Source organism: Carcharodon carcharias, chromosome 21 (genome assembly GCF_017639515.1).
Source record: "Carcharodon carcharias isolate sCarCar2 chromosome 21, sCarCar2.pri, whole genome shotgun sequence".
Taxonomy (NCBI): Eukaryota; Metazoa; Chordata; class Chondrichthyes; order Lamniformes; family Lamnidae; genus Carcharodon; species Carcharodon carcharias.
The window spans coordinates 72129691-72273869 of record NC_054487.1 but is presented as its reverse complement, the minus strand read 5'-3'; the positions used below and the strand labels follow the sequence as shown (position 1 = coordinate 72273869).

Genomic DNA, 144179 nt, shown 5'->3' with positions numbered 1-144179 from the left:
GAATAAATGAAACTCCAACATGTTTTTTCCAATCCTGTATGAGTGACTGGTGCCTTTATATCATTATCAAAATATGACATACCCAAACTTGCTTACTGCCTGTGCACACCCAGAAAGTCATGGGCTGGCTGCTCATGATGGCATTGGGTGAAACTCTCCGCCACAAATTGGCGGGATGTGGATTAATCAAATAATAGCTTTCACAGCCCTATCATTCCAAAATTGTGGAGACATCCAAAGAAAATATTTTTTAAAGATTCATTTTCCCTTTCAGAAGTGAGGTAACTTTTAAATGCCAACAGCTGAATTATTTTGCAGTTTTCATATGATTTTATTAGTTGTTGAAAAGATCCCTGCAAAGAAGCGCAGTTTAATAAAATAGCCACATTTCCCTTACAATCCAGGCTAGAAAGTACCTCCAGTGCTTCTGTAATTAACAACACTCTCATTTAGTTCCTATCACACAAATAGTTGCTTAAATGGTTGTTATTATAAGCGGTTCCTTCCAAACTATCCACGGGGTGAAAGGTTGATATAAGATATAAAGTAAAAGCTGTGGAATTCCATTATTAGGAATTACTTCTAATCGGTCATTCAGCCTCATTCTGTAAGCTAAAGCATTGCCAGTACAATGAACCTTTCTCTTTGCATGTGGAATTAAAAGCATTTCCACATCAAGCAGGAACGGTTTGTTTTAGATACCAACAGTTGTGATGTTTGAGAGGAAGGGGAAGATATATCTGTTTAACATCCCGCCAATACACTGTGGCTGATTGGGAAGAGCCACAGCTCCATATTAGGACAAATGCCAAAACCATGATGTCATCAAATCGCATTCCTACAGATGTTGTCAAAGAAACCAAGGGATTGTGGGGAAGGAAGCTTGGGGTCATTCCGTTGCTCCAGGAAACTGGCTCTCACTGCCTCCAAGAATAAAGACATCACGTGGAAGCAGGGTTGCACAATGATTCCGGCAAATACTATTTTATTCTTCCAGGGAAAGTGTTAGTGTGCAATTCAGGACAGTAGAAATGACTGAGGTGAACTACAATTCAAACATCACAAACTTTACATGTCTGAAATGGAGGAATGTTTATACACAAGCCGACATTTTGCTGCTGTTTGTCTAACACCAGTGCGTAATGGAAAATCAGGCACATTGCCCTTGATTTTCCAACACACACCAACAACTTTTGGTTACATTGCTGCTATAGGACCCAGACAATTTAGCCCTGAGAACAGGAACAGCTGCAAACCTCCTCCAAAGAAGGGCTTCATTTTGTACCCAAATTGTGTATCAGAAGAGAAATAATTTTCTTGACCTTTTTAATACATTGAAGGAAATGGTAAAGTTTACTCTTCACAAATCCTTAGAGAGAGACTGCATTATCATTAGAACTTATTGTCAGACAGAAAGTGGCATGCAACAGTTGCAATGAAAAACTGTCATTCTCCTGAGTAGGTGTGTGAAGCAGAGAGATTCAACTAGAACCAGAAATGAGCACAAAATGGAGGAGTGCAATTGGAACGTGCACCTGATAATGTGAGGGAAAGGCACCTGCAAAATTGGTGTGCATTCTGCTTTTGATAAGATCAGTGAACTGCCAGTACTAATGACACTGTTTCTGGGAAGCCCAGGGAGGCCTGCAACCATGGGGCACCTGTTGATGTCAGAAACTTCTGACTGTTGTCAGAAACAACAGTCAATAAGCCTGCAAGCCAAATGATCAATGGCCTTTCTATCTATTGCCACAGAGTCTCCACAGACTCTATTACCCCCACCCCTTGCAAAAGCATTATCTCCAACTGACCAACAGCAATGCTACAGCTGATGCAATGATAGCGCATAAACTGAAAGATTTTTCATATTCAGTTATGGGATATGGATGTTGCTGGAAAGGCCAACATTTATTGTCAATTCCTATTGCCCTTAAGGTGGTGATGAGGTGCTTTCTTGAGCTACTGCAGTCCATGTGAAGAAAGTATCCCCAAAATGCTGTTAGGTAGGGAGTTCCAGAGTTTGGAACCAGCGATGATGGAGTGATTTGGGGGGAGATGGTGGTGTAGTAGTGACAACATTGGACTATTAATCCAGAGGCCCAGGATAATGGTCTGGGAACATGGGTTCAAATTCCACCAGAGTGGTTGATCGAATTTGAATTCAAGTAAGAAATCTGAAATATAAAACTAGCCTCAGTAACAGTGACCATGAAACTGTAATATAAAGGTCTGGTACATAATGGGTTAATGTGGGACTGAGTGCAGTACTGCCCACGCAGTGGTGTAAGAGAACACATGGGCTACACCTAGGGGTCAGTGTAGTGTTGGACAGAGCCAGGTCCAGAACCAAGCACGGCGACAGCTCCTCGCTTGGACCTTTACTGTACCTATGTATATAGTTTCTAGTAGTTAATAAAAGTAGTTACAGTTAAACTATCTAAGACTACAAATACCTGAATAAGACCAACCGAACTACGCCCAACATCTTACAACAGAAACTATCATCGATTGTAGTAAAAACCCATTTGGTTCACTAATGTCCTTCAGGGAAGGAAATCTGCCACCCTTACCCAGTCTGAGTTACATGTGACTCCAGAACCACAGCAAAGAGGTTGACTCTTAATTGCCCTCTGAAGTGGCCTAGCAAGCCACTTGGTTCTGTGGTAATTAGGGATGGCAACAAATGCTGGCCTTGCCAGCGAAGTCCACATCCAAGGAAAGAATAAAGGAATAAAGTGTATATATTTCCATGTGCGGATGGTGTATGACTTGCATGGGGAGCTTACAGGTGATGGTGTTCTCATGTGCCTGCTGTCCTTATCGTTCCTGCACTCAACAAAGTAAGTCACAGGTTTGGAAGGCGCTGTCAAAGATGCCTTGGTGAGATGCTGCAGTGCTGCTTGCATATGGTGCTTGCTGCTGTCACTGTGCAGTGATGTGGAGACAGTGAATGTTTAAGGTGGTGGATTGGATGCCAGTTAAATAGGTTGCTTTGTCCCACATGATGTTGAGTTTCTTGAGTGTTCGAATGCGGAGGTACAATGGGCGGAATCATCCCAGATTTGCACTAAGTGCGGTAGCAGGTGGAACAAAGAACATTTTACACTCCAGCTTCAATGGCAGCTTTTCACACCATATCGTCCCAATCCATGAATCATGCATTCCTGCCATTTCACTGGCAGGTAGCCTCCAATTCGTCCACCACACCATCACCTCGCCGCCTCCTCACGCTAAGTGTCATATTTAAAGTGCAGCTGCACAAACACCTCTCAGTGCTTCCAGCCTAAGACTGCTGCACAGAAAACATGGCCCCAAAAGGCAGGAAGACTGCAGCTCTCTGATTCAGTGATGCATCCTTGTGACACCTTCTGGATACCGTTGGAGCTCGCCATGATGTCTTCTACCCCTGCTCTGCTCTCAGGAGGCCCATCAGTGTTACCACTCCGGCTTGGGAGGCGGTGGCAGAGGTTGTCAGTGCCAACACTGCACAGAAGAGGTCAGCCATCCAGTGCAGAAAATGGAATGAATGATCTCATCCGTGCCGCCAGGTTCAGGTAACCATCTCATCACTCTAAACTCACATACTTACAAGCCCATCACATATTCACTGGCATCTCACTCACTGCCAGCTCAAGGGACATCATCACTCACTCTCTCACATACAGCATCACATCTCTATCTGGCCTCATCTTCTCTCTGAAGACTGCCTCCTCAGCCCTCACCCTCTTGAGACCACTTGCACAGATGAACATGTGCTCCCACACACACTCTGGAATACCTTCTTCCCCAGTACAGTCCTCACCCTGCAGCCTCTTCCCTTGCCTGAGACCACTTCTCCCCCTTCCCCAAGCAAGCCATAGCCCTGCAGCCTTTGAAAAGCCACCCCCGCCTTATGGCTGGTTTGGTAGGTAGAGACCTGTACATGAGCCCCCTTAAAGCGATGTGGTGCTGCTTGCAAAGCCTGGCGCTGATGACTGCAAGTGATGCTTGAAGCAAGATAGGCAAACAAACCTCAAAGTCCGGAGCGATGTGCAGCTCACCAGAGGCACGTCGCTTATGTACAGTTCTGAAACACACCGGCACGCAATCACAGATACATGCTCCAATGATCCAGCATTGGGGGATGATTCCAGTGAGCTGGGCTTATAATAATATGCAGATGTATTGGAATGAAGTTCCCACCGTGCGGCAGTGGGAAGCGTGGCCCACCATTGACGGACAGAGCGGATGATTGCAAATTGGTTTCACAACAGCATGAAACCGATTTTTGTCCTTCCCACCATATTGTCCGCTCTTGCCCGCCATGGCGCCCAACACCAGAGGACACAGAAAATTCCACCTAACATAAAATAACGGATACAACTCTAAAAGGGGTGCTGGAGCAGACTGGGTGTAAGTGTACATAAGTCATTGAAGGTGGCAGGACAGGTTGAGAGTGCATTCAATAAAGCATATAGTATCCTAGGCTTTATTAATAAGGGCATAGAGTACAAGACCAAGGAAGTTATTATGAACTTGTATAAGACACTAGCTCAGCCTCAACTGGAATATTGAAGCATGTGAAGGCTTTGAAGAAAGTACAGAAAAGATTCACGGGAATGGTTCCAGGGATGAGGAACTTCAGTTGTGAAGATAGATTGGAAAAGTTAGGATTGTTTTCCTTGGAGAAAAGAAGGCTTGAAAGGAGATTTGATAAAGGTATACAAAATCATGAGGGGGCTGGACAGAATATTAGGAGAAACTGTTCCTACTCATGCAAGGATCAGGATCGAGAGGGCACAGATTTAAAATAATTGGCAAAAGAAATAAAATTATATAAGAGAAACATTTTTACACTTCGAGTGGTTAAGCTCTGGAATGCACTGCCTGAGATTGTGGTGGAGGCAAGTTCAATTGGAGTATTCACTAGGGAATTAGACTGTTAACTGAAAAAGAAAAATGTGCAGGGTTATGAGGAGAAAACAGGAGAATGGCACTAAGGGAACTGTTCATTTGGAGAGCCAATGGAGACACAATGGGCCAAATGGATTCCTTCTGCACTGTAACAATTCTGTGATTCTGTGAGTGTTGAAGTTCCACTCAACCAGGCAAGTGGAAAGTATTCTATTACCCTTCTGATTTATGCCTTGTAGATGGTGGACAGGCTTTGGCAAGTCAGGAAATGAGTTACTCACCGCAGAATTCCCAGCCTCTGACCTACTCTCATAGTTACATATTTATATGGCTGGTCAATGATAACCTCCAGGATGTTGCTAGTGAGAGATTTAGCAATAGTAATCCCACTGATTAAGGAGCTAAGGGAAGATGGTTAGCCTCTCTTGGCATTGTGCATTGCGATTGTTACTTGTAATTTTTCAGTCCAAGGCTAAATGTTGTCCAGCCCTCGCTGTGGGCATGGACTGCTTCATTATCTGAAAAGTTACGAATGGAACTGAACACTGTGCAATCATCCGTGAACATCCCCATTTCTCACCTATGATGAAGGAAAGGTCATTGATGAAGCAGTTGAAGATGATGGGGCCTAGAACACAGCCCTGAGGAACTCTTGCAACAATGTCCTGGGGCTGAAATGATTGGTTTTCAACAGATTAGCCTCCAAAAACCACAACCATCTTTCTTTGTGCAAGGTATGACTCCAACCAGTGGAGATGTTTGCCCCTGATTCCCATTGACTTCAATTTTGTTAGGGCTCCTTAATCCACAATCAATCAAATGCCGCCTTAATATGAAAGGCAGTCACTTACCTCACCTCTGGAATCCAACTGCTTTGCCCATGTTTGGCCCAAGGTCGTAATAAGGTCTGGAGCATTGATGTGCAGATTATTGGTGAGAAAGCATTGCCTAAAAACATTGTTGATAATAACTTCCATCTGTTTGCAATGATTGAGAGCCAGATAGGATTTGAACTGCTTTTTGTGGACAGGGCATAACTGGGTAATTTTCCACATTGTCAGATAAAGGGCAGTGTTATAGTTGTGCTGAACTAGAGATTCAGCTTGTTTCAGTGCTACAGTTGGGATGCTGTCAGGGCCCATTGTCTTTTCATATCAGTGCACTGAACTGTTTCTTGATATCACATGGAGTGAACTGAATTAGCTGAACGCTGGTTTCTTTGATGCTGGTGAGCTCAGGAGGACGCTGAGATGGATCATCTGCTCAGTACTTCTGGCTGAAGATTATTGAAACACCTTAACCATGTCTCGTGCAGTAATCCTGGCTGCGCCACCATCGAGGATGCAGATATTCAAGGAGCCTCTTCCTCTTCTTAGTTGTTTAATTGTCGACCACCATTCATGACTGAATGAGGCAGCACTGCAGAGTTTTGGTTTAATCCACTGATTGTAGATTGCTTAGCTCTGTCTATATCTGCTTCCACTGTTCAGTATTCTGTCCTGCACTGCAGCTTCACCACATTGGCACCTCATTTCGAATACAGCTTGGGCTGCTTCTGACATGCTCTCTTATACTCTTCATTGAACCAGAGTTGATGGTAACGTTAGGGTATGGGATTTTTTTTATTCATTCATGGGATGTGGGTGTCATTGGCTGGGCCAGCATTTATTGCCCAATCCTAATTGCCTTTGAGAAGGTGGTGGTGATCTGCCTTCTTGAACCGTTGCCATCCATTTGGTGTAGTTACACCAATTGTGCCGTTATGGAGGTAATTACAGAATTTTGACCCAGCGACAGCGGAGGAACGGTGATATATTTCCAAGTCATGATGGTGTGTGGCATGGAGGGGAACTTCCAGGTAGTAGTGTTGCCATGCATCTGCTGTCATTGTGTTTCTAAATGGTAGTGGTCATGGGTTTGGAAGGTGCTGTCTAAGGAGCCTTGGTGAATTCCTGCAGTGCATCTTGTAGATGCTACACACTGCTGATACTGACCGTCGGTGGTGGAGGGAGTGAGTGTTTGTGGATGGGGTGCCGATCAAGTGGGCTGTATTGCCCTGGATGATGTCAAGCTTCTTGAGTGTTGCTGGAGCTGCAATCATCCAGGCAAATGGAGGGTATTCCATCACACTCCTGACTTATGTCTTGTAGATGGTGGACAGGCTGTGGGGAATCAGGAGGTAAGTTACTTGCCACACGATTCCTAGCCTCTGACCTGCTCGTGTAGCCACAGTATTTATATGGCTAGTCCAGTTCAGTTTCTGGTCCACAGTAACTCCAAGGTTGTTGATAGTGGAGGATTCAGTGATGGTAATTCCATTGAATATCAAGGGGCGATGGTTAGATTCACTCTTGTTGGAGATGAGTGCCTGGCATTTATGTGGCAGTAATGTTACTTGTCACTTGTCAGCCCAAGCCTAGATATCGTCCAGGTCTTGCTGCATTTGGACATGGCCTGCTTCAGTATCTCAACAGTCACGAATGTTGCTGAACATGGTGCAATCATTAGCAAACATCCCCATTTATGACCTTATGATGGAGGGAAGGTTATTAATGAAGCAGCTGAAGATGGTTGGGCCTTGGACACTACCCTGAAGAACTCCTGCAGTGATGTCCTAGGGTGAGATGATTGACCTGCAACAACCACAACCATCTTCCTTCGTGCTAGGCATCATTCCAACCATCAGAGAGTTTTCCCCCTGATTCCCATTAACTCCAGTTTTGCTAGGGCTCCTTGATGCCACACTCAGTCAAATGCTGCCTTGATGTCAAGGGCAGTCACTCTCACCTCACCTTTGGAGTTCAGCTCTTCTGTCCATGTTGGAACCAAGGCTGCAATGAGGTCAGGAGCTAAGTGGCCCTGGCAGAACACAAACTGAGTATCAGTGAGCTTGTTCGCAGAATCACAGAATCTTAACGGCACAGAAGGAGACTATTCGGCCTATTGTGTCTGCACCAGCTCTCCAATGAGCATTATGACCTAGTGCCATTGCTCTGCCATTTCCCCATACCCCTGCACATTGTTTCTATTCAAATAATCATCTAATGCCCTCTTGAATGGCTCAACTGAACCTGCCTCCATCATACTTCCAGGCAGCGTATTCCAAACCCGAACCACTCATTGTGTGAAAAAGCTTTTTCTCACATTACATTTGTTTCTTTTGCAAATCACTTTAAATCTGTGACCTCTCATTCTTGATCCTTTTATAAGTGGGATCAGCTTCTCCCTATCTACTCTGTCCAGCCCCCTCATGATTTTGAAAACTTCTATTAAGTCTCCTCTCAGCTTTCTCCTCTCCAAAGAAAACAGTCCCAACTTCTCCAATCTATCCTCATATCTGAAGTTTCTCATCCCTGGAACCATTCTTTTAAACCTCTCCTGCACTCTCTCCAATGTGTTCACATCATATAATATGATGCCCAGAACTGTACACAATATTCCAGCTGAGGTCTAACGAGGGTCTTGTATAAATTCAGCATCAAATCCCTGCTCTTGTATTCTATGCCCCTATTAATAAAACCCAGGGTACTATATGCGTTATTAACTGTTCTCTGCACCTGTCCTGCCACCTTTAATGATCTATGCACATATACACCCAGGCCTTTCTGCTCCTGCACCCCCTTAAAAATTCCACTGCTTATTTTATATTGTCTGTCCATGTCCTTTCTACCAAAATGCATCATCTCACACTTCTCCATATTGAACTTCATCTGCCACCTGTCTGCCCACTCCACCAACTCGTCTATGTCCTCTTGAAGTTCCACAACATCCTCCTTGCAATTTGCAACACTTCCAAGCTTCATAACATCCGCAAACTTTAAAATTGTCCCCTGCACACCAAGATCTAGATCATTAATATATATCAGGAAAGTATATCAAGAATCCCAATACCGACCCTTGGGGAACTCTACTACAAACCTTCCTCCAGCACAAAAAACATCCATTGTGTATTACTCTCTGCTTCCTATTTTTTGACAAATTTTGTATCCTCATTGCTACTGTCCCTTTTATTCCATGAGCTGTAACTTTTCTCACAAGTCAGTTATGTGGCACTATGTCAAATGCCTTTTCAAAGTCCACGTACACCACACCAACAACATTACCCTCATCGGCCTTTTCTGTTACCTCTTCAAAAAACTCCAACAAGTTAGTTAAACACAATTTCTCCTTTAGAAATCCATGCTGACTCTTCCTTATTAACCCATATTTTTCCATGTGACTACTAATTCTATCCCGAATAATTGTTTCTAGAATCTTGCCCACCACTGAAGTTAAACTGAAGTACTGGTACTGAAGTTAAACTGACTGGTCTGTAATTGCTGGGCTTAACCTTACAACCTTTTTTGAACAAGGGCGTAATGTTTGCAATTCTCCAGTCCTCTGGTACCACGCCTGAGTCTAGGGAAGACTGAAAGATTATGGCCAGTGCCACTATAATTTCTACTCCCACTTCCTTCAATATCCTTGGATGCATCTCATCCGGTCCTTGTTAACTTTAATTACCAACTGTCTATTCAGCACTTCCTCCTTATCAATTTTGAACCCTTCTGGTGACAGTTTCCTGTCTGTGGTTGTCTGTTACCTTGGCCTGGGAGCGTCTACCTCCTTGGTAAAGACGGATGCAAAGTTTTCATTTAAAACCTCAGCCATGGCCCCTTCGTCCATGTGTAAATTCACTTTTAGGTCCTTCACTGGCCCTACTCCTCCTTTTATCATCCTATTTATATACATATAGAAGATTTTGGGATTCCCTTTATGTTGGCTGCCAGTCTTTTCTCATAATCCCTCTTCATTTCTCTAATATGTTTTTTCACCTCCCCTCTGAACCTTCTGTATTCCTCTTGGTTCTCAGTTGTATTTTCTGCTTGACACCTGTCATAAGCACACTTTTTCTTTATTTTAATTTCAATCTCCTTTTGCATCCAAGGAGCTCTGGACTTGTTTGCCCTACCTTTCCCCTTTGATGGAATATGACTGAGGCCAAACCAATTCTTTTTTTAAGGTAGCCCATTGTTCAGCTACAGTTTTTCCTGCCAATCTTTCGTTCCAGTCTAGCTGGCCCAGTTCCATTCTTGCCCCATCGAAGTCAGCTCTTGTCCAGTTAATTATTTTTATTCTACTTATTTCTAAGCAAACGCCACTTGATTGCACTGTTGGTGACCCCTTCCATCACCTTACTGATGTTGGCGAGTAACCTGATGGGGCCACAAAAAGCAGGACAAATCCAACTGAGCCAATTACCGCCCATCAGTCTAGTAATCGATCATCAGCAAAGTAATGGAAAGTGTCATCAGCAGTGCTATCAAGTGGCACCTATTCAGCAATAACCTGCTCACTGATGCTCAGTTTGACTTCCATTAGGGTCATTCAGCTCCTGATCTCATTGCAGCCTTGGTCCAAACATGGACAAAAGAGCTGAACTCCAGAGGTGAGGTGAGAGTGACTGCCTTTGACACCAAGGCAACATTTGACTAAGTGTGGCATCAAAGAACCCTAGAAAAACTGAAGTCAATGGTAATCAAGGGGAACACTCTTCACTGGCTGGGGTCATACCTAATACAAAGGAAGATGGTTGTGGTTTTTGGAGGTCAAGCATCTCTGTCATGGCATATCACTGCAGGAGTTCCTCAGGGTGGTGTCCAAGCCTAATCATCTCCAGTTGCTTCATCAATGACCTTCCCTCCATCACAAGGTCAGAAGCTTGCTGATGATTGCACAATGTTCAGCACTATTCATGACTCCTCAGATGCTGAAGTAACCTGGGTCTATATGCAGCAAGACCTGGACAATATTCAGGCTTGGGCTGACAAGTGGCAAGTAACATTCGTGCCACACAAGTGCCAGGCAATGACCATCTAGTCTCAGTAATTACTGATGGTGACCATGCCACTATCAATGATTGTCATAAAAATCCATCTGGCTCACTAATGTCCTTTAGGGAAGGAAATCTGCCATCCTTACCTGGTTTGGCCTACATGTGACTTCAGATCCACAGCAACGTGGTCAGTCAATTAGGTCAATTCAACCAACAATTAGGGATGGGCAACAAATGTTGGCTTTGCCAGCAACACCTAAAACCCATGAAAGAGCAGGTCAGAGGCTGGGAATTCTGTGAAGAGTAACTCACCCCCTGATACCACCAAAGCCTATCTACCATTTACAAGACACAAGTCAGGAGTGTAATGGAATACTTGCCACTCACCTGGATGAGTGCCGCTCCAATAACACTCGAGACGCTCAACACCATCCAGGACAAAGCACCCCGCTTGATTGCACCCCATTCACCACCTTCAACACTCTCAGTCCCTCCACCACCGATGCCCATTGTCAGCAGTGTGTACCATCTACAAGATGCACTGCAAGAACTCACCAAGGCTCCTTCAATAGCACCTTCCAAAATAGCGACCTCTAGCACCCAGAGGTCCGCAGATAATTCTGAAACAAAGACAACTGAACCTACGAGAGTAGTTGCGAAGCTGAATGATGAGACTCATAAGCTTGGAAAACAACTAGAAAATAAGAGAGTAATCAAAGGTTTGGGTACACTCGTGAAACATCAATCTCAATGTGCATCACATCAAGCCACACGAAGGAAGATAAAGAAAACACACTATATTGATGAGCTGAGAGTTTGTTCTCCCCATAAGGAGTGGGATAACCCAATGACCATGCATAACAAAAAATGGGCAATCAACAAAAAATTATTCAATGCCAAGGAACGGAAAAAGTAGACAAAAAGACACCCAGATGCCAGAATAACCTCCGATTCAGCAACGTTTACCTGCAGCAACAGATCCTATCACTCCTCCAACAGTAGTGAGAACAAGATATGGAAGTTTAGAAGGCCTGCAGACCTTCTTATGAACTCAGAGCCTTGAGGCAGGGAGATGGTTAGTAGTAATGATGTAATACATGGGGTAAACTGGGATAGCTTGTAAATACATTGGATAAATACATGGAAGAAGGCGTAGTATAAGTTTCTGGCACATAAATGGTTAGCGTGAATTGAGAACAACACTGCCCACACAGTGATGTAAGAGAAGGAATGAACCGCACTTAGAGGTCAATATAGCATTGGGCAGAACACGTGTAGAAGCAAGCATGGAGACACCTCCTATCTTGGACCTTTCCTGTACCTATGCACATAGTATCTTGTAGTTAATAAACATTTACTTTTGAACCACCTAAGACTACAAATATCTTAATAACACCTACCAAAATACGCCCAACAACGTACAACACATGGGAACACCACCACCTGCAAGTTCCCCTGCAAGTCACACACCATCCTGACTTGGAACTATATCACCATTCCTTCACTGTCACTGGGCCAAAATCCTGGAATTCCCTTCCTAACAGCACTGTGGGCGTTCCTACAACTCATGGACAACAGCGGTTCAAGAAGGCAGCTCACCGCCGCCTTCTCAAAGGCAATTAGGGATGGGCAATAAATGCTGGCCTAGAACAAATAAAAAAAAAATTAGCAGTACTTGTGAACTTGTGTCACTCAGTCTTCTCACCCAGTGTTGCTTTCTTCATAACCTTGAGTAAAGATTTCTCTAATTAGGCATGTTACTCAGAAAAGCTTTATTTCTCTCTTTCCTCCTCTCACAATTTATTTGGTTTAGTTAAGTTGTTGCCTGTTTTTCACATCTTTTCTCAACAACCACTGAAGCCATCATTCATCTGAACTTAGATAAGCTCTTTGATATTGGATGCATGAAAAATATCTGACAGCCAACATAAATAAACAGTATTCCGTGCAATGTTATTCATGTAAGTTCAGGGCCCAGATTACAACAGCAGGACACAGTACAAAGAGAATATAAAATGAGTAAAGCACACTTTGGAGTCTTTGTATGTTTCTTTAATGTAAAGGAAAATTAGGTTTTCTGAAGCATTAGTCTCCTGGCTTTAATGCCATCTGCATGAATGACTGAGCCCTGAAATGAAAACAGAAAATGTTGGAAAAACTCAGCAGATTTGGCAGCATCTGTGGACAGAAGAATAAAGTTAACATTTCAAGCCTGTAAAACTGAAGAAGAGTCAGCTGAGTTTTTCCAGACTTTCTGTTTTTATTTCAGATTTCCGGCATCCACTGTATTTTGCTGTTATTTTAATGACTGAGCCATTGTTGATCACCTCCTCTACCTCCAACTGCTACCCAATCCTTTCTTAGGGTCAGTCAGAGCAATGATCACACCACACTGTCTCCGTATATGTGCTGCCTGAGAAAAGTGGTCAGGTTGAAATTGGCTGGGTTTTTGCTTGCCACCTTAGTCAAAATGATAACCCTAGTGCAGTAGACTCACATTTAATTTTATTTGTAATTGAATATTGTAAATTGTCAAATTGCTTGTTGGTGTTCGAACCACAATATTAATAAGAGAGAAAGGATAGCATTTGATTCTACAATCAGTTTAACTAAATGCACATATTATGATTCCTTTATGATATATAAGACCACTAATGAAATACACTATGAGGACATGTTAGGCCCCTAGATTAGCCTCTATTCTTCCTGGGCAATTTATTTTGATTGGATTTTAAATTGTTAGTTTATTTATTGATCGTTGTTGGAATTACATTATTCCATGACTCTGTTTGTAGGCCATATAAATGCATTTTAATGCAGATAGTTAATGGCAGATGCCACATTGTAGAAAACATTGAGGCACAACAGTATATACAACTGAATTTTGGCACATCAGCTTTTTCTTGTTTATTTATGAATAGGCTACAAACAGATCCTGAAACTTTTGTTTTGTGACTATGGGTTCACTGGTGGGTCATTAACGGCTCAGCCTACAGGACAAATAAAACCATTGTCACCTTACAACCCCAGAGGGTGCATTTAAATTTTAAAAAGCATATAAGGTAACAAAAATTCTTGTTTGACACTACAAAAAGTACAATTCATTTGAGTAGCAGAGGCCCCTTTCCTTTGAGTTTTGAATTTGAAAGTTTGGCTTTATTCAAAAGTAGCCCAAATATCACAATGCCTTTACGCTCAATGCAAAAACAGAAACACACACAAAACGTTTTCTGCTGATTTGTGTGAAAATCCAAAATTTCCACCAAGATATTCATTGTTAATGAGGAATGGTTGTCTCATTCACCTTCTGCTTCTGCTTTCACTTTGCCCCTAGCCTTCCCCCTCCTTGGCCTGAATTTTTCAGCTCGCGCAATCAGCGGACCCGGGGTCAGCCAAGAAACGGACCACCGACTACAGTTTCACACTGGCTGGCCAATTAACTAAATGCTCAGTACTGCTGGGGTGGGGGTGAGAGGAGGGTGGGCGAGAACTGAGAAAACTCCCTGCAGGCGCAGAATTGTCTCAGGGCGTTGTGGACCCAAAAACCATGAAATAATGTTTTGAAAATCATAAAAATATGTCCCAAGCACCACAATCAGGCAACTGAACATATCGATGATAAAAATGCAGTCCCCAGATTTTTACCTTTAGTTTATTTAATAACGGAAAGCTCACCCCGCTCTTGGATGAGGTTTGATGAAAAATGCAAAGTCTGCCTGGCCAATTTGCCCGTCCGCCAACCATAAGGTTGGATGGGCCATGAAAAATCGGAGACAATTGCGCCGTTAATGGGCTTAATTGCCCTCTTAATTGCTCGCCGCAATAATCAGGAGCGCACCCGCCGAGCAAAATATCGCACGAGCACGGGATGATGCCAGGACGCTCACCCAACGTCTTCTCACATTATTTTATGCCCGATCAGGTCAGGCATGCATCTGCCCATGAGGCGCAAAATTCTGCCCTTTAACTTGCTCACTCTGCCTGCTTCTCATATTTTTGTTTCTTTTTGATCTCAAGCAAGGGAAAGTCAAAAGATAAATAATTTGTCCATTTTCATCACTGAATTGACATTATGAAAGGTATAGAACGGGAAGGCAGAGTTAGGAATGTAGGAACCAGAAAAATTTTACATTTTGTTATTGTATATTTATAGACATAAATGCCCCACCTGAAATGTTCAAGGCTTTATTTGCAAATTTAAAACTGCATTTTAGGTGGTTAAATACTTATCCCAAAGGGATAAATATTGTGACATCATGAAACTTTAATACTTCTTAAACCATCTTCATTAATCAATAAGAACCACATTTCAGTCCTTCCTCAAATCATATCAAATTATTGATCATCCTTTTCATTTGTAGATTCTCAAAGATGAATAGTAGAATAAATAAAGACCAAAAACAGGCAAATAAATAAAACACTGCAAGGTTATTTATTAGATAATTTTCAAATTATGAAATACATTCACAGCATGTATTTCCAGCTGACAACCCAGCAACACTTAATATTGAAACAGATAACAATGACATAATTGTATCATTTTCAATATGAATTAACTTAGTGAACCATTTACTTATTCAAATAAATGGTTTTAAATGGCACTCTTATTAATTAACATTGTTCTTAAATAAGAAGCCATATCTCTTATCAAACAAGGAAAGGAACAAATGGCAGGTTGCACTATCATGGGCCTACAACAGGATATTATGGAGTGAGACTATAGAAGAAACAGGTTCTCATAAGACAGGAGATGTACATGAACCACTCAGTATCTACCAAAATGATTAAATATCCTATGCCATGCATTATATATTATAGCAACATAGTCATTCTGAGTGTTTATACACAAACCTTTCATAATTTAGATAATTTAAAAAAACCATAAATATTATAACTCTCAGGCATGTGACTCCCTACCTTTGACAGGATGAGGGATAAGCAAACTGTTGAAATCACTTCAATCTAACCGTAATGCCACCAGAAACTATGGCCAGGGTTTTACCCTTGTCGAGCGGGCTTGGCACGGGCGGGCAGGAGCAGTCGGGGAGTCCACCACCATCCGCGATTGGGGCCAGGCTGTGAATACACGCTGGCGGGCCAATTATGGCCTTCCCAGCGTGAAAGGTGTGCTGCAGTGCTCAGCGCTGCCTGTGTGGTTGGGTGAGGGCAAGTGGGGAACTTCGCACATGTGCACAAGTGTGTGCAGGAAAAGCTCCTTGAGGCACAGAGCTGCCTCAGAGAGATGAAAAGTTTTGAAAGTTAAAAATAGCGATTTTTAAAATGTTTAGAAACGTCCCCTCATATGACTCTGCCACATGAGCAGGGACATGTTATTAATGAAGTGTTCAAATTTTTATTTTATTTTTATTTGCTACTGGAAACCTCATCCCACCTGTGGATGAGTTTTCCTAAAAAAATGCATAGGCTGCATGGCCTGTTTGCCTCCCCGCCAACCATTAGGTTGGACGGGCAGCAAAGAATTAAATTCAATTATAACTTTAATGGCCTTAAAAGGCTTTTTAATTGTCGGCGGGTGCGCTGCCCACTCCCCAACAAAAATATTGCGCGAGTGTGCGATGATGTTGTGCTCATCCGATGTCATCACGCATCATTTTATGTTCGGTCGGGGCAGACATGCCCCATGCCCCCGTCCAACGAGGTAAAAATTCTGGCCAATATTAACATGGACCATTGACACAGTGGTGACTATACCTCCCATCAATTATCCCCATGCTGCTATAGATGTCTCAAAATCCACGATGCAGGAGACAAGGCTGACTTGACTTGCTTGGACTTGCTTTGACCCAAAGCGTTCAATGGTTTTTCAATTATTTCAGGGTTTTTGCCTTCACGTGCTGTCTATTTGGCATGTTGCTCACTCTTTGTTTGAAGAATGATTTCTTGTTATCAGTTCGGAAATTACCTTCAACTGGTTTGCCTATCCTGTGTACCCTCGTTCTACTCCTGGGGTCTAATTTGAAGTAATATTCTGGCTTAACTTTCTCTATCCCCCTCAATGACTATATATGCCTCGAAATGATCAGATCTCAGATGTGTCCTGCTAAGGCTAAAAAGCCGAAGTTTCTCCAGCCTTTTTTCATAATTCAGGTCCCTTACACTAAGGGGAATTTACAGAATTGGGCAAAAAAATGAAAGCATGCCTGAAATCTGGCCCCAACTCACTGACTTCAGCTTTTACTCAGGTTGAGCAGCAACCAACCCATGTAGAAAGCTGTTTGGTATTTTAAGTATGTTATTGAGGTTGGCAGCCTTAGGTTTCACCTGCTTTAACTGGGGCAGGCCAGTTTTCCGGGGGCCTGGAAAATCTGGTATCTGCAGCAGGGTGAGGTCAGCCTGAGGGAGCACTCCTCCCAGCTTCCCAAACTCTTCCCCGCTTCCCAAACTCCTCCCCATCCTATTTTGTTGTGTGGTTAGTATCTAAACATGGTTCTTTGGGGCTTGTTTATTAAGTAAGCGGTTGAGACTAGTTTTTCAAAGCCATTACTCTTTATTTACGGCTTCAATGTACATATTGGTACCTCGGCCCAAGGTTGGGAATTCTGCTCCTTCCAGAATTCTATCTCTCAGTCATGTGATCTGACATCATTGTGACATCAGCTTCGTGTATGTTTCTGATGTTAACCATTTACTCTACAAAACCCACCCTCCCCACTTACAGAAACCAGATACAAAAACCTTATCCTGCAATCAGACACCCTCCGGGATTGGGGATCCGGACCGCCACTCTCCAGGACCAGAATTGCCCACCCTGGTTTCCACCACAAAGGGTCATAATGATTTGAAGCATTGGCTCTGTTTCTCTCTCCACAGATGCTGCTAGATCTGCTGAGTTTTTCCAGCATTTTCTGTTTTTGATTCAGATTTCCAGCATCTGCAGTATTTTGCTTTTATGTCAATCAGGCTGACTCTGGGCAGGGAATCTGCCAGTAACTTCAAGCATCAGGCACTCACTATAAACTCAAAACTCCACCCTGTGCAGGGAAACCTGCACTTCCCAGTTTCTACATGCGCTCTCACATGCACGCATATCCTTCACATCCCCCACACCCCCATTCCCCAAACACACCAGCCTCTGGACTAGTCAAATTGTTCAAACACCTATGCCCTAAGGATCCACCTTGTAACACTTCTTGCAATGCTTTAAGCACTTGGACTTCTGTCTTGTTTCTTGGAAGTCACAACAGGATGTGCTATTCAAAATGCAGTTTGATCAAAGAACTGTAATGTTTAACCACAGCCTATTCTGACTAATGCTATATGTAGCTCAACATCTGCTGGCTTTGTTGATACTGCTTTGCATTGGTTGAAAGGTTCAGCACTGAGTTTTAAGGCTCACTAGTCTCTTTCAATACCATTCATGAAGTGTATGGATGGCCTATTGTTTTTCTCTAAGCGCAGAACACATTTTGCTGCTAGTGTCCAGCTTTTCTGCCTCAGAATGGAATCTGTCTCCACGGCCTCAGCACAGAGCACTTCCGGCATTGGAACCACTACATGAGTTAGTGTCAGGCCTTGGAAGCAACATTCCAAAACTGCACCTCACAAGTTGGCTAAGCCACTGCTGCTAAACCCACAGCTTAGAAATCGGGCACAGATGTGGGGGAGAATCGTCCCAGGTTTGCACGAAGTGTGGTAGCAGATGAGAAAAAGGACGTTTTACCCGCCGGCCACAATGGCGGCTTTTCGCAGCGTATCATCCACTTCCTGGCGTCTCCTGCCTCATTAATAATTCATTCACAGGAAACACGACGGCTTGCTGGCGGGCGGGCTCAGGCTTTCCCGCCGTGCCGTGAACTCAGCGCTTCCACGCTTCAGGTGCCAGGTTTAAAGTGTGCCAGAGCGCACGCCAGTTTCATGTCTTCAGACCAGGACTGCTCCAGGTGACAGACGGCCCCAAAAACAAAGAAGACGGCAGCCCCCAGATTTAGTGAGGCCTCTCTGGGGCACCTGCTGGATGCAGTGGAAGACCACCGCGGTGTCCTCTACCCCCATTCTGGCCACAGGAGGTCCACCAGAGTCACCCAATCCGGCCTAGGAGGCAGTGGCAGCAACGGTCAGCGCCACTGGAGCACAGAGGAGGTCAGCCATCCAGTGCAGGAAGAGGATGAATGGTCTCATCCGATCCTCAAGGGTAAATCACTCTTCTCATCGCTCTCAACTCACACACTCACAAATCCATCACACATCCACAGGGATCTCACACCTCAAGGGACAACACCACTAACTCTCACGCACACCCTCACATCTCCATCGGACTCATACCTTCTGGAGCTCGCGTCTTCATCCCGTCCATGGCTCCACTCACCACACAGACATTCCACGCAGTGCCACGCGCCCTGCTCACACTCTCTCCGTCTGTTTTAATGCACGAGAAGCTGGCTCACAACAGCAGAGAGAGGTCCCAGACCAGGGGGTGAAGTGGCCCACATTAGACCCCTCACTCACTTTGAGGAGCATGCCATTGTGCTGACTGGTGAGGACAAGGACCATGCCTGCGGTGACAGTGAGGCTGTCGGTGAACGCCCACCTGAGGATCATGCACCCCATCATCCCTCTCCTAACACAACTGTGAGTGTCTCTCTCCTGCTTTTGACTCTGCTGCCATGCACTAATTATCTCTACTTTCATTCACAGGGAGTTCTGCCAAGCGACTGAGACCCTCAGCCAGCCAGTCCTTCAGCTCCATCCAGGTCCTCACCTCCAGAGAAGAGGACACCTCCTCCATTGAAGAACTGGAAATAAGCAGCCTGGAAGACCTGTCATAGAGCTTGCCCAAACCCTCCACCAGCGCAGAGACACACACCTCAATGGGACCCAGATCTAGAGCAGGCTTGGGTTCACAATCTGGTGGTCACCGCACAGACAGGTGTCCACAGCAGGAGGAGGCAGGCTCAGTCAAGCTCCAGGCACTCGGAGGACTGCTGGGGAAGAGGCATCTGTGAGATCCGAGTCTGATGACAAAGCTCTGAATTCGGCCTTCCAACTCATCATGGAGAGTCAGCAGAAGGCGGGGAACATCGTGCAGAGCTGTTGGAAGTCCTCAACAGAGTGGCACAGGAATTGGAGGAGTGAATCCGCCTGCTCTCTGATGAAGAGCTGCCCACATGTGTCCATATAGAGGTCTCCATGGGAAAGATGGTGGATGCCATAAATACCCTGATCCAGCAGAACGTGGGGATGCACACAGACCTGTACTCCATCGCGGAAGCCAGGGGTGAGTTCCTGCAGTGGCAACATGAGAGGGAAACAGGCAACCTCGACATCCCTCCAGGTTCTCCTTCCTCTCAAGGAGTCAGGCCAGTGCCCTCGGGTACCCGAAGGGAGGAAGGGTGGCAGCTGAACACCCCTGGGTCATTCATTCACGGATCTCAGAGGCTGTCCTCTCCCTCTGAATCCCCTTTGCCTGTGACCCCCTCAACTTTGTCCTCTGTCCCCACAGAGCAGCTGGCCCAGAGGAGGGCAGCCAAAGTAAGTCAGGATCCTTAAGACCTCAGCTCTCCAGAGGACGCATGCTGAAGCCTTCAGAGGCAACAGGGCCAACCATCGCACAGGCTGTCTCCAAACCTGCTGCGGATGTCAGGGCGGCACCTTTCAGAAGTGATAGGCCTAGAAAAGTTAAGAAATTCTGATCGCAAGTGGTTGTCACTTTACAATCTGAAAATATATTCACTTTCATTGACTAATGCTTAATGTTGTCTTTCAGCTTCATTTACAGGCTACCCAGGTCCTCCCCCTGGATTCCACCTACCCCCCAACTAGCAATTCAGCTGCATGGAGCCAGACCACAAATGATTCTGAAGGAAGAAGTGTGTGTGCGGCAGGGCCTTTCAGAGCCTCGAGCAAGCACTCTCCCACACATGCAGAGCTTTGCTCCATCTCAATGTCCCAAGCATTTTCAATGCTGCCTGCTGGGGTTCTCTTTCAGTTGTCCATCTGAGCCGACCTGTATCGCCACCCATCCACTGATCACATCCCCATGCAGCACCTGTGTTCGTCCAACACGAGGCTCCGCTCACGTTTGATTTCGACAGCCATGGTAATTGTTAAGTTCTTCTCAGCTCCCCCATCCTTTCCCCTCCCCCAGTCACCCATGTCCTTTCCCCATCACTGTTGACCCCCCCCCCACCCACCCCGGTATCACCTTCCACCTCCCCATCGTCACCTACCAACCCGAACCCTTTTCTTTCCAGGATGTCCAGGTGAACATGCACATTCCCTGCCTTCCTGAGAATCTCACCCCCATCTACATTGACCTCCTTGACCTCCTCCTTCCCACCCCCAGAATTTGTATCTGCCTCCAAGCCCCACCAAACACCCTTGCCATCCCTTCTATCACTACCATCGCTTCATCAGCCTCCCACCCTTCTGGCTTACTCTGCCCCCTTACATTCTCACCATTACCTCCTACCACATCCATCCTCAGTTTGCTCCCCTGGAGGCAGTCATTGACTCCACAAACTCCTCACTGCCACATTCACCAGGATATCCGCACCCCCTTACTCCCTCCTCCACCTTTACTCCCTCCTCCCCCTTACTCCCTCCTCTACCCTACTCCCTCCTCACCCCGGACTCCTTCCTCACCCAGGACTCCTTTCCCCCTCTGAAGTCCTTCTCCCCTCCGCACTCCTTCCTCCCTGAAGTCTTTCCTTCTCAGAACTCCTTCCCCCCTCCAAACTCCTTCCCTTCTACCTTCCTCTCCCCTTACACCTACCTCCCCAGTTGCAACATTCTCCCCCATTACGCCTCCTCCCCCTGTACCTCCTTCCCCCCTCCCATCCTCACACCCCCGGTACACCTTCCTCTCCCAGTCAACCCTAGATCTTCTTCTCCCACTCCCCAGTACACCTTCCTCCTTCACTCACAGCTGGACCTTCCTCTCCCCCCTTCGCTGATCATCCATAGCAGCCCATGGTCAAGGTCATGGTGTCCCAAAGTAGACTCCAGGTGTCAAAGGAGACGCCTCATCTTCCAAAAGTTGCTTCGCGGCAGAGGCACGTCCATGAGAATCCGCCCAGCATGCAATGCACGTGTTCCTCCAGATCCTACTAGCTGTAGGTCTCCAGCATCTTCTACACCTCAATTGTCTGCGATATGAGCAAGGCGCTAAAGATGAATCCTGATTTCTGCACATCACACTTGTCCAGATGTTTTCTGGGCCAGCGTGTTTTCCCGCCAATGTGAGCGGTAAATTTACATGGGTGGGTGATTCTGGCAAGCAGGCAAGATGATACAATGCAACTGCAATTAAAATAGGTTGCCAACATTGGACAGCAGGAAAGGCAGCCCGCTGTTGATGGGCAGAGTGGATGATCACAAACCGGTTTCACGATGGCGTAAAACCAATTTTTAGCCTTCTCGCCATATTGTCCGCTCATGCCCACCATGATGCCCAATGCCAACTGGGGTGGAAAATTCTAGTCATAAGCAATGCAAGATTTTACTCCAGAACAAGTGGCTTTGGCTCAGGGCGAAGGTTACGGTGTTAAAAATCCAAATCCAGACCCCCAACCCACCCACTTTCATTTTAATGGAGACTGCAGATGATGGGCACCTACCTTGATCCCAGGAGACGCGTTAGCAACTTAAATATTACAGTGAGGCTGGAAGCCTCATATTGATTCACAATTTCAAATTTAGCTCTGGCCAGCTGGGTTTACTTGGCCTTGGGAAACCTGATAGCTAAAGGAAGACCAGGAATGCTGGATGTAGGAGGTCAGTGACTTTTCACTTACCGGCTGGATCCTTACCTGCTGCACCAAAATCAGGCATCACCCTCCCAACCCTTCTGACCTCTCTCCAGCTTCCCCCATGAGGCCTCTGATTTTCCAGCCCACCCAGTCACCAAATCCCCTCCCCCGCAATCAGCCTTCAATCTCTGGCATTCCCACCGCCGATCCCTAAGCCCTGCCCACCACCACCACCCCCCCAGCTCCCCCCCCACCAACCCAACCCCCCAACCCAGCCTCCTATCCATCAGGCCCCTGAACTCTGGCCTCCCTTCGGCTGCAGCCAGGCGCTGAAGGCCTATAGCCACTGGGTAGTCAACCAGCCTCTCAATCTGGCTAGCTGATGTTGGGACACAGAGGAAGAAAAAGTTATTCAATTCGGCAGGCCCCAAGGGAAAACTGTTCCTCCTGGTTTCCCAATAATAATCCAGTCTGCACTGCTCCCTCCCTGCCTCCAAGCCAAGTTCCATTATAACATGTTGAAATACAGGATTCGCCTGAATCAATTTAAGACCTAGAAAAATCTTTTGAGACTCGCATCACAGGCTCCCGTTAATTAAAAGAATTATATTTTTAATATATTTTGCAGTGTGCCATTCTTTCATTGAGCAGAAAAGCTGGCAAAAAGACAAGGCAATGAAATAGCTGATCCCTATGAATGTCTGGAAGTTCCTTGCAGCAATGGTAACCCTAACTGCCACAGGAGCTATCAGGCAAATGGTTCACTGACAGTTCTTTGTGGTTTAGGTGATACTTCTCAATCTTGGCTCCAACAATGAACCTGAGTTTTTTAATACACTTCCTCCACCAGACTCAAATAAGTATTGTGTTGCAAAAAACCCACTATCAGGGGCTTTACCTACTGAAATTTGAGTTCCTCCTATATCCAGCCTAACTACTCTGTCACCATTCTGCCCTGAAGATAACTAGTAATGGCTGTTGCTCCAATACTGGTGCAATGCTATTAATTTCTGTCAGTGTTCTGCTGCAATTTTGAAATCACATCCTTCCTTCTGGCAACTAACACTTAATTACGACCACGCACAATTGGTAAGAAATTCAGCTTTTATAGTTATCAACCCCTTCCCAGCTACACGAGGTTCTCTTGATTGGTTTTTAACAAGGTCCGACCACTTCTGATCCAGCACTTCATTTTTTTGTTTTGGTCAAACATTTAATTCATACATGTTATCAAGGAGCAAGACTCTGAGCGATTGAAGTTGGTCTGTAAGGAGGAGGCAGGTGAGGCAAAACTAAACATCTCCTGAGTGGGTTGTAGGGGGTCCAAAACAAAAACAGAATTACCTGGAAAAACTCAGCAGGTCTGGCAGCATCAGCGGAGAAGAAAAGAGTTGACGTTTCGAGTGCTCATGACCCTTCAACAGAACTAGATGAATCCAAGGAGAGGGGTGAAATATAAGCTGGTTTAAGTTGGGAGGGGGGGGTTGGGGGGGGTGGGGGGGGGGTGTGTGTGTGTGTGTGTGTGTGTGTGGGGGGGGGGGTGTGGGGGGGTGGGGGGAGAAGTGGAGGGAGGTGGAGTGGTTGTAGGGACAAGCAAGCAGTGATAGAAGCAGATCATCAAAAGATGTCACAGACAAAAGAACACAGAGGTGTTGAAGTTGGTGATATTATCTAAACGAATGTGCTAATTAAGAATGGATGGTAGGACACTCAAGGTATAGCTCTAGTGGGGGTGGGGGGAGCATAAAAGATTTAAAAATAATGGAAATAGGTGGGAAAAGAAAAATCTATATAAATTATTGGAAAAAACAAAAGGAAGGGGGAAGAAACAGAAAGGGGGTGGGAATGGAGGAGGGAGTTCAAGACCTAAAGTTGTTGAATTCAATATTCAGACCGGAAGGCTGTAAAGTGCCTATTCGGAAGATGAGGTGCTGTTCCTCCAGTTTGCATGGGGCTTCACTGGAACAATGCAGCAAGCCAAGGACAGACATGTGGGCAAGAGAGCAGGGTGGAGTGTTAAAATGGCAAGCGACAGGGAGGTTTGGGTCATTCTTGCGGACAGACCGCAGGTAGGGGGTCCACCCCAATTTCCATGCCTGCCCCAGTGCTGGCAGCATGAAACATGCTTCTCACAAACAGCTCAGGCTAGGAGATGAAAAATTAAGCAATGGCCTTTCTAAGGAACCTTCTCAAAATTGTTAATTATTATTAATTAATTCCTTGGTGGATATTGTTCATTGCATCTAAACTTGTGTTTCGCAGAATGCACAGTAATTATGTAAAGGGTAAACTCTAATAATAGCTACTGAGCATGTGCATAAGAAGCAATGTCACAGTGATGTCACTCACTGAGAGATGGGTGTGAAGTATCTCAGAGAGTAGCTCCATCTACTTCTTAGTCTATTTAGCATTTGTAAATAGTTAGTATGTAAATAAATGTTTTTGAACAAAAGTCCATTGCCTCCAACAAGATCTCTCCTCGAGGAAGAAGGCAACAAATCCTGAGATAATCCCACAATAACAGAAGTATAATGGGCACTCATCAATTAAACATCACAATTTACATATACTGAAGTACAGAATGCTGAATTTTATATGTACATTTTCATTAAACTCTTCTGGCATTCTTTTGTCACAGGACTAACACTTAAAACAAAATCAAGGCTATGTTTCAAATTTTAACTTACCCAGTGGGAATGGAAATTAGATGCTCATGTTAGATGGGTCCAGCCTGATTTCACTATTCATTTATTGACTTCAAAATTGGACAAAGCGTAAAACAGATGTAAGTCTATTGCCTGACTTACATTGAAAGCAACTAACAGCCATAACATTTACATTTAATGAACTTCTGGGATCAGTAGTCTTCATTGAAGAGGCATCCTAGTGGCTAGGGAGTTGCCAATTATTAACTGCACCACTTCCTACCATATGGTTCCAGCTGCTGTATTAGCCTTGCCACCCACTCCCACTGAGCCCAATTTCAATAAGAAGAATGTTTATATTACTCCCTAGAGGCCGGCTGTTTGTTTCTGTTGAAACCATTGTTCTACCTTCCTGTATGCTGGTTATCTTTAAAAATGGTCTGACTTTTTAAATGCTTCAGCTTCACTCATCCCACCCACCCCCACCCCCACCCCCCACCGCTCCAAACACTTCTCCAGCAAATTTCCCCAGCAGTACACCAATTGCAAGGCGAACTTTTACCTCTGTCCCATCTAATAATTTTCTAATGATTCAATAATTCCTGGTGGCATAAGTATGAGGTCATTGGGTTGGCAGGAGCCTGGACCTGCCACACTCTGCCACACTTTAATGGCCACAGCCAATAAACCTGTTCACTATCTTCAGACTATTCCTTACAACCACGTTACTACCAAATATTGAGTTTCATTAAAATGACCAGTCAAAGTGGATGCCTGTGCTGTAAATCATCTCCTGAACTTCTGTGGGATCAGAGCCCACCTTGATTGTTTGAAACAAGCATCACAAGGAATTTGGTTGCACAATGGAGTGGAATACAAGGTGAGCATCACAGATTATTGCTCCCAAAGCCAATGTGTAGTTGAGATCAATCCATTCAAAATATGACACTGAGCATATGTGATCCCTGCACAGTTTCTAAGGCAAGGCATGCCTATCACCTGAAACTTGCTGTTGCAGTGCTCAGCTGCAGAAAATCACATGCATTCTGGTATGGGCCAGTCTAGACATAACCAAGCTCTGTATGTCTTTGAAGTCCGAATAATATTCTGAAGTGCACATTACCATGAAGTGTTAGGATAGTACTCAACAGAATTATGCCATTCTAAATTAGGCTCAGAATAATGAGTCCTGATCCTAACATGGAACAAGTTGTTCCATAACCCAGAAAGAATCTATTACATACCACAGTGTGGTCAAATAGGATATAAGATGCACAATTGTCTTTAGATACAAGAAAATTGTACCACCCATAAAATCTTCTGCGAAGCAGGGTGGATATAACCCAAGTAAAATTGTTTTCAGCAAGGCACAAAAACTGTGGAAGACAGGAACATGAGATGGACAACAGTTTATTCCAATATGTGATTTATTAATGAAAGTGCATACACTGTAATTACATCCCCCAGTATCAGGTGTGTTGCACTGAGTTTTACAGTCATTTTCAAATCTGAATTAGGTCGCTTAGAATTATAGGAATGTAGGAATTACAAGAGGTTAAAAAAAAAAGTTCCATCTAGCTCACCTTGTGATAGTCACAAGACACAATGATGTTGATTAATCATGGCTATCAGTTAATCTACAACCGACAGAGACATGACGATAAACAACAAATGGCGTATTGAGGGCCAAATGTCCAAAGTCACCAGCCATAATAATGAGTGACGTGGAAGGGACTTCATGCTGTCCTGATGCAACATTGAGGATTCCAACCCAAATGCATACTACTATGACCCACTTCTATCATGCGAGCGGTAAAGATCATCCAGGGTTGGTGGAGTTTGTTGTTGACTAATCTGCCATTCACTTATCCCAGCTCAATGTTAGAGCAGGACTTTGCAGAGTCCAACTGGACTAAGATTGCTTAAGTTGTGCCCTTATGTGATTCCGGGGTCATGTGGTATATGGGTCTGGCACATATCGAGTTAACGTGGGACTGAGTACAGTACCATCCACGCTGGTGATGTAAGAGAACACATGACCCACACCTAGGAGTTAGTCCAGTGTTAGAGCTGTGTGCACAAGCAAGCACGGATACAGCTCCCAGCTTGAACTCCTTATTATTTATATGTGCATGGTCCTTGTAGTTAATAAATACATACAGTTAACCTACTTAATGAAGACTTCATTAAGACCTACTGAACAGTATACAGCATCCTACAACATGGTAGCAGCAAATGGAAAAACCCAAAACCTCACAAAAAAATGCAAGGAAACCTAAAATCCTGAAAGACTAAAGAAACACTTGAAGATGCATTCTGACCTGAAGCAAAGCTCCAGAATCAGATGCACAGAGGAGGATCACCAGGGAAAAACTCCAAAGAAAGGCTTGGAGGCTGAAGGCAGAGGTTCAGAATTCCTCACTGCAGCACAAGGCACCAGTGGATTTCTTGGAAGTCCAGCTTCAATTCCCAGTGTGCAGAGTCAGCAAACTCAGAAGGGGTGAGCTAAAACTTTTAAATTACAGGATAAAGCAAGTCCTGAGAAATTTTTTAAATAGTTCAGTGGTCAGGAATTGCCATTTAAAAACTATCAGAAAGCCTGATTCCAGAGCTGGCACATGCCTGCTTCAGAAAGGAAAAAAATTATTAATTGATTGATTTAGAAGATTCGCAAATAAAGAATCAGCCTTAAAGACCAGCAAAGTCCAGGATTCAACACTTTCGCTACCTTAAAGCATAGCGCTGAAATGGGGAAGTCTGTACCTGTTTGATCCAAGTAGCCATTGTTGAAAATTTTTTTGAGGGCTATTGCATTGGGAGACCACCAAGGCCGATGGCACGAATGGTGATGCCATCAAATGAATGGTGATGCCATCTTAGATTTCAGCAACTTCTTAAAGCTTAACCTAGATGTTATAATTTTTAACCATGGATCAAAAATCCAACTTCCCTTAGCATTTTGGACTCATCCAAGGGCCAAAGCTAATGGAAAATTGGGTGTCCTGGAGCAGATAATTTTTAAACTACTAGAATACATCAGGTCTCAGTAGGAAGTCATAAAAAATTCAGATTAATAGCTTTCAATGCTGGTTTGGTGAACTTGCTGATGAAGTAATCCTAAGGCAGTGCATTGATGAATCAACTAGCTTCAATTAAATATTAAAAGCCTTTGACAAATATTCTAATCTTCAAGTTGTGGAATGCATAGAGCTTAAAAAGAGGCACAGAAAACCGTACATAAAGCACCGAAAGCAAAAAGACAATACTGAGTAAGCAACGCAAGGTGGCCAAAGAAGCAGGGAACCTTCTGGAAGTCTCAAAAATATAGCTTTTTGGAAATTCCTATAATTTTCACATTATCTGGACTGCAACAACAGGCGAGAGTGCAGAGCAAGCATCTAGCTGTGAATGAAGGAAAGCTATCTGAGGAAACCCAAAATAAATAAGTCCTACAAAAGGAAAATGAAATAAGGTTGGAAAATGTTTGTATCAGAACTGAATTGGAAGTTTTGAAATGCAAGATTCAAGCTGAGTATGTACTCTTGAAAACGCATGAGACACTAAAGTTATCAATGAACAAAACTTTTCAAGATCTGAACAAACAAATTGCTGAGGTGTCATGGAGGTACAAGAAAGAGACTATAGACCTGAAGTAAATGGTTGGACATTTGGAAGAAAACTTGGAAACACATTACATTTCCAAGGAGATATATGAAGAGATGAAAATCAAAAACCTAGAATGACAGAAGAAAGTAGAAGTTCTCACAAAAGAGCATGAGGAGTCGCAAAAACAATCAGCACATGCATAATTACACAATGCAAGTTTTAATGAGAACATGGAGGAATTATACTCTGCCAAGGAGAAGCTGATCCATGTAGAGAATCAAACTCCATGTACGCAAGATGCTTTTGATAAGGAAAAATGAGAACTAATGAGAGCAGTGGAATGTCACTCACAGGAAGTAGAACGTTTGAAAGAGGACTTGAAATGCTTAAATGATGAACTTGTAGAAACAACTTAAACAAAAACGGATCTTCGATTAAAACTTGATGAACTTCAAGCATCAGAAGTCTCTAGTAAGCATTGTGCAAAATGCTAGGATCAGGAGAAGAAATTGTTGATAAATCAGAATAATTGCTTGAAAGCAGAATTAATGACTAAATCTGATGAACTTCTTGAACTTCAGTCCAATCTGAACAACATGAAGGATGAGATTTGCAGTATGGAAGAGGAATTCCAGACTTTAAAAGCAGAAGAAGTAAATTCTCTGGAAAAGATTGAAGATCTAACAAATGAATTGGAAGAGTCTAAACAGCAGCGAGTGGCCATGGAAGAAAGATTCCAAAAAGAACGGAATGTCCAGGCAAAGTTGTGAAACTTATATAAGAGTTCTGCAAGGGCAGTTAGGGATGGGCAATAAATGCTGGCCTAGCCAGCGATGACTACATCCCATCAATGAATTTAAAGAACTCGAACAAAACCATTCAACTTACCAGAGTTGTTGCTGAGTTCAGTGAAAAGATTCATAATCTGAAAAAACAACTATTTGGCTAAAATTGTGAAACAAGTGGGAATGAAGGTTCCATTGCGAAGGCTCCATTCCATGTGAACTTCCATATCTGCCATGGCGAGCCACGCTCTGAAAGAAGAGGAAAACATGCAATGGGGATGAGCACAGGATTCATTCACCCCAGATAAAACGGGATAAGTCAACAAATACCTATCACCACAACTGCCTAATCGACAAAGAGCGGTTCAATACCAAGGAATGGAAAAGGATGAAAAGATACCCAGATGCCAGAACAACCTCCAAATCAACAGGTTACCTGCAACGACAGAACCTACCACTCCTCTGAAAGTAGTGCGAATGAGATATGGAAGGGTTATAAGGCCTCCAGACCATCTGAACATGTGAACTCAGAGTCTTGAAGGGTGGGGGATGGGATAGTAATAGCTATACAGATACATGAAGTAAACTAGAATAACTTGAAAAACATTGGATAAAGACTTTGAGGGAGGCGCAGTATAAGGGTCTGGCACATATAGGGTTAACATGGGACTGGGTACAGTACCACTCACACAATTATGTAAGAGAACATGTGACCTGTATCTAGGGGTCCTAGATTGAACCCCTTACTTAATATACATGTACATAGTTCTTGTAGATAATAAATACATACAGTTAACCTACTTAAGACTACGACAATTTCCAGAAGGCTTACCGAACAGTAACCAACATCCTACAACAGGTCATTGCTAATAAATCCTTCTGATTTTCATCCTTATTTTGAACGTAATAGTGATTGTATAATCTAAGTGGCTTTCAACGCCGTTACAGATGGTATTACAAGACAAATACTGGAGTCATGACAAGCTTCCTTCCCTGAAGGGTATTAATGCACTTAGGTTTCACAATAATCTAATTCAGATAGTCTTAATAGAAGCAACCACCATACAATCCTTCTGAAGACAAAGGGATTGATTTTGGCTGAGACTTTCAGGCTTGCTAAACAGCTGGTTGCAACTTAGCGTGCATGTTAGGGCTCATTAAAGAGGTTGCATGCTATTCAGGTTCCTAGAACTGGCATCAACTCCTTTACCAAGATGGCATCTTGCACTAAATATGGGCTAAACCAGAATTTCAGTTTCAGATCGCATGTTAGCCACCTCTTTATCTCTTTAGCACCTAAAGTATTCAATAAAAATGCCCCCACGTAAACTTCTCCCCAAATGTTATGCAGAATTTAATCCAGGTAATAGGGGTCTCACCCACCAGCTGGAGAGCTGGCGAGAGACCCATATTACCTTCTGTAGGGAAGGTGTGCTGTGGTAAGCGCCAATCAGGCACTTAATTGGATGGCAGCGGGTGTTCCTGGGACCAAGGACCCTGGTGCAAAAACGCCCTCTCCCACCCTGAGATCTGCTGGCCTATCAGAGGCCAGCAGCTGTCTATTGCAGGTAGTGCCTGCAGGAGTGGTGGCAGCTGCCAACAATACTCCATCAAGAGGCTCACAATCCACAAGGGATCGGGGCCACAGGTGAATGAGGGCAGGATCACAGTGTGGGTAATGTAGAGGGCTTAGGAGGGTCAGCAGCAAGGGCAGGTGGGTGGCTTCCAGATATCTCCCCCCACCCCCTTCCCAATGCCTTGCCCTTCGATCAGCCATTGAGTGCCTGACAATAAGGGAAACAAACCCAACAGCTTTTTACTTTTTGGGCTTCTTGCATGGCGAGTCCCCTGCCAGTCACTGGGCGAATACCAGCAGCGGTGGGACAAGGCCCTTAAGTGGCATTAATTGCCTACTTAAGGGTCTCAATTGGTGATGGGGTGTCAAGGCCATCCACAAAGCTTGCTGCACAGGACTTAATCAGGACAGAGGCAGTAAAGTGGTGGGGTCCCCACATGGCACTCTCCCGCATGATTAAATGCCTCCCCTGCCTTCAAATCACCTTGGAGTGGGCATTAAATTCCACCTATTATGTCTAAGCAGCACTAGAGTGCTAAATCTACAGGTTTCTGGTTTTGCACCTCCAGGTAGTTTAATTTACAGCAATTGGCAATTTCAAAATTTTGTCATAATCCATACTTTCAGGCAGTATTAGTCTTATTAGTACTATACTCATTTAGCACTTGTTTTCACCCTTTGACCAAAATAACCCCAAAGATCTTACTTCCATCATAAAGACATCTTCCATCCTGCAATATGCCACTGCCAGTACCTGGGAGAGACTAAGGGCAGAATTTTCTGGATGGCGGGCAGAGTGGGAGCGGGCATGGGTGGGCACGGACCCAATTGCCACTTGTGATCAGGTCCGCGCCACCCTTTTATGAGGGCCGGCCAATTAAGGCCCGCCCAGCATGCTTCACGACTCCCGTGCACAGCAGGAGTGGGCAGGTGGCAGCGAGCGCGCTCAGCCCACCGGGTCCAATGGTGGCCCAGATGCCTGTATATAGGAAGGCCAGGCAGCCTTGGAAAGGCTGCTCGCAATGGCTGGGTGAAGGGCTCTGCAGAGGGGCAGTGGAGGTTATGCAAGTCCAGAGGCTAGGCCATGGGGGCAGGCCAGTCTGGATAGTAGTCCATCGGGGTAGGCCAGGCCAGAGGGTAGGGCAGGGGGCCAGTGTGCCCCTCATTTTTCTGATGACTGCCTTGCTGCCCTCCTCGAGGAGGTGGCAGCACGGCAGGAGGTGCTGGTTCCCCAGGATGGGAGGAGGAGGCCCCCCCCCCACATGATGAAACGTGCCTGGGAGGAGGTGGCGGAGGTGGTGAGCTCCCATGATGTGGTGCGACGCATCTGGATCCAATGTCGCAAGCGCTTCAACGACTTGTTGCATTCTGGAAGGTTGAGGACAATGTTGGCATTGGTCACTTAACCCAGCAGGTCAGCTCTCCCCACTGCTGACACCTCCCACAAGTCTGAGTGTAGTGACTGCATTGAATCATTGACACCATGTGTCCAGCAGATATTGCCCATGCCGAGGTCAACCTGAGAGGGTGGTGAAGAGATGGGTTCTGCTCCCACAGCATGTGATACACTGAGACCCACATGACTGTTTTGAGGGCAACCTGGAGGAGCTGCACCTAGGCGCAGTGCTTGAACTGCAGGACATGTCCAAGTCAGGGTGATGACAGGCTGGGAGGGGAGCTTCAAGGTAGCGTGGCAACGATCCATCTGCTGCCCTCTACGCTCCACATGCTTGCAACTTCTTGCTATGGAAGGATATACCGTGTGGTTCCTAATGTGATGTAGGCAGCATGTGGCCAAGGGGTCGTGCGGGGGTGGGAAACAGGCCTAGCATCTTTGTGTGCCTGGTCGGCAGCAGCGGGGTGAGGAGGCACTGGAGGCCTGATATGTCCCAATCTGGTTGGGGTGGGCCGTGCGCGAAGAGAGTCCATGTAAAATTTGCACAAATCAATGCTCTTCTCTCAGATAGATTTTGGCTATAAAAAACAGGAGAAATCTAACCCAGCCAATTACAGCCCTATTATCCATTTTACCCATTATCAGAAGGAGGAGGAGTATGGAAGGAACTGTCGGTAGTGCCATCCAGCAATACCAATACAAGACTATCCTGCTTGCCAGCACACAATTTAACTTATGTCAGTACTACTTGGCCCCAGACCACATCACAACTTTTGATACCGGTATGGATGCAAGGATTGCATACTAGCGGAGTGGTCAGAGAAGCTGCCTTCAACACTAAGGCATCATTCAACTAAGTGTTGCACCAAAAGAACATGAGCTAAACAGATTAATGGAGAGGTAAGGAAAAACCCTCCATTGCCTGAAATCATGAAGCTCCCCTCCCTCCTCTCCTTATTGACCTACAATGATGCCATGTGCCCGGGACACTAGCCGATGTTCTAACTCCCACCAAGACTTCAGGGCCCTCAGGTGTGAGAAGGGACCTCCTCCACCTGCTCTGCTGATACTGAAAGGAAGAACAAGGACATTGGATCAGTTAATGTGGAGACAATGACAAAGTGCGTCCCTGTCCCCCAGATCATTATGCGCTCATCCTTCCATAAGCAATGGTCAAGCCATATTGCAAAATTAAATCACTTAACATTCAGCACTGCTATGGCTGTTGGAAGAATGCTGACCTCACTTCTGGGAGTACTTACCTGGCCGTGGCACCCCGACACCTTACCAACACCAGTGGACCTGGGCACATGGCGCCTCTCCAAATCCAAGGCCTCCTGCTCAAACCGACTGAGAAATGGCTAACTGCGCCTGGCCGCCACCAGTCCTCACACGCTCTGCTGCTTCACTGACAAGGCCAGCATTTGTTGTCCATTTCTACTCCCCCTTGAACTGATTGGCTTGCTAGGCATTTCAGAGTCAACCACATTGCTGTGGATCTGAAGTTAAATGTAGGCCACATCAGGTAAAGACAGCGGATTTCCCTTCCTAAAGGACATTAGTGAACCAGATGGGTTTTTATGATAAACAATGCTTTCCTGGTCACAACTACTGAGACCAGCTTTTAATTACAGCTTTATTCACTGAATTTAAATTCCACCAGCTACCATGGTGGGATTTGAAACATGTACCTAGAGCATGAGCCTGGACCTCTGGATTACCAGTTCAGTGGCATAACCACTAAGCCACCATTTTCCCATTGGAATAAATTTAAAACCTGCAACCTCTACCACCTAGAAGGACAATGACAGCAGGTGAATGGGAACACCATCATCTGCAAGTTCTCCTCAAAGCCACACAGCATCCTGACTTGGAAATATATTGCTATTCCTTCACTGGGTCAAAATCCTGGAACTCCCTCCCTATCAGCACTGTGGGTGTACCAACACCACATGGACTGCAGCAGTACAAGTCAGCTCATCACCACCTTCTCAAGGGCAATTAGGGATGGGTAATGAATGCTTGCCTAGCCAGCGATGCCCACATCCTGTGAAATAATTTTTAAAAAATCTTCACCTTTAGCCTCAAATTCTTCCAGGCCTTGTTCTTTGCTATTGCTTCAAACTTTTCAGATTTACTTCTTCTCCCACCTCCTTAGTCTTCTCACTCTAGTGTCCTACAAACATACCCTGCTTCACCCCAGCTAAGTGACGGAGTTTTGACCTACTTAAATCCTACTCTCTGACACTCCCTGCCTGAACGAGTCCACCTCCCTATATCTCTTATCTCCTTTAAAGCTCAGCTTTACACCCCAAGCCTTTGGTTCCCATTCCAAAACTCTCTCCACTGAATTGGTGGAGGTGTCCTAAGCCTAACCATCTTCAGCTGTTTCATCAATGACCTTCCTTCCATCATAAGATCAGAAGTGGGGATGTTCGCTGATGATTGCACAATGTTCAGCACCATTTGTAAATCCTCAGATACTGAAGCAGTCCATGTCCAAATGCAACAAGACCTGAACAATATCCAGGCTTGGGCTGACAAGTGGCAAGTAAAATTCACACCACACAAGTGCCAGGCAATGACCATCTCGAACAAGAGAGAATTTAACTATCGCCCTTTGACATTCAATGGCATTACCATCGCTGAATTGCCCCACTATCAGCGTCCTGGGGGCTTACCATTGACCAGAAGCTGAACTGGACCAGTCATATAATACTGTGGCTACAAAAGCAGGTCAGAGGCCAGGAATCATACAGCGAGTAACTCATCTCCTTACTCCCCAAAGCATATCCACCATCTACAAGGCACAAGTCAGGAATGTGATGGAATACTCTCCACATGCCTGGATGAGTGCAGCTCTAACAACACTCAAGAAGCTTGACACCATCCAGGGCAAAGCAATCCACAAACGTTCATTCCCTTCACCACTGATGCACAGTGGCAGCAGTGTGTACAATTTATAAGATGCACTGCAGAAAATCACCAAGCCTCCTTAGATAACACCTTCCAAACCTGTGACTTCTACCATCCAAAAGGCAGCAGACACATGGGAACACCACCACCTGGAAGTTCCTCTCCAAGCCACTCACCATCCTGACTTGGAAATATATCACCATTCCTTCACTATCACTAGGTCAAACTCCTGGAGTTCTCTCCCTGACAGCACTGTGGGTGTACCTACCTTAACATGGACTGCAGCAGTTCAAGAAGGCAGCTCACCACTACCTTCTCAAGGGCAATTAGGGATGGGCAATAAATGCTGACCTAGCCAGCGATGCCCACAGCCTGTAAATGATTAAAAAAAGCTTTGAAGGGGCGTAAAATGGTTGATGGTGGATCGGCCACCCAATTTTTCTTTGTGCCCTAGCTAAAGTTGAATTTAATCCCCAGTCTTTCATTGTCCTACCTCTATGACAAGTCCCTTGGGACATTTTGTTTGATAATGACACTATATAAAGACAAGTTGTTGTTGCAACTGTAAAACCAATGTAAAACACAGACAGCTGAAAGGATTCCAAATGGCATTTCTGCGGTGACCTTTATTTTTAAATCTGCAGTTGAAGTGCCACAGTTTCAAAAGTGCTGCACATATTGAAAGACATTCAGAGATCATTACAAGCAATGAAATAATTCAGTCCCTTGTTTGAATTTATGTCAGTCTGGGCTTGAGTTTTATAAATGCTAAATTCACTTCGGCTGAACTATGGTTTTGTAATCTTGATATTCCAATGATACTTTAGATTGGGTTCAAATGTATTTCTTATTGTTATGACAGGAGTTTACTATAATAATTTAAATTGAATTCCTTTAGCTTGAAATTTTCTTGCTCCATATTGCTCTTTTTGAGATTCCTCCCTTTACATCAAATTCACAGATTTGTGATAAGTGAGGAGATATCTGTTGCATTTCACATTTTGTTTCAGTTTTTAGTTGATGTTCTTATGTACAACGTGTGCAGTACAAATTCAACAATTTAGTTTAATACAGAATCCATTTTCCTGCAAATCAACTGCTTGCTTAATTTGTCCATAAATCTGTCTAAGACCTAGTGAGAGGATTTGTGTCTCCCAACTTTACTGTAATATGTTAGGAGCTATGCAGTGACCTTTAATGTGTTGCATAATGTCTCACAAGCATGGGAAATGAACAGCTGGCAGTGAATGGAACACCAAATGATACTTCTATAGTTAGCAGCTGATTTCTGGAATGGTTGATAATTGTTAACTTTTGAAGTTCTGAACTATTAAATTGGGATTAACTAGGATTAAACCTTTCATTGTCATAGCACCTTTTACTTCAGTTTGATTTCTATGATCAACGCTTCTTTGCTAATAATTACATAGTTTCCCAAAGCATGATTACAATGATCAAAGGGATCTTGCATATCTGTTAACATCACTAATTTTGCTGCTCTGATTGATTATTATGGGAACATTTTAGGCCATTTACCACAGTCAATCATTCTTTCATGTTATCCATTGATCAACATTGTGGAATCACGAATTTATGGCCTTTCCGGTGCATCTCACCATAAGTCTGCAGAGTCGCCCCTCAAGAGCTGTACTTTTCAGAGATCATACATGCCAGACCCTAGCCTTAGACTGGGGTTCCACAGATCCTGTAAGAAATGGATCACCCCATGCAAGCCAAGAAAAGTGTGAGAGAGTGGGATGAGGAGGTGGAGATCCACTCCAATGTCATGAGCGGTCATGCTCCTATTTTCTCAGGATCAAGGAAGATATGCCAAGTTTTTAAAAACATTTGGCATCTCCTTCCCAAACCTGACAAACTGTGCCACAATTTTGTGGTGTTCTTCAGCCACTGCATGCCTCTGATTTTTTGCTAAACAGCACAAGTACCCAACTCTAGCATGCAAAGGAGGAAATCTCCATGTTGAGCCATGGTCAATAGTGAAGGACCCCAGGGGGCACATTTACATTGCAACTCAAACTGATATTCAGCCATTGTGTCTTTAAAGGCCACATCTGACCTATTTTATTTTGCTAGCCATGGCATAATTGGCAGCGCTCACTTCTCTGTGTCAGAAGGTGTGGGTTCAAGTCTCCACTTGATAGACTTGAACACAAAAATGTAGGCTGACACTGTGGTGCAGTACTTAGGGAGTGGCTGCTCTGCCAGAGGTGCCATCATTTGGGTGAGATGTTAAATCCAGGCCATGCTGGACCCCTCATGTGGATATAAAAACCTCATGGGACTATTTCAAAGAAGAGCAGGGAAGTTATCCCCTGTGCCCTGGCCAATAATTATCCCACAATCATACATCACTAAAAAGCTGATTAACTGGTCATTATCACATGGTTCTTTGTTGGAAACTGGCTGCCATGTTTGCTACATTGCAATAGTGAATACATTTCAGAAGTAATTCATTGAATGTAAAGTGCTAATGGACATCCTGAGATTGTGAAACGTATATAAATGTAAGCCTTTGTTCCTTTTTTCTTTTCTTTTCGTTCTTTCTTTCTTTTTATTTCACCATCTTTCGTTTACTTTCTTTCTAGCAGTACAAAGTAAGTATTTATGAACTAGATTACGTGTTGACTCACTTACCAAGCACTGACACATTCAAAGAATGTATTGCGCATGCATGCTTATCTTGTAGCTCATAAATAACATCAAAAGGGGCAAATAGATAATTTTCTGCTGTTACAATTCCTTTGGGGCTCCTTGCTAGTCAAGTGCAAAACAGAAATTCTAGCACATGCTCCATGCACCAGAAATTCTGATATGCACCCTCAATAGGCAAAGAACCCCTTTGGAATGCAAAATCACAACCTCTAGAATATCAATAGCCTGCTGATATTGACTCCTCCAGTTCCATACATAAGAATGGGTAAGGTAAGAAATATGAAAGAGTGAATGGACTTATTACCCCAGCCAAACTTAGTGGTTTCAGAAGAAATGGGAGAAAAGTTGGAAATAAAGAAGCAAAATAACAGGCACGAATTGAAATGATCAAAGAGTAAAACATTATAAACACTAGGACAGCCAGATGCCAATTTTATCAATTTTCTTCACTTTTCTGTCCTTCTCTTTTGTGCCCACGTGCAGTATCACAGGTTCCTTGGCTAGGTGGCAATGTTTTATGTGTAGGGTGTAAATACTACCTGGGAAAGGAGTGTATCACAATTAAAGCTAATCCTGACCTGGTCAAATGTAATTTTCAGCACGTGTCACCATGTAGCAATCAAAGGGAAAGCTTCCTTTGTGCACTTTGCATAGTAAAATAGTGTTCTTTCCAGACAAGTTTACAATTTTGAAACTTATAGTGCACAGACAATATTTACATATCTGCACTAACAATGGCCCCTCCTCCAGGGGTAGGAACCCTGCCTGAATTCCACTCCCCCCACCCCCCAATCATCATACGAATATATAAAGATACGAATTAGGAGCAGGAGTAGGTCACTCAACCCTTCAAACCTGCTCCTCCATTCAATAAGATCATGGCTGATCTGATTGTAATCTCAACTTCATATTCCTGCCTACCCCTGATAACCTTTCACCCTCTTGCTTATCAAGAATCTATCTACCTCGTCATAAAAACATTCAAAGCCTCTGCTTCCACCGTCTTTTGAGGAAGAGAGTTCAAAAGACTCAGCCCCTTGAGAGAAAAAGTTTCTCCTCATCTCTGTCCTAAATGAGCAACCTCTTATCTTTAAACTGTAGTCTCTAATACTAGACTCTCCCACAAGAGGAAACATCTTCGCCACATCGATCCTGTCAAGACTCCTCAGGATCTTATATATTTCAATCAAGTCACCTCTTACTCTTCTAAATTCCAGCGGATACAAGTCCAGCCTGTCCAACCTTTCCTCATAAGACATAATAGTTTAGTAAACCTTTTCTGAAATGATTCCAATGCATTTACATCCTTCCTTAAATAAGGAGACCAATACTGTACATAGTACTCCAGATGTGGTCTTACCAATGCCCTATATAACTGAAGCATAACCTCCCTACTTTTGAATTCAATTTCCCTCACAATAAGTGATAACATTCTATTAGCTTTCCTAATTACTTACTGTACCTGCATATTAGTCATTGCAATTCATGCACTAGGACACCCAGATCCCTCTGCATCTCAGAGCTCTGCAATCTCTCATCATTTAGATAATAATCTTCTTTTTTAATTTTCTCCCCAAAATGGACAATTTCACACTTTCTCACGTTGTACTCAATTTGCCAGATCTTTACTCTCTCTTAACTTGCATATATCCCTTTGTAGCCTCCTTGTGTCCTCTTCACATCTTACTACCCTACCTACCTTTGTGTCATCAGAAAATTTTCAATCATACTGTTGGTCCCTTCATCCAAGTTGTTCATATAAATTATAAAAAGTTGAGGTTCCAGCCTCTGTGGCATCCCTGTGGCACACCACTTATTACATATATTTATGCCTACCCTCTGTTTCCTATTTGCTAGCCAAACTTCTATCCATGCCAATATGTTACCCCCTACAAAATGAGCTTTTATTTTTTGCAATAACTTTGATGCGGCACCCTATCAACCTCCTTCTGAAAACCAAGAGGTACTGGTTTCAATTGTAACACTCCTATTGACTGTGATCTCTGTTTTAATTGTCTTTACCAAATTAACGTTGGAGAACTAATCCAACTCTTTGACTGGGTTTATTAGCTGAATCCCTGTTTGTTCATTGCTCATTAAAACTCACTCTAGCTCCTATACAGAGACTGGTATCATTGCCTGTTCTCAGGCCTTTGCCATTACTAATATTTTGCTAGTAAGTAAGAGTAGCCCAGAATAACTTTCCCTCTGAATTTTGCTTCCTATGGAGAGGAGTGCTCTATACCTTGCAATGATATAATGATTAAGGCTCCTGAGCTCATCATCATTAGGATTGTAGGCATGAACCCATGACCAGCATACAACTGATGTTCTGATGCATACATAACCAGTTTCAGCCAGAATTTGGTCCATTTTGTAATTTCAAGTGGCTGGCTGAGTAACTGCTGGTTGAAGAACAGCCCATTAATAGAAACAGCAAAATCCGCCAAAGGAGAATAAAAACACTAGTTAGACTGTTGGTACTGTTGGCTCTCACAAGAAGAGGGCAGTGAACTAACATCTGCCTCCTTCTTTCAATATTATTGCTTTTCCCCTCTCATCACAACCTGCCTCAGGGATTCTTGATACTGTAGGACCTGACTGCTGGGGATAAGCGGCATTGCTGGGAACAGGAGGCACTCCTGTCAAGGCCAGCTGCTGTGGTTATTTTTGTCCCCCATAAGTGGATTAAATGTGTTTATTGACAGGTTTTTTGAAGGTGTGGCACACCTCACTCTTATAGCTTTGTATAGTGAACAAGAAGGAGAGATGGTATCACGAATTTATGAGATTGCATTACAGCAACACATAACAACCATTAAAAAGTCACCATTAATGTTGTTGAACATGTGCATGCCAGAACCCCAGAACATTGACAAGTCATTGCGCAGCGAACTTTCTGATATCAGTCCTAGAGTTGCCTTTGCTCATTTGAACCTGTATCCTCTTATCCTATTCTCACAGTTCAGTATGAAATAATTTTCCAAATCTACTTTTTCACGCAGATGTATATCCTTTTTTTATTATTTATTCATAGGATGTAGGCTTTGCTGGCTGGGTCAGCATTTATTGCCCATCCCTAATTGACATTGAGAAGGTGGTGGTGAGCTGCCTTCTTGAACTGCTGCAATCCATGTCTTATATCCTTCCACATGTCTCTTATAGCACTATGAGGTCATCTTTCAATCTCCCCTTTCAAGGCTGAAAAGTCCAAATTTCCTCAACCTTTGCTCATACAACGTAGGTGAAGCATATATTTTGTACTATTCTTTGAACCGCCTCTTGTATTTTAATGTCTTTTATAGGGTATTTTATTTTACTCACTAGGGTAATCAAAAGTGAGATCAATCAATACCAAATAGTAATGATCTGGAACTTGCTGCCCGTAAGAGTAGTGGAAAGGGTGATAATAAATAATTTCAAAATGAAATTGGATGGGCACTTAAGGGAAATAAACTTGCAGGACTATTGGGTTAGAACAGGGGAACATGACTGACTGAGTTGCTATACAGAGACCCATGATGCAAAATGGGCCAAATGGCCTCCTTCTGTTTTGTAATGACTCTAAGACTTTAAACTTCTCTAATGGTTTTATTAACATTAATGTAGTAGAGGTTATAGATAAAGATACATACAATTTTTCAATCAGTAATACAATTTGAAACTCATAAATGGCTGATTCTTGTTCTTCACGAATGTGGAAGGTTAATTCTCAGCTGACATCCTGCATGGCAAGAGGTTAATAATCCACCAACTTCCTGAGCCATGTTCTTCTGATCTGACTCAAGCAGCAAGAACTTGTCAGCCTTGTAGAGTGTCTCTCATATCATGCTTGCTGACAATCATAACTTCTCAGTAATTTTCCATTGTCCTTTTCCCACGGTTACACACACTAAAGCTAATAAAGAATATCTATGATGTTTTTTTTTCTATGGTGTTCTCTCATAGTCTTCTTTACTTATAGATTGCTAGACAGTTTGTACAACACAGTTGAAGTTTGGTCATGCCTCCTAGTGTGCCACTGCGAACAGTCATTTTAGTAATCTTTTAACTAAACTCCATTTTTTTAGCAGGTAATTAAACCAGGCAAAGTACAAAAAATCCATCACTTTCTTGTGTCTTGATAACCAAAGGCGGACACAGCACTCAAGGTGAAATCCAACAGAGCACTGTACGTGATTTCATCTGCCATTACTGCATCATTTTGGCCTATTGTTTCCCGTTCAATGCTGATTGACCGACTGTGTTACTCCCCCTTTTTTTAGATTTTGTTTGATTTCCAGCATTTGCAGAGTATTTTTAAAAATATTTCAACATTCCATTTGCTTTGTTGATTATCGCTAATCCTCCAGGATTGTCCTGGAATGTCCAGGAATTAAAAGCTTAATCTCTTAGACATTATTGCAAGCAATCTGGGAGGGGGGGTGGTGGAAAGGGGAGGTGATGGAATAAAATCTTAGGAACATTAAAAATCTGGGTTTTTTTAAGTTTGCATTTTACGTTTTCGTAAATTAGTTATAAGATATTGGAGATGAGGTTTGGGGAAAGGCTGTTTAACCAGGTTGGGCAGTTGGAGGTGGGAGATCCATGTGATGAGACATCTAGGGATGTGTCCTGAACAGAGTTGGTGACCCTACCTGTAACACACAGATCCAGCCCACTGCTCCAAAGAGCCAGACACCCCTAAATCTGTTATGATGCCACTGTGCTGCCCATTCCAAATTTTTGCAACAGTGCTCATGAAGATCTTGAATTCTGGGTTTACTGGCCTCAGCCTGCACCTTTACAATTAGAAATTTGTCAGTACAAGTTAGTGGGGAAAATTGCATAGATCATTGTCTTTTATAATGCCACAAAGTTGATTTCAAAACAGACCATTACTCCCAACAGAGATAGGTTGAAGCAAATGCTCCAACTAGCATTATATATTATTGAATTTCCCTTGAGGGTGAGACTATTCTCACTGTAATCAATAGTGAGGGTTTCAGTAAAACTCCCCCTTGATGTAATTTCTGGTGCTTCTTATATCAGTCAGAATATTCCAGCAAATGGTGTGATTTGCTGCAAGACAACAATAAATGGTCATTATACTTTTAAATGCATTTTTATGAAATAACATTGCATGTTGTTGAAACCTGATGGAGGCAGATGCAGTTCGGTTTATGAACTGAAGTCTGTCTGCCTATCGCAGTTCCATGTGTGTAGAATGGGTTTTAATTTGTCTCACTGATTTTGATCATGTCACTTGCTCTCAACATGTCCTTAGAACGTCCATTCCATACTCTGAAGAGGTTTGCCACCGCTTCGTGTGATCTGGTACACACAGCTATTCCAGCGGGGATAGTCACCCTCACTGGGGAAGGCTGGAGGGTGGGGGTGGAGTTGAACTAAGGAGCGGCCACAGTCACGATGACGCGTGAATTCTTGAGCCGAGTGCTCATGAGTAATGGAGAGTTTTCTTCTCTGACCAGACGAGTACCTGGGATTATAGAAATAATAAAGAACAGATGTATTTTTTTTCCAGCCACGTGTTCGCCGACAAAGAAACATCTTAATTGACAGTGCAAACAACAGCAAGCTGTGCCCAAACCTATTATGTATCGTATTGAAAGGGCTTGCGATTGCACTATTTCTCTTTGGGGATCACTAGCTAGATCTGAAAAATCATCGGTATCTCTTTGTACAGTCGGTGCTAGTTGATGTGTGACCCTTGCGTCAGGTTACATTTGTTGCCAATTTTAATTTCTGACAATTATGCAGCGTCTTACTTTGTAGCGTTTGCTAATTTTATTTTGCCGCCTCTTCCGTAGATAAGGTTCTGTTCACCTTGTGAATGTTTAATGTGGTTTTGTTTAAATAATGGCGTTCTTAGGATATGGCTGTAACAGAAAGAACCTGTCTACATTAATTTGAACGGGCGATTCCCCCTCGAAGCAAGTGATTTACCCACGTTTAAATTAAACCAGTGGGGTTTCTACAAGCTTCGCGACTCTTGGCTTATGTTAGCGTTTCTTTAGGGTTGGGGTGGAAGGAGATTTGATTCTGATGTCAATTTCAGTAAATTACGTAGATGGGGGAGTTGTATAGCGACAGGAAATACAGAAAAAGGTATCGTAAGAAAGATTTCTGTTAATTTAAATCTTCAAAACATCGCCTCTGCAATCACTAAAATATTATGTGAATTCGTGTAAACGTTTTATGCTGATCATTGTAAGGTTCTGTTTACAAACACTATAATTCTATATGTTTCATTTACAATTGGGGGCGAGGTTACTTTCACCAACGAATGGCAAAGAGATGCCACAAAAAGCTCCTCCCACACCACCCGTCTGATGCAACTCCCAGCTGCTTCTTATATTAGTTGGAAAGATCTTCCTTTCATTCCAGACGAGATACACGCCGGAGTAACATAGTTTCAATATTTGTTCTGTGGATTATTCGGATATAACTTCAACCTATGAAAGTACAGTCCTTATAAATAAATATATATATATATATATATTTCGACTGGACCAACATTCAAATCAGGCAGCCTGAAAATTGACCGTTAGAAAGCAAACCTTCGCCGCTTGAAATAAATCGAACTCTATTAAGCGCTGCTTCCTGTTTTACTCTGATATTTTGGCTCCAAAGTAGCGATCTACTGCTTCATATATCGAACTAAAGGAGCAAAGAGCCATATCGAGAAGGTCATCGTCTGGGAGGTGAGATGTGTTCGATCTATTGTCTATGTAACGAACAGACTAAATGTATTATCCTAGAATGATTTGATAAAATACTAAACAATGTTACCTTTAATGCACACGCCTAACATAGCTTGGATTTTATTGCTGGGGCATTATACATATTTGCCATGATGTGAGTATGTAGAATGCGGATACTCAATAAGGGAAAGATGATGTAACAACATCCGCCTGCTCGTTCCTGACAAAAAAAAGCACATCAATGATCAGATTCTTTTTTTGGTATGCTTCAGAGGATATTTGCATTTTGTACATACAACGGATGAATCTGATTTTATTTCGGCCCTATATGTTTCGACTTTGTTTCCCTTAAGTGAATTGGCGCTTTAATCAGCCGTGCGGAAAGGAATTGTATTCGTCTCAATGTTGTAGCCTCATGACTCATTCAAACGCCACCCACCCCTCCAGGTGGGATTAGCAGACCGTTCATCAGGGCAGAGCAGATACGATATTGTTTTGATCGTGTGGCTTTCTCCCACGTTAGATGTGTCTAATCCCACAACGGGGGTGACACTGCCAAAAAGATGAAATAAAGGCCATTAGCTGCAAATAAGGAACTGTCATGAGGACAAATTTGAGATTGTTGCATCATATTTGTTAATCAAGCCTACCTGAATACAGTAATGTCGTGCGCAAGCTAATTCTCGGTTTGAATGTGTCCAGGGTTTTATGTATATATAGCTGCTGTTGTGTTTACTGTGTATCCCACTGCTTGGCACACCAGCACATTGCCACTTGCTCAGTATTTTTCCATTCGATGTTGCTTCGCCGAAGCCTCTACCCATTGCGGGTCACGTGTGAAGAGACAATTGAGGAGGATATTCTGCCGGTTACTTGGTTATTGATGATTCACTATTTCCTTAGGGACCACACGGACAAAGCACAGGCAAAAAAGGCAAATCTCTGGAAAAAGGGTCAGGGTTGCACATATATTTCCAGCAACAACAAGAGGAGAAGAACCCAATACAAAATTAGAAGTGTTTCAGAAATCGACTGGCGATACCATGACTATAACGGAGATGAACAAATTTAACATCAGTCCTGATGACGACAGCAGTAGCACGAACAGTAATGAATACAACTACACAGAAAATGCTACCACTAAAAAGGTTCCCATCAGTAGGTAAGGAATGGCTGCTAATCTCTCATAATGAGAAATGTCAGGTTGAATTATATTAAAAAAAACTGTTGGTTGACTATATTTAATGGAACATTATTTGCAATACCAGCTATTTTGTACCACCCTTACTGCATTGAAATGGAAAGCACATCACATGGTGTAATAAATAATTCAAATCTCTCAACTCGTGATTTGATGCATTAAAATTAATGATTTACATTTATTATAAGATTACCAGCAAATCAGTTTTGTTTAAAGCCACAATTTTATTTTTTCCTTACAGTCAGTATGTCGATATTGATGCAGAAAGCCAGAATTTTCTGCCAAATTTATACTATGGGAAAAAGAAATTTGAAGAAGAATATGTAAGTGTTCCCTGTTCTGTTTATCATCCTCATTTCGAAATCAAGTGCCGCAAATCTAATGTACTTGAAAACCTGCTGCTGCAGAGCATCTGTGATCCTTTTAACCTGTTTATTATTTTCTTTCTCCAGAGAGCTGGAAATACCTCATTCGGAATTTCTGCATTTAACCTCAGCAATGCGATCATGGGCAGTGGAATTCTTGGACTGGCATATGCCATGGCTAACACTGGAATCGCACTTTTTGTGTAAGTGTTTGAAATACGACAAAACAAAAAGCACGTGCTTTATAAGATGCAGTTCTTAACCTGCTGACACTGCAGTGCAGCACTGACTGCAGCAGAACCTAATGCGGTCCTTTACTGTATGCCTTACCTCCTGTTTAATCACATGCCTGAGGGAGGAGAATACTACAGTACTTCAAAATCATGAGATTTCAATATTCAACTGCCTTTGGTATTTGCATTGACATTTTAAATATTATTACAGATATATACACTAACAGCAGCAATCCAGTGTTGCGTGTAAGAATGTGAGGTCCCATAAATTATGGGGTAGAAATAAGTGTTGGCAGCTTGATGTAAATAGAAAAAAGCAGCTGATAGTAGCTTCTACACTGTTACCAGTGAGCCAACAATTCAATATATAATTGTAGTTAAATATAAAAACTGCAGATTTCCATTAAGTGGGAAAGTTAGGGCATGATTTTCTTCTTGTCTTTGCCTCTGGACATTCTATGTTTATGTTAGCTTTAATATTTTAAATAATCCTGAAATGTCATCTTGACAGTCGTAAATTGACCAAGATAATGTTAAGTAATGGATACATCTGTATATGTTGGGATGAGTGCACAAAAGAAGCATGAAACAGTTCCTACTTGGTTGGTGGTTCAATTAGTTCAAGATTAATTATTTATAAATAGAACTCGAGATGGTTTCCTTCTGTTCTTATCAGCTACTCATTACACATAGCCTGAATAATTGTGCAAGACAGGCTGGGAGACGCTGACAATGTTTTCTTGGGGGGCGGGGGGTGGGTACGAGGTGTTTACAAACAAAGCATTCAACAGTAACCAGTTGGATTCAATTGAATAAGTTACTTAATGGAATTATACTTTTAAGCCTGTTTAAGAAGGTCAGACTTGTGACATGTGTAATTGTCTTAATGGTCATACAGAGGATTATGTTGTAAAAATGGATTTGTCATGTGATTGCAGTTAGCCGAAATGTAACATGGGAAAATATGTAGGTTGTAGTGTAACAAAGCAATGACTTATTTGATGTCTTTCTAAAGGATGGGCAGAAATGACATGTGTTAAGTCATATTAATAAGGGAGACTGTTCAGAGTGCCATTCATATATTAAATTTATAACCAAGGAGCATTTAAAATATTTGGCCTGGAGTGACTAATCTTAATAAGGGTGTGTACCTTTGAATCAAAAAAGTAAGTGAAAAAGCTGCTAAACTTCCAGTTTAAGACAAATGATCTTGTGACCATCTCAATGAATGAGGATCAGATCTTTATCTCAGTGAGATTAGTCATGTCTATATAACAGCAAAATCTTTAGTTAAATGACATTGTGATTCATCAGTGAAAATACCAGAATTTTCTTAACTATGAAGCACATCTGTGTTCAAACCAACATTTTAAAAGTCAGATATGGTTGGTGTTACTGCTACGGTAGTGTGCAAAGATAGAGTTGATTGACATTTACATGGGAAGATTGGACAAAAGGAACAGTTCAGGCTTGATTGCTTGTTCAATGAACTCAGGGCAATTGAAGGTGCTGTTCCTGAAATGTAAGGAGGACAATAGTAAGAAAGTAACTTCCTGGGTTTATTTCCATGTACATTGTAATTTTCATGCTGTTTAAATCTGGATTTTTCATTTTAAAATCAACTGCCTTTAAGGATGTCTGCAGCCCAGTACAGTTCTATTGATCTGCTTGTTTTGAAATGCAACACAGACAAAGCAACAGAAAATGGTTAAAAGATACCTTTAAAAATGGAGTCAGGAAACAGTAAGGGAGGTGGCAAGTTTTTTGTGCATCTTTGTGCTGGTTTAATAATATCATTAATTGTTGTTGTTATAATCATAAGATTTGCTGAAATCTTGCAGAGGTTTGAACAAAGGAGTGAGTTTAATCTTGGTATGTAGCACATAGCTTTCATGTCATCAGGGAAGAAAAGACACATGTGATGTTGGCCACAAAGACAATGGATTACACTTTATTCCAAAAGGAGTTATTTATAGTTCAAGGAAAGTATCAGTTGATTTACATTAGCTGCTTCTCTGAGAAATTGATCTTCCATGGGTGAAAGCAGTCCATATTTAAAATGACAGAAACAAGGCAGAGATTGTGAAGGATAGTCCCTTGGTATGTGAAACTCTGAATAAGGCAGCCATATACTGAAACCTATGAAACCAAATAAAGATATCATTCTGATGTTAGATATATGGTAAAGATTGTAGTAAATCCTGCTTTATAAGATATTCTATTCTTCATCGCCAGTTTTCAAACCAGCTGATACATTTTACTTTCAAGCTAAATAAATAATGAAAAATTGATTACAATCACTTTATTTAATTACAATTAAAGACATAATTGTTAATCTACAGGAAGTTAGTTTGATTTTAATGTAAATTAAATTCCAAATACTATTTAAGGGAGTTTTCAGCCCACTGTTTATGATTCATTGCAAGGCATCATGTTAAAATAATTTGGGGTATTGCTGAAAAAAGACTCATACTATCAAAGCTTTTCATCTTACACTCATCAGGACAGCTCGCAAGACAAAAGAACAGTAAGAAAACAACAATTTATACTGCATGAGAAGAGAGTGCTGTTTAGTTGGCAAGTGGACTCGGATTGGTAGAGGCATTGCCATGAAAAATGCAGCAAAGAAAAGTTAACTGTTAATTGCCAAGCTTTTGGTTCAAAGTGTCTTAATAATAATTTTATTAATATTTTCATTGTAATATGGCTTTTTTTTTCCAGGATCCTTTTGAGTGCTGTAGCAATATTTTCATTATATTCTATACATCTTTTGTTGAAGACTGCAAAAGAAGGAGGTAATGGATAAGCTCTTTGCTTAAATAACTCATCTAATCTATCAATTTTTAACAAACATTTCCCTTTGCCCTGCTTTATTACACTGTTTTTTTTTGTTCCAGGTTCACTGGTCTATGAACAACTGGGACTCAGAGCATTTGGGCTGCCTGGGAAATTGGCAGCATCTATTTCAATTACAATGCAGAACTTTGGAGGTAAAATTCTACTTGCCTCCCAAAAATAACATTTTATTCATTTAAAAGGACAACTTCCACACAAATGTCTTACTTATTCCGACATGAACACTTTTAGGTTAAATATCATAGCATAGAGAGTCTATAATTTTTTTTTGTTTTCTCCCCCTTTTCATTTTCTGACTGCAGCTACATCAAGCTACCTCTACATAGTGAAATACGAGCTACCAATAGTCATTCAAGCTTTCCTGGGACTTGAGGAAAATACTGGGTACGTTGAATCAGTTGCTTAATAATATTAGGCATAACTTGGCAAATACTTCTTCTATATAGTTCAGTGCTTTTCCAGGCATATTAATCTTTTCAGTAACTCCCTTGCCTGCTAATAATTACCACGACAGTTAAACTTCTTAAATCACACAATGACAGAAAGCATGTAGGCTTGGATTTAAAGTGACAGTATTCTGGTTACTTCAGAATCTAGCTCAGAAAGTTGCTTTGTATCAATTGTTTGGGTAAGTAGAATGCTTCATTTGACCCAAAATGTGAGTATTTTGATACCACAGGTTTTAGCTATCATCATTCTAATAATGCTACTTACTGATTTAGTATCCCATGCTTTGTGAAAGACAAATTTTAATGGGTGTGGAAGGATACCCAGCCATTGCTGGATACCCTTCCACACCAATAGTATGGTGCCACCCTTCTGTGTTACAACTGAGATAGCCAGCTGGTCTAGGATAGAACTGGAGTGTATTCTTTGTAGACTTCACAAGTTTATATATGAGTACAGTGGAATCCCCAGTTAATTTTGACCACATGAAAACAACTAAACACTCAATGAATATACAATAAACATTTTTAGTTTCTAATCAAAACTACATTAGCCAAAACACAATTTAAGTGGAATAGTAAGTGGGCATGGCATGTTCCTATGATAGATTGCATGTAGGATGCCAAGGACCACTAGTTTATTTTGACCATGCTGCAGAAAGTAAGGAAGGAGCAACGGGGCTTACATGCTACTGGCACATATAACTCTCCTTCCCCAGTGAAATCTGAGGTCAGCAAGCCACAGTCATGGCTTTTGACCAAGGCCAAGTATGTGCAGTTACTTTAAAGTCACAGTTGTGACTATTAACTCTACTAGCACAATCATGCCCAGGTGAGAAGCAAAAAAAAAGCTATGGGTGCTGGAAATTTAAAACAGAGGATAATGGAAATGCTCAGTAGGTTAGGCAGCTATGGAAAAAAACAGGCAAGTTTGCATTTCAGCTGTGGAGCCCAAGTGAGGTTGTTTCAAGATTGCCACTGGTGCTGTGAATTCCATCCCAGAAAGTTAGCAGTTTGAATTCAGACCGCTGGTCACATTGATAGCCTGGAATTTGCAGTTAAAAATAAGGATGAGGCTAGCAGCACCATTATCGAAATGCAATTGAGACAGCAATTTCCAATATCTGTACATGTGCAATTAAACATCAAAATCAGGAAGTTGGGTCCAAGCTGCCCTGGTCCTCCAGAACCTTTGCTGTAACAGTATCTTGCAATATTAATTACATTTTTGTTTCACTTTTTTCTTTCTGTCTCTTCAATCTCCCTCTCTCTAAATCTCATGCTTTTTCCCCTCTTTACTTCACCTTCATTCCATGTTTTGGCACTTAAGTAAATGTTCCAACTTGCACCACCTGTTTCAAACCATGCAGTCCTCCATAACAATTTTTCAATCCGGTTAAGGAGATAAACACTTGCTTACCCTGTTCATACAGATCTCAGGTCACATGTAGAGGGTGCTGTGCCAAATGGCTTTCTAATCACTGCAAGTTCCGATGTAAAACCCCACAAAAAGTCTATGGGCAAGTGCACATGTAATGGACAGGTAGTTCACCACTAACTGAAGAACTCAGCCCACTGTATTGCTAAACTGAAAGTTATTCTGCAATGCAAATATATGATGTAAATCATATTTCAAATACACAATAATTGGAAGGTCGCAAATGATTTATGGAATTTGGAACAACGTAATAGAGAAGCACAACAGTGATGTTTAAAAGTGTACATTCATCCTTCTGGTAATTTCCAATACTTATTGGTATTTGGTATCATCTAGGTACTTTAGAAGAGATAATGTAACATTAGAATTTTGGCTTATGTTTAGCTTTAGGCTAAGTACCATAAATGCTTTTCTAAAATATGGGTGCCTCCTAACGGTAAAGAGTGGCATAGCAAAGTTTTAATAAAAGGATGGATTACTTTTCTATTTTTTTCACAATGTAATAGAAAATAATTTCATGATGGCACCGTTCTGCCCATATCCACTTTTAATTAAATCAATTCTGCAAATAAATACTTAATTCACTTTTGAGTCATTTGATGTACCATGCCACAATGACAAATCAATTGACGTAAAGCCTGCGAAAGCAAGTTCACATGAATACGTATGATGTCAGAGGCTAAATAAACTGGTGCATAATCCATGTTTACCCGAGCACATACTAAAAATCAAAATATCAGAAAATGTTCTGTTTGCTTCAAGCCATAAGGATGGCATTAGGAACAACAATAATTACAATCCCCTTCTCCATGAAAAAGGGCACCATTAATAATGATAAGACACCTTGTCAATTTAAAAATGCTTGGCAGCAAAATAACAAGTTGGAAACTCAAATCTGTGGAACAGTTAATGTCATGGACCAGGAAGGTTTAGACTCCACAAAGTCACCTAGCTGCCTGGCAAAGATTAGAGATCTGTGTCAAGAATAAAAATAATTTCTGGATTTCTTTTTACACAAATGCCATAAATCTTTCCACCTACTTTTGTATGAATGGTTAAATGCATCTTGGTCACAATTTTTGATATTAATGTACCACTATTGAGGCAAATAAGAACGGTAAACTTCAGTTATCTTTCTTTCTATTTAAAAATGTGGCAGATTCTTTCAGCTGCACCAGGATTGGTTACAACCTGTTTTCCCTTTTTATTCCACTTGGCCTCAGGTGTCATGTGGCTAATTAATGTTTTGGACTGATATTAACTAATCCCATTTTTGTGTTTTTGTTTTGGAGCATGCCTACAATCTGGTTCTAACCAGTTCCAATTTCAGTATCTTGCACCGCTTTCCTTTGGTTGAAAGGATAGAGAAAACTAATCACAGTTGCATAGCAGTAACATTGAATTTAAATTGCAAAAGCAACTCAGCTGTCAAAGCTTTAAACCATATTTTTAAAATTCTGAATTCATTGAAACCATGCAAGGTGGGACCATTTGCTTTTAAAAAGGATGCAGAATATTAAAATAACTATGTTCAGAAAATTCAGTCCTTCTATTCAAAATAATACTCATAGCAATTTGTTTGTTTTCTTTTTCAGGCATTGGTATCTGAATGGTGATTACTTGGTCCTTATGGTGTCTTTCATCATAATTCTTCCTCTGTCTCTTCTGAAGAACTTAGGTGAGCAGTTTGCACTGGAATTTTGTCACCAATAAGAGCATAAAAGCCTTGATTTATGATAGTTATTACTTTCAAAGTCTGGTTTTTACATAGTTTGTCTAGAAATTTCCAAAATCGTAATTATGACACCTGAGATTGGGATATCGTAATTCATATTTTTTTTCACTTAATTCTGTGATATGTGCACAAATTAGTAAATAATATTATTAAGATTGTCACTGAGTTTTAATCATCGGCAAAGCAAATGACAGAACTCAAATCATGGGCATCTACCCCTAGCCCTACCCTGCCCTCGCATTCAGTTTTGAACTTGACAAAAGGCAGTCACTGTGCGTATCAAATGTTGCACAGCTCGGTACAATATAATTGTACATTTAAAGTCAAAGAGTGACGTTCATAATCAACCAGTTTCTTCTGGTATGTTTTAGCTGTTCAGTGCTGGGGAAATATTTGAATAGCAACTTTACTAAAAAAAAAGGAAAATTTCTTTTTTGTGTGTGGCAGAATTGTAAACATCTTTATAAAAAATGTATTTCCAATTTTGCTACACTTATTGTGCACAAGTATTAAATCATTAATTAGAGAACAGTTGAAAGTTATTGCTGACTCCCAACCATAACATTCTTTTGCCTTATTTTACAGGTTACCTGGGCTATACCAGTGGGCTGTCTCTTCTTTGCATGCTTTTTTTCCTAATAGTTGTAAGTATGAGATTGGTTTTACATTGTTAGATAACATAATGCAAGCCGAGTAAAATATTGAATGCCAGCCAGTCTTGCAGAGGGTCTTATCGACTTTAATTTTTTTTCAATGATTGCCAAGTTGCAAAGCATTTCTTTTGCTGGCAGAGCAGTGGAAGGCAGGTTTTAGTACATAATTTCCCCATGTCAGACAGATTTCTCCCCATTTCTCCTAAAATGCTAACTCCTGCAGAGTCCTTCTTATACCATGTCAATTGGGCTTTTATATCTCAAATCCGTCATTATCACAAGCTAATTCTTTGTGGAGGGGATCAAAGCTGAATCCCTGCATGGCGTCCCATGCCTAAATGTGGCATCCCTGGGGTTTCCTCATCTTGGGTGAGCTAATGCAACAAAGACAAATATTGAACCGGGGATCTCATGTCCTGAATGCCTTACTATTTCAGTAGGTGGTGTTCTTTTATATAGCCTTGGGGAAGCCCATCCGTTACTAAAAGTTCAGGGTAGTAAAGGTGGAGAGGTAGGCACTCGATCTGTCTCACATTCTCAGAACTATTACATGGGCCTCAGATATTGATGTATTCAGTTTGATTTCCTACCTCAGTTCTGTCCTGAAGCCGTGAGTAACATTGGATCACGTCTTTTTTTTATTCATTCATGGGATGCGGGCACCGCTGGCTAGGCCAGCATTTATTGCCCACCCCTAATCGCCCTTGAGAAGTGTTGTCTGCTCCAGTGTCTTACATAAATGGCTATCCTTCATGCATGAAGCTGGATCATGAGAAGCAGGGAGCTGCTATGTATGGGAACTGTTACAGCTGAGCCTGCTCTGTTTTCATATGACATCCACCCATACACAGTCAGCTGGAATTTCTGGTTGTCATTCAGGAGTAGGAACTTTAGCTGATATTATCCCCTCGCCCACTAAGAGATGTTGACATCAGTTATGATAGCCCAATGCTGCATTTCTGAGATCCATTAGTTCAATTCAGAGCATGCATTGAATCTGGAACCTTCCTGGTCTATGTCACATTACATAAGGCATGAACTCACTGAGCCATGACTGATGATGGGGGGATGGAGGGAGCAAGAGAACTAAATAGCTTTTAAAGATGGAAGTACCTTTTAACCACAAGAAATTTGTGTTTTCTATTAATTATCATTCTGTATTGTAGTCATTGATTTGTAGTTTTTTAACCCTTAATCTCACTTGACAAAAACTTGCAGGTAATTCACAAGAGCGCTCATATCCCTTGTCCATTGCCTGATCTGGAACAAGATCTAGAGAATGCAACCTTGAATGCAACCTTAATAATGGCTGCAACAGCTGCTTACAAAACAGTTACAAGTGGATCCGAGCTCACTTTAGCATTTAATGCAACAGATGAGGACATTTGCAAGCCAAAATACTTTATCTTCAATTCACAGGCATGTATGAATTAATCCTTTAATGTGTACTTTCACACTTATTGAAAGGATCATGATGTTGCAGTATACCATTTATAACCCATGATATTTCCATGTATTTATGACACTTAATCAGGGTATTTCATTGTACAATTATTTTATTGTCAATAAGTATAGCAAAACATCCCTAATGCGTGTTATTAAAATTATATTAAGTATTTTCCATTTTTGTTGATGTATGATTGACCAATCTATTCTCTTTTATTTTTCAGACTGTCTATGCCTTCCCAATTCTGACATTTGCATTTGTGTGTCATCCAGCTGTTCTTCCCATCTATGAAGAACTCAAAGAGTAAGGATACATTAATATTTATATTGGTTCAGTATAGGATTAGATCTGTCTTTCTGGGTTAAATGGAGGTGTCCTCCATTCAATAAGTTAAGATGGTTCTGATTCAGTTCTGTGGCTGCATGGATTTGCAGATTAAAACTGCCCATGGCTTTGGAGAAATGGACGCTCACTTAACATGTTTCTGGTAAAGAGAATTGAGAATCCACAACGGGGTCTCTTCAAGGGTTGACACTGAAGCACATCACAGGTGCAAATTAGAAAGAACTCCTCTGTATTTGGCATGTGTTACACCAAACCTTGCAATATCTAATTCTAACACTGGGTTCCCAGAGTGTAAAAACATTCTGTTCTTAACACAGTCAACACTAGCATTTGCCAAAATATTAATATTTCTTGTTGGTTTCCTCGATAAGATATTCAGTGTCACATTTTGAAGCAGTAGCTTGAAGTGCGTGATCATTTACTAATGTTATTATAATTGACTTCAGTGAATCCATTAATTTCAGCTTTCTGATAAAATTAATATTTATATTCTGTTAGGGGTTAATGCACCTTTGAAATGAATGAATGAATGAATCAAAGCAACATTTTCTTTCTCTTCCAGCCGGTCCCGCAAGAAAATGCAGAGGGTTTCCAATGTTTCATTTCTCTTTATATTTATTATGTACTTGTTGGCTGCTCTTTTTGGTTACCTTACCTTCAATGGTAAGTTCTACTTAACATTCTGCACTCTCTAATCCTTTATCATGATATATAAAATTCAATAATGCCATTTTTTTAAGAGCTTCAACCAATGAAAACTAATATTTTATGAAGCTTGAATCTATATACAAACTTTGGCTGAAGTAAAACTTACTGAGCTAAACTCTTAGGACTGCTCAGTTACCTTTTATGCATTGTTCTGAGTTGTTGCCTGTTTTACTAGCAATATGAGGTGTGATTTTGCTCCAGTAAATGCATAACCGGGGCAGCCTGGTTGTTGTAGATTTTAATCTAAAGTGGTGGTCCTGATAATATTAAAGAGCCATGGAATCAGTAAATTAGATTTAAGAAAAATAAATGTATTGACAGAGAGTTCAAGCTTTAGTTATATGAATTATACTGCATTGCTCTCTGCGCTCACATCTTGACTACATTTACTTATATGGTTATGGTAACTTAGCTATTCATTATAAATGATCAAATAAGCAATGAGAAGAAAGGAACTGACAAATTAGAGTCAAGACATTAAACACCAGTTTTCAGAGTCAGTTGCAAAATTAATGCTGCCAATTAAATGAAATAGACATTTAACAAAATAAATGACCGGAAATGTTTTCGAATTTACCCTGAGGCATTTTCTTTCACTGCACTTTTCAAAGCAAAGTAAATCAGATTTAAAATGGAAAGTAATGATCTGTTTCCTTTTTGCAGGAGAAGTTGAGCCAGAATTGCTTCACACTTATTCAAAAGTATATCGATTTGATATTGTCCTCCTTATTGTTCAGCTGGCAGTGCTCGTTGCAGTCATACTGACAGTTCCAGTTGTTCTATTTCCAGTAAGTACATTCAGTGAAAATCAATCTTCTCTTCAGTATATTTTAGTGTTTTCACTTGAATCTTTATACTTTGGACTTGAAACACAAGCCAGTATCAGCCTTATTTTGATGGCAGATATAAGTCCACAGTATAATGATTTTTACATACATATTTAAACCATTCTGGTTATGTCTCCCTGGTGCATTAAAGGCTAACTAGACAAGATTACATTTAATTAAATTGGGGAAAAGATATAGTTCAAGTATACTTGCTCTTATAACTGATACAACTGATGTCAGCATGTCGTTGGCCAACAATGTTGGCCCACTTCGTTTTTCAAAGCAAAGTAAATCAGATTTCCCTGCTCTTTTTATTTAAAAACTCCATGCTATTGAGAAATATCACGGGATATTAAATTCAGAATAGTAGTTTGTTCCAGTAACCTTGTATTTTGTTTTGGTAAAACATACCACAATTCTGATAAGGATAGATCTGCATTGTCTCATAGTTTTAATTGTTCTGCCCTACTAATGTGTCCTAATCCCAACCAGAGAACAGAAACACTTGCTGCATCAATCTGGTTTTTAAAACCAGTTATCCTTATGGCTTGAATGAGGCTCCAAGTTTATTGCCAGACTCTGAACAATGTGAAGTCAAAGCCAACATGTTTGATATTCCCAAACTAGTCTTACTTGGAACCATTAATCTGATGAGAGAAGTAACTTTCATTCTCATTATTGACAGACCTGAATCCATCTGTAGTCTATCTCACTGCATTGCCCATTTTCTTATGCTGTTTATGTCAGGGTGAGAAACTAGTAACCTTGCGGCAGTGGTGTAACACTAGCTTTGACCTTACTTGCATGTTATTTGTTGGATGCATAAGATTTACTATTTTCACTTTTTAGTGCCTTGATAAATGTTGGGTAGGATGAAGGAATGTTGAAATAATGATAACCTTTTCCCACAGATTCGTACCTCAGTTCAACAGATGCTATTTTCTAGCAAAGAATTTAGTTGGATACGTCACACTATAATCACTGTTGTAATTCTGGGTTCTATTAATTGCCTGGTGATCTTTGTTCCTACCATTCGGGATATCTTTGGATTCATAGGTAAGTGTACATATGAAACAAAATGTGTCCTTTTAATGCCATTCACCTGCACTTCAGAAATGAACTGAGATTCATGCAGGTTCCTCTACTCTAACTTTGTTCCTCATTTCTTCTAGGTTCCTCTGCTGCTGCTATGTTAATCTTCATACTGCCTTCTGCATTTTACCTCAAACTTGTAAAGAAAGAGCCTATGAAGTCAATGCAGAAGATTTGGGTATGTACCAAACTGGCTTTTGAAGCACATTGGACAATTGTGTTGATAATAGCAAACATCTGATAATTCAGTTCATATTTAGAGATAAACAGATTCTTTGACAGCTGACCTTAAATGTCCACTGCCCTATTTTACCATTGCATTTTAGCAGCAAGTGGTACGTCTTCTGTAGGAAATTATAGCTGCTGTTATATTATTCAAAAAGTTGAGGAAAATAATACCACCTTGGATCTAAAGGAAAATGGAGCAAGATGGGTATTGGGAGGCCAATCCATTACCAGCCATTTTGCAACCTTGTCAAATTGAATTTCATCTCATGTGTTTCTTCATTGTAAACAATAACCCATTCTAAAGAATTTCAAATTAGGCAGCGCAACATGCTTAAGTAAATGTGTAAAGTTGAATTTTACACCCACAGAAGAATTAGTGGGCCCAATTTTAACTTTGTGCAAATCGGTGGGTTTTGGCTAGGTTAAAATCTTGCCCAGTAATATCTTGCTGTGAATCATGTCACACACATGCAAAGCACCTTTATTTTAGCTGTATAAATCACATGACAGAAAATGATGTAATAAATAGTTTTTCCTTTTTTTTTAGGCATTAATTTTCCTTATTTGTGGCATATTTGTTATGATTGGAAGCATGACCCTCATCATTCTCGACTGGACCCACCATGCACCAACGAGCGATGGTCATTAAGCTGCTACAGATGTAAACCACATACTCAAATGAAAGGAAAAGGCATTCTATGAATCTTTCTCCCGAAGAACAACAACTATATTTATTTTCCCCCATCAAAATTCCAAGAACTCAGGAAGGCAGACTTCACATTTGCTGTCTTCCTAGAAGATAGGAATTGTTTTCCAAAGAGTAGATTATATATATAATCATTATTGAGTAATGTGGGACCCAAGCAGTAATAATGCCATTCCTAGCGAATGGACTGATTGGTGTACAGTATGTATTTATAAGGCCACATGCTTGGCAGAACAAAATGTTCGACCCTTAAAAAATTGACTTTTGTTTGTAGATACAGTATCTAAATTCCCGTAGGTGTACCTGAATAGTTCACTGTATATTGGTAGGTGAAAAGTAGCACGTAAACATATAATAATATTTTTGACCTTTTTTAAAAAAAGGCTATTTGTGGACATAGGCTTGACTAGTTCAATTTTAAGACAGTAATCTGAATTTTTAGTTGAGAGTTGTGTTTACTTCAGTTCAGAATGTAATGTTTATGAAGATAACACATTGACAGATATGACACAATGGAAAGCTCTTACTCTGAAACAGCCAGCTTATCTTACAGAAGTGCTATAACATCCCTTAATTGGCAAGAGCTTGAACTGTATAGAGTTAAGCATGGTATCATACCTTGTCAAAAATTTAGCATGTTCAGAGTATTTCTGTGAAGCTGGATTTTTTTGTTTAACAATGCTGTTTGTTACAGTACAACAATGTGTATAATAAGTATGAGATAATTAGCATCTAGAATCTGAATTAACAAACCGATTGAAATAGGTTTTACACTTTGCAAATAAATTTTGTACCATGTGTTCATTACAGTTGCGGCATTTATTCAGACCTGCCAGCAACTTATTCCACTTCTTAAACATTTTAAGTACTGTACTTGCTAACCATTCTGCTTGTTGTCAGCAGTTGCTGGGCATGCGATGTAAGTGGGAGAACAGTCTCATTGTGGAGTGCCATTTTGTTTTCTGCTAATAAACATCAGAGGCACACTTTGTAGTACCTGTATTGAATGCTTCACAAAGTGCACTCGTGACAATGTATGAGCAGAAAAACACCATTACATTGTCCCTTCTATATCACATGTTTGAAACCAAGCAGCAGTTGTTGAGAGTTGAAATTGTGTGATTGTAATGAACAATATGGTACTTTTATCAACAACTAAAGCTGAAAAAAACACTGAACTACTCACTTCCTGTCTGTTTACATATCCCTTTGCCATCTGTTGCCACTACAAAAAAATTGCTGAAGACTTTAGCATTGTCACTGATAAGTGACAACAAACTAGTGAAATATGGCAGCAGTGGAACTTAGAAAGAGGGACCTAAGATGAAAATATGAAATTTCATCAAAAGTAATGTTATATTTCAGTATTTGCCTATCAATCCTGACTGATTTTCTGCCTCCCAGTGTTGTAATGTTATCCTGCTGTCACCCTGGTTACTTGAAAGAAAACTTACACATTGTGCTTCCTATGACAGTTCCTGCTCTGATGTGTTTTTTTTAATTTGCTGTTTGTCATGGAATATTTATACACCTGGAGGAAATCAGTATAATTTAACATATTTATGACTATGTAAATAAAATGTACATAATCTTGGATAATGTGTACATATATTGTCAATATTTAAGAGGTATTATGGTTCTATGGAGTCCTTATGAGAACATTTAATGGACCCTCATTTAAGTCAGCAAATAAAAACAATGGTGGTTTGAAGAACTTTGGCTGACTACTGGTAGAAGTAACTCTGTTTCAGTGCTTTGTGTTTACTTTGTTCAACCTAACTTGTGTAACACAATGTCAAGTGCTAAAACGGTGTGATCATGCCAAACTGGTGAATGAACTGGCACAATGTAATTGTTTGTAATGAGTGACTGAACATTCGTAAGTTCTGGATCGCTGGTCGCTGCTGTCAAACAGAACCTCAGTTTTTCAACCTTGAAACCATATCTGATTTGATGGAAAGGACTTGAGTAAATTGTGGTTAATGAAAATTAATATTTGAAGAGTTCACTGTTACAAAAAACTCGACCATTGCCCATTCTAAAAATGTGAAACAATGGACCAATTAATCTGACAATTTTTAATTCTCTTTGGGCAAATGTTACAAAACGCATTAGGATGACCTGTGACTTACTACTGAAGTTCATGTTTTGAAAAGAAACACCAGAACTTTAACAAAATGTTTGTGCATTAATATTACTTGTATAATTCACCTTAAATATTTGTACCAGTGTAAGCATGCAGTACAGAAAGCTTATAAAGCATGACTGCTGCCTTTAGCATATCCTTTTAGTTCATGTGGGTAGAATGCCTTCATGTATGTTGCATTTTCAGACACTGTTAAAGGCTCTCCCTGACATTATGTAAAAGTCATCTTGTATGTATATTTCTATACCGTTAACTGTGAAAGGCTGACAATGTGGATGGAGGGATTTTGGTTGTTAGCAAAGAGAGTCCATTATTGCCAATGCTACACTCTTGTTTCAATGAAACACTGACTGTACTGTATATATTGTAAATAAAGTTATACTCTGAAACAATTTTTCCATCTACGCGTTTTGATATTGTTAAATTTCAGGTCTGACACGACTGCCCATTGGCATTTAGTGACCTCCCTTGGTTCCTTAAGTGTCTTTTATGGGAGTTGACTGAACCCTACTTCTGATAATGTAACTTGATCTAGGGATGTAAGAGCAGTGCCCATACTGTGACTTGAGCCAAAATCTGTGCCTTTCACACAAGTACTTCTTCAAACTGTTCAAAGACAAAAATAAACAATTATGTCAGATGAGTGCGATGCAATTCATAAAGTGACATCATTCACCCTAATTCAACAAGCAACAATAGTTATTATCAGATTCACTCCTTTTCAACAATATATATTTTCACCTTATCTAAAATAATGAAGATACTAGACTTCACACCACAATGACATGGTGGGCAGTGAATGAATGGTCCCAGCAATGGTGATGGGGGGTGGGGCAGGGGAGGAAAATCAAACATGTGGAGGGGCTGTGGTAGCCCTTGCCATCTTATGTTCTCAATGTTCCTGCTGCAATTCTGCCCAGTTTATGCTGGGAAAGCAGAGGAGAATCCAGGTCATTGCCTTTCAGCAAAGGGAAAGTGCCATTAAAATGATCACCATAAGCCATTCCAGTTACAGACTAGAATGATTTGTGGCCTTGAAAAGCAATTTTCAATTATGATAAACTGATCAATATAAATGATAATTTATGTTATCTGTTTAAGTAGCACTCCATTGAGAATGACAATACTGGTAGGTTTAGCTTTGGCTTGTTCCCATCTGAACAGAACCCCCACTTTTCTAAGAGAATTCATTCATATCAAATCTTCACCAGTTGGACTCAACTAGTAAAATCTACTTATGTTTTGTATAGTTAGTTCACCCCTTTCCTTCCTAATTAGTTGCTTGTGTTACTACTCCGATGTGTGTATCTTCCAAAAGTGATGGAATGGAAAATTGACTCTGGCTTCTTTCAAAGCTAATTGGAGTTCAGTTTGGCATGTCGCATGGTATAACTCTGATTTTTGGTACAACATATTTTCTTCACACTTTATAAGACAGTCCCACATGTCATAGGATGTGAAACGTATCACATATCTGGATACGAATCATGGTCACAGTGGCTGAATTGAGCATTGTATTTTATGTTTCACTTAATACTAAGACATACATATGTATTTTTACCTGAGTAAAGTTTACATTGTGATATGAGTGCCCACCTATAGCAGTACCACAGTTGTAGAATTTGCAATAGTATCCTGGACAAATCTCCTAGATTCCTTAGGTGGCTGTGGAATGTGTCTCTGCAACTAGAGATCAACTCCCTTCTGCATCTGACTTCGGTAGCTCGAAAAGAACCTGTAGCCTCTTCTCTCTAATGACCACACCAGCTGCTGTTCTTTTCCTCTCTTTTCTCTTCTGCCCGAGAGCCAGCAAGCCTATTTACTGTTAGCACAGCTGCCCTTGCCCTTTGTTCCCAGGTGTGAGAACTTTGCATCTTGCTTGGTCAGGCCCTTGACTTACCCAGATTTGTTGTCAGGCAGAATTCAGAATAGTCACATGACTCCCTTCATCTTAACTTAAATTTAAAGATACAGTCCAAAACATAATCTTATGGACATACTAATTGTAACAACTTTAATAGAGTATTCTTGGATTACTTCTACAAATAAAAGAACGTTAAAAATCAAATTTCTTTGGGCATGCCAATACTATTGTAAAACAATGCCTCCGTAACAATCCCTGAGATGACTTACCTAAACTTGTTTTTATCCGTAAATTTGCAGATCTTGCCACATCTACCTGGGCAAGAGAAGTGTCCTTGTTACCTCCACTTTACAAAAGAGACTGTGTCCAACAAACAGATGCAATGTGTCCAGTGTGTGGAGTGAAGAGGGTTAGAATGTCTTCGCTTTGTGTGCTAGTTTACTTCTCATTTCCAGCCCACACCGCTGTCTGTCAGGAATGTGAAAAAGAGAGCAAAATGTGTAAGTCTCTCCCTGTCAGTACACAGCCTCTTGATCGGCAGGTCCTAAGGTGTGCCTCCTTGACATATGGAAACTGGGTCTCTTGTGGCCCCAGGCTAAAGTTTCAGAGGAACTCGGAGAAGGTTTGGTCCCCAGATATGCAGTGTGCAGGCCCACCAGCATGTGGACATTTCTTGGCACCCATGGGCTAAACTCCCAGCTATGTGTGAATAGCTCCACTGCCCTGTGGATGCCTCAGGACAGATGAAGGCTGAGGGAGCAAACCCTGACAAAAAATCTGGAGTATAGCCCAAAGGCGGACTGATGTCTAAATATGTCATATGTAAACATGTCTGGCAATTCCTGCAACCAAACCGGTGGCAAAAGTACTGCTTTGCATTCCTTTGGCTCAACCGGGGAGGTTGAGAAGGGGACCTGGAGATTTGGGCAACCCAGGTTCTCCATAAACTTGCACCCTGTAAAGGAAATCCAGTTTCACTGCAAAGCGCTAACATAACACGGGAAACAACAGTCACAAGTGATAAGCCCAATTTGATTGGTAGAGAAGGGTGGGAGGGACCGTCGTGTTCCACTGGTCAGCCACCACTTACCTCAAGTTGGGCAGCCCCCAACTAATAAGGTGCTGACCCACCACAGTCTATCTGCTTCAATGGGTGCTTGGAGCTTAGAGTTTCTGCTTAACGGCAGAAGAAATCCACTGCACCAGCGAAACAAATAAACAAACAAAAAGAAGGAAGTTGCCAACCCTTCGATTGGCAAGCTGGAATGTCAGGACCAACTGCACAGGACTGACAGATGGCTTGGAGTTGGTTGATAACATGCGCAAGACAGCTGTGATTGATACGGAACTTGATACGCTGAACATCGACATAGTTTCCCTGCAAGAGACCAGGCTCGCCAAGAATGAATCACTGGAAGAAAAATGTTATATGTTCATCTAACAGGGGAAGAGTTCAGAGGAAACGTGTGAGCAAAGTGTGGGCTTCGCTGTAAGGACCTCAATGCTCTTGGTGAGAGAACCTCCCCCCAACAAATGGTTCAGAACATGTTCATTCCATCCGCCTCTTAACTCAAAGAGTAACTGTGCTCCAACATTGTGCTCCACTACAGAGGTGAAAGACCAGTTCTGTGAGGAGTTTGACACTGCTATTAGCAGAGTCCCCAAGACAGCCACATCTTTACCTACTGGGGGATTTCAACGCAAGAGTGGCCGTGGACCATGAATCATGACCCTCCTGCTTTGGGCATTATGAACAGGGAAAGATAAATAAGAATGGAGAGGCTACTTGAGCTTTGCTGTCACCATGAATTTTGTGTAACAAATTATGCCACAAGGTGTCCTGGAGGTATCCAAAATCAGAGCATTGGCACCAAATGGATCTGATCATCACCAGGCACGATTCTCTGAACAGCACACTCAGCACACACAGCGACCACAACGCTGACTGTCATACAGATCACTCCCTAGTGTGCACTATAGGGTGAGGGGATGCAACCCTTAAAGTTTTTTCATTCAAAACAGAAATGCTGTCCTCATATCAACATCAGCCACACTGCCTACCCAGGTAAAAACCAACAGATCAGCGGCAAGGAGAACTGCAAGTAGGTTATGAAGATGGTGGATATTGACACTGAAAACTGGGAGACAGTCACTGATGGCCATGACCTCTGGAGACTGGCTGTTTAATTGGAAGTGCATTGGAAGAGGCAAGCAGAAAGAAAAAGCTTAGCTGGCCGAGAAGGTGGCCCAGAAAAACCAGAGGTCAGCGAAGCATGCACCTTCTCAGCCCATCGTCCACCTCTGCAGAAAATGCAGCTGATACTGCCATGCCAGAGTGGACTCCTGAGCCATACCAGGTGATGCTTAACAAAGCGTTGACCATCAGAGTGCAAACCACCGTCTTACGAGATGGAAGGCTACCACAGTACCAAAGAGACTGTCATGTAGTTGTGCTTTGGTTGTCAAACACTCTAGGCATTAAAAATGTACCTCTATGGTAAAGTGGAGTGCTCTGCGCCTTTAAGAGAATGTAGTTAGTATACCATGTGACTCTATTGACCAATAGTTACACAGTGCAGGCTTCTTGGGTAACTAAGTCTAGAGCTAGAGGTGATTGAAGAAGCACACATGGTGTTAGTGGTCTGTTCTTAGTTCCAATAAACCACCAGTGTTTGTTCAGTTAATCAGTCTCTCGGCCGATATTGTTTCAAGCACCAGCTAATGTGTTAGTATCAAGGGGGCAGTTAGCATTCACTGGACAAAGTAAAACTGATAACCAAAAACATAAAAATCTCCTATAGCAAACAACCCAGGATAAACATCATGGGGCATACAAAATAGTTTTTATCATTGTGGGAGCATTATGTTGATAGAGAAAGATGAGGAAGGATAGGGGATAGCTTAAGTGGGCTATAAACACAGGCAGAGACCAGTTGGGCTGAATGGTCTGTTACCATGCTGTACATGCTATGTAATTCTACATAAAGGAGATCATTCAATTGTTCCAAACATCTGGAAAGTTGGATTCTGGCTGGGGAAATCAACGTGTAATCTGTCGACAGCAATGGCTTTTCTGCTGTATCATGCACCACTTTGTTTAAAAAATTGAGAGGGTTTTATGTCAGATCGCTGGCGGGATGGCCTCTGATTCTCCTGCCCCACCATGACCTCAGGCCTGCAGTAATCCAGACGCCATGTTTAAAGGCCACCCCTGCACAGAGCTAGCACTCTTCAAGGGATAGGAAGCTGCTGGGAACTGATGGCTGCCAAAGGGAGGAAATGTGCTGCCCCCAAATTTAGTGATGCCTTCCTCGAGCACCTACTGGATACAGTGGAGACCCACTGTGATGTCCTCTATCCCCACCCTGGGAGAAGAACCTCATCCAAGGTGACAAATCCGGCATGGGAGGTGGTGGCAGCGATGGTCAGTGCCAATGCCCTCCTTAAGAGGACATCCACCCAGTGCCAAAAGATGAAGCATGATTTCTTCCGTTCTGCCAAGGTCAGTCACTCCTCTCATCATTCTCAACTCACACAGTCACAAACCCATCACACATCCACAGGGATCCCACTCACTGCCAGCTCAAGGGACGTCACCATTTAATCTCTCACATGCACCTTCATTTGTCCTGTGGATCATTTCCTCATCCTGTTCACGGCACCACTCACCACTCACACATGCCAGGCATCCTTCTCATCTGGCCTGGCAGGCATCCTGCTTACACTTCCTCCATCTGTATCCATGCAGGACAAGCTGGCACGCAACAAAAGAGAGGTCACAAACCGGCGGAGGAATACCTGACATAAAGGTCCTCACAGACTTTGAAAATAGAGCTGTCCAGCTGGCCAGCGACAATCTGCACCCTTCCTGTGCTGAAGCTGAAGTCGGCGGTGCTCAACCAAGTGAGCACCCAGCAGTGCAACATCCATCAGACAACTATGCTGTGAGTGAGTTCTCTTGTTCCACAGCCCCCTGCCATGAACTGGGAAGCATCCAAGGTGGTTCAGGGGGCAAGTCCTTGGCTCCAGTCCCCGAGGAAGAGGAATCTGCAGATACCAAAACTGAAAACCTGTCACAGTGCCCACCCTCTACCAGCGCAGAGACACACAAACCTCGGTGGGACCTAATTCTAGAGTAGCCTTGGGGTCACAATCTGGTAAGTACATCGCACTGTCTGATCCACAGCTGACGAAGGCAGGAACTTCCCAGGTTGCCGGCACTCAAAGGGCTGCTGGAGGCCAGAACGTTGCTGAGTCCCAGTCAGATGATCAGCCCCTGGACTTAGTCATTTCACAGTTGCTGGAGCTGCAAATGCAAACTGGGGAACATTGGGAAGGGGTTTCCACTGCACCTCTCAGATTGCAAGGCACGTAGGAGGGGTCCATCCACCTTCAACTGAAGTGAGAGTACTGGGATGCCATTGTACCAAGGTTAAAATTGGTAGGATGGCAGCCGCTGTGGAGACCTTAGTCCAGCACATTGGTCCTGCGCTGCTGCAGGAGCTGCACTCCGTCACTGAGGCACTTGCTCACCTCCAACAATATCAATGCGAGAGGGGAGCAGGGCATCTTGAGCTCACTGCAGCTGCCCCTTCCTCTCTAGGAGTCAACCATTTGCCCTCAGGCACCCATAGGGGAAAGGATCAGTAGGTGTACACTCCTGGCCATCCACCCAGGTGACTCCAGGAGTGTCTGGGCCATCCGAAACCCCTCTTCCTGTGACTCCAGCAGCTCCAGCTCCACAGGCCGAGGACGGTGCCACTGCCACACAACAGGACCCTAAAAGCAGACTAGGGCTCTCCAGGTCTCAGCCCTCCAGAGGATGCCCGCCAAGGTCATCACAGACAGGCTGTAGCAGTCAGTAGGCTGCCTCCACCTCCACTGTGGATGTTGGGGGAGCACCAAGACATAGCGGCAGGGTTAGAAAGGTCAAGAAGAAGTAGTTGCGTAATGTGGGCAAGGGTGTTAATCACTTTTATTTAATGTTGACCATTGTAAATACACTCCCAAGAATGTTTCCTTGTCTATGATTCCTTGTTATGAGGAATATTCGTGTCAATCAGATGTGAAACCTTGCTTCCTGCACAAAATGAAGGCTAGTGTCACAGTCCAGGGCCTCTCCCCTGTGCAGTGTGTATAACCTTTTGAGCACAGTGATTGTTTGGCTTCAAAGTCACTGTCCAGATCAGTGATGCGTGCAGCTCCATGTGGCTTGTGTTTGCTGAATGAATCTCGTACCTAAGTGTCACTGGGTTCCGTGATATTCTCAATGTGCTCTCAACACCTTAGAGGCAGAGCTGCCTCCCCAATTCGCCACCATTCCTGACAGGTGAAGGTGTGGTGCTGAAGGGAACAAGTGATGAAGCCTGCCAAAGGATCAAGTTGTCTTAAAGTCCATGTGCCTGCTGTATCTCAGCAACGTCTCCAAGATATGAGCCCCTTCACCGAGCGTATGGGTGTTGCCTTCAGCCAGCCAGGTGTCAGACATTCCCAGGTCCAACGTGAAGATCTCAGGAGCATCCTCACTGCATCTCGTCATCATCCTCCTGGAATCTTGCAGCAATGAACGCTTCATGAGTATGCCCGCCTTGTCTAGCCAGTGTAATGGCCTCATTGCCTGTACCCTCACCTTCCAGGGCCTCATTAGCCTCATCCCCTTTGACTTTCTCCTTTTCAGAGGAGACATACAACTCTTGAATCTCCTCATCATCCAAGTCCTCCCCCCACTGTATCACCAGGTGGTGTAACATGGAGCAAGCCACTATGATGCAGGACACCCTCTGGGGAATGTACTGGAGATTTTGGCCAGGTCTGTCCAGGATCCGGAATCTCATTTTTAGGATGCCAATGGTGTGCTCAACCAACTCCGGGATGCAGCATGAGCCTCGTTGTAACTTCCCTCACCAGGTGTCTGAGGCCACTGCATGGGCATCATCAGCCACATCCTTTGTGGATAGCTCTTATCCCTGAGGACTCAACCTGCATCCTGTGTGGTCCCTGGAAGATGTCAGGGACCTGAGACCTGCTGAGGATGTAGGAGTCATGGATGCTTCCGGGGTATCTTGCACAAATCTGCATGATCCGTTTTGTTTGGTTGCAGACCAGCTGAACATTGAGAGAGTGGAAGTTTTTGTGGTTCACTGCTTGTTGCCAGGGAGATTTAAGAGACATGTGAGTCAATGGCATCCTGTACCTGTGGGAATCTGGAAATCTCAGCAAATCCCAGCGTTCTTGCTTCCTGACTTGCCTGACCCCTGTCGAAGTTGACAAAGTTGTGTGCCCTGGCAGAAAGGGTATCCGTGACCTCCTGGATACATTTGTGGGTAGAGGCCTGCAAGATCCCACAAAGGTCCCCAATGGAGCCCTGGAAGGAGCCCCTGCCGTAGAAATTTGAGCACAGTGGTAACTTTAACTGCCACTGGCAGTGGGTGGCCCCTGAGCTCCCCTGGTGCCAAACTCTGCAGAAGGTGGCATATGTGTGTGACCAGTTCCCTTGACATGCGTTGTCTATAGACCCTGGATCCAGCAAAACGACGGCTCTGTGGGGTTCATCCTCTGCAAGCGGAGGCGGCCGTGCTGCCCCTGAGTCTTTAGGGCTCTGCTCCTCCCTTTGGTGAGCCAGGTGCCTCCCTTGCATTCTTCCCCCTCTTCTCTCCTGCCTGTAAGCAATGTGGCAGACAGTGAGATCTCCAGGCTCCATGTTCCTGATGGTCCCCTCACTGCAGTATCAAAGAGAGAGACGCAAGGGTCAGCAATTGTCTCCTAAGGACCACTCTTAGTCAAGTCATCACCTGCGGCTGCCTCCCGAGGCCTCTAATGCATGCCAGAGGGTCCAGGCCACCACATGGATGCCCAGTGTTTAGTGTGCATGCTGGCTCACCATGTCCACACCCAGCATGACCAAGTGGGTGACAGCTTCAGCCACTCGACTGCATCCTGAACTCTCATCTCAGATGCAGTCATTGTCCTAACCTGCATTCCAAGGCTTCACAATTTGCTTGGACAATGAGGGTGACTTTTTAATGTCAAATTAAACATAATGCAAGGGACTAGGAGTGCACCCCTCCGCCAGTGTCTGATGGTCACCTTTCCCAACAGGATCCTCAAACTTGTCCAATCACCAATGGTTCTGCAGCACCATAGCACTCATTCGAGTTTGAAGTGTGCGTGCAAGGGGTTAACAGTAGAGGGCCAATCATTTGGCACTTGCCCAGCTGTTTTCTTCCCCCATCCCACCCCGGCGTGTTCAGTCTCTGCTGCCATGACCCCCATCCCAGCTTACACTGCTTGTCCTTGCCCCGAGGTTCCCTTCACCCCAGCACTATCACCCTTGCCCCGAGTCTCCCTTCCCCCCAGCACTGTTACCCTTGCCTGAGGTTCCCTTCCCCCACCAATGTTACCCTTGCCCCGAGGTTCCCTTCCCCCACCAATGTTACCCTTGCCCCAAGGTTTCCTTCCCCCACCAATGTTACCCTTGCCCCGAGGTTCCCTTCACCCCAGCACTATCACCCTTGCCCCGAGGCTCCCTTCCCCCCAGCACTGTTACCCTTGCCCGAGGTTCCCTTCCCCCACCAATGTTACCCTTGCCCCGAGGTTCCCTTCCCCCACCAATGTTACCCTTGCCCCGAGGTTCCCTTCCCCCAGCAATGTTACCCTTGCCCCGAGGTTCCCTTCCCCCCAGCACTATCACCCTTGCCCCAAGACTCCCTTCCCCCCAGCACTATCACCATTGCCCCAAAGTTCCCTTCCCCCCAGCACTGTTACCCTTGCCCGAGGTTCCCTTCCCCCACCAATGTTACCCTTGCCCCGAGGTTCCCTTGCCCCCAGCACTATCACCATTGCCCCGAGGTTCCCTTCCCCCCCAGCACTGTTACCCTTGCCCGATGTTCCCTTCCCCCACCAATGTTACCCTTGCCCCGAGGTTCCCTTCCCCCACCAATGTTACCCTTGCCCCGAGGTTCCCTTCCCCCACCAATGTTACCCTTGCCCCGAGGTTCCCTTCCCCCACCCCGAGGTTCCCTTCCCCCCAGCACTATCACCCTTGCCCCAAGTCTCCCTTCCCCCCAGCACTATCACCCTTGTCCCAAAGTTCCCTTCCCCCCAGCACTGTTACCCTTGCCCGAGGTTCCCTTCCCCCACCAATGTTACCCTTGCCCCGAGGTTCCCTTCCCCCCAGCACTATCACCCTTGCCCCGAGGTTCCCTTCCCGCCGGCACTATTACCCTTGCCCCAGTACCACAAGCCATGAAGAAGCCGCTGTAGAGACTTGCCTGCAACACCCCCCTCCCCTCCCCGCCCCCTCCCGGGATCTGCGGAGCCACTTCCTTCCATTAGGATCATCGCGAGTGCTGTGCAAAGTTGTGCACACTCACCTTCAAAGTTCCCCTCAAAGTTCAGGTCACCAGGTGCAGGCCTGTTAAAACAGTTGTAAATAATGCTATCGCAAAACCACGTTGACGTTGGCTTTAAATTTGACGTGGGGTGTGATTCTGGCACATGGCCACATTAATGAGGTGCAAATGCATTCAAATTAATTTCCCAACACTCGACAGCGGGAAAGGTGGGCTACCATTGATGGGGGAGGGGACAATCACTTCCTGGATTCACATTGCTGGGAAACATGCCCGGGGCCACCTCGCGAGAATCTCCAATCTCACCACCGAACATGCCCATCACAATCGGACCAAAGATTCTCACAGAGTACATCCTGTCTTCCAATAAATGATTTTATCTTTTCTGCATATTTTGTAGCTATTTCGTTTCAATGCACAGATTTTCAATCCTATTCTACCACTATTCTGTTCATTCTCCTTTGGTACACATTAACAAAGCAAATAGTTGGATTTTAGCTTTCTTAGTCTAACAGCTGCCTTAAAAATGATCCATCAGACAAGGAAGGGTGCCGTCAGAGTTCTTTTCCAGGTAATGAAACAGGACATGTTAGTGGCCCAAAAGTAGATTCTCAAAAACACACTCAAGAAATAAGGAGAAAGCCCAAGCTGGAAACAGAGTAAGACACGACAGGACAAAGTCTGGAAACCTGAATTCCTCCTATCTCAACACACCCATCCCACCAGCATTCCATGCCATAAAGTAAGTGGGGGCTATAATTAAGTTGTTAAAGTCAATTTTATGACCAAATGTTGCAGAGTGCCCAAGCACACTGGGAGCTGTTGTATCCATGAGGTTAAGAGAGAATAAGCCTGAAGCACAATAAAAAAAGCCACAGAAACATTTTTCAGACTTGCCTGTGGAAGGGCAAACAGCTGGTTTCGTAGCGAAAAGTTGAAATGCTTTCTTTCCCCTGTAAGACATGCAGAGGTTTATTTCCATGTGTTTATATTTAGTTATGTGACTGTGGTACCTGAAGGAACAATTTCATCAATTATATAGCTACAGTGGCTAATCAATTTAATGGATTTTTTCTTGCTTGCCAAAAATGCACATGGGGTTAAAATTGGGTACTGCTAACTCTGTTGCAAGATGCAAAGAATATAAATCCTGCTCTGTTATGTCAAAATGTATGAGTATGTCTGTGAGACAAATAATTATTATGTATGGTAATGTCCATCGACTGCAGAGCTATTAGTTACATTCTGTTAAGCTATCAGAATCCCTGATAGCAGTCTGGACAAGCGTTAATTTCCTGCATTCTCTTTGATCAAAGTAACTGGAACAGATCTATAAGTTTCTCAGAAGGGGGTCAGGTTAATTCAGATATCCCATGTGATTGACAAGTAATCGGCTTACTTGACAGCTATATCAGCGTGAGTCAGGTCTGTGAGAATGGTAGGGTCAGCATCCTTTGTAGTCCCTTTGGCAGGTGGCTCTGTAACCAAAAGAACTTTCAAGTGTTGCTTTATACTTGGCTACACGCACTCAGCTGAGTAGTCAGTCTGAAGCAAGTGGGGATGGAGCTAATCAGAGAGTGCTGTGATAGCACTTTGCCACATTCAGAAGGAAGTAACCATGTTTCCAGGATCGATTTTATTAATGATGCAATCAGCAGTGATTTTACGTGGCCCATACACATTTACAGTTGGCGGACAGGCTGCATTCACATTTTTGCTCAAACCTCGATCCAGGATGGGATAAAATCTGTGTGGAGAAATAAAATAAAAAGGTACCTGGGTACTGGTTTTTTATGATGTATGTTTTCAGGTGCTTGACTATGTTGCATGGACATATCTTGCAGCATTTTTGTCGTGTCCTTTGGTCTGCGGAGGTCTGCAGCTCCCTGGGGCAGCTGTCTGCCTTCAGGTAGCTCTCTTGAAGAGCTCACCCGCATCCTTGGTTAAGTCGGCGCCCACCACCACACTGGCAGTTCTGAGTATTTCAGCACACGTCACAGCCGGGGTCAGATCATGGCCAGTGGCCCATTTCCCGTTTGCTCCCAGGCCCGTCGATCGCGCACATCCGACTACCGTAAATTTCAGGCCTATGTTGCAGGTTAACAGAGGAGAAGCAACTTAGCCATTATCTTGCGTCCCCACCACAAACTCCATTCCCTGGTGACCTACTCCATTCCTCTCCCCCCTGCAACAGTTTGAGGCTGAATCAGATGTTCACAGCCATGGTATCTGACCCCCAAGATAAGCTTCCAACCACGTCTGAGCCATCGCAAAGACGGCCTATTTTAGACAGCGCAAAATTCAACAAACGTGTCCAACAGCCTGGAGAATTGATTGACTCTTTTATAAACGAATTATACAGATTGACTGAAGACTGTGACTATGGTGACCTTAAGTCAGAACTCATAAGGAACAGAATCGTTGTTGGAGTGGCTGACGATGCCCTTTCAGATATACTATAGGCCAAGGGAGATCTGACTCTAGAATAGGCCATCCAGATAATCAGACAGTCTGAAATCCTCAATGCACCAATCCATTTATGTGGCAAAAGCAAGCCATGGTACAGAGCAACCCCAACCGTCCAGCGAGTAAAGCAACAAAAGGGCAGAGAGACTCCAGGCCAAGGGAGGCAATACCCAACTAATCACAAGAGGGTGGGTGACCATGTCAGCGCTGTGGAGCCAAATTACCTCACAGGTGAGAGTAATGTCCGGCAATCTCAGTGCAGTGTTTCAACTGTAACCACCTGGGACTCTTCAGAAAGCAATGCAAAGCTAAGACATCCAGATGAACGGAGGAACCCAAGACAATCCATGAGCTTGAGGTACCACACCGGGAAGAGAACCAACTGACTCCCATGTCCACTTTGAAATTGGTGAGCTGACCATTTACTGTGATCCACTTTCCAAAAGGAGAATCCAGGATTCTTGACCTCACTCAAGAAGCGCCGATTCTGAAGTCAGGTTGGCCATGGTACTTTTGGAAGCGGGCTGCTCAGGATTTTTTCAGTACTGACACTTTTTAAACTAGTCCTGACTTAGAACTGAATTTTTTGCTCACACCTGCTAAGTTCTTTGACACTGCACTCTGTGGGCATTCACAATGGACCTTCATCAGATCTTGTGGAGTCCTCAGTTGCTTCTTGGGTGAAGTCAAGGATCTTGGACTCTCTGTTTGGAATGTAGATATCTTAGTAAATGGTCACCTCGCCAACTTCAATCTGGACACGGAAGCCAGTGTTACAGTCTTTTTGGATAAGGAACCATAGCTGAGAGACCTCTGGGCATGAATGACAGACACACAATGCTACAGGCCTGGAGGAATCCAACATTCAATCATAGACATGATCCTATGAACCACTAAGGTATGTCAACAAGAAGATATTTGAAGTCATGTATGCCATCCAATCTTTATCTCTCTTGAGCAGAGATGTCTGTGTTGCCCTGAACCTTTATAAAACAGCAGAAGACACCAAAGCAACCTCAGTCATCAACTACACAGAACTGCAAGTTTCCAAGAGGCCCACCAGTCAAGAGACTCTTGGCTTAGACTTCAGCTCTGAATTGTTTTCACTCTTCACAGAGCGGATTGTCCAATTATTTTGCAGACAGCAGAAGCTCCTCTTTGGTCAGATCAGCCAAACCTTCAGATAATTACCATTATACCTCGAGTGGTGGACACACTGGAAAACGAGCAGCAACGGAAAAAGAGCCCCGACCCCAAGCTCCAATGGTTGCTGTCACACTACATGTAAAAATCATTGCACAGACACTGCAACCTCCAACCAATGTGCAAAGCTGCTAGACGATACTAGAGCAAGGAACTAGGGACCATCAACTCACCAGAGCACACATCAGTGAGGCGCAGAGACACACGGAAGAACACAGAATCAAGATAAAAGCCAAACTGCAAGGTGATCCCACCGATGAGGAACATCCAAATAACAGGAAGGGACACGTTCAAATCCCACAAAGATCACAGCAGACCACACAGAAAAAAACGGGTTCATACCACGAACGAATGGAGTGAACACTCTCTCCAGAAAAACCAGTGGATGCCGAACAAAGCAGGTGAGGGGTTGACAAAAAGAAGTTCAACTCCACGGAGCGGAAGAAAGCATATCTGGAGAAGATAACCAAGTACCAGAAACACAGGCTACAACCCAAACTCCAAATCAACAAAGGTTGCCCAATCAACAGAGCCTACCACTCCTCCAGAATGTGACCAGAATGAGAGCTCAAAGAATTTTCAAGCCTCCAAACTATCTGAATTTATAAAGTCAAAGGGTTGAGTAGGTGGCAGAAGGGGTAGCATGATTGTAATGTAAATATTTTGACTAAAGACTTAGGGAGAAATGTAGTATATGGGCATCTGGCATAGTAAGGGTTAATGTGGGACTGGGAAACAGTACCGCCCACAGTGTGATGTAAGGACACACATGACCTGAGACTAGAGTCAGTTATGGACAGGACAGAGGCCTGTGTAGAAGCAAGCATGGAGTTAGCTCAAAGCTTGGCTATACCCTATAAATATATACATAGGTAGAGCTGAGAAGAATTTTTTCTCTCAAAGTGTCATGAATCTTTGGAACTCTCTTCCCAGAGAACGGTGGAGGCAGGGTCAATGAATATTTTTAAGGCAGACGTAGATAGAATCTTGAATAACAAGGGAGTCAATAGTCATCGGGGTAGGCGGAATGCAGAGTTGAGGCCACAATCAGATCAGCCATGATCTTGTTGAATGGTGCAGTAGGCTCGAGGGGCTGAATGGCCTATTCCTGCTCCCAATTCGTATGTTCGTATAGTGATGTGTTATCAATAAACAATTAATGTTCAACCATACAATACTCAGAACCTTTTTGTGAGACCTACTGAAAAGACACACAGCATACAACAACTATTCCAATGCAATCCAGGTCTGCTTCTCTAGTTTTACCCTCCACAAACTTGAGGTCATCCAAAACTCTGCTGTCTGTGTCACAACTCGCGCCAAGTGCCATTCACCCATGTACTCACTGATCTACATTGGCTCCTGGTTAAGCAATGCCTTGATTTTAAAATCCTCTTTTTTTTTGCAAATCCATCCAGGACCTCTCCCCCCTGCAATCTCTGTAATCTCCTCCAGACCCACAATGCTTCGAGATATCTGCGCTCTGGTTAATTTGTAATTCTTGAGCATCCCGATATTAATTACTCCACTATTAATGGCTGTGCCTTCAGCTGCCCAGCCCTGATATTCCCTCCTTAAACCTTTTACTTCTCTACCTCTCTTTCTTCCATTAGATGCCTTTTAAAGCCTACCTCTTTCACCAAGCTTTAAGTCATCTGCCCTAATATATCTTTTTGTGGCACGGTGTCAAATTTTGTTTGATAATGCTCCTGAAAAGTGCCTTGGGACATTTTATTACTTTAAAGACACCATACAAATACAAGTTGTTATTGCTGCTATTGTGGCAATTCAAGGAAAATAGTCAAGTTTACTATTATTGTAAATATGCTATTTGCACTAACTGCTTTTTTAAAATGTTTTATAGTTCACACTGTTTTCAGACATATCTTAAACATTGTCACGTTCATAAGTGGTCTCCTCCTCTTACACTTAGGAGTGCATTTGTATTCTCAATATCTAATCAGACAATAGCATAACTGGGTAAGTAGGAGAGGGTTATCATATCAATAGTATCTCTTGTGAACTAGAAATCTACTCACCATGGATAGCACACAATGCGCAAAGCATAATGCATGAGGCCACTGGCAGGACTATAGGAAATTGGTCCACTGGGCTTACTTTACTGAGTTGTGGGCAAGATCACCTTAAGAATGGGCACTACACAAATGAGTTTCTAGGCTTCGCATGTTCCCTTTTGTGCTTCTTCAGTCTCTCAGCAGGTGGGTTGAGAACACTCCACTGTGACAAGGCCAGATATAATTGCCAAGTTGCTTTAATTTACAGCCAGCAAGTGAAAGTACAATATGACAATTATCATCAAAATTGCCTCATACCTATTCTTTCATTTCCCCGGTCACTTCTTCATTCGACATAGGGTTCCCTGACCATTCATTTTCTTCTTTCACTTCTTGCTCCCTGCCCTTCAGCCTTGGGAAGGGCCACTGATGGGTTGATAAGGAGCATTTCTAACAGCTTTCAGAATTATCACCCTATTAGGGCACTTGCCTTTAATTGTCTCCTATCCCCGCCAAAATTTGCACATGGATCTGTCAATAGTCTTGCAGATCAATTACCAGGGAAATTTGAAAGATATTTACATATTGCCATTCTGCAGGAAGGTGCATTAGTCTTTAGCCACGTAGAACTGACTTAGAATTCAAGACAACATTAGCGCTATTATCTTCGAGTGATTTTGAAGTGACCAACTCTGACAAATATTTGAACTTTTGTCATAATATGGTACATATCTATCAGGAACCATAAAGTACCATTCTATGTGAACACAGCTTCAATTTTACTTAAAAAAACTACTCAAGATGTTAATTCAATGTCATGTAAGCCAAGTACCCATCCATTTTCATAGTCTTCGCTTCCACATAGCTTTTGATATCAATGTATTCAAAGCTTTAATAATCATCATCTCAAACACTTACATAACACTTTTAAAAAGTGAAGATTTCTTCTTCAGCGATTGCAAACTTTGCACAGAAAATTGTAATCATTCTCAACCCTATCCTCAATTATCAGTATCTCCTAAAATCATCAGGCAAATCTTTTCTTCGACTTAATTTCCCAACATTTGAGATTCAACTCTTTATATTCAATGTATATCTATTTCATATTAAGTCAGTAATACTGTATATATTACAGCTATATACTATAATACATGAACTGTCATTTACCTGAAATGTTAACAATGTGCTATATTTTCCTGGGCCACCGGGGGAGGAGGGTTGGCAATATGGCAAGGGAAGGCATTGGGAAGGGAGCCTAATGTCTTCCCACCACCAAGGCATAGTAACAACGGTGGGAAACTTGGTGGTGCAGCTGTCCACTGGGCGGCCAATTGGGCCACTTAAGTAGCCAAGTAAGGGCCACTTCCCATCATTGCTGGCATTTGCCATGCCATGGGGGAGACCACCAGGTAAACCCTCTTCTATAGCACTCCATGGTCCATGGGGAAAACCCCCCCAATTGTAATGGCTGACATGGCAGGAACGGTGCCACCTGTGCACCACGACCCTGCTACCAACCACGCCACCCACCCGATCTCAGGCCTGCCTGGCCCCAGCTTCCCCCAAAAAACTGCTGACTCTTCACAAGGCACCTTCATCCTGACACTGCAGCCTCAGCAGTGGTCAGCTCTGATTGGGCCGACAGCTGTTGTGGGGGTGGACCCTGCCACAGACTTTTAATGGGCCTCTGCCAGAAAAATGCCGACCGGAGCAGGGTCACCTCTCACTTTTGGTTCTGGTGGTGGGGCTTCAATGTCCCCCATACAATTCAACCCCCTGTTTCTCTCTCTCTACAGGTGCTGCCTAACCTGCTGAGTATTTCTGCTTTTATTATAGTGTAAGCTACCCTGTTAATATTCAATTCTATTGCTCTAACCTTAAGTCTGGAACAGATTATTCTAACAAACACACTAAAATCTCAAACTCAGTAGAAAAACTGAAAACATGATCTTCCTACTCTTGTATTGGTTTAACATTCTCAAAAGATAATTACATTTTCACATCTTTTTATTCAAAAACATCTGTCTTGTTAAACATTTCCAATTTCGGTCAAAACAACACTAGGCCCATTCCAAGTTTATTTGAAAGAAGAACCACATTTATAATGAGGGTCTTAAACAAAGTGTGAGCTCCTGCGAAGTTTTACTTAAATAGATGGCACCCCTCCCTGTCTATAGACACGAGACTGTTCAGTAATTACAGATACTTGCAATTACAATCATGTGAGTATCAAATTTCTCCCATGAGCAATGTAATTTAGTGCTATGCTGTAGATGTTGGCATATAAGTCAACATTTGAAGCCTCAAAAGGTCCCTGCAAAAATGGGGGTCGATTTGTACGCCGAGGGTAAAAATGAAACGCCGGCGTGGGTGGTTGCCATTTTGAAATGCCATCTGCTTCCAATGCAAACAGTGGGCGTGTATTAAACTCCCGTGCACCTTTGCTACACAGCCCGCATTGCCTGCTAGATCCTATATGCCCAATTATAAGGCACGGTAAGTAAAATATATGTTTGTGGGGAGAAAAATTGAGGCTAACTACTAATGCGAGTATAGCATGTCATGGCTGAAAAGGGGGTTGACTTACATGTTGAGTATATGCAAAAAATATGACTTTGGGGGTTGTCTTACATGCCAGGTTGACTTATACGCTGCCATTTATGGTAATCTAAAATATCCTATATCCAATAAACATTAGTTAGCAACATAATCGACATAAACCGTACGCAAAACCGTAATAATTGCTGACAATTTCAAAATGAACACCCTTGTTGGATGAAGTATATTATCTGTAAAATATCAACATTTTTTCCATAACATTAGTTTATTTATTAAATTGAAACTGTTTTCATGGACAGGCATTTGGCCATTTTTTAAAAAAAATCATTCATGGGATGTGGCATCACTGGCTAGGCCAGCATTTATTGCCCATCCCTAATTGCCCTTGAGAACTGAGTGGCTTGCTAGACCATTTAAGAGTCAACCACATTGCTGTGGGTCTGGAGTCACATGTAGGCCAGACCAGGTAAGGACAGCAGATTTCCTACCCTAAAGGACATTAGTGAACCAGATGGGTTTTTACAATAATTGACAATGGTTTCATGGTCATCATTAAACTTTTAAATTTCAGATTTTTTTTATTGAGTTCAAATTTCACTGGCTGCTGTGGTGGGTTTATGAACCTAAGTCCCCATTACGCTGGGTCTCTGGATTACTAGCCTGATGACAATACCACTACACTACCGCCTCCCCCAATAATGCTTTTTATTGTTTGTAAACAAACACACCAGCTTTTATGGTCTTCACAGGGTTACATTTCCAATAAAAATTGAAAATCAGCTAAATTATAACAGAAAAAACACTTAGCTAAGGATATGGGAACATTGTATTAAATACCTTAGAAATAAATTGCAACACATTAAATTTCAACACAACAGGATTTGAGAATCAAAGTAGATCTATCGCTGGTTGGGGTGGATACACCTGCCTCAGTGTGGCTGAGCTGAATATCTGCATCTCAGAGATACTTTCCTATCTGGCATTCATTGTGTATTTGGATCAATGGTTGGCTGCACTGTAAGTTTCATATATATGTAAGGACTGAACAGGGGGCTTTGTTCCAGAGTGCTCTGTCATTGACTATTTCTGGCTTGACAATCTTAGAGAATGCACATGGTTAACCATAAAGAGGGCTTTCCATTGTTCCAGATGTTGTCCTGTCCTCTGACAAATCAGTGGACATGTCCATCTCAGTAACATATATATTGGAACTCATGACAGCGCCCTATCCAGCTGCAAGTCTGGCTGCATTTTACAGTTGCTCCACTCTAAGACAAAGGGGTAGAAATTCATCTTAGTGGTAGCATAAAACAAGTAGTATTGAATCAGCCGCCTGTTATACACAGTGTTTGAAATTTAATTCCGAAGACTGCAGTGAACTAATTAATTTCTTAAGGCTGTTGCTGCAATCTTTCAAGCTTTTGATACTTGTTCCAAGTTACAGAAGTCTAAAGGGAGTGGTGTGGCAGGTACTGAAGGACCTTTTGCTGACCTCAAGGCTTCTGCTGAAACCAGTTGCCCCCAAACATGGGTGGCTGAGTAGGGCTTCCTCTTGGTATTGAGCATAACTAGGAAAATGAGCAGAGGACATGTAAAGCAGGACAAACTACTAGAAAAGTAGAGAGGAGAACAGAGAGAACGGCTCTCGGCAGGATGCCATATCAGCAGGTCTTTACAAAGCAGAACCATTAAGGAACAGACTGCAGGGGTGCTTTGATACCCTGGGAGCTCCTTTGCACAATGGTACCCTAAACTATGATGGACGTAGTCTGAACTTCCATTACAGTAACCAAATAGTGAGTTTGTTTCTTGTTAGGATGCTGCCTGTGGTGCAATGGAAGCTGAGGTATCAGTCATCGGACACTGTGCCACAATTGAGTCCACAAGAGTGCTCGTAGAGTCGGTCACCACTTCCACGCTGGAAAGGATGGACTCCAAGCTATGCACAAAACCCTTGCCAAGTTGGTGCCAAGCTACTCCATGTCCTGTAACAGTGAATGCAGAATTTCTGGCAGACTTCTCACAGTATCAAGTATTTCATCCGATATGTCCATCAGCTTGCTTCTGTAGCCTTCCCCATCAACTTCCTTACCTGAGTCCTCTGAAGCAGAACACACATAAGTCCTCACCCTCCAGCGAGCTGACATCTGCTTAATCAATGTCCCCTGCCCTGGATGCGGCACACGTGCCCAGTGGCTCACCATGCGCAGATCCCACTGCAGAGGAAAAGATGGCGGGCAAGCTGGGAAAATCGTGCCAGAGGCTGTGCAGCAGAACCCCAGCGGTGGGAAAACTCACCCAATTATGTTGGCAGCAGTAGAGTATGGAAGCAGGCAAGCAAATGTGCGTACAAAACTCGCCCATTATTGGCGGTAACCTCGTAAATATTCAAAATCGACCACTTGCATACAATTTAAATGTAATTCATTGTGATTTAATGCATCGTCCCTGATTGAGTGAAACTGACATGAGCCTCCTGTGCCTTCAATAACCCACCCATTGAATGCTGGCAACTTAAATGTGGCTTACCTGACTCACCATGAAAGCTCTTTTGACTTGCAGGAGAGTGAGTCACAGGGAGTTACATTACCTGTGGAATTTTTTCTCTGTGTTCAAACTTGATAATCTGACACTCTGAGGGTTGGAGTCTGAGATAAGAAGTGATTAATCTTAACATGTTGGATCCGAAAATTAACAGGGCAGGGAATAGCCTCGGCTCAGAGGAGCCACTCATTGAATTGGCATTATATCTCTGAGTCCATAAGAGAAAGGCACTTCAAAGACTGCCTTGAAAAAAAGGGAAGGGCATTGCATGGGATGTGGGCATCACTGGCAAGGCCCACATTTGTTGCCCATCCCTAAATGCCCTTGAACTGAGTGACTTGCTAGACCACTTCAGAGGGCAATTAAGAGTCAACCACATTGCTGTGGGTCTGGAGTCACATGTAGACCAGACCAAGTAAGGGTAGCAGATTTCCTTCTTTAAAGGGCTTTAGTAAAGCAGATGGGTTTTTACAACAATTGATGGTTGATGATATTTATCATGGTCACCATTACTGGGACTAGCTTTATATTCCAGATTTATTAATTGAATTTAAATTCCACCAACTGCTGTGGTGAGATTTGAACCCATGTCCCCAAAGCATTAGCCTGGATCTCTAGATTACTAGGTCAAATGATATTACCACTACACAACCATCTTTCCCTAAATTTGTTCCTTTACATCTATCCCACTAGTTGGTGGCCTATAGGCCATATTTCTGCCAAATGGCCATGTGGCAATCTGCACCTGTATCTCACCAATCTTATTTACCACAGTCTGTGCTTCCAAATACATGCACAGTAAACCTAATTTAGACTTCATTACTACTTTCTTACCCACCTAATAACTTATTATTTCCTATTAGCACTATCTGTATCTCCCAGCATTCTACTTGGTATTCCTCTCTGATGTTACCTCCTGGTTCCCACACTCCTGCCAAGTTAACTTAAACCGTCCCCAATTGCACTAGCAAATCACTCTGCAAGGAAATTCATCCCTGTTCTGTTTAGCTGCAATCCATCTGGTCTGTACAGGTCCCACCTACCCCAGAGCTGATCCCAATGTCCCAGGAATTAAAAGCACTCCCTCCTGTGCAATTTTCCCAGCTACACATTCATCTGCTTTATCCTCTTACTTCTAGACTCACTTGCGCATGATACTAGGAGTAATCCAGAGATGACTACTTTTGAGGTCTCACTTGCTAATTTCCTACCAGCTCTCTGACCCCAACTGCAGGGCCATCTCCCGTTCTGCTAATGTTGTTGGTACCAATGTGGGTCACAACTTCTGGCTGTTCATACTCCCACCTAAGGGTGTCCTTCAACCGTTCAGTGACATCCTTGACCCTCGCACCAGGAATACTACCCTGAATTTACATCTGGAGCTGCAGAAACACCTGAGTGTTCGCTCAAATATCAATTCTCCCTATGACTTTTGCTCTTCCGGTCTTTTTTGTTCCCCCCCACCCCCCCCCACCCCACCCCCACACCACCTCCCACCACACAGCACCTCATGATTGCCCAGTCTTGAGTTGCTAGATCTGTTTGAAATCCATCCCATTTAGCATAGTGGTCGTGCCACACAACATGATGGCGGTTTTCCTCAATGAAGACGGGACTTCATCTCCACAAGGACTCTGCAGTGGTGACTCCTACTGATGCTGTCATGGACAGATGCATCTGCAGCATGCAGGTTAGTGAGGGTGGGGTCAAGTGTGTTTTTCTTTCTTGTTGGTTCCCTCACCACCTGCCGCAGAGCCAGGTAAGCACTTATGTCCTTTAGGACTTGGCCAACTTGGTCAGTAGTGATGCTACTGAGCCACTCTTGATAATGGGCATTGAAGTCCCCCACCCAGAGTACACTCTGTGCCCTTACCACCCTCAGTGCTTCCTCCAAGTGGTGTTCAACATGGAGGAGTATTGATTCATCAGCTGAGGTTTCCTTGCCCATGTTTGAACTGATACCACGAGACTTCATGGGGTCCGGGGTCAATAATGAGGACTCCAAAGGAAACTCCCTCCCGACTGTATACCACTCTGCCACCACCTCTTCAGGGTCTGTCTTGCCAGTGGGACAGGTCACATCCAGGGACGGTGATGGTGGTGTCTGTGATATTGTCGGTAAGGTATGTTTCCATGAGTATGACTGTGTCAGGCTATTGCTTGACTAGGCAGTGGGACAGTTCTCCCAATGTTGGCACCAGCCCCCAGGTGTCAGTAAGGAAGACTTTGCAGGTTGACAGGGCTGAGCTGGTCATTGTCGTTTCCGGTGCCTAGGTCGATGCCAGGTGGTCCATCCGATTCCATTCCTTTTAGACTTTTTATCGGATTGATACAACTGAGCGGCTTGCTAGGCCATTTCAGGGAGCAGTTAAGAGTAACCACATTGCTGTGTATCTGGTGTCACACAAAGGCCAGACCAGGTAAGGACAGCAGATTTCCTTTCTTAAAGAGCATTAGTACGACAAACAACAATGGTTTCATGGTCATTGGACTTTTAATTCCAGATTGTTATTGAATTCAAATTTCACCATCTACCATGGTAGGATTCGCACCTGCATCCCCAGAGCATTACCCTGAGTCTCTGGATTACTAGTCCTGCGACGATATCATTACATCGCCTCCTCCCGCTTGAGCACCGGTTCAATGGAGAGTTCAGGAGGATATGCCAGGAGCAGCATCAGGCATACCTAAAAATGAGGTATTAACCTGGTGAAACTATAACACAGGATTACTTAGATGCCAAACAGTGAAAGCAGGATTCAATAGACTGAACGAAGCAATCCCACAACCAGCAGATCAGATTTAACCTCTTCAGTCCTGCCACATCCAGTCATGAATAGTGGTAGGCAATTAAACAACTCACTAGAGGAGGAGGCTCCACAAATACCCCCATCCTCAATGATGGGGGAGCCCAGCACATCACTGCAAAAGATTAGGCTGAAGCATTTGCTACAATCTTCAGCCAGAAGTGCTGAGTGGATGATCCATCTCAGCCTCCTCTGGAGGTCTCTAGCATCACAGATATCAGTCTTCAGCCAATTCAAATCACTCCAAGTGATATCAAGAAGTGGCTGAAGGCATTCGATACTACAAGGGCTATGGGCCCTGACAATATTCTGGCAATGGTACTGAAGACTTATGCTCCAGAACTAGCTGCGCCCCTAGTCATGCTGTTACAGTGCAGTTACAACACTGGCATCTACCCGGGAAAACTGCCCAGGGACGTCCTAGCCACAAAATGTACAACAATTCTGCTTCCCTTGCATGTATTTCATTTCCAAGTGATACCTCCACAATTGAAGTAACATCATTTGTAAATACTGTGGAGCGCATAGTAGCAGTTTGAGAAAGATGCTTTGAAGTGGCTTGTGGTCAGATAGTATCATAATTTCTCTCTCCCAAACAATTACTAGTTAAAACACTCACATACAAAGACAATAGTCAGGTGCTCTTTCTCGGTCTGTGCATAGTGTCATTCAGTTTATGTTAATGCTCTGGATACAAACGCAAATGGCTGTCCTTGTTGCGTGGGGGTTGCTCCGAGTCCTGTTTCTCTAGCAAGACACTGCGGGGTGGCTTCATCATTGACATCATAGTACCTCAGCACTGTCACTGTCGTCACTAGTTGCTTGATACGAGTAAAAGCTGCTCTTATCCTTTGCCCAATGCCACTGAACATTGTTTGCAGTGAGCTTACATAGAGATTGACACAACAGATTGGGCAAGAACTTGCTTAAGTAATTCACAAATCCAACAAGTTGTTGAACTGCGTTCACAACTGTGGTTGCTGCATACATACTTGACTTCAGTTTACTTTAACTTCAGCTTTCTTTTGTTCAGCTTCAGGCTAATCTGACAAGCTCTCTCTAGCAGTCTCACTAGATTCTGATCATGATCTGGGATGGCTTTTCTGTCGTATCTCCATATCCATAGGTTAGCAGATCATCCGCGGTCATTTCTATTTCTGGGAGATCAGTGATTATTTCATGCTGCCTGCATTGGTATTCTTTGAAGCAGTGCCATATGGCCTGTGAAATTATCTATACTTCTTAAAGAGCGTCCAGAATATAATCAGAAAACTGCTACTTTCATCCAACTTTACTTACCAGTATCCATCTTTAGTACCCAAGGTAATAAAGACCTTTGCCTTGGCAAGTCGAAGCAGAATCTCTTCAACAGTTGGCATAGGGTCGTGAGATCTCCTCAAAGCTTTATTGAGGTCCTTTGGACCTACACACTCTCAGCTTTCCAGGAAATTTCACTGCTACCATGCTGCTAATCCATTCTGTCGGGGTTGTCACTTGTTTGATTGTCCCCATCTATTCAAGCTCCTCTATCTAGTATTTCAGGTTGGAATTGAGGGCAGCTTGAACTCTCCTCGGAAGATGTTGAGTTGGCCTGCTGTGAAAACATTTTTGTAATCCGTCTGGATCTGTTCAGCAATCAATGGTTTGTTATCATACGAAACACTTCAAGTCTCCTCTGGTACATGGAAGGCTACCAGTCCAAGCTTTTGACTTGTTTCAAATAAGCTGAGGGGATTTTGCTTAGTGTCTACTATCTGGAACTGAAGATTTTTCTTTCTGTTGCATTGGATTCTCAGCTTAGTTTGTCCTCTTGGCATGGGCAACATTCCATCAACTTTACCTTTGACAGCTTCATATTCAGGTCACCATCTTGAACAACTTCACACTACTCTGTGAAGCTCATGATGCTGCTTGTAGACCCAGTGACTATCTGACACTTTACATTAACTTGATGTTCTCCTTCTATAGTTAACATTCTAACAGTCATAAACCACTTTCTGCTTCCAGACTTGATGGCACCAGCATGTTCTAGGGTGTAGAGTGATTTGTCAGAATCATCGTCCAACATCTATCTAGCAACAATCTTTGTACGCTTGCTTTTCTTCTTTCTAGCTAAACACTTGCATGTAAAGTGATTCAGCTTCTTGCAGTTAGAACACTGCTTCCATCACATTGGATATGTTTCCATTTCCTTCTGCTGGTGTCTTCCACAGCATCTACATCTTGTACTCTGGTCTTGATCTTTCTGCTTGCCTTTCTGAGAGTTCTTTCCATTTCATCATTGACTTGTGCTCGGATGGCTTGGACTGCTTCCCAGCATAGTGCACAGCTTCATCAGTTCTTCCATCAATATTCAGATGTTGATTAGCCAGCTCAGAATTTCTGTACATTCAATAACTTCCTTGAGAATAAGTTTCTCTTCCCTCAGAAGACATGCTCTCACAGCAGCACCCCTTGTTCCTAAGACAATCTTATCTCTGATGAGATCATCAGTTGTTTGTCCAAACTCACAAGTTTTAGCTAGATGTCTCAGTACACTCACATACTGATCAATATTATCTCTCTCTTCATGAGCTCTACTGGTAAACAAATAACGTTCATAAATGACATTAGTAAAGGGTTCAAAGTGGGTCTTCCAAAATTTCACATATCTGGCATTTCTGTTCCTCGGTGAGATTTGGGTGCAGTACAGCTTGAAGCATTTCTTCCCCAGCAATGATAACAAGAATTGCTACTGTTATTTGTTCAAGTTTCATGCTCAACTCTGTGGCAATCTGATAATTATGACATTGAGACTGGAAAATTGCCAATTCCCTCTCAAATCTACTTTCATGTCCATAGGAGCAGGTACTGGAAATTTCAAAGCCATAATGATTCACTCAACTGCCGATGTCCTGTACCAAGTTGCAGACCCAAGTTTTAATTATCCTCTACTGTTTCTTTTTTTCATACGATGGCAACTATTAAAATCCACTCAATCCCAGCTACTCACTTCTGGCACCATGTTCCATGTGGTGTTGGAAATTGCTACTTCCTAAAAGCCTTTATTTACATATCATGACATCAAATGTCACTTGAATATGTAAAGCCACAGAGCACATTTATCCAAATGATCCTCACCCATAGTTTTGTGGGGGCTATCATTTTAGCCCCTCGGAGTCCATGAATGCGCACACGAAAGGTATCATCTTTCCATGCAGATTGCTGAAACAAACTTCATTATTCCCTCATCCTCACAATTTCTTTCCATTTAACTGTAGGTGATTACGGAGGCCCTTCTCCAACTTCATCTTTTAGATTCTCTTTACCAAACTACAAAATTGGTCACTGAAGCCCAAGAACGTATGCATCCAGTGTTTGAACTGGATAAATGGCAGGAAACACACCAGAGGTCTTGTTTCCCTCATTCTAATGAGTACTCCCGATCGTTTTGTGGAAAAGCCACAAGATGGGGAAATGGTGGAGAGCATCCAGAGCATTATTTCTGGAAAAATCATCCCCCCACCCCCTCCCAACACCCCATATGTCCAGCAAAAGCTAAAGGCAAAAGAAAACTGCAGACGCTGGACCAGAACCAAGGACAGACTCAACAGCTCACTCACCATCTGTAAACAGATTCAGGTGAACGCCCAGAGACGCTGACTGACCTGCTAAGTAGTTTGTGGTGATTTGGTTCCCTAGAAAACTGTTGGGATGTGGCCTGGAAGCCCAAAAGCTGCATTTTTATTAATGATTAAATGTGGGTCTGTATTTGTCATACATGTGACACTGTGCTTATATGTTGTCGCGAGATCTGCTGAGGCAGCAACATGCAGTGGAATCCATACTATTTACAGGAGGAACTGAGGCTTATATTGAAGAGCTGCTGAGCGCTTATGTGTACCCTCTACCGCTTGCGCAGGGCAAATCCTCCCGCCAAAATAAACATTCAAAGATACATCAGTCAGTCCAGCCAGATCCACACCACCAAATATTTCACCAACTATTGTTATCCATCAAAAAAGTGATCTGAAGAAAGTGCAGAGGTGGTTTATCCAGCCTAAAAATAAAAGGTAAAATAAAGTCTTTAGAACTTGCTTTGACGCTATGAGTGTTCTTTCGGGCTCTGATGTTTGACCGTATAAACTCTGCCTTTATTACATTTCTTATTTGACAGGGAATCTTGCCTTTATAAAATTGGATCTCAGCGAGGAGCAGGGCACGGTGCACTGATAGATTATGAGAGTTTAATTATTGCTTCAACTGGGGAAACTAGAATTCGGTTTTCGAGAGAAGATTGTAGCATTCTAGAAAAAATATGTAGACAATTCCAAAACTTCATTTTATATCATATATTATCTTAATGTGTATTTTTTATTAATGTACATAGTTAATAGTGCAGTGAATGTGTAAGAATTCACATTTTTAAACCTTAAAAATGGTTTTAAAGGCGGGATGTTGGAGCCAAGTGCGGTTCAGAAACTGCGGTTTCATCATTTTACCATTAAGGTTTAATAATACTTACAAACAATTTGAATAGATATATACGGCAGCTTAGATTTTGAATATCACGACCCAAAAGCAGAAGGATTTTCAGTGGGAACTCCGGAATAGGTGGACCCTCAATTCTCAGTGATCGTCGCCAATGGAAATAAATAGTAAGATGTTTGCAGTTGTCCATTACGTATTTTGTTTATCCGGCAATTCCACTTTGTCATATATTGTTTTAAACGTTAAGCTCTCTTGATCTTTTTGTCAACAGAGCGACAGTTTATACCGCATGAAGAATTAACCTTGTGGCTGAAACAATTCAACAGAGTCTGTACATTAAGAGCTTTCACCGTTGTGATAGATTCATCTATCCAAAACTAATTTGCTCCCTTTCAATTGCCTGTATCCTTCTCTGCATCAAATACTTTCCCTCTCATCCTTTAAAAGATGCAATATTCCCCGTTGCACTGCTCCCTGCTCCGCAGAGATTTGCTAGAATGGTTCTAGGGATGAAGGACTTCAGTTATATGGATGGATTGGAGAAGCTGGGGCTGTTTCCCTTAGAGCAGGGAAGTTTACGTGTAGATTTCATAGAGTTGTTCTTAGCCGTGAACAGTTTCGATAGAGTAAATAAGGAAAAGTTGTTTCCAGTGGCAGAAATGTTGGTAACCAGAGGATACAGGTTAAGGATGAATGGCAAAACAACCAGGAGTCTTGGGAGGGAATATTGTTTTTACCCAAGAGGTGGCATCTGGAATACGCTGCCTGAAGGGGTGGTGGAAGCAGAGTCAATAATTACTTTCAAAAGTGAATTGGATAAATACTTGAAGGTAAAAAAAAATTGCAGGGCTACGGAAAAAGTCAGCAAAGTGGGATTAATTGGATAGCTCTTCCAAAGAGCTGGTACAGCACGATGGGCTGAATAACCTCCTTCCAAACTGATGATCTCTACATTCTGTACGCTCCACCAGCCGGACTTATTTTTTCTTTTTGCTTTTCATTGTCAGGAAATTAAACCTTGTTTAAGATCTGATTTAGCACCTTCAGTATGCTTTACGGTAAAGCAGGTGCAGGAATGTAATTCTTCGGCTGTGATTTTCCAGCCCCATCACCATGGGACCTGCCACGGGTGAGGTGGTGCCCCAGCCAGAAGCCCATTGACTTGTGGCGGGACCAGAAGATCACGGCAGCGAGCGGGTGTGGAAAATCCCACCGTTCATCTCTGGCTAAAGGACAGCTGCAGCTTAAGTGTTTTGTCTAGCATTCAAAGTCCATATATAAGTAGCTGTGGACCTCATATTATCTCCGTATGTGTTACAAAATTCAAGTTTTAGAATATGTGTTGATTTATATATGTTCATATGTATTTATTTATATATATATATATAGAAGCTCTTGAATATAAATGAGATTGTAGCGGGTGGAACTACTTCAGAATAAGACACTGAAACAAACCACTCTTAAAGAAATGCTTATGTTAGAGGTGCAGTTGGAGCTGCGATTAGGCTGTGTAACTGCAACTTGTTTCTTTGTACTCCATTAGACCCTTGAGATACTGGAACTATTTTCACTAGAGCAGAGGAAGGTAGAAGACGATTCGACAACACAATTTTAAAGTATGCTTGCCTTTTATGAGGCGAACAGGGAAGGATCATTTTCTTTGGTTGGAGAGGCAATTGAAATGATCACTGAGTGTAAGGTTAGCAGAAAATAGTACAGCTTGACGAAGGGGGTGGCACAGGAAGTAGAGACAGAGGCCACTGCAATTCTTAAGGGGAAGAGGGATAAACATTGTGAAGCAGAGGCTATAAAAAGAGATATGATAAGTTGAATAGCCTCCATCCATCCTGTAAACTGAGTATTTTTATGCTTAACAGTGAAGCAGCTCTCCACGTTATTTCCCACTATAAGCTCGCTCTTCAAAACATAACTCCTTACTGCCCACACAGAAAAAATTACTCATACAGTAAGCATTACAGTTTTAATGAAAACTTCCTTAGGCCACAAGACAAAACAGCTCTCCACAATTACAGAATCCCACAGTGCAGAAGGGGCCGTTTGGCCCATCGAGTCTGCACCGACACGTGAGAAACACCTGACCTACCTAATCCCATTTACCAGCACTTGGCCCATAGCCTTGAATGTTATGATGTGCCAAGTGCTCATCCAGGTAATTTTTAAAGGATGTGAGGCAACCCGCCTTCACCACCCTCCCAGGCAGCACATTCCAGACTATCACCACCCTCTGGGTAATCAAAAATTTCCCCACATCCCCCCTAAACCTCCTGCCCCTCACCTTGAGCTTGTGTCCCCTCGTGACTGACCCTTCAACTAAAGGGAACAGCTGCTCCCTATCCACCCTGTCCATGCCCCTCATAATCTTGTACACCTCGATCAAGTCGCCCCTCAGTCTTCTCTGCTCCAACAAAAACAACCCAAGTCTGTCCAACCTCTCTTCATAACTTAAATGTTTCATCCCAGGCAACATCCTGGTGAATCTCCTCTGCACCCCCTCCAATGCAATCACATCCTTCCTATAATGTGGCGACCGGAACTGCACACAGTACTCCAGTTGTGGCCTCACCAAGGTTCTATACAACTCCAACATGACCTCTCTACTTTTGTAATCTATGCCTCGATTGATAAAGGCAAGTGTCCCATATGCCTTTTTCACCACCCCACTAACATGCCCCTCTACCTTCAGAGATCTATAGACACACACGTCAAGGTCCCTTTGTTCCTCAGAACTTCCTAGTGTCATGCCATTCATTAAATACTTGTCAAATTACTCCTTCCAAAGTGTATCATCTCACACTTTTTAGGGTTAAATTGCATCTGCCACTTCTCTGCCTATTGGACCATCTCGTCGATATCTTCCTGTTGTCCAAGACACTCTACCTCATTGTTAACCACCCGGCCAATCTTTGTGTCATCTGTAAGCTTACTAATTAATCCTACCCCCCACATAGTCATCTATGTCGTTTATATAAATGACAAATAATAGGGGCCGTGCACAGATCCCTGTGGTACACCACTGGACACGGGCTTCCAGTCACTAAAGCATCCTTCTGTCATCACCCACTGTCTCCTACAGCTAAGCCAATTTTGGATCCACCTTATCATATTACCCTGTATCCCATGTGCATTTGCCTTCTTTATAAGTATCCCATGTGGGACCTTATCAAAGGCTTTGCTGAAATCCATATAAACTACATCAACTGCACTACCCTCATCTACACACCTGGTCACCTCCTCAAAAAATTCAATCAAATTTGTTAGGCATGACCTCCCTCTGACAAAGCCATGCTGACTATCCCTGATAAAACCTGGTCTCTCCAAGTGGAGATAGATTCTCTCCTTCAGAATTTTCTCAAATAGTTTCCCTACAACTGACGTGAAACTCACTGGTCTGTAGTTCCCTGGCTTATCTCTACAGCCCTTCTTAAATAGCGGAACCACATTAGCTGTTCTCCAATCCTCTGACACCTCGCCCATGGCCAGAGAGGAATTAAAAATTTGGGTCAGAGCCCCTGCGATCTCCTCCCTTGCCTCCCTCAGCAGTCTGGGACACAAATCATCCGGACCTGGAGATTTGTCTATTTTTAAGCCTGCCAACACCTCCAATGCCTTGTCACTCCCTATATCAATTTGACTTAATAAAATAAATTTATTCATTATCAAATGTAAGTTTTGGCTATACCAATACGTACAAAAGTCTTGCATCTAGCTTGCTACCAGCACACCTCAGTGCGTCATGTACTGTCATAATGCACAGTTTAGTATAGAAAAACAAGCCAGCAATTTTCTGCTTGGTTTTTGATAACCTGAACCTTCCCTGGAGATTTACAAGCAACTGTGAATCTGTAGAAACTTTCTGCATGCTCTAAGGGAGGAACTTTAACTTAGTGATGCACGGGGAGTGGGTGGGATGCAGGGAGATGGGATGTGGGGTGGGATAGGGGTGGCATCCAGCAACACATGGGGAGCCCAGAAGTACAGTGCATTTGTCAGTGGCTTATTACCCAGTCACTGAATATGCATCTGACTTCTGGGTCCTGACCAATTAGCACGAGTGAGCATGATGACAGCTCACTTGGGTCAATTTCAATTGCACTATTCAAAGTGAAAGTGCAAAGATAGCAGTTGATAGATTGTGGATACAGGGACAGAAAAGAACCAAGTGTCATAATGGAGTATCACTGTGTTAAGCCTGTGCCTATATTATAGGAAAGGTAAAAGTTCCAAAGACATATGGAAACAATAGAATTTACATGTTAAAAATGGTGAAATATATACAAAGGAGAATGAGGCTATTTGTCAGGGGAAAGCATTGTAAGATCTAACAGAAGTGTGTGAAGCCTCCAGTATTTGTGCATAAACCTGCTGTCTACAGAAACCGAAGCTGAAGAGAGCTATTTTCAATTCCACTGTCCAGGGTATTGTGTTAATTTGTTGGATCTGTTTAACATCTAAAATCTATTTTTGGACCTTTCCTTGAAGGGGGTGCAACTGGGAGCCAGGTTAATTAGGGATTTTAGGAGTTATAGTAATAATTTGCAGACCTATGTGCATGCTTGAAATCTTTTCTTGATAAGTATTTTAATTTGCATTTTTTTTTACTTTCCAAAATTTTGGTGGAGTTATTACTTCTGAATTCAATGCATGCATCTCAAAATAAATACAAATTGCAAAACCACTGTGATAGTGAGATCAAGTTTTCCTCGTGGATTTGATCCACCTGGCACACATTATCTGCTGTGTCATAACATTCCTGATACCCCTATGTAAAATTATGGCACTTCTATGCCCATTGACCCACTGTACGCACTGTATAGAACCAATGAATGCTATAGTGACAATAGGATAGGTGAAAGAAAAGCTTTAAAAAACATTCATTCATTCATAAAAATGCTTTTGCTACAGCCCAATAAAAGTGTCAATCAACCGGACACTTTAAAGCATCAATAAAAGAAACTGCAAGTACTTGAAACCTCTTTATCTTATTTAAATAAAATTTGTGAAAGTGACAGAGGGACTAAGAGAGCCAGAGCTGTCAATCAAGCAATGTTTTCTCTGGTTTGTAACTGTTTGAGCACTCTAATGGGTGTCTAGGCTCTCAGCCAAGAATGCTAAATAAGCTGCATGCAGTTTCTGCTATTGATACTTTAAAGGACCTGGATGATTGACACTTTTATTGGGCTGTAGTAAAAGCAATTTTTATGAATAAAGGACTATTATAAAGCATTCTTAACACACTGTACAGATCTTTGAAGGTGTCCTGACATATTGAGGGAGTTGTTAGCCAAGATGACAATGAAGACAGGGTGTATAGTGGGTGGATGGGCATGGAAGTGGCATTGCTTGGCAAGGGATTATGAGGAACCAAGGGGGTGGGTAGGTGGTCATAGCTAGGCATGGGGGTATGAAGGGCCATGAAGGGGCGAGGGTGCGGTCACAGCTTGACATGAGAAATTGTAGGACTTTTGAACTTACCTTTCAGAAGGTCCCGTCATCCAGACTATGCTTCATAACACCTCTGAGTTGCCATGAACCACAACTCTTTGAAAACCTAGCCTGACTCCATGGGCTGTATTTTCTGGTTGGCAAGCGTTGGCGGGGCCCACTCGCCGACGCGTAAAATGACGCGGGCTGACGGGCGTGCGTACTGACGTCGCCTCGCATCATTCACATTTTCAGGTTGGTGGGCATGCTGCCGAGTCGGCTGCGCATCTGTCGACCTGTCAACGGCCTATTAAGGTCATTAAAAAAGTAATTGACATAATTGATGGACCTGTACGTCCAACTTTAAGGTTGGTGGGCAGGCTGGGAGCCTTGGCAGGCTTCAGAAAAAGCAGGATGAAGTTTCATGAGGGATTTAAAAATTCCAGAATATGTTAAAATAAAAGTTATGGACATGTCCCAACTCATGTGACACTGTCACATGACGGAACATGGCAGTGAAATTCTTATCTGACCTTTATTTACTGTTTCAATTCTGAGCCGATCTCCCTGAGGTAGCATTTTGCCTCAGGGAGATCTGTGTACTCTTTCACATGCACGAAAGAGCACACTCCTGGTTGAGGGAATCCCCCCCCCCCCCCCTTGTCCTCCCCACCCGCACAGGGAGTGCATAGTGCTTCCTGGCGGACGTCATGCTGGGCGGGCCTTAATTGGCTCGTCCATGTAAAATGGTGGTGCGCCCCCAAGCCGGGGCACCGATCAGGAACCCGCCCGCCCACTCCCGCACATCCCCCCCGACGGGGGGAAAATGTTGTCCCATGAGAATTGCAGAAGATTAGGACATGCCTATCCCCGCAATGGAGCCAGCCAGTTCGGGAGTGCAGGGTCCAGGTTCATAGCCCAAATCAACCCGCATGTTTAAACAACTTGCTAAAAATCAGAAACCCCAGGAATGGGATTGGAAAACCTGGAATTGAACCCTGGCTGCCATTTTCACCATTCCACCGAATCTCCCCGACTCCATGAAACTCTAGCCCAGAACCTCTATTTATGAAGGCCAGATCCCATATTCTTGGCTAACAAGTCCTTCAACATGCCAGGGAACCTTCAAAGATCTGTGCACAGGCACCCCTCCCCCATCCCCCACCACAGATCCCTTTGTCCCTTCACACTCTTTAGAACTTTACCATTAAGTATATACTGCCTCTCCCAATCCATTGTGCTAAAATTGGGAACACCATTGTCTACCATCCTCCAGTCTGAAAAGTCTATCCTATGAGTGTCTTGCATTGGGGGGGAAAGGGTTCACAGGTTCAATATCTAGTTCAGTGGTATAATAATACTGTAATAATACCATTTGAGATCTGGACTGGGTGCTCAAGTCTTTCCAATGTGTGCTACCTCAAGCTATTCAAGACTAATGAGCAAACATGGTCAAAAACAACACCCAAATTATCGAGCTACATTATTTCACCATGAGGAAATATACAGAGCAACAACAATGATCAGACTCCTGTTAACTCAGAGTACTTAGTTACTGCTTTAAATTGTATAAAATGCTGAAAAGAATGTAATCATATTGCTTTTTGTATCTTTTCTCTGCTGCACTGAAGTCATTGTTATTTGTAAATTTTCTACCCCTTTGTTATCGATGTGGATTGTCCCTGTACAGCCTGGATATCGTAGTTCTACAGGAGTAGGGTGAAAACGATGATTCTGGTCATGCAGTCCTCTGACTTTCTCAGGCCTTGAACTTGGCAACAAGAGCAATAATTCCTCACTTCTCCAGCAGCTGGTTTCATGTGACATGGGTCATCAGCAGGGTGTAGATGAAAACTCCTATGTTGTGTCTTTTACACATTTGCTCATAGCGACTGAAAATCCCACCGCCCAATATCGGCGTGACATTTCCAAAACAAGCCCTTGGGCCCCTGACAGACTCTGCAGACTTCTGCAGGGGGCAGCTTTTGTTTGGAAGGAAGTAATTGGAGTAAATCAATGATCTTGAGACAGTTACTGATTCTGGATTGCTAAACCAAATTGGTAATTTGATTGGATAGAATTGTGGCACTGACCGTATAATGCATGGAATTGTCCTTTGGTTGCTTGGTCTTGAGTCAGTGGAATACTTGAGTCAATGACCGTGGCTGACAGCACATATTGCTTCAAAGATATAGTTCTGATGAAGAGTCATACATACGGACTTGAAACGTTAACTCTGTCTTCCTCGCCACAGATGCTGTCAGACCTGCTGAGTATTTCCGGCTATTTTTGTTTTTGTTGTAGCATATATTGCTTATTTGAGCTGGCCATTTATTTTTTCCATGTGGATGTAATACTGTTGTGGCATTACATGTTTAAGAGATATAGTACCATTGACACAGTTTGAATGCAAAATTTTTAATTATTCTGGGACATCACTACAGAATACATTTCCAGTACCTTTGTTCATACTGCTGACATCTCTACAAATTCGCTCCTCATTTCCAGTTTAATTTTAGTTTTAATTTTGCTTACATCAGCCCTCCTTCCATCTGAAGTCTTGCATATAGCTTTGGGTCTAAACTTCTTCCCCGAGCTTCACAATGTTTATGTTTATTGGTGATAACAATACTGAACAGCAAATCTGATGAATCTTTTCTTAGAATTTAACATTAAATTATTGTCTGTTTTGATAAGAAAAATTGAAATATGCAATGGACTAAAATAAGTGTCATTTGTTACAGATTTATTACAGGTGAACATCTGATGCACAGTAACACTTCAATTGAGATACATAAACCGAAATAGCAAGCTAAATGCAATCAGTTGACACTCAAGTGAAGGGATAGAATGGGATACTTGCACCATGGCAACGCATTGCTTTGGCTGTGGATGTACGGGTTGCCATGCCAATGTTTTATAGACTACAGTGAAGTGTGTGTTATCTTCCACACTCCATATGCTATACATAGCTGAGAAATTGTGTGTAGCTGCAATATTCATTGATGTTTCATGGTTTAGAGGCCAGAATTTTCTGTATACAATCAAGGAACCATGGTAGCGGTTGTGATCTACTAAAGCTGCAAACAGAATAACATTTTGAACTGTGTTAGTGCAGGCCTGACCTATGTAAAAGAACTGTCCATTTGTATTCATATTTAAATCTTAATAAGCTGGAGTATGAATATTGCTAAAAAGAGAGACATGTTGCCGAAGATTTACACCTTGCATTCTTCAGGACAAACACAAGAATGTCAAATTTCAAAAGCTCACCACAATTTATACCATCTGAGAAAAGGGAGTGCTGATTGGTTGGCAAGTCAACTCTGATTGGCTGAGGCTTTCCCATGGAGAATGCAACAGGGGGCTATAGGCTCCGCATGCTTCAGGACAATTCAAAAAAAGATGCAAGGCTTGAAGTATTCTTTTTGTTTGCAGAGTTCAAGTCCCTCCATATGAATATATGTTGCTTCTGGTAAGCATAAATGAGCCACATTATGAGCTTGACTGATTATTTAAATTGGTTGTTAGTGCAGCTATTAATGCCACTCATTTTGGCAGGAGGAATAAAGAGGCCACTTGTTCCTTGTAAGGGAAGAAACTAAATGTGGTAGAGGAGCCAAGAGATCTAGGAATACTGATTCATAAAGCACTAAAAGTAGCAACATGAGTCAAAAAGGCCATAAAGAATACAAACAATTCTCTTGCATTTGTCCTGATAAGCACAGGATGAAAAGCTTCAGCAACATGTCTTTCATTGCGTAAATGGAGTGTGTTATGAAGAGAATTGTCCCAAGTTTCTGTCTCCAAATTTAAAATTTGTCATAGCACAAACAAAGAAAGTAACTGTGTAAATATAAATGGCCCTTGTAAATATAGATGGTATCCGGGTGATATTGCAGTGGTTCAAGCCCATTGATATCCATCGTGTATAAGAGAACTTGTATTTGTCTATAGTGCTCTGTGCCAAAGCACATGTATGAAATCCAGCCCTGCACAAAGTAGACCAAGTGTGATTTTATAGCCATAGTTCTACATTAATCTAACTTTACCTCCTTGTTTTTGTGTTCTATTCCTCTGTTTTCTGTTTCTTGGCCATCTGCTATATCTGATGCCATTCTGTCACCTGGTCTTTGGTGTTTGTCATCAGTTTATTTTGTGGCTCCTTATCAAAGGTCTCCTGAAAGGCCATGTGCACCACACCTTGGCTGGGATTTTCCAATCCCACCCGGATCTTGCGGTCCCATTGAAAATCAATGGAATTTTGCTGGCCTGCCACATCCCTCGCGGCAGGTCCCACCCCGACAGGGCCGGAAATTCCCAGCCCTTGACATTGTCCGCTCTTTCTGTTGTTTCTTCAAAGAATTTGGTAAGGTTGGTGAAACAAAACCTTTCTTTTTAGAAACCCATGCAATTTTTCATGTTCTCCATCTTGAGATATTTTGTTGTCTAGTTTTTTTTGTTTTTTCTAGTATCTTTCCTAACACTGACATTAAGTTAGTTAATTGGTCTATACCTTTCTTAGTTCTGTTTCCCATTTTGAAGATAAGAATTACATTTGCTGTTCACCAGCCCTCTAGATTTATCCCTTTTTCTATTGAACATTTATATGTGAATACTAATAGAATACAAATGCTTATCTTTTTATTCATCAACAGGATGTGGGTGTTGCATGCAATGCCAGCATTTATTTAACACCCTTAATTTTCCTTGAGAAGGTGGTGGGTCACTTTATGAACCACTGCAGTCTGTGTGATGAAGATACTCCAATAATGTATTAAGTAGTGAGTTCCAAGATTTTGATCCAGTGACAACCTAGGAATGCTAAAGTATTTCCAAGTCAGGATGATGTATGAATCAGAGGGGAAGTTGGAAGTGATGGTGTTCCAAGCATCTGCTGCAGGTTTGGGAGGTGCTGTCAAGAAAGCTTTGCCGAGTTGCTACAATGCATCTTGTAGATGGTATACACTGTAGACATGATGGTGGAGATAGTGAACTTTTAAGGTGGTGAATGGGGTTTCAATAAAGTGGGCTACTCCGTCTTGGGAGATGTTAAGCTTCTTGAATGTTGTTGGAGCTGCACTCATCCAGGCAGGAGAGTTTTCCATCGCACCCCTAACTTGTGCCTTGTAGATGGCGGACAGTCTTTGGGGACACAGGAGATGAGTAATTCACCAGAGAATACCCAGCCTCTGATCCGCTCATGTAGCCTAGCCACAATATTTATGTGGCTGGTCCAGTTCAATTTCTGCTTTCAAGTGATTAAATACTAACTATTAAGTTTTACTGAAATTGGTTTTGCCCTCATTAAAAATAAACAACAAACGGATTGATTTTGATGCAGTCTCTGCAGATCATTCTTCTCAATGCTCAGTATTCTTGGTGAATCCTTTGCAGTTCATACAAGGCTAATAATGTCTTTCAACAAAAATACAGAATGTAGGGCTAACAACCTGGAAGCTTACACAGTGTAACATGTTGCTATCTCTTCCCCAGCTCTCTCTCTCTCCAAAATAGTGTTCCGCTGCAAAGAATCTGCTCTGTGCATTCTAGCGAGACCAGAATGATTTAGTAGAAAGTTAAATTTGGGATTCTTTAAATGTTTTATGCATCACATTTACTACCTGAAACTCTGTAGATTTGTTATTCACATCAATTGCATGGATCAAAACACTTTTTGGAGAAGTTTGATCTGACTGTGGCTAAGCAAGCAGTAACGCAGTTCCTCCCTTTTAAATGTACCATTTCTGCTTTTAATGGGTAAATGTTTTGGTCCAAACAGGTTAAAGTTACTTCGAGACCAGGCTGAACAATTTTTGTAAAGACCTCCACTATCTGCAAATTTCCAAAAGCTGTACCGGGAGTTGGAATGGATAATTTGGAATCTGGAGCTGGTATCAACTCTGGAGGCTCTGAACTCAAAGACTTCACAGGGGTTGGAATGAAAAGGTATGCAGTAAAAAAAAATCACTTCTTATATGCAACATTATTATAAAAACATTCACTTAATATTAGGATCGTTGGTACTTGTTATATTTATAATTTCTATAATAAGATTTTGGACATTCATTACAGGTATCAAATTAACTTTCTTGGAAGAAAAGAATCAGTTATCAAAAATAGTGCAGCTCTGGACTCTCAGGAAAGTTAGTATCACAAAATGGAAAATATACAACATTATGGAAAATGCAAATTACTTTTTTTGCAGTTATGCTTTCTTGTTAGACATTAAAATAATGGCATTTAACATTAGCGCTACAATTTAGTGTATGTTATATTAGAATTGCCAATTCGCTTCTAAAAGAAATAAAGGATTTTCCCAAGTTCAGTGTGTTATTATGTTATTTGCAATTGTTTAGGGGAATCTAAAATGCAGCTCAATCAATAATTAGGGATGTTTAAAATGAGAATATGATACAGAGCAAAAGTTAAATCCAGTACATTTATAAACATAGATTTAAGTGATATTTTTATTATTGTCTTCCAGCAAATGCGGTGGCAATGATTTTGAAAGTACAGTGTGCCATGGAAGCAGTGATAAAGGAAGGAAGGAAAATGAGGAGCATGTAAGTAGCCCGTGGTTTCGTGAAGCTATCGGGACATATTTGCAACCTTCAAAAGAAGAGGCAGCAAAGTTTGGCAGCTTTGCTATAGATGTTCAGTAAAGGAATGGTTGTGTAGTGGTTATATTACTGGACTAGTAAGCCAAAGGCCTGGATGAATGACCCAGAAAGAAATCCAGCGGGTGATTTTATGGCCTGCATTTCAATGTGCAGGGTAGCCCAACAACAGGCAATGAAGCCAGCAAGGTTGGGGATGAGGAAGCACTGCCCATCTTAATTTGGGATATCATTTAAATAAAATAATCCAGAATCCCACTCGATCTCCAGTCAGATGGTCAGCCTAGTCTGGCAAGGCGTAGGAGGCCACAGTGGGAGACCATGTTAGAACATCCCCAGCTGTTAGTGAGGGGCATGGCTGTGAACAGAGAGAGAGGGGGAAATCTGGAAATATTCAATGGAGGAAAGTGGGAGGATGTTTTGAGAGACTCTGGTCCTGATTGGGGTGGAGGGGGAGCTGAAACATCCTGCCAGCAGCACTTGTAAATAACCTCCATTGTGTTCAGTAAAACTTCTAATTGTAAGATACCTAGCAATCCAATTTCATACAAGAACAATACACATTGCAATTGCTAGCTATTTTATAACATGCTCACCAAAACTGTTCCCATTGTGCTTATTTTGTTCTCTGAAATCTTTTTTATGTCTTTAAGTAACATACTAATGAATAAAACAAAAGTTGGGGTTAGTGCATGTCTTCTATAAATTATGTATCAAGGCACAGAAAGTAGATAAATCCTTAATACAAATCAAAGTTTAGCAAGGCTGTTAGAACCAGTATGCACCTGAATTATAACACCAATTTGACAATTTGGTTTCATCATGTAAAATACGAATGTTTAAAATTTGATGATCACTTGGGATATCATTGTGTCTGTTCATCTGTTGGAGGCTTGTTAAACAAATAGCCTGTTAGTCTGATTAAGTCATGTTAATTTTTAAATTTTTTTTTAGTATCCTGGATCAACCTCCACTTATATGTCTGTGTTTAACCTGAGCAATGCCATCATTGGCACTGGGCTCTTAGGCTTATCATATGCAATGGCCAATACAGGGATTGCACTATTTATGTAAGTATCAAATGTAAAAGTTAACATTATTGTTATAGCTCATACCTTTTCTTATAACAAACAATTCCTTTAATTTTAATACAATCAGAAATAAACATGTTCTGTTCAAACACCCCACAGCATTGCTTCTGTTGGTTGGTAAAGAGATTATTGCATGGTTCTTTTGATTGACAACATTTGTTCAGGAGCAAGATGCATTATTTTTGATACAATGGTTTTGAGTTTCAAACTATGTCTGAAACTTTAAGAATTCCTTTTTGCCTTTTCAGATGCTATGTAGATCACCCACACGTCACATTCAAAATTATGTTCAAATGTTTTCTCTTCTGGTCTTGCATTTAATCAGAAAATCTGTGATGATTTGGGAGTAATTCTGTTTATACTCATGATAGGGAACTGTCTTGGATATGGATACATTGGACAAATATACTGACGAAGTGTAGCAATTTTTTTTTTCTCATGATAAATTGTATCCAGCTCATTTTGAACTGTGTGAAGGCCAATCAGCCTAGTTATGGGGATCAACTTTACTGAATTGTATCACAGCGTGTCACAGACAACATCAGCGATCTAGGTAAAACAAAATAATTTGATATATAATGTGAGGAGATTGAGTTTTAATTTAATAGAAGGTACAGAGTTAATTTAAGTGCTGAATGTTTTAACCAGAACTGATATCTGAAATTTGCTAAGCTTATCCAGAGCTCTTGGCTTCATTAATGAAATGCTCAGTAAATAAAGCTAGGTGATAGGGTTGTCAACACACGTATAAGAAACAAATGAAGATTAATGGATACATCTAAATTAGTTGAATGTTGAGCAGCTCATTAGGTAGCATTAAATTCAGGGCCAGAAAATCCACTCAAACTTTTATCTTTACTAGGTGTGTAAAATAAATAACACATCTTACGACTTAAGGAAAAAGTAAGAGACTGCACTCAGTGCTAGTTAACATGTTCTCACAATTGTGCTTGAATACACTTGGCTATCCGCATGGAAACTGGCTATTCCTGGCGACTGATGTGTGTTTGGACATCACCGCGCATCATTCCGATCTTCTGTTCAGCGGGCGCAGGCCGGCCGAACTGTCAAAGGCTATTAAGGCCATTTAAAAACCAATTTACATAATTAACAGGGCTGCCTGTCCAACCTTAAGGTTGGCGGGCAGGCGAAGAGCCCAAGTGGCCTTTGTGTTTTTCATGAAATCTCATCCACAGGCAGAATGAGGTTTCATGAAGGGTTGAATAATTAAATAAACATTTTTCCCAAAATTCACAAACATGTCGCAGCTCATGTGACACTGTCACATGAGGGGACATGTCTAAATAATTTTTATCTGTCTTTATTAAAAACTTTCAATCTGAACTTAATCTCCCTGAGGCAGCTCCGTGAGCGCTATCGGGCATGTATCACGCTGGACAGGCCTTAATTGGCCTGCCCACATAAAATGGCGGCATGCAGCCGATCGCGGGTGACGATCAGCTCCGTGCCCACTCCCGACCAGCCCACCGGACAGGAGGAAAATTCTCCCCATAGGAGATGAAATGAGGGTTCATCTCTTACAATTTGCAATGCTGTCAAGGCCCTCAATAGAACTAGTGCCTTAAGGTCATCTACTCATTGGTTATTGTTGTAAGAATGAAGAACAGAGGAGCTGAAAAAGACTATTCAGCCTATCCAGTCTGCCGCCTCAAGGACCCACAATGACCACTTTTAATAACTTCCTTATTCCAGCCCAATATTCCACTACTTTTTTTTGCTGAATCAAAAATTGATTCAGCAAAGCTCTCACTTTGAAGCTGCAATAATAAATCCTGTGGACTTTAAGCAGCAATCATTTCAATAAGTGAAAGATTCCAAAATGATAGAGATCATTTTCTTTTGTTAATTTTTACTCTTGTTCAGTTTGCAATCATGTTCCCTGGTTTGCCTATTCTGATTTTTCACAAAGTATCACTCTAGATTCATTTTATCTTCATTTTTTCAAACACCCTTTTTTATAAATATGAATACACTTAACTTTCTTCATGAATTAGTGATCATAAATGTGGGCTAGAATTTTACACATTAGTGGCAGGCACATGCCTGACCCGAAATAGTGTTAAATCTCAAAAGAAGAATGTTAAACCTCGCATGATATTTCAGTCAGCGGGCAAGTATGGGGCTTGGAAGCGGCCCGCCAACAATTAATCAGCCACTTAAGGCAATTAAAAGTGCAGTTGAAGTCAATTTTACATTGCCCATGCGATTTGGCGCTCATCACATGGGCAACATGGGTGGGCAGCCAACTCGTTTTTTCACTTTTCTCATCCAAAGGCAGGATAAAAGAGGAGCAGAGCATTGGCTGCGTGAGCTGTGAGGGGTTCAGGTGAGAGTCTACATTGGAGAGACCAAACGCAGACTGGGTGGCCGCTTTACGGAACACCTGCGATCTGTCCGCAAGCATGACCCAGACCTCCCTGTCGCTTGCCATTTCAACACTCCATCCTGCTCTCATGTCCACATGTCTGTCCTTGGCTTGCTGAATTGTTCCAGTGAAGCTCAACGCAAACTGGAGGAACAGCACCTCATCTTCCGACTAGGCACTTTACAGCCTTCCGGACTGAATATTGAATTCAACAATTTTAGATCATGAACTCTCTCCTCCATCTCCACCCCCTTTCTGATCCCCCTTTTTTCCAATAATTTATATAGATTTTTCTTTTCCCACCTATTTCCATTATTTTTAAATGTATTTCCATCCATTGTTTTATCTCTACCTTTTAGCCTATTTCAATCCCTTCCCTTCACCCCACCCCCACAAGGGCTATCTGTACCTTGCTTGTCCTGCTTTCTACTCATAATTATAACATTCCTTAGATAAAATCACCACCTTCAACACCTCTTCGTCCTTTTGTCTATGACATCTTTTGGTTATCTCCACCTATCACTGGCCCTCTATCTAGCTCTAGACCCCCCACCCCATTAAACCAGCTTATATTTCACCTCTTTTCTATTTTTACTTAGTTCTGCTGAAGAGTCATACGGACTCGAAATGTTAACTGTGTTCCTCTCGGCAGATGCTGCCAGACCTGCTGAGTTTTTCCAGGTATTTTTATTCTTGTTGAGAGTTTGATGCTACTTGTTTGCTGAGATTTCATACCTTTTCCTGTGGTCTCTTATGAAGCATTTGCTTTATTAGCATTGCTTTGAGGGCTCTTTTGTTTTGTTAGCTCTCTTGGAACATTTCTGTCCAGTGCAGCCTTCAGTGCACGGGACAGTGCCATCTGCATTTCAGAAGATGGGGATTATGTTCTCCACTGGGGGGGACTTCCTCTGAGGAGGAAGAGGGGGGCAGAAGGGAGAGGAGGCCAAGTTCCGCAGGCAGCATCGCAGGGACAGACCTGTGGGAGGGGAGGCGTGGCACTGTGGGTGCAGGACCAGCAGGGAGAGCAAGGTGGAAGGGACCACAAAAGGCGCCACTATCCCACTGCCAGAGTGTACAGGCAGCGATCCAGCTACCTCAACATGTCTGAGGTCCAGTGCCGCAGGAGGCTCCACCGCTCCATGGACACCATGTCATCAATATGCCATGTGATTGGGCTGGAGATCGCCTCCAACTGTGGCACCCTATGCTGGTGGCTCTGAAGGTGCCAGTAGCCCTCAATTTTTATGCATCTGGATCTTTCCAGGGGTCAGTGGGGAATCTGTGTAGAGTCTCCCAATCAGCTGTTCACAGTTGTGTCAGGCTCGTCACCGATGCTCTGTTCAGATGGGTCCTCACACTCATTCATTACCAGATGGACCAAGCCAACCAGGCTGAATGAGCCAGAGGCTTCGCAGCTATTGCTGGGTTCCCCTGATACAGCGTGCCATAGACTGCACTCATGTGGCCTTCAAGCGGCAGCACGTTAGCCGGGTGCCCTTGTGATTGAAAGGGTTACCACTCCAAGAAAGTGCGGACAGTATGTGATCATAAGACCCAGATTCTGCAAGTGTGCGCAAGGTACCCTGGCAGCTATCATGTTGCATACACCCTGCGACACTTCCAGGTGTCAAGGCTGTTTGTGGCTCCAGCTCGGCTGGATGGTCGGATGCTGGGTGACAAAGGCTATCCCTTGAAAAGGTGGTGCTACTCTGGCACCCAAGGACAAAGGCGGAAGAGATATACAATAGGAGTCACGTCTCTACAAGGGCAGTGGCTGAGAGATCCATTGTCTGCTGAAGATGAGGTTCCACTGCCTGGGTCGATCAGGGGGTGCCCTGCAATATCCTTCGGAGCACGTGTCGCCTGTTGTCATTGTCTGCTGTGCTTTGCACAATCTGGCACTGGCATGGGGTGACCCAATGGAGGATGAGGTTAGCGACGCAGCTCCACAAGCCTTAGAGGAAGACCCAACTGATGGATCTGATGAGCAGACCAGTCAGGCACAAGGTGAGGACAAGGAGGCAGACTCAAGGAACCTTCAGGGAGGGAGGGACACCAGGGAGGCCTTGATTCATTGCACCCTCAGCTAGGCTGCCAAGGCTTGGCTTCGCTCTCATGGCGAGGGCGCTGCCTCCTTCACACACATTTCTGAGGAGGAAACCCCATGACCCCAATGTCACCTCACAACCTCTGTGATAATGTTTGCTGTCCCTGCCGTCTATCATAAGGCAGTGATGAAGCTGCACCTATGGAAAACATGAAGGCCACTCAGGGCAGTGAAACAAAATCTAAATTTATATCTTTCCCAGAGTTGCAAAAAAGGAACATAACATAGTTTTGTTGCTACTGTCAAACAAAAACAATACATAACACTGATGAAATGAAAGAACGTTGCCTGTGAGAACCCCATCCTGTGCTCACGGTGCTTTAAACCTACGCTTGTGAGTGCTACGTCTTGATGCCACCCCCCACCCCCTCACTCACCGGCAGCGGCATTGAAGCAGATTGCTGGCTATGCTACCCTGTCAGCCCTGGTGACCACGGTAATCATCCTCTGGGTAGGCTCGGTCTGGGAGGGTGCGACCAGTGACGTGGCTGGGCACTCATTAATCGTTGCAGCATTTCAAGATGCCATAATCACTGGCGGGGGGGTGGGACACGGAGAACCTGCTGCCCTCATTCCAGAACGCCTTGAGAGAAGCCCACTGAGATGACAGGCGGTGAGACATGCGTGAGACATGTCTGGCCCTCCCTGCTCACCATTGATGGATGGGCACCTAGCAGAGAGACTAGGTGCCTCATCCATCTCACACACTGACAATGGCATCCTGAGATCATTGCCAGTGTGAGGGCTTGCAGATCTGAATGCAACCCCAGGAACCCTTGACTCTGTTTCTGGAACTGCCTCTCCATGAGAGCCACCACTCTCATGGAGGAGGCTGTGTACCCGGTGCGCAGGATCAACACAGTGGTCAAACTCCTCAAGGACTCCTCCATAACAGAGACCATGGCATGCAAACTCCCATGGATCTTCGCAAGATCTTCCCATGCATCCCGCTGGACATCCAGCATCTGCAGCCTGATGGACTACTCCAGAGGCTGATCATCTCCCTCAGACTCAGTATTGCCCTGGTCTCCAGATGTCCTCCAACAGTTGGTGCCCTGGACACAGTGTGCCTCTGCCGGCTCCTTATGTAAGTGTGCCCTGACCTCCCCACAGTGCACAACCATCTAAGCCGATGAACTACAGACCATTAACGTACTTATATCTGAGCTGGTGCCTGGTCGCAAGAGATCGTGTGACACAAGTGGATCTGTGTGTGGTTCCTCCTCTAGGTGCCTCTGGAGGATAGAGGAAGACAATATGTCAGTGGTATCAATCATCACATATTGAATGTACATACTAGGTGGCCTGGTGAGACTATGGATAGCAACATCATGGTGCCATCTTCATTGCTGGATCACTGGGGGTTCTTGATTAGAAGTTATCTTTTGAGATAAGAGAGCCCTACATTGTTTGCAGTTCATCTATGTCCTGCATCTGCCCACTGGACTCCTATCTTCCTCCGAGACGCCTGCCTCGTTGTGACCTGATGACCTTGGTGTGTGCTCACACTCAAGCTCCATGGCATCCATCTCAGATTTGATCAGGGTGAGCAATATTGACCACCCCACCCCTCATTCATGTGCGCTCAGTGGCATTGTGGCTTTTCTTCTCCTGTAAGGACAAGGATCCATTCATTAGTCCACCCTCTACCAGCAACACCATACCAGGCTCGCTTCCTCCCCCTCACCCTGCCTCCGGGCAGCAGGTTGAAGTGCCCTTCATATTTTCACACATGACCATTAAATACACCCAGGTCTACAGATCTGATCTCCCAGCCTTCTGTTACTCTGAATCTTACACCCCTGAGCCACTAAGGATGGCCGCCCTTCAGGACTTCTCCACACAATACCAAGCCACATTGCTACTCACCCTTCCCAAGCGCATAAGATCATGAAACCTTTTTCGGCACTGAATCTAAGTGCAGCACACGACACCGTGCCCACTGCCCTGGTCTGCCAGCTCCACCCAGGCCTTCTTTGTTTTCAGGATGTCCTGCCTGGTACTTGCTGCCTCCACAAGAGTGCACAGGCACTCGGTCGAGAAGCGGGGTCAGAGTGCCCACCTGCATTGCCCTCCCACCTGGCATGTCAAGCAGGAGCTTATGCCATACCTTCAGCTTAGATTTGGACAGCTGGCTGTGCCTCCTCTGGAACTCCTTGCGGCCTTCAAGGTGCAGCCTCAAGTGTTTTAAGCCCCCCCCACCCCACCCACCCCGAGATCCTGTTGGCACCTGCCATGCTCCCGCCCTGCCGGCAGCCCTTCCCCAATGTAGGCGCATGTTTCACGCTGACCAGCCTTTAATTGGCCAGCCACCATGAAGTCGCATTGTTTTGATATTTGCAGCCGTTTTTGGGCACCCTAATCGCATGCACACGACGTGTGCAAAATTAAGGCCATGGGATTAAGTTTGTTGCCTAATTCCTTCTGTTGCTCTTTCATGAACCTTTTCCATGTTTATGTCATTTAAAGAACGTTGACCACATCTGCTCACATAACTCCATGTGCGATTTCACTAATAACTTATGGGGCAGGGTTTTACGCGTCAGCGAGCGGGGGATGGGGCCTGCACGCCGACGCATAAAACGACGCATGGTGACGTCGGGGGGGGGGGGGGGGGGGGGTACTCCCGGCATCACTGCGCCCCGTTTAAATTTTGAGGGAGGCGAGGACACAGCGAAATCAGCTGCGCACCCGCTGACCTATCAATGGCCAATTGAGGCCATTCATAAAGGCTATTAAGTAATTAGTGGACCTGCCCGTCCAACCTTAAGGTTGGCGAGCAGATCAGGAGCCCCAGCGCGAATTGGAAAAAGCATGAAACCTCATCCATGGGCGGGATGAGGTTTCATGTAGCTTTTAAAACATTTTAATAAAGTTTTTGTCAAAATTATGGACGTGTCCCAACTAATGTGACATTATCACATGAGGGGACATGTTAGGGAAATTTTATTTTTCTATTTTTATCGTTTTGACATTTTCAGCTAATGTCCCTGAGGCTGCACTTAGCCTCAGGGAAATGAGTGTGCTCTTTCGTGCACATGCGCAAAAGAGCGCACTCTCAATTTTAGGAATCGCCCCACGCCCGCACACAAAGCGCATAGCACTTCTGTGCAGACGTCATGCTGGACTGGCCTTAATTAGCCAGCCCACGTAAAATGACGCCGCGCCCCCAATCGGGGGTGCCGATCAGAAGCTCGCCTGTACCCCCCTGCCATTCAACTTTCCCCCTAACGGGGTGGGGGATGGAGAAAATCAGCCTATGAAGTGTGAATAAAGCTTCCTTGTATTTATATACTCTGACCTAAATCAACATTCTCGGTATTTTATTTGGTTTTGCAACAGTTGTTTTATTCAATGTTTATACTTTTAGTTCAGCAAATTTATTAAAAGCAGCTCATTTTTTGACTTAATTTGTTTAAATATTCATTTCCCATTCATATTTGATACTTTATTACTAATATAGATGTATTAGCTCACATTTCCCAACTTTAATTACCATTTGTGATTCATCAATCCTGTTACTAAGTCTGTATAGAGCTTTTTAAATGTTCTGCTGAACTTGTTGCTTTCACTGATAAAGAGCCTGCAAACTTAGACATTCCACTTTTAGCAGCTTCAGCGGAACTATTTATAACTATTGTGAACAACATAGGTTGCAAGGCAGAGTGCCGGTGTACTCCAGCTGCAAATGCCTGTTTAGAACTATTGCAATTAATAACCACTACTTTCATTGTTTCCTTTCAGTAGCCTGCATTATCTTCAAATTATTCAAATACTTGCTAAATGTTGTGGAATTGCTTCCTTACTAATATGCCCTTATGCCTTTATTTTTATAGATATTAATCTAATTGACTAATAATTGCAAGTACTCATGTTTTTGACATTTTAAAATAATTGTTAAAAAATAATAATTACCCAATTCTGTTATGACACTGTAAGTTGATTCCAAAATTTAACACTCCCACTGGGAGCAACCCTTGCAGGAAAAACATTTTGATAAATTATGGCTGTGTCTTGAATGAATGTCCCTCCTCACTGGGAGTGCTGGATCATATAACTAATAACTCCCACTATAACTAATAAGCTATGAAAACTTACACCAATTTCTCTCCCTTAGCATGCATTGCCTAACATCCCCCTGAACGTATTCCAATATATATTCAAGTGCCCTAGTTTTTTAATCAGCATTTCATTCATTAACTCTCTATTTTTCAAGAAATGCAGATACATCTTCTTTTAAAGGAATGCTGTCATTCTTCGTTGGAAGTAAATTTAATATTTGTGTGCATCTTTACCTTTTCTGCTATGTCACCTCACTAGTCTTTAAGAGGTCCACTTGTTTTTTGATGCTTTATTCACCATGAACATATTTAAATCTTTGTTTTTCCTTATATCTCTTGCCATATGTTTTGTCCCTTTTCTGTTTCCGCCATAGGTAATGCTCTTGGCAGTTTTAGCTTTGTTTTATGCATTGCTTGATCTTTCATCCTTCCTGTTAAATCTCTTAAAACATTTTTCTCCTGTTTAGCCCTGTATTTCACTACTAAGTTTAAGGCTTTAATATTAACCAGCTACTTGCTTATTGCATATATTTTATTTGCATCTTTTCCAATACATTCTCAAAAGTATTCTATTTTTATTTAACATTTTCCTTATGTATTTTTCTGGTGTGTTCTCTCCACTTCAACCCTGGCAGCTTCACAATCAACCTTCCTAAAATTGAATAAATTAATTTTCTAAACGTACTGGTGATGTCACCCTTCTGCTGTATGCTAATTCCCTGATCACAGGAATTACGATGACAGCTGCCATGATGCCTTTATCTTGTGGCAATCCTATTCACACACACATGCACCCCAACTCTCTACACCTATGCAGAAAGTGAGATGCTGCTTAATGAAAAGTGCAATCTTCTGGCTCCTGATTTCTCTCAGAAGTCCTGTCCAATTTCCTTTCTATTGACTCCAGTGGGATGGCAGGCTGTCCATCCACAATTGTCTGTGGAAATTACCCCAGATAACTTCACAGGATGGGGTGGGGGTGGGTGTAGATAGTGGCCTGGTGGTCATGTCCCTGGGCTAGTAACCCAGAGGCCCAGGCTAACGCTAATGCTAATGCTTTGGTGATGAGGGTTCAAATCCCACCATGGCAGCTGATGGAATTTAAATTCAAGTAATAAAATCTGGAATTGAAAGCTAGCTTCAGTAATGGTGACTATAATCAATTGTTGTAAATACCCATCTGGTTCACAAATGTTCATTAGGGAGGGGAATCTGCTATCCTTATAAAAACAAAAAAACTGCGGATGCTGGAAATCCAAAACAAAAACAAAAACAGAATTACCTGGAAAAACTCAGCAGATCTGGCAGCATCGGCGGAGAAGAAAAGAGTTGACGTTTCGAGTCCTCATGACCCTTCGACAGAACTGTCGAAGGGTCATGAGGACTCGAAACGTCAACTCTTTTCTTCTCCGCCAATGCTGCCAGATCTGCTGAGTTTTTCCAGGTAATTCTGTTTTTGAATCTGCTATCCTTACCTAGTGTGGCCTACATGTGACTCCAGATCCACAGCAGTGTGGCTGGCTGACTCTTAACTGCCCTGTGAAATGCCCCAGTAAGCCATTCAGCTGAAGGGCAATTAGGGATGGGCAATGAATGCTGGCCTTGCCAGTGATGCCCACATCCCATGAAAGAATAAATATTAAAAAACAGGGTCTGTTGTGGGTGCTTTACTGACCCTTAACCTAGATTTATACATAACATTTGACTACATTTGGTCTTTTACCGTTAGTGTACATACATTATTATATGTGAGAGGTGTTGCACACAGCATTATTTTTTGCTTGTAACTACTTGTGGGTTTTTTTTCATTCCTTTGGCTTGGGTTTGACACTTCATATAAGTGTAAATATAAGGTGTTGAACAGTATTTTTAAACAAGAAGACACTACTATTTCATGTCAAAAAAAAAGAATCTGCTAACTTCTGCATGTGCATAGTGGCAGACTGCCGTAGGAGAGAGGACATTTTCAGCATTTTGTATATCTTTAACAAATGATGCTTCACTATCCCCTGCACCACCATCTCAAATTTTGAAGGAAAGTTGACAACTAAATTTAGAAGCTGTCTCTAGAGTGTAAAGATTAAACTTAATTGGGGTAATTTTTTGTCTTCACTGCATGTTAATCTAGGGGAGTGAGTCACCAATTCGTAATAGAACCCATCCAACTTTTCAGAACTTAAAATCAATACATAATGGGCAGAATTTTTACTTCGGCGGGTGGGTGCGTGCCCAACCCACTCGAGGGTAAAATGATGCGTGTTGACGTCGGGCAAGCATCCTGACATCAACGCGCAGTCACGCAATATTTCAGTCGGCGGGCGCACTTGGGACTCAGCAACACGCCCACCGACAGTTAAAAGGCCTATTGAGGCCATTAAAAAGATAATTAATTTAAATTTTTTACTGCCTGTCCAAGCAGCCTTTGCACTTTTTAGGAAACCTCATCCACGGGCGGGGTGAGGTTTCCAACAGCAAATAAAAATTAAAATAAAACGTTTTACATTTAATTTATAACATGAGGGGACATGTTTTATAACTTTTTAGAAATCCTTATTTTTTTTTTTTGAAAACTGTTCATCTCCCCGAGGCAGCTCTGTGCCTCAGGGAGATTTTCAAGCGCTCACTTGCGCGCGTGCGCAAAGTTCACGCTCGTCTTCCTCCCCCGACTGCACAGGCAGCACTGAGTGCTGTCGCTCACGTTTCACGCTGGGCGGGCCTTAATTGGCGTGAAATCGCAGTCCAGCCCTGATCGTGGACGGTGGTCAGCCTCCCAACTGCCCCCACCGAGCCTGCACGACCAGGGCAAAATTCTGGCCAATGGGTAAACCATGTGCTCCACAAATTTACCCCATTATTTCCATACTTGATGACCATTATGTTGTACTGTAAAGACTGATGTCTGTTTTTTACCTATATGACCTGTAACCTTCTGGGATTGGTCATTATCTATTGCTGATCTCAAGATCTGACTTAAAGCTTATAGTTTGGGCTTTTATTGCAATGTGAGCAAAGCATCAGGTGTGAATTGATATTAGCGAACCGTTATGCTTATGCTGCATTATAATGAATATTACAAACTTTTATTGGGTTAATACTTTGATTTTAGTGAAGAAAATTAATGGTTTTGTATAACAGAAGTGGTTAAACAAATTGGAGGTACTTTACCCCTAAAAATGGATGGATATGGGTGGGATGAGTTGAAGTGTTAAAAGTCCGAATCCTGACCACAACCCATCTCAAACCTGCTCATTTCCAGTTTTAATGGAGACAGGAAGGGAATCAGGTGATCAATCCACACCAAGGATGCAGGGTTGCATTTTATTTATTACTCAGAGGATGTGCCTCATTTTTATTCACCATTTGAAATTTAACACTGGAAGGCAGGGTTTCCTAAGCCTTGGGAAATCTGCCAACTAAACCCAGACAAGAACCTGCAAGATCAGGGGGTTAGCACCTTTCCACTTGCCAGCAGGATTTACTATGCTTGCTTGGACAGCCTGTATAATCAGACTACCACCTCCTCTCCCGACCCAGCATCTAATCCTTCCCCTGCAGCCAAGGCTCTGATTTCCCACCACCCCACCCCCCCTCCCCAGTCCCTAACCTACACCTGAACTACCCCCAACCAATGCCTGAATTGCTCCTTGGAATCGGATCCCTGCCAACTAGTTAGGGCACAGGTGCAGCTGGTCCTGCAGTATTCTCCAAAATTATCCCCTACACTGGAGCATGCAGGGGAAGCCAGGTTCTCCAGGCTCTGTTGCCCTCCTACCTCCTGCTCCAAGCATGTCAGGTAAGTTAAAATTCTTCCATTGTTGCAGAAATTACAACTTGGTCTCATTGCTTTCTTTTCCACATAATAATTAAGCAGGTTATGAGCATTGGATGATTATTTGAATAGAAACAACGTGCAAGGGCATGGGGGAAAGGCAGGAGAATGGCACTAAGTCATAAAGCTCATTTACAGCTGGTGCAGACACGATGGGCCGAATGGCCTCCTGCACCAGGACAATTCTGTGATTCTGTGAAATGAAGTTCACCAGCATACATAACAAGTCCTTTCAAAATCATCGAGGAAAAGAATTACAGCAACTATTTGAGGGTGATTTTAACTTCGGCCAGTGGAGTAAAATGGTCAGTATTGATTCAGCCGTGTGTTAGATATCTCTCTTGATTTTCATTTCAGAATAGATGCATAATGGGGATTTGTATTGATACCACCCATTTTACACTGTAATCCAAAGTCAAATGACCCCGTTTTTCTTTGTTGACTGTTATGCCACCAGGAATGTCTTCATTTCAAAGCTTAAATGAAAACAAGCAAAAGAAATCTGAGAAAGTGCTCGGTAGTTTCATTCAGAACAGAAAGGACATTTGTTTTACTTTATTTCCTCTGCAGGTTCCTTTTAATTGGTATCGCTCTGTTGTCACTTTATTCTATTCACCTTTTGCTCCAGATTTCAGTCTTAACAGGTAAGATGACTTAACTTTCTGTCAGACTATAGCGCCTGAATTCATTGTTAACTTGCTTTGCATCTTCAGGGCTCGTTGTTTAGATAAACAACTAAGAAAATGAACTTTAGTTCTGACCTTGAAATTTGTTCGTTAATTTTTTGGTCATATGCAGTAGTTATCTGCACGTTTAAAAACCCTGTCTGAGAGCACATTGGCTGTACGTAAAGTCTGCACACATTTCATAATTTAAAATGGACTCAGATATATATGTTTGCAAGCGCCACAATGTCAAAAGTCTTTTTCAGATTGTCATGATTTTGCTTTTGAACAAAATAGTTTCAGGAATGTACAATAATATAATTAAATACCTTGAAAATAAAATGAAGTAATTCAATTAACCTTTAAAGCAAATAAATAAAATGAAAAAGTAGCCAGCAACTAGATCTATGGGCAGCATTTTCCTCGCCAATGTGTAAAGTGACACACGGTGATATCAGGCATGTGTGCCAACGTCACCGCGCATCATTTAGATTGTCAGTTCAGCAGGTGCACAGCCAGGTTGGCCTATTAAGGCCTATTAAGGCCATTTAAGTAGGCATTAACTCAATTAAATGAGCTGCCCGTCCAATCTTAAGGTTGGCGGGCAGACGAAGAGCCCAGGCAGCCTTCGCATTTTTCATGAAACCTCATCCACAGGCGGGATGAGGTTTCATGAAGTGTTTTAAAATCCAGTAAAAATTATTTTAAAAGTTCATTGACATGTCCCAGCTCATGTGACACTGTCACACGAGGGGACATGTTTTAAAAGTTTTTTTTTCCCCTTATTTAAATTTTAAAACCTTAAACTGATCTCCCTGAGGTACCCTCCATGCCTCAGCGAGATCGCTGTGCTCTTTCGCGTGAATGCAGGGAACCACTCAGGGAATCCCCACCCCCTGCCCGTACAGGGAGCGCTCAGGCCTTAATAGGCCCGCCCATGTAAAATGGCGGCACGTCTCCGATCGGGGGCGCTGATCGGGTTTACGCCTGCCCCTGAACAATCCCCCCAATGGGGGGAAAATGCTGCCCTATGTTTGTTAAATTATTAACTTATTCATAACATGGTTTAAAGCACTGAACCATCATACTTACCATAAATTAAAAGCTATAAGCAGTTTCAGCGTCAAACATTTTAAAAACCTATCAATTACATTATCTCAAGAATGTAGTCTCCTCAGTACTTTAGCCTCTGCTTGCATGGAATATCTGAATTTAGGTCAACAATCCAGAACAAAAATGGCTTTTTCAAATCAGTTAACGTTTCAACATTGGTGAGAAAAGTTACAAGATTAGATGATTTGATTGAGAGGCAGGAAATTTTATACGATGTACTCGATGTTAACAAGGTTCAAGCCGGTTAGTGAAGCAGCAACCAAGATGCAGAACTTTTCTTTATTGAGGGGGTTTATTTACTTGTTCAGTTTCACAGCTTAACCTCCCACACACCAAGTAGCCCAGCTATCCCCTATTTATTGGTGCTCAATGACAATTAATAGCCATCACCTGTTTTTCTTAACCTTAACAATGTAATTGGCATTAACAAACCTTAACAATATAATTGATAAGACATTGACACTCGACAGAGCTAGAATGAAAAGTGATGCAAAGAAACTTGAAAACCTAGCACTAAAGTAGAGTAGCATTTTTGATTTCTCCCAATGAGATACGGTGAGCCAAATGTATTTCTGTTCTACCAAAATGGGGGAAAAGCATGTTTTTCACTAATATTAATGAAACTGCTGAAATGCAGAGCTTTTATGCATTTAATTTGTGAAATCAGATATTGTCCATTTCAATGAAAATGTATAACAAATCACCAAGTGACTTCAATAATGACCTACTAACAAAGCAGCAAATTATTGGAGAAAATATCTGAGCACTTTGAAATTTTACTTTGAAAGCTTAACTTTTTTAATTGCCAAAACTGTTCCTGCATTTAGGTTCCATGGTTTATGAAACACTGGGACAACTGGCATTCGGTAAACCTGGGAAATTTGCAGTCTTTGGATCAACATCACTACAGAACATCGGAGGTAATACTTAGAGAACTATGGACATTTTAGTCACAAGTGTGTTCTGTTAATAGTCAGATCAGTAGTTCTCAATCTGCTGATTGGTGTGTGGTCACATTCTACCCATGACACATTTTGGTGCTCATAACAAGCCGGCAGCTGTCCAACCAGAGCAGAGTACCTTATACTTATATTAAAATAACACAAGTAAATTTCCGGACAAAGTATTTACGATTAATGGCATTTAATCTTGTCTTCATTTGAAACCCTTCATTGTGGTGGTGACTGTCACAGGAAACACAAACCCTCTCTGTTATGGCTCCTAATGCCCTTGTATTTGAAATATCAACAGCCCTGATTTATCTGTGGTCTCTAATTTCCTTACGCTCTCTGTTCATTAAATATAATAATAAAATGATCAACTAGAATAAATCAGACACCTCAGAAAGCAAGCGATTGTGTCTTATTCCATAAAATGAACAACTTTGCAAATTCACTGAAACACTAGGTTATTGGAGCCTTGAGGATGGGACAAATCTTTCTGAACAGCAGCTTTCTGCCATTTTTGTAGAGAAGAATCATCAAGAATTTTCGGGTTTGGAGGTGGGGGTGGGGGTGAGGTCCGCCAGCCAACGCGTAAAATGACGCGCAGTAACGTCGGGCAGGTGTCCTGATGTCACTGCGCGTCATTTAGGTTTACAGTTCGGCAGACTCGGCTGCCCACCTGCCAAACTGTCAAAGGCCTGTTAAAAACTAGTTGAAATAATTAAATGAGCTGCCAGTCCAACTTTAAGGTTGGCGGGCAGAGGAAGAGCCCAGGCGGCCTTCGCATTTTTCATGGAACCTCATCCACGGGCAGGGTGACATTTCATGAAGTGTTTAAAAATACAATAAAAAAATTTTTTAAATTCATTGACATGTCCCAGCTCACTGTCACATGAGGGGACATGTTTTAAAAATTTTTAATTTTTTTATTTAGATGTTTAAAACTTAAACAAATCTCCCTGAGGCACCTCTGTGGGGGGGGGGGGGTGTTTCTGCCCAAATTGTAGCTTGCCGGAGCAACACCATCTCGTCAAACCACTGCTAACCAAATCTGATACAGGGGATACATAACCTCAACTGTTGTTCGCCAACTAATGCTAAAATGTAATGAAAAGGCACAAAAATAGAGAAAGATTCAATTTGCTTTACACTGTCACTAAATAGTGCTGTCTTCATTATGCATCTGTTAATCTGCCATACACAAAATCTTTACCTCACTTTTAATTCTGCTCCATATCATTAAAAGCAGTGCATGAGCCTTGCTATAGTTGGTAGGGATGTTATTCATTCAGGTTGTAAATACACTTTCTGAGTTACAGTGGTGTAAGGGCTACAAATGTGCCTACTGCCAATTTGATGGAAATGCTACCATTTAATTAAAGTATTATTTCAAAAATGGTTTACAAAGCTCTTTTAGGAAGGAAGTGAGATGGAAGGTTTAGAGAGGGATTTTCGGTGCTTAAGATAGGCTTGCTGAAGGCACAGCCACTAATGGTGGGGCAGAGGGAGTTGGTGGGGGGAAGGATGCTGTTGGTACTTGGTATGAGAGAAATAATAATCATAAAATCAGTAAATGGGATTGACTTTTCTTAAGTTCCAGTGGCAGGTGAGACCATTCTTCCATGAATATTAAAAGTATTTCTGCACATACATAAAAAATAGCAAATAAAATATTCATCCCTGTTTTGCTTTGATATACAAAATTATAGTTTACATCAGCATTGGTGCCAAGAATTTCTGTTACTGATTGTAGAGTGACAGGATAAAGCATTCATACATATAACATAAAGCTTGGTCATAGTATAACCTTCCTGTAAAGTTTTATACTTGACCTCTTATAACACTTCATTGATGACACCCCTACTCTGCAGTATTCTGTCACTCACCTAGAACAATGTCACCGGGGATCTGGAATTGGATATATTTGGTGGCATTTTGAAGGAAGGTTAAAAGTTTTTTTTAATTCTTTCATGGGATGTGAGCATCACTGGCAAGACCAACATTTTTACCAATCTCTAATTACCCCTAAGAAGGTGGTGGTGGTGAGCCACTTTCTTGAACCACTGCAGTCCATCTGGTGTAGGTACAACAACAGTGTTGTTAGAATTTTGACTTAGTGACAGTGAAGGAGCGGCGATATAGCTCGAAGTCATGTTGGTGTGCAGGGGAACTCGCTGGTGGTGATGCTCCCATGCATCTGCTGCCTTTGTCCTTCTAGGTGGCAGAGGAAGGTATGATGAATAACAAGAAACCTGCTTGTATATTAAAGTAACCCTCCCTTTATTTTAGCAATCTTGAGTTACCTATTCGTCGTCAAGAAAGAACTACCAGAGGTCATCCAGTCCTTTATGGATCAAAACAATTCTGAGTAAGTATGATTCATTTATGTGTGCAAATGTGCAAATCCATTAAGAGAAGTTGATTCATCACATGAAAGTGATGTAGAAAAATTGGAATCAAGATTGTTTGACTCATTATAAAGGTTTTGCCACATAATTTGGTACTAACAGATATGAGGAGGCAATGGCACAATGGTATTGTCACTGGGCTAATAATCCAGAGAGCCCGGGTAATAATCTGGGGACTTGAGTTTGAATCCTGCCACAACTGATGGTGGAATTTGTGTTCAATAAAAATCTGGAATTAAAACCATTGTCAACTGTTTTAAAACCCAATCTAATGCCCTTTAGAGAAAGAAATCTGCTGTCCTTGCCTAGCCTACATGTAACATATGTGATTGACTCTGAACAAGGGATGAGCAATAAATGCTTGTCTAGCCAGTGGTGCCTGCATCCAATGAATAAACAAAAAAATTTAGGATACATATATAAAAGAATAATAACTAGGCATTTTAAGTGAGAATCTTTTAACTACAGTTCTTAGTGTCTTGTCATTAATGATAACAAGAGTTGAAGTTTCATCCTGTGGGGGGAAAATTCAAGTCAAATATTTTTTAATAAACAAATGTTTATTAGAACACAACAGCAAGATTGTTTTTCTCCACATTAGCTGCCTGGTCTAATCCTGTATTCCTGCTCATTCTCTGAACTACTCAATATTCGTTTTTAAACAATGTCCAATTCTACTTGAAAAGATGGATTCTATTTCAACAACAATTTGTGGTAAAAAATTTCACATTCTAACCCTCTTAGAATCAAAACAATACAGCACTGAAGTGGACCATCATGCTTTTGCTAGGTCTTTGGTAGAACTATCCAGTTAGTCCAACTATCCTCTTATTTCCCCACAGCCCATAATTTTTTTCCCCTCCAAATATTTATCTAAATCCTCTTTTGAATGTTGCCATTGAGTCAGTTTCCACCACCTTTTGAAACAAAGCATCCCAGATCTCAACACTTTGCTATGTAAAAATAAAAGTTTCCTCATGTCACATCTAGTTCTTTCACCAGTCTTCTCTGGTTACTAATCCTTCTACTGTTGGAAACAGTTTCTCCTTATTTACTCAGTCAGAACCATTCATTATTTTGAACACCTTTATGAATACCTTGTATGTGCTGGCTAGCTACTAACAGTTTCTGAATTCGCACATGTGTAAGTGTTTCGAAGGAAGAAAGTTGCAGTTGGTTTCTTTCAGTTGAGACACCATGTTCACTATTCCTGATAAGTAAGCACCCTTTTTATTTGCTTTCAGGGAGTGGTATGTGGTTGGCAACTACCTTGTTATACTTGTGACTTTAATTATCATCCTACCCTTGTGCCTACTCAAGAACTTAGGTAAGTATCTGATGTGCCAGCAGTAATGTATCTTAATATGTCAAAGTAAGTGAAGGCAACATACACAAGAATAATTATGCATGATTGCTCAAAATAGCATATATATGGTAAAGGTTAACCCTGGCTCCGATTTTCTGGCCCCAGCATGGTGAGACCCGCTGCGAGAGATTCGCTGGCCCAGCCAAAGGTTCATTGAATTTCGGTGGGACCGGACAATCCGTCCGGCAGGTGGGGTCGGAAAATCTCGTCCCTGTATAATGCCCTTTAGGGATCAGAAAGCTGCCATCCTCACCAGGCCTGGCCTACATGTGACTCCTGACCCATAGCAATGCGGCTGACTTTTAACTGTCCTCTGAAATGGCAAGCCACCTAGTTTAAGGGCAGTTAGGGATGGGCAACAAATGCTGGCCTTGCCACACGTCCACATCTCACAAAAGGATAAAGAAAAAAAAAATTGGCTCTGACGTCTCCCATAATTAAATAGAATACCAGTGAAGAACCATCAGTTGGATGGAGCATTGCACTTGATGGAGAAAGAGGGTGTGAACAGTACTAACTGTTGGAAAATTGGCAGGATTAAGGGGGAGGGGTATGAAAAATTGAATGGTGATCAACTTAAGAAGGGAACTGATGATTGCAAGGATAAGTATTGATTTTGCTAACCAAATACTTTGGAATATGATTGTTCTTAGCTACTGGGTGCATGGAAATATCTGGCACATGGCTTGTTTTACGTCTACATTAAAAGACTTTTGTTCATTTACCAAACTTAACTAAATCACTGCGGGGGAGAAATTCAATCTTAGCTTGCTTATTTTTTGGGGTGAGAAATTAAGGTTGGAATGGCAAAATTTGGGTTGTGATAGAGTCCGATTTGACCCAGAAATACATGGTGGTTCTAAGTATCCTATACCTGAAACGGTTTTAAGGTGCTTGAATATGCAAGTCACACCAGTTTTAGAACCTCAGTGCAAAATTGGTGAACAACTGGGCATAACACCACTCTTGCTCTGCACAGATAATATGGGACGTCAGCAGCCTAACAAATAGTCTTTAAAGGGACTTCTGGAAGCCACCCATAAAAAGTTAAGGAACCTTGTCAATTGTTTCATTTCAGTGCTCTTGGTGTTACAAAACTGCAGTGGGAGGCTGATAGCCCAGGCTCTCCCTCCTCTGCTGCGCCTACCCACCAATTACATTTGCAGGTGAGGCCAATGGCCTAACTTCCAACAGGTCTTCAGTTGACGTCCTCAGGTGTGTGTGTTGCATCATGCAGCCCATTTTGCACTGAAATCTGGCACAAGTTACATTTCTTCCCCCCCCACCCTCTCCTAGCAAGTATTCAAATATGAGTCAGAGCTGAACAGGAAGTGCTCATTATGTTATTGTATGATAGATAAGGAGTTAGGGCATGGCAAAAGATTGAAAAAACTTATGACTGCCAGAGATGAAAATATTTTGAACAGACATTGGAAAATTACTTCACAACCCTTGGCCAAAAATGGTCACTTTTTTAAAAAAAATTCACTTTAGATTTTTTTTTATTGCTTTTGATATGAGTATTTTTTTTATCTTGCCCAATCCCCCCAAACTCCATCTCTGGAAGCTTAAACGCACATTGCCAAACTAAGTTCAGGCTTCCACCAATGGATTTTCAAAGCTGCACTTGGATATTCTGGTAAAAACTCACCTCCTGATCTGCTGTGCTAGTAAGACCCTGCTTTTAATCGGTGGCAAGATATCTATCTGATCCAAGTGTGGAAATCCCCCTCCTCCTTTATGTAAAATTAACTATCAGCTTTGTTCTCAGTGGCACTTTTGCCTCTGAGTCAGAAGGTCATGGCCTTATGTACCATTCTAGAGTTGAGTATCTCTTAGGCTGATACTACAATGAAGCACTGAGAGAGCTTTGCATTGGAGGAGGGGCCGCCTTTTAGATGAGATGATCAACCCAAAGAAGAAAGGGGTGTTGTTCGCTGTCGTAGTTTATATCCATCAGTAAAAAGGAATAGAGTAACTAATCAATTATCTCATTGCTAGTTGTATGAAAATTGGCTGCTGTAATTTGCCTAAGAAATAAAATTGCTAAAGCCAGAGGAGTTGAGGATGAAACATTGCAGGGTGCCCTTTGTAAATGAATTCTCTCTGCTCATTGACATGAGCCTTTTGATTGCTGCTCCAAACCCAATCCTGTTATTTCTCTTTCCCTTTCTCCTTCTCTTGACTCCTGCCAGGGCCTTCTGTACTGTCTACTATTCCTTTTCTACTTTTGCTGATGGAAACTTCTTCATGTGGTCTGGCCAGACCTGCTGATGGATGGCTGAACAAGCTGTGCACAAAATTTGCTCAAGTCTGTCCTCCTTGGACTTGAGGGACTGAAGACGGGAGCCATAACAGTGGAACTGACAATGATAGGGGTGAATAAACGTTTTGCTGGGTGACAAACGGATCAAAAGTGGAGGAGATGAAGTGGTTGAGCAGGTCAACAGATTAATATATTGCAATATCTGGGTATTGTGCTTTGCAAGGCCATAGCACAGAGTAATATCAAATAATTTTCTAAATTTCTTGAAATTTCTGAGGCTTGATGGACCGAATGGCCTCCTTTTGCACCATAACAATTCTGTGATTTAAAGGCTTTGTGAACATTACTATCATTAGTCTGTTAATGAAAAAAGTACTTTCAAATGTGAAGCCCAAAGATTAAATATCCTGCTTTACCTCCCTCTGTGTTACACTGCATCAATATTCAAGGTAACATATTCTTCTCCTGCTTCATAGGGTACCTTGGATATACCAGCGGATTTTCACTTGCCTGTATGATTTTCTTCCTAATTGTAGTAAGTAATATTTGTATTTCGTTCAGCTAAACCAGATATATTGTTATAAATAAAAACAGAAAGTGCTAGAAATACTCAGTGAGTCTGGCAGCATCTGTGGAGAGAGAAAAACAACGTTTTGAGTCAAATATGACCCTTGTTCAGAACCAGGACTTCCTGTTTTTTTTTAGATTTCCAGCATTTGCGTTATTTTGCTTTTATTGCATTGTTATAAAACCGTGCCTCAACAATGTATATTACTGGAAAAGTTGGAAAATGTTGTTTTGGAAATCATAGAATAAATAACAGGTGTTAAATATATTTAGGCAATGATGCTTATAAATGATTGGTGAGGGAAATATAAAAAGCAGTGATCGTTTGCTTTGATTTCAGGTTATCTATAAAAAGACACAGCTTCTCTGTCCTTTGGTATCAACTAATCCTTCAAGCTTTTCTTGCACAACCGCGTGCACAGCAAAGAGTTTGGTCTTGAATGATAAGGTATCAAACATTTTGTTTCATTACTGATGTATGAATGTATGCCAAATGGTTTTATTAAGGTACTAATGCATTTCATTAGGCATTCCCAATACTAAGATTACTTATTTCCGTTGCAATGATTTGGGTCAGGAGATCTTAATTTAATTAATGTGATTATAAAAGTTAACTCTACAATGTAGGAAGATGACAAAAATGAATGAGTGTTCCTTGTGAGCTGTGTGTGTGTGTGTGTGTGTGTGTTTGTGTGTGTGTGTGTGTGGCTGTGCAGCAACCCTGGAAGGTACCAGGCAAGCTGCTCACAAGTCGTACACTTTAAAATACCACATGTGCGCAGCTGTTCAAATAACTAAAGGTACTCCACATGCAAATAAATAGGACATGCACAACGCAAAAAATTGGGAGAGGACATTGATATCTAACCTTCTTTGTGTCCTGTGGACATGAGCTCAAGACTGGTGCTGGAAAAGGTCTGGGAACAAGAGTTACACGTGGTGGAAGGAATCTCTGAAGGACAAAGTAGCTTTTCAAAAGGGGACAAATATAATGTAGTATAACCTCACAGCCCTTTGTGCCTCTCCTGCTGTGCTAAACCTCATACATTTAATCCTACATTTATGCCTCTGTGTCCTGGACACACCAACCACTGGCCAATTGATCCACTTAAGTGGCCAATTAATTGCCTCTGTCCATTACCGCTAGCATTTTACGAGCTGTGAGTGGGCCTTCTGCTGCATAGGGAGACTGCCTGGTAAACCCTGGCAACCTACCTGCAGGCTTATGGGCGGGCGAGGCCAACCTAACCAGGCACCCTGTGACCCTTGGAGGGGCCCCATCGGCCACCCCCATGGTAATACCACCGTCAGACCTCAGGAACAACCCTTCTTCCCTCACTGGGGCCTGCCTGACTGGTCCTGGCAACTCCAGCCCTCACTCAGTTAGTTGTGAGGGCAGTGTCCATTGTTACATCCCCTCGGCTGGGTACAGTCCCAGCGGGGGCCACCAGCTCTTGGGGATGGGCTCCCTTCTTATAAAGAGACAGGAGCCCCCAACAACAACTAATTAGTTACCAGATGGGTCTAAAATGTGGCCTGGGAACCCCCAAACAACCAAGTCAGGGGTTTCCCCTGTTGGGTCCCCTGCCGCCTCACTAAATTAAAACCTAACTGTGGGCCTACTAAGATTTTATATAGAATCATCATAATACCTCAATCTTTTATTCTATCCCTTTTGTCATAGAACTCAGTATTCCATTAGTTTTTTTTCTAAACCTCCTTAACCACTTGAAGATGATGCTTCTAATGTCCTGTGAACCTGTCCATGCAAATCCTTCTGCTCTTCAACATCACCTACCCATCATTCATTAAAGGAGTAATCACTAACGTTTAAACAAATTGTGCCACCCCATATTCACTGGAATTGAATTCCACCTGCAACCTTTATTTGCCCATTCCACCATCTTACCAGCACACCCTTGTAGCCCCCGTCACTGTCAGAATTATTGCGTTTTTTTAGTTACGTCTGAAAATTTAGACACTACTCCCTCTAGCCATAAATTTTCTATATTTCTACAGTATGGCAAAGAGCTGATAGACATGAGCAATGTTGATACCTGCATTGTGTTTCGCTGTTCATTGAATTTCTAATAATGTGAGAGAGCATGTAACACTACCCACTTTTACCCCAGGGGTGCTAGATTTAGAATATTCCCAATAGTATAGTGGACAGTCAGGGCTTGTTTCAAATCTGGTTCTGTACCAGGCAGGAGATAATACTACACCAAATGCAAATGCCAAACGCATTCTGCTGGTCACCTCTAGGGGCAGAATTTTGCCCTTGGCGGGGATGCTCAGCGGGTGTGGTCAGGAAGACGATGGTCGCCCGCGATCAGCACCACACTGTGATTTCAGGCTGGCGGGCCAATTAAGATCCACCCAGCGTGAAACACGAGAGGCAGCGCTGAGCACTGACTGTGCAAGCAGCGGTGGGGGGGGGGGATGGGGGGAGTGCAAATGGGCCTTTCTTCATGTGTGCGCGCGAGTGAGCGCTGCTTAATCTCCCTGAGGCATGGAGCTGCCTCAGGGAGATGAAGAGATATTTTAAAAATTAATTTTTTAAAAATGTAATGAAACACATCCCCTCATGTGACTACATGAGCAGGGACATGTTATTCATTAAATTTTAAAACTTTTATTTTATTATTTGCTTTTGTCAACCTCAGCCCATCTGTGGACGATGTTTCCAAAAAAAATGAAAAGGCCGCTTGCCCATTTTGCCTGCCCGCCAACCGTAAGGTTGGACGGGCAGTGAAAAAATCAGTTAAATTGATCGCTTGATGGCCTTAACAGACCGACTCTGCCGCACGCCCGCCGAACGGATTACCGCACCACTGCGCGTTAGCGTCGGCGCACTCGGCAGATGCCAACGCTCGTCATTTCACGCTCAAGTGGGTCGGGCACGCGCCTGCCTGCCAAGTGAAAATTCCCGCCCTAGATCTCTAACAATGGCTTCATTGGGCACCTACTGAGAAACCCAACAGCCACTTCCCCCATCTGATTCTCCCCCTCCCACCCCCGCCCCTTGGGGAAATGCCACAGCATTGATCTGGCATCCATGCTCGGAATCGGAATGTTTCTGGGAATTCAAACTGGTATCCTCCCTTCCTGTGCCACTGTGTTCAATTCCTCCAATACATAGGTCATTGAAAGCATTTTAAACTCATTAGAAAAATATATAATACTATAGTATTTTTCTTTGTGGTGTGTGTAATCTCAAAGCTTATTTTGCTGTTGATTTTGGTTTGCAGTCATGCTCGAATATGAATTGTTGTTTTATTTTCCAGACAATTTATGCTTTGCCGACTATGGCCTTTGGTTTTGTGTGCCATCCATCAGTACTGCCCATCTACCGTGAACTTGAGAAGTAAGTGTGCTCAATTAAATATATATTTAATAGATATTTGCAACCCCGCTGAGGTTGAGCATAAATAAAATAATCTTTGTTTTTCAGTCGCACATGCAGAAAAATGGAGTATGTTTCAGCTATATCCTTCCTCTCAATGTTTATCATGTACATGCTGACAGCACTCTTTGGATATCTGACCTTCTATGGTAAGTATAAAGAACATTTCCACCCAGATTCAAGGTCCTAGGCGTGAATTTTACACCCATCCCACCGCCCCTCCTCCCCCAACGCCGGCCTATTTGAGGATGAGGATAGCACATAAAATAAAGCAGGTTGCCAGCCTGCCACCTTCCCACCCACCCCCTGCCTATCCACCGGATTACCAGGAGCAGGGAAAGCGTCAGGCAATCTGCCTGCAATTAAGGCCTACTGAGGCTCTTAAGTAGATAATTAACTGCCACATAAGGCCGTCAGTCCACCTCCACTACAATTTTTTGTCCGGCTGAGGAACATGGGGGAATGGCAAGCAGCCTGGCAGTGTTCACCGCACAAGCTCCTGGTGGGCAGGAAGGGGGCTGATATCTCCTTTTGGCAGGTCCCAGTGCCCATCAGGAGCATCCCCCCACTCTCCCATGATCATATTCCATCCCTTTATTCTTCTCCCTGGCCCATAAAACCTAACACCCCTTTCTCCACCCCCCCTGAATTCCCTCTGGAATTGTACCGTGTATTTTGTATTACCTCTGTTCCCCTGCCTTTAAGTTGGTTTGCTATTGGGACATTACTGCTTGTTTTTACTTTTTTTACCCCGTCAGGGGGAGATGTGCGGGAGCGGGTGGGAATGGGCGCGAGCGGGCGGCTTCCCGATCGCCGCTCCCGGTCGGGGGGCGCACCACCATTTTACGTGGGCTGGCCAATTAAGGCCCGCCCAGCATGACGTCTGCCAGGAAGCGCTATGCGGTCCCTGTGCGTGGGGGGGGGGGGGGGGGGGTGGGGGCGGTGGTATTCCTTCAGCCGGGAATGCGCTCTTTTGCACATGTGCACGAAAGAATGTACAGATCTCCCTGAGGCAAAGTGCTGCCTCAGGGAGATCGGCTCTGATATGAAACTTCAGATAAAGATGAGAAAAAAATTTTGCTGCCATGTCCACTCATGTGATACTGTCACATGGCGGGGACATGTCCATTACTTTGAGTTTGAAATATTCTGAGATTTTTAAATCACTCATGAAACCTCATTCCGCCCGTGGATGAGGTTTCATGCTTTTTCAGAAGCCCGCCAGGGCTCCCAGCCTGCCCACCAACCTCAAGGTTGGATGGGCGGGACCATTAATGATTTCAATTAGTTTTTTGATGGCCTTAATAGGCTGTTGACAGATCGGCACGTGCGCAGCCGACTCGGCAGCGCCCCCGCCAACCTGAAAATGTGAATGGCGCACAGTGATGTCAGGACGCACGCCCGACGTCACCCCGTGTCATTTTACGAGTTGGCGAGCGAGCCCTGCCCCCACTCACCAAACAGAAGGTTCTACCCTTGAGATTTCGAAAAACAGTAATTGCCAACATAGGCATTGCATCTCAGCATTGCTCAACTTCAAAGCAGGATTGGCCAAAATGACAGTAGTGCTGAAGTTTAGCTTCTGAGGGAAATCGGATTGGCACCAGCATTAGCCAGATAGCAAGCACTGGCATGACTCATTACTCTCTCCTCCTGTGTTGTTTCAATTACGTTAGCGAATGATTTAATTTTCCAAGTAATACATTTCTCAGATTTTAACTAAAAATATTCCTTTCCTGAAACTAACATCACAAGGGAAAGCTGGATTGGGTGTCAGAGTTTAAATACAATTTTCTTTTGTGAGCTGTCAGCAGAAGGGAGTTAAGAGATAATATTATAGGGATTATCTTCTGAGTGGGGTTATGGGAGTCCAGCACCTCAACTGCAAAATGCTGTTCAGATAAAACCAGTTAGAAAACATTAACTTATCTTTAACTTATCTTCAACACAGGAGAGAAAATAGTTAGACTGATGATATTTCACTCTCCCTAATGACTCCTTTAAGAGCTGACACTGTCGTGTTAGCAAAATGATATTTTGTATTTCTTTAATAAAGGATGTGTGGTATTTAATTGAAACTGGGAAGTGGGAACTCTGGAATTGAGTTAGGTTACAGCATTAACCAGAATCATACTGCAGAATTTACTATGTTTATTTGTAAATTGGAAAGCAAGCTAATGACAGCAAAAAAAACTAAACTCCCTGTTTATTTTTTTTATTTCTTCATACAGACCATGTTAATCAAGAGCTGCTTCTCTCTTATGTTGATCGTAGTGACAAAGTTATTTTGATACTTCGCTTAGCTGTAATAACAGCAGTTGTTCTGACTGTGCCTGTCCTTCTGTTCAGTGTGAGTATTACTGGTTAAGTTTCGATCAGTTGATCAATTTTGTTTCGCAGATTTGTTTCAAAAATCAACAGAACACACATGGTCCTCAGATTGATTTCCAATTGCTTTCTCTTTTCCCATTCTCACAGCATGCTGGAGTCGGTCTGCCGCCCTGGAGACAGTTCAGAGGCAGCCAGAAGGGTTGCTGAGTACCGAAGTGGGCTAATTAAAAGGTCCACCTCAGTTCTCTGGGATTTTGTCCCACCTGTTTTATTCAATGATAAGTCCTCTAGCCCTCACCCCTCACATCGCCCCATCCACTCCCCATGCCTCATTCATTCCATCTCATGCTAGCCCATGCTTCTCCACATACCCCAATGGCCCTTCATATCCTCCTTGCCAATGCTAAGCACTTTCATGCTCATTCAACTAATATATACTTTGTACAGAATCAGCGAACCTTACAGTAATAATGGCATATGGTAAAGCTTAAAAAAACAGCCATTCATTCATAACTTTCTTAACAAGAACTGCTGTTAATAAAACCATATAAAAGTGTCAATCAGTCAGACATTTGAAGTATCGATTACAGAAACTGCAACCACTTGACATCACTATCCTGTGTAAATAAACATTGAGCATTTGACAAAATAGATCTAAGAAAAAAAGTTGCCAATCAAGTAATGTTTTCCCTTGTGTGCAGCTGTTTCCACAGACTAATGTTTTCTGGTGTGGCATGGAGGGTGTGAGGAGCCATTGAGGGTGGGTGTGGTGCATGAGTTGGTATGGGCAGCAATGATAAGATGTTTTGAATTTATCTTTCAAAAGATTCCCTCATCCAGACTATGGCTCAGGACACTTTTGAGGGGCCATGAAACACAAGTTCTTGAAAAGCTAGCCCAACTCCACGAAAATAGGAGGGTGTCTATCCCTATAATGGAGGCAGCGAGGTCTTGAGTTCATATGCTGGTGAAAATTGGAGGTGCGGGGAATGGGGATGAAAATCCCAGAATCGGGTCGCATCCTCCATTTTTAAAGGGCTTCCTCTCAAAAGAGGGGACAATTGAAGGGAAAATCAGGTCAGGCCATTCTTGCACCTCTTTGCAGCGAGGAATAGCATGGACTAGAAGTTAGCAATTCACATGCCTGACCTTCAGGGAGTAATAAAAGACACTAGACTTTCTGCTGCACAGGTATAATTGCCAACATATACCTGACTTGTTGCATTTTCTATAGTCATCTATTATTGCCATTCAAAAGACTTGAGTTTCATGGACCATAATAGACCAGTGTTCAGATACATTTAATGGTATTTGTTTTAAAGCAATAATGGGGTATAGGGAATTTTTAGTCCTAGTTAAGAGCCTACCTTTATATTCTATTTAGATGTTCTAGCTTATACATTTACTCTAGTATTGTTGATTAGTGATGTTCTGAATTAAATTATATTTCTAATCCAAGCATATAGTTTTATGGAGGGAATTTGCTCCAAAGCATGTTTAAGAGCATGCTTGTTACTTGTTCGTGCTCTCAGTTAGGTATCTCAAAGCCCTTTTACCAGTTAGCCAAGGGCATATGTGGTTTTTGAGAGTGTATGTTCATTAAGTTTTCATGTTAGTGTAGTATCTTGTTGATTTTTCTTTATATGGAGCTTGTGAATTTATCTTATTTATATTATTGGGTAAACAATATGGAGTATCTCACTGAATTGAACAATTTCCATTTTGTAGAATGCAGAGCTTAGTGAGTGACTTTCCCTAATTGCATTATAACTGCTATGAGTGATCACAAGATATTAATAACTCTTATGGAGAAGCTAACAAGCCCAGAACATTGCTGCCCATGGCTTGAGACGGATTTGTGCTGGTGGGCATCTCCCAAAGGGGATCTTTTTATTAAGCTAATGTTTGGCTTTACTGTGTGTGAGTTTCTGAGGAAGCCCTTTTAGATTTCTGACATAGAGCCAATTCTTGAGAACTTCTGTTTAGTGAGATGAAAGTGTAAATCCTTCTGATTTTTGCTTATGTGTATGTATTTGTGAATTATCATATTTATATATTTGGCTGAACTATTGATATTGAAAACTATATAGAAACTTGCAACATGAGGGAAGCCAGTATGAAGATATTTGGCTGTGACAGTGATTATATCCGTGGAATTTGCTAACACAAATGTTTGTCATTTTTATTTTCACAGGTCCGCTCTTCAATTGTCTTGTTGTTGTTTAAGGGAAAGTTCAGCTGGCTTCGCCATATTTTAATTACAGCCTTTCTTCTAGCTGCCAGTAACCTTTTGGTAATATACATTCCATCAATAATGGATGTATTTGCTGTCATTGGTAAGTTAAAATATTATTTCAGTACAGGCTGAATTACAATATTGTTTTCAATAACATCATTTCATTTGCGTTGTTTGATATCAGTTTCAAATGTAAATTTTTTTCTGTGATACAGGTTCCACTTCTGCTAACATGTTGATCTTCATTCTTCCTGCTTCATTATATTTAAAACTTGCCACACCTCAAAGTAGCCGGCAAAGAATAGGGGTAAGTACATTTGATATTGCATTCGTCAATTTTATGACTTCAGGATGTGAAAATTACATTATAGATTTGTTTTGAAAAATAATGCATCTTCCTATCAAATGTTTGCTTTTCATTGCAACCCCTTACTTTTAAGAGCCTGTTTTTTTTCCCTGTACAACCATCTTGTTCTAAAGGAGAGGTAAGCGCACCTGCAGACTACAGCAGGAATTTGATGCATACACTTTGCATGGAATGGACAGACAAATTAGCTATATCTGGCTAGAACTGGAGGGGCACATAGACAAAGGCCTGGATATTACCAACCCTTTGGGGGCCAGCTGGGAGGTGGAAAGGTGGCAAGACAGTGTGGGAAGGCAGCAATTGGCATGCCCATCAGCTTTCCACCGCCAATCCTTTCATGCCAGCAATGGAAAAGGTAGCGCACGGCCCTCCTGCCTGAAGCACAACTAAGCCACTAGAGTGCCCAATTGAGAGTCTCTTCCCACCTCCTTTGGCTTTTTACCGTCAATTGTGGAGCCCTCTGCCATATGGGGAGACTGCCAGATAAATCCTACCTGCTTCCTGGCAGGCTTTAGGGATTGGGAGAGCCCTACTTTTTAGGCACTCTCTCGGCCCAATGAGGTGCTCCCTGGTAACAATGGCTACTCCTGCAGCAAGGGCACCACCTGCCCTCAGCCAACCCGCTCCCCACCCCTATCTCACCAGGGCCATCAATGTGACCTCCTCCTTCAGGTGCAGCCCCAGCAATGGTCACAATTCTCAGTGGTAACGCTGAGCTACTGGCCCTCTGATTGGCTGGCAGCTGTTGGGGCGGATGGCCATCCTTAATGGGATGGCAGCTACTTAATTGGCTGCTGTTGACAAGATGTAGCCCCAGCTATGCTGACCGGTGGAGCGACTTTGTTCCCTGCTTTCTGCCCCAGCAACAGGACCCCTGTTGCTTCCTTAATATCCAACCTGAGCGGTTAATAGCTCTGCATAGATGTTCCAGTCCAACTTACAATATGGGATCACTTCTTGAACTTTCAACTCGGTTCAGTATTTGGAGAGAGAAATTATCAATTTCTGCACCCATTTTATACTTGTTTTTAAACAGAGAGCACAACAAGTGCTACAGATTAATTGTTTAGAATTCATCTTGCCATTTTAACATCCAGTGGTAGATAACCATTGCTCCTTAGGCCAATGCATGTCCCATTATAATTATTTTGAAATGACTGAGTGTTGTGCTGTGACACCTTATTGATGATGCTGGCAATTGTTGCTCTCAGTACTCATTTCACTAAAATGTATGTCAAATCCCATCAAAGTGACATTTGCCACACCTCACAGGTACGCAAGCCACTGGTGATTTAAATGCTGATCATCACTTATTTTATTGAATGAGAAGTAATTTACCTTTAGTCTTTTACTTCTTCCAGGCTATGGCTTTTCTCGCTGTTGGAATAATATTTATGTTTGTTACTGTGCCATTGATCTTTGTTGAATGGAACAAAAGAAGCGACAATAGCACTATCACGGACAGCTGCCCTGGGCAACACTGACATCAGCAACAGGATGAAAAACAAGGCAAGCTTTCTCAACAAGGCAGGAGCCTCTGAAGATGCTTTGTTTGAAATGTTATCTGGTTAGTCAGAAAGTACTGTATTTCATGGCTTTTTTGAAGGATTGTCATTGAAGGAAAATGCATCCCTCTTACAACTTTGATAACAATTTGATCATATACTCTTGGACCATTTTGAAGCCGTAATCTTCATAGACAGGCTATCATAAGCGGATTTTATTTTTGAAATTGTCACAAAATTTCGTCGCTGCTAAAAAAAACAAATTGGAATACATTTCCATTGTAAATGCAAAATAATTCTATAGATTTTGTATGTGCCTAACTGGCAAATGAAAATTCCTGAAAATATTCAAGTATTTCCAGAAATTCTAAATCTTAAATTACCAGAAGAATACATTTTTTCAGCCTCTTTGCAGGTTATTTCATTTTAATTAGGCATTTTAAAAGAGGATTTATTTTCTATGAATGGATACAAACCTCCTAAAAACTTCTCCCTGCCTTCTCCATCAGTTACTTTAATATGGCACATCACCATAAATTGGGGAAATTAGATCCCAGTTATAAAATTTGATTCAAACTACATCATTAGATACAAAGAGATGAGCACTTAATACATTCTTCTTAAATCCTTCTCTTTGCAATTTCGATGGAGACAAATGGAGCAGTATTTTTTTTTTGCTGGAGAACTGCATGACCTAGATAACAGTGCTTATCAAAATTATGCATTTTCCAGATTATTATTTGACTGTTACTTAATTACCCCTATGTTAGGAAATACAGTATCCAGAATCATAGACTGGTTACAGCACAGAAGGAGGTCATTTGGCCTTTAATATCCATACCGCTCTGTGAAAGAGCAATTCAGCTGATCCCACTCCCCTGCCCATACCCCATAGCCCTGCTCTTCAGGTTCTTTTCCATTCTCTTTTGAAAGCCACAACTAAATTTGCTTCCACTACACTCTCAGGCAGTACATTCCAGATCCTAGGCACTCGCTATGTAAAAAGGTTTCTCCTCATGTGGCCTCTGCTTCTTTTGCCAGTCACCTTAAATGCATGTCCATTGGTTCTCGGACCTTTCAACAATGGGAACAGTTTCTCACCATCTACTCTGTCTAGACCCTTCGTCTAGCAAATCTCCTCTCAACCTTCTCTTTAAGGAGAACAACCCCAGCTTCTCCAATCTCAATTATGTCCAATATAAATGTTGCAGACACTTTCACAGCCAACAATTTTTCTTCTAAATGCAAGTGGTATTTTCATGTGAGTTTTTTAAAAATTTGTTCTTGGATGTGAGCATTGCTGTCAAGACAAACATTTATTGCCCATCCCTAATTGCCCTTGAGAAGGTGATGGTAAGCTGCTTCTTTAACTGCTTCAGTCCTTATGGTGTAGGTACACCCACAGTGCTGGTAGGGAGGGAGTTCCAGGATTTTGACCAGTGACAGCAAAGGAACGGTGATATATTGCTAAGTCAGGTTGGTGAGGGACTTATAGGGAAACTTGCATGAAATAATGCAATTTATTTTAGCATGGGTTACTAGCTAACTAACAAGACTGAGTGATTTCTGCTAATGGATTTGAAATCCTGCCAAGTACTTGCATTTTAGAAAATACTGTACTGATTTATTAATGACCCAACACATCTGGGACAAGGCCACTACACTCATGTCAAAGAAGTTAGCTTATTTCATTAAAACTGGTGACACTTTCCAATGTGGAATGACAAATGTAGTACAAATACTGATCATAAATACAAAACAAAAGATTATGTTTTTTATGTCTTTTTTTCATGTCATACAATAAAGAAATATTGTGAATTTTATTTGTATAAAGCTCCTTTCTTCTCACATTTTAAATGCCTTATCATTTCGGTGTAGTATTCTTTTGTGTATTTCAACCCTGTTACAGATCCATTCAACTACATTCACCTTTGTGTTTTTGTACAAACTACTTAACATTTTTCTTCTCTTTTCAGCCTCTCAGGTTTACACAGAAGTCCCTAAATGAGTGAAAGGGCAGTCAGACTAATGACATCACTTCTACATCATTTGAAGTAGCAACATTGGAAAGTACTGAACTAAAAAAGACTATGCCAGTTCCAAATTCTATTAGAAAGGAGGAGGGAACTTGCATTTATATAGTGCCTTTACAACCTCAGGACATCCCAACGTGCCTTACCATCTCTTGAATTGTAGTCACTGTTGTCAAGTAGGAAATGCAGAAGCCAAATTGCACATAGCAAGATTCGACAAATAAGCAATGAAGTAATGACCAATGGATCTGCTTTTTTTCTAGTGATGTTGGCTGAGGGATTCCTGGCAGCACCCCAGGAAGAACTCCATAACACTTCTTTTTGAAACAGAGCCCTGGAATTTTTGGTGTCCAACTTTTACATTCACCTGATTTAACGTCTCACCTGAAATGTGGCATCTCTGACAATGCAGCGCTCCCTCGGTACTGAACTAAGGTGTTGGCCTGGAGTTTGTGCTCAAGTCCCTTACAGCAGTACTTGAGTCCACAACCTCTGACTCAGAGGTCAGAGTGCTAATGATCAAGAACCAATACAAGTTATTATAGAACATCTTTGACTGTATGCCCCATGATTTCAATGTCTAGACGCCACTCAATTATGCTGTGGTGAATTATTAGGATGCTGTTTGTTTGGAAGTGGGGTTATATTCATATCCAGATGACAACAACAATGGGCTGAATTTTACAGGCAACCTGCGGGCAGATGGACCCAAAAAAAGGGCACTGTTATTGGCGCTGTCAGCCCACCAGCGATTTTGCAAGTGGCAGGGAGGTGTTAATGCCCAGTTAAATGCCTCATCGCACCACCTCTGAGATTTAATGGGCAGCGGGAGACGCCTGCATCCGACTCTGGTGGGTTTGACCCTGTGGGCTGATGGCCAGTGAAAAGGGTCCCCAGTGACAGAAGCCCCATTCCTACACCGCCAAGGTTTCCCCTACTGCCTCTCCTCCCCGCACTCCTCACCCACTCCCACCGGAGCTTGCCAGTCCAATTCCAGCAAGATCCCAAACTTCCCTGGTGATCCGCATGGCTGAATGCCTCCTTCTCAATGTGCTCAGTGCAGTGCCGGCAGTGACCAACCCTGCTGATGACGTGGCTAGTACTGTAGGACTGCCGTCCTCCGATTGGTTGGCAGCTTTATGAGGCAGGACTTCCTCCTGGAGAGCGGCTGTAGCTTCACCTTGTAATAATTAAAGACCAGTCGGCTGTAAAATCCAAGCAGAGGCAGGTTTGCCCATGACATTCACACTGGGGTGCAAGGAGCCCACTCTCAGCATATAATCCAGCCCAATAACTTAGGTTTATATAGTGCCATCAATATTGCAAAGTGTCTCAAGGTTGTTCACAGGCGTGTCCTAAAGGAAGAGAGAGAGAGAGATCATGAGGTTTAGGGAGCGAATTCCAGAGTTTTGGGCCTAAATAGTTGAAGTCACCGACCATCAACGGACCAAAGAAAATTGGGGAGAAAAGGCACAAACCAAACTATGCCAGGCCATGAAGTTAATGGTTGTGGTTGAATACAATTCTGCTGCTGCTGATTGGCCATAGTACCTCATGGATACCAAACTTTGAGCTGCTGGATCTGTTCTGGATCTACTCCATTTAGCACGGTGGTAGTGCCACATAACACGATGGACGGTATCCTCAGTGTGAAGACAGGACTTTGGTTCCGCAGGTCACTTCGACCAGTGCTGCCATTAACAATTGCACCTGTAACGGATAAATTGGTGAGGACAAGATCAAGAAGCTTCTTCCCTTTTGTGGGTCCTCGCAGCACTTGCCACAGCCAGAGTCTGTCCTTCAGGACTCAGCCAGTATTGGTATTGGTGCTACAGAGCCAGTCTTTGTGACAGATGTTGAAGTCCCCCACTCAAAGTACATTCTGTGCCCTTGCTTCCCTCAGTGCTTCTTCCAAGTGGTGTTCAGCATGGAGGAGCACTGACCTGGGTGTTCTTGCACATGAATCAGGAAAAGTTAGTATGCATGTACAGCAAGTGATTAGGAAGGCAAATGGAATGTTGGCATTTTTGCAAGTGGAATAGAATATATAAGTGGGGATGTTTTATGCAGGGCATTGGTGAAACCGCATCTGGAATATTATGTATAGTTTTGGTCTCCTTATTTGAAAAAAATGTATAATTGTGTTAGAAGCAATTCAGAGAAAGTTCACTCGACTCATTCCTGGGATGAAGGGATAATCTTAAGAAGAAGGTTGAGCAGGTTGGGCATATACTCATTGGGGTTTAGAGGAATGAGAGGTGATCCTATTGAAACATATAAGATCCTGAGGGGACTTGAGGGGTTGCATACTGGGAAGATGTTTCCTCTTGTGGGGCAGACTAGGGGACACAGTTTATGAATAAGAGGTCTCCCTTTTAAGATGGAGATGAGGAGATTTTTTTTTTCTCTCAGAGAGTGGTGAGTCTGTGGAATTCTCTTCCCCAGAAAGGGAGGCTGAGTTAATGAATTTATTCATGGCTGAGTTAATTAGATTTTTGAGACAAGGGAATCACTGACAAAAAAGTGGAGTTGAGACCACAATCAGATCAGCCATGATCTTATTGAATGGGGGAGCAGGCTTGAAGGGCTGAATGGCCTACTCCTGCTCCTAAATCCCATGTTCAGCTGAGGAAGTACTGTATGTGGTAACCAGCAGGAGGATTCTTTGCCCATGTTTGCCCGATGCAGTGAAACTTCATGGTTCCAGACTCAATGCTGAGAAGTCCTAGGGCCTTTCTCTCTCTTGGCTGTGTACCACTGTGCTGTGCTGAGGCAGGGCAGACCCAGGGATGATGATGTAAGAGTCTGAAACAATAGCTAAAAAGTATGATTCTGTGAAAAAAAACTATGTACAGGTATTGCATGACTGGTCCGTGGGACAGCTCTCCCAATTTTGGCACAAGTTCTCAGGTGTGAGTGGAAAGGAAGCGTTGACCAGGCTGGGTGTGCCTCATGTCTGGTGCTGAGGTCAATACCAGGTGGCCCTATTTTATTATTATCCTTTCTCATAGCAGTTTGATACAACTGAGTGCTTTCCAAGGCCATATCAAAGGGCAGTTGAGAGTCAATCATATTGCTGTGGGTCTGGAGTCACATGCAGGCCAGACTACTATGCTAGTTTACACAACTTATCTTCATTCTTACATTTGATCACATGCATAGACCGCAACGACACAAGAAACTTTAAAAGTACATTAGACTTCCTTTTCCTTTCTAAGTTTGAAGGCTGTTTCCTACTGAAGAGACCTCAACACCTTAATGATAAATATAGTTCAACTGAGTTGTTTTTCACAAAGCTTTCTGCTGAGTAGCAGTATTTAGAACTATGGCATGAATTTTCACCGGGCTGAAGAGGCTCCCTGGCAAAGCCAAAATGGTGCCAGAGCCACAATTTCGGGAGTCCCACTCCCAAACCCGGCACCCACCATTTTCACTGTTGCGGGGGTGGGTGGGGCAGAATGGGGTGTTATAGTTCGCACATCAAACGTTCATGGAGGCAGCTGCACATGTAAAAGTGCAGCTGCCTTCAAACGGATCCAATTTTCACTAGTGGAATCTCCAAAACATGACTTGTGGGCTTTATAATTTTCAGGGGAATGTTTAACCCTACCAGAGTTCTTTGGAGAGGTGGGCTGTCCTTTTGAATAGGTCCATAGGAGACCTTTGGGAAAGGTAAGGTGCCCTTTGGGAGAGGCCAAGTGCTCTTTGAAAGAAGTCGAGTGCATTTTAGGACTGTTAAAAGTAGACATGGGCCTGAATTTTTCAGTCAGCGTGCAGGGGCGGGCCCAACAAGCCGGCAGGTAAAATAACATGCAATGACATCAGGCGTGTGTCCCCGACGTTGTCGCGCTGTCTCACGATGTTTCATTCAGTGGGCGCACGCCAGAGTTGGCTGCCCGCCTGCCGATAACTGATGGGCCTATTAAGGCCATTGACCAATTAATTAATGTAATTGTTTACGCTGCTTGCCCAAACTTAAGGTTGGCAGGCAAGCAAACAGGTCAAGCAGCCTTCGCCATGAGCAGGATGAGGTTTCCTAAAGCTTTTATTAATTAAATGAAAAATTTTCCTGAAATATAAAAACATGTTCCATCTCGTGACACAGTCACATGAGGGGACATGTTTAATTAAATTTTTAATCCATTTATTTATTTTTTTAACAATCGCTTCCATCACCCTGAGGCAGCGGCGTGCCTCAGGGATTCTGAAGCGCTCTTTCATACGCATGGGCGAAAGGGCTCTGGTCCTGACTCTCCCACCTGCACAGACAGCGCTGAGTGCTATGGCTCACATATTACACTGGGTGGGCCTTAATTGGCCCACCCATGTAAAATGGTAGCGTGAAACCAATCGCGGGTGACAATCGGCTCTGTGCTCGCTCCTGCTGAGCCCACCCACCGACTGAAAAATTCAGGCCATCGATGTTCGTAAAAATTGAATGAACTCATTGGGGCTGTCAAAGCATTTAAATCCCACTGGAACTTTTAAGTTGGCAAGACATTTAACTCTCCTGCCCTTTAAATTAGTAAAAAGTCTGCAGTTTTTAAAAGAATCAGTGCTTGCTATTTTACTCTGGCTGTTAACAATAGCCTGAGGGTTATCATTATAGGATTTGTGCTGCATGACACTGATTTCATAACCTATTATTATCAGGTGCCTGTCAGTTCACAGTTTGAATGACAGCTCCAAGTGGTTAAAAAGTCTTTGATGTGGGACTATGAATACAAATGCTGTTCATTACCCTTCTGCCACATAACATCCCAGCCTATCATCCTTATTTGGCATTGCGTTCCCCCCCACGCACCTCCCCTCCTAACTTTGCACCTCTAATTGGCTTCCTGCCAGGTGGACAGACCCTAATTGGCCATCCAGTGCTTGATCTGATGAACTGAGACGGCGAAAGCAGAAGCGAATGGACCACCCAGTTTCTGTTTGGCTTCCCTCCACTGAAAAATGTTAAGTTCCAGCCCATAGGTTGGAGCAAGGCCATAGACAAATTTACAAACAACGATAAGGATGTTGAAATCATTGCATTTGGGAGCAGGAGGATAGTGAAGATGGGTGAGGACAGAGTTGATAGATAAGGAGAAAGAAATTGGATAGGATGGAGGCAGCAGAGTTTTGGATAAGTTGCAGTTACAGTGAGTGGTAGTAAGGAACTGGCAAGGGGAAAATTGAGAAAGTCAAGTTAGGAATGTACAGATGAGGGACAGATGAATCATGTAAAGGAATGAAAATAGATTTTTTTCTTGTGATGTTCAAGGTAAGATTTGAAGCTTTGTTCAAAAAAGGTATCAAGGTTGAGTTCATCCTGAATGATCAGCTCAGAAGTTGCATGGATATTAGATGCTAAAGTGCAACATTTCTGGTGAGCCAAATAGGGGTGTACTGTCTAGTGAGCCACTGAGATATACAGATAAAGCCCATGTTGAATTTGTTGATATCTGCCGAGCCAGCATTATGATAGCTGCAATTGCATTCATTAGCCAGGTTGGGAAGAATGAAGTCATCCAAGATTGTCATTCTTGAACACAATTCCCATTAGACAACAGGTCAAGACAGGATCAGGTTCAGCTATGATGCCTCCTTTTTGAATAGCTTGGATACACTCACCATCAAGACTTACACATAAATAAATAGCCACTTGGACAAAGCACTAAGGGGCGATTTGCAGCCATGAAATCATTACCCAACAAGCAGTCATCACTTTCAGAAGGGGAGAAAATTGTAGAAAGCATTGACAATAGAGAAGAAAAATGCTGACCTGTGATCCTGTGCGGGAAGCTAACGAGAGGCTGCAATTGCCTTCAATCTGCATTCAATTAACAAGAAATGTCCACAAGAAGCGTTGGAGCCTATAATGAGAATTTATGTGAGAATTTGTGTACTGCAGCAGGCTGGAACTGTGTGCTATTAATGAGGTAACAAGCTCATCACTTTCCTGTAATATAATAAATCTAATTTACAAACCTTTTAACCTTTAGAACAGGACAACCACACTGTTTCTGTTCCATCTCGTAAGATTGTAAAAACAGTAAATGCAAAGCAAATTTTTGGAGCACTCACCCTTTGAGGAAGCAGTACTATGTTAATTATTTATTTATCTATCTAAAGCAATCTTACCTTCATTCATCCTGAGGGCATTGTTCTTTTTAAATTATTGATTAATGCTTCCATCAGCACAGTCTCAAGCCAGCTGCTCATCTCTCGTCTTTTCTGTCTTCTGGTCAGGTACAATGACAGACATGGCATCATTCCCAAGAGAAGAGTTGTCTAGGAAACAGGGTCAGACATTGGGTAAATGGAAATATGCAGCTGTAGTTGCAACACTGTACCAGTTTTGAAGACAATTGTGGCAAAAATGCTGGAGTCACAGTCAGTTTCAGATTTTGTCTATCAATCTGATTGTAAATTTAATGTCTCTTATGAGACATTTCAGCTCTATCACAAATCCTTCAACTGCTGCAGCCGCCTGGATAATGCTTTCAAAACTCTGCTGCCCCTGTCTTAACTAGCAGCAAGTCCTATTCCCCTATCGTCCCTGTGGTTGCTGACCTACACTGATCAAGCAACTTCTTACGTTTAAAATTCTCATCCTTGTTTTCAAACCCCTCCATGGGCCTTGCCCCTCCTCTCTGCAATCTCCTCCAACCCCGCAACAGTACAGGATATCTGCATTCCTTCAATTCTGGCCTCTTGTTCTTTCCCAATTGTTCCACCATTGATGGCCATGCCTTCGGTTGCCTAGGTCCCAAGCTCTGGAATTCCTTCCCTGCACCTCTTTGCCTCTCCATCTCACTTTCCTCCTTTAAGACACTCCTTAAAACCTTCCTCTTTGACCAGACTTTTGGGCATTTGACCTAATAATCTCCTAATGTGGCTCATGTCATACTTTGTTTTATAATGCTCCTGTGAAGCACCTTGGGATGTTTCATTACTACATAAATGTGAGTCGTCGTTGTTGCTCACACCCCACTTCCTGTGAAGACTCTGGTCTGGTTTCTCCCTCACATTCCTACCCAAAATCAGCCAGCACAAAGGTGGAAACAGAGGGAGAAGATCAGCCAGGGAAACCTACCATTGCCTTCAGACCCCAACTTTAATTTCCCTTTCCCTGCTCCCATTGCGATCATCGCTGGATGTTCCTCCCTGTCAACTGCATGATCGTAACAGTGAGGGGGACAGGGTTTCAATAAAAATAATGATTGCTGAAGTTTTACAACCTCTTATGCCCCTTAAAGTGGGCTTGCAGCTCTTCTCATACTGTATCGCTGCTGGGATCTCCCTAGCAGGTTGCCTCTTTGGTGACAGCACTCGCAACAGGGGCTCACTCATTGGATCCGAGTACTTCCAATGTCTGCCTAGATTAACCCTTTTTAATCCGTTTACTACCGACATTGCAATTATTGTCTTACTATTGTAATGTTTTAAACGAGTTCGGATTTTATGATTAAAGTTTATGTGATACCTCATTTTGCAACAAAAGTGGCTGAGGGACAAGATTGTGACATCTCAGAGGGAACTTCATAGACTTATATAAACCATTAAATGGAATAGGGAAAATAAATTGTGGGCCCAAACTGCCAGATACACTACAGTAACAGATTAGATAAAGAATTGGTTAATGGACAGAAAGCAAAGAATAGAAATAAACAGGACATTTTCAAGTTGGCAGGCTGTGACTATTGGAGTGCCACAAGCATCAGTGCTGGGCTCCCAGCTATTTACAATCTATATTAATGACTTGCCTAAGTAGATAGAGAGTGATGTATCTGAGTTTTCTGACAATACAAAGCTAGGTTAGAACTGTGAGGTTATTTACTTTGGTCGTTAGGATGGAAGAGCTGATTCTTTAAAAGGCGTGAAACTTGTAAGTGTTGATGTTCAGAGGTATTTGTGTGCACTCGTACAAGGAACAGAAAGTTAGCATGCAGGTACAGCGAGTCATTAGGAAGGCAGATGGCATTTTTGACCTTTATTGCAAGGGGATTGGAGTGCAAAAATAAGGAAGTCC

General features: G+C 42.6%; 2 protein-coding genes across 2 annotated transcripts; both read left to right on the top strand.

Annotated features, from left to right (window-relative positions):
- Window positions 1–43525: 43525 nt before the first annotated feature.
- LOC121293093 (sodium-coupled neutral amino acid transporter 2-like) lies at window positions 43526–61535 on the top strand. The gene is made up of 16 exons (XM_041215700.1): window positions 43526–44717; window positions 45621–45879; window positions 46160–46241; window positions 46371–46486; window positions 49238–49311; window positions 49414–49506; window positions 49675–49756; window positions 52852–52934; window positions 53577–53635; window positions 54863–55063; window positions 55315–55394; window positions 55999–56099; window positions 56808–56932; window positions 57883–58027; window positions 58144–58241; window positions 58839–61535. The coding sequence occupies exons 2-16, from the start codon at window positions 45761–45763 to the stop codon at window positions 58938–58940; spliced, it is 1560 nt and encodes a 519-aa protein (XP_041071634.1). The 5' UTR covers window positions 43526–44717; window positions 45621–45760; the 3' UTR covers window positions 58941–61535.
- Window positions 61536–88798: 27263 nt separating this feature from the next.
- On the top strand, window positions 88799–135955 carry LOC121293416 (sodium-coupled neutral amino acid transporter 4-like). Its single transcript, XM_041216495.1, has 16 exons — window positions 88799–89004; window positions 100647–100813; window positions 101352–101430; window positions 102439–102554; window positions 115529–115602; window positions 117564–117656; window positions 119970–120048; window positions 121333–121415; window positions 124197–124255; window positions 124628–124735; window positions 127575–127654; window positions 127742–127842; window positions 129925–130043; window positions 132219–132360; window positions 132476–132567; window positions 133989–135955. The coding sequence occupies exons 2-16, from the start codon at window positions 100734–100736 to the stop codon at window positions 134109–134111; spliced, it is 1428 nt and encodes a 475-aa protein (XP_041072429.1). The 5' UTR covers window positions 88799–89004; window positions 100647–100733; the 3' UTR covers window positions 134112–135955.
- The last annotated feature ends 8224 nt before the right edge of the window (window positions 135956–144179 follow it).

Coding starts and splice junctions, on each gene's coding strand:
- LOC121293093 (XM_041215700.1), top strand. CDS start 45,761: ATGACTATAACGGAGATGAACAAATTTAACATCAGTCCTGATGACGAC. Junction 52,935..53,576: donor GTCTCTTCTGAAGAACTTAG/GTGAGCAGTTTG, acceptor CTTATTTTACAG/GTTACCTGGGCTATACCAGT. Junction 58,028..58,143: donor GGATATCTTTGGATTCATAG/GTAAGTGTACAT, acceptor CATTTCTTCTAG/GTTCCTCTGCTGCTGCTATG.
- LOC121293416 (XM_041216495.1), top strand. CDS start 100,734: ATGGATAATTTGGAATCTGGAGCTGGTATCAACTCTGGAGGCTCTGAA. Junction 117,657..119,969: donor ATCACTACAGAACATCGGAG/GTAATACTTAGA, acceptor CCTTTATTTTAG/CAATCTTGAGTTACCTATTC. Junction 121,416..124,196: donor GTGCCTACTCAAGAACTTAG/GTAAGTATCTGA, acceptor CCTGCTTCATAG/GGTACCTTGGATATACCAGC.